General features: G+C 45.7%; 1 protein-coding gene and 1 long non-coding RNA gene across 2 annotated transcripts; one reads left to right on the forward strand and one right to left on the reverse strand.

Moving 5' to 3' along the window:
- Positions 1-16,623: 16,623 nt before the first annotated feature.
- On the reverse strand, positions 16,624-109,534 carry LOC146193559 (putative cytochrome P450 12a4, mitochondrial). Its single transcript, XM_084600583.1, has 6 exons — positions 109,458-109,534; positions 108,172-108,331; positions 104,428-104,582; positions 88,178-88,256; positions 63,392-63,625; positions 16,624-16,743 (listed from the first exon to the last, which is right to left on the reverse strand). Exons 1-6 carry the CDS (start codon positions 109,532-109,534, stop codon positions 16,624-16,626), a joined length of 825 nt encoding a protein of 274 aa, XP_084456709.1.
- On the forward strand, positions 27,976-35,874 carry LOC146193560 (uncharacterized). The gene is made up of 3 exons (XR_014706864.1): positions 27,976-28,054; positions 30,155-30,358; positions 35,373-35,874. It is a non-coding gene; the product is annotated as an uncharacterized LOC146193560 (long non-coding RNA).
- Positions 109,535-144,179: the final 34,645 nt, after the last annotated feature.

Consider the following 144,179-nt stretch of genomic DNA (forward strand, 5'->3'; position numbering starts at 1 on the left):
CATGCTTACGTTTGCTATGCTCCTGAAGACCATCAGCTCCATCCTCCTCAATTCTGTCCTCGCTGTCACTGATGTCTGCAAAACAGAAGAAAAAATTTACTTGACTGTTTGCAGGCCTCCCAAGGGGCTCAGCTTGCACAACTTACAATCTAAGGGTTGTAAGATGCCTTTCAAACCCCAACTGACTTTCTTCCGCAACTAGCCAGGTATGTTCTTAGTAAACATACTCACCTTACTACACCAAAGCCTGCAGACATTCACTACTCATGTCTTGCTTTGTAATTCACTCAATGATACCTTTCTGCACATTCCAAATTACTAGCAGTTGCTATGCTACTTTCTTAGTTTCCAAGTTTCAGCCCCATGAGTGTGACTAGCAAGAAATATAAACTTTTTTTTAGACATTAGTTTTTCAACACTGTCTACATATCTGTGAATTACATAAGTGTATTAATCCAGTACTGAGCTATGGGACCAAACCCCAGAGAATAACTAGATGCCGGAAATAAAACTGAGCACAGCAAAGTGGGCTATTTGTTAAAAAAGAAATTGAAGTAGTGACTTTAAGACAAAAAGACAGAAGCGCCAAAATAAATTTTAAGAGTATTTTATGATGAGCGGCAGAATGTAATTGAATTGAACTTGATACAGTGTATCACTGCTGTGGCGTACTTCAATACAAACATTCACATAATTTGGGAGAAAAGAAAATCATGACGAAGCAAGGTGCAGAGCACAAGTAGTACATTATTATTATTATTATTATTATTATTATTGTTCCGGATAAGACAATTATAAACCTTAATGTCATGAAGTGTTCAGGTTGGCAACTTCAGTCAGTCATGTAGTAGCATGGTAAAAAAAATCAGTCGACACCGCCGCATGTGCCCTCGATTTGTCAAGCATTGTTACAAGCATGCTTTGGGCACTCAACACACTGCCGCTAGTAACGTAAATATTACAAATACGAAACCGAACGACTGAACCCTGCGGTATCCAACCTGAACTTCGTCATAAAAACGCTGCGATGTGCGCCTTCGGCACTACTGACATGCTACACGGCATCGAAAGATAAAAGCGTGAGAACACATGCGTGAAGAAGTATACTTGCCCAGCTGCGAGTTGTCCCCGTGGTCTCCCTCATCTCCGACGGACTCAACGCCGTATATTTGCGCTTGCACCATCGGCCAGTGGCTCAGGAGCGTACTCATGTTCCCATGCTATTTCCACGCAGACGGTACTGCGCCACTTTTCTCTTGATCGATACACTCCTGTTGCGAAATTATAATGTGCTACAGCAACATCATATCATTCGGTAATGAGATCGCAATTAGATTGAGGAACTGTGTATACTCACAGCCGTGAATCTTTTCTTCAAGTTTTTCCACAGGTTTCTAAGCTATTGCCACGTCCAAAAAATCCAAGGCTTGTCATTTCTGCTTCTAATTCTTCGAAAACGTTCTGGTTGCGCTGTCTTTTACTATCCAGAGCTTCGCTAACATTTCTTTCGTTGATAAGAGCGAGAAACGACTCTATTTCGTTATCAGACCAAGATGCGCGCGAACTCTTAACGGTGGCCATTTTAGATTGCCGATCACATGACCGGAGGATTTTTATCCCAGAGTTGCCCATAACTCGACCCTTGGCTCGACAGCGTCTACATGCTTCTAGACAAGCGGGTCAAGTGAGTTAACCTACCCCCTGCAGGCGAGTTAACTCGACTCGCTTCGCCGCTTATTTTACTCGAACCGACCGTGTATACATGAACCCAAGAACTGGTTTTTACTCGACAGCTTACTCGACCCGACTCTGTCGAGTCCATGTATACAGGGCTACATATGCTCACAACACTGCCATCCAAGCGACGACGCGTTTGACGCCAGTTCGCCTGCTCTATGGATGCTACGTTCAGACGATGTTGGATGTCATGCTTCCGTGCTGCACGGATAATCCTCTCATCCCTGACGCTTAACAGTTTGCTCAGCGCGCCAAGGAAGCACGTTAACTCGCCCGCATCCTCATTCAGCAACAGCAGGGCAGGCAAGGATACGCGTTGCAACAATCTCCGTCATCGACATGTCACATACCAACCAGGAGAGCAAGTTTGGTTGTTGACACTGGTGCGCCGGCCCGGCTTGTCTGAAAAACTGATGTCGCGTTACTTTAGACCTTACGAGGTTCTGCGCCGTGTCACAGAAGTGACATACGAAGTCCTTCTAGCGGGTACTGTGCAGACCTCGAGTCGGTAACCACGCTTGAGGTGGTGCACGTTGTCCGCATGAAACCGTATTTCACGCGGTAGTGTGCAGTGTACTATGCGCTCGTTTAGTAGTGTAGAGCACCACCTCAGTTTTATATACGGTTTCTGTACTGATCTGCATCGCCCATCGCTCCCGCCCAGTCTGTGATTTCGTTTTTTTAATAGGGGTGGTAATGTCACCTGGTGTCCCTGATGTTCTTAGGTGGCGTCAGGAAGAAAAGGACGCCGAAGTGGGCTCTCGCGTGCTGTGCGCAGAACTTTGCCTGCTGGTACAGCTTCGCCCATCGTTTTAGTCACGTCTAGCCCTGTTGTCCGTGACAATATATATATATATATATATATATATATATATATATATATATATATATATATATATATATATATATATATATATATATATATATATATAGAATATAGAAATATATATAGAATATATAGAATAGAATATATATAGAATATAGAATATATATAGAAATATATATATAGAAATATAGAATATATATAAAAATATATATATATATATTTATATATATATATATAAAGAAGGCCAGGTCGAGACGCCAAAGTCGTGACGGCAAGGCAAGGTACGCCGTGTCAGCGTTTTAATCTGATGGTGAACCCAGGCGCGAGCTGGAGCCAGCGCCGCGAGACAATGACGATGGTATGTGCAAGAGAAAGAAGATGATTATGGTATGCACAAATGAACGAAGATCCGTGGAAGGCTCACAATATATATATATATATAGCATAAGTAAATAGACGTACTTGGTTGCTAGAGGTTACATAAAAGTGAAAAATTGCTTCATACTGTTTCCAAGTTTATTTGTAGTCGACGTTTAGGCAGGAGCCCTGCCTTTCTCAAGACTCTTATTTGTAGTCGACGTTTCGGCAGGAGCCCTGCCTTTCTCAAGACTGCCTTTCTCAAGAAAGGCAGGGCTCCTGCCGAAACGTCGACTACAAATAAACTTGGAAACAGCATGAAGCAATTTTTCACTTTTATATATATATATATATATATGCTATATATATATATATACATATATATATATATATATATGCTATATAGCATATATATATATATATATATATATATATGCTTCTCAGGTCGTAACTCTGGCACGAAGATGATAGCATGTCACAAACAATGCACTTGTATAATACCGTGTCATCGCGATGTACCATCAACCCGACAATATATAAGGGCTGGAAATCGCGTGCGTATGCATTGCAGCTAGAGAAAGCAGCCAAGGCTCTTCGCAGCAGGCTTGTGGTCCCACTAGCTCTTATATGGTAAGTGCATAGGCTAGGAGACGGGCAATTATGATCGGTGTCCAGTGCGATTATCGGTTATCTAGGTGCAGATGTAAATTATGCGGTTTTTTTTGAGAATGGAGATCATCAAAACCAACAAAGGAAGCATAAAGTTTTCCCTTGGTTACATGGTGGTTACATGTACACCAGGCACAAAGATGTTGGCTCTGGCACTCGATCGTGCTGTTCTAAACGGAGTGCTGGCAAAGGTGCTGTGATATTGAGGATTCATCAAGTGAATACCACCTAAGTTTTCCCCACAATCATCCTGCAGATAATGCAGCGATAAGTATTGCGTAAACCAGACCCAAACTGAAAGAAGATGCCCTTGCCACGAAAGAAAAGCCTGCTGCTGTCATCGCAGATGCCATCAGAGACCTTGGATTAGAAGAAAAATTGCGCATGGGCAGCGAGCAGTGCCTGAAACGCACCATTGGTCAACAGCGGAGCAAAATCTAACCACCGAATCCTGTCAGTCTCGAGGATCTTGTTATGCAGCCTCCATGGTCGATCAGCAAGCCAGAGCCCTTTCTCGGCTATGAAAATGGTCCCAAAACTGAAACCCGCCTGCTTTTTTTTGCCAGCCCAGCTTGCATGAAGTTGCTAGCCGAGAGCAGCACGTGGTTTATGGGCGGCAACTTCGATCGCGCTCCAAAAGGCTTCTTGCAGCTCTACTTCATTCTTGTGCCCCTGAAAGAGGGAGTCGTGTCAGTTGCGTATGCCTTCATGACACAAAAAAATCAAGAAGCATACGAAGAGCTGTTCAGGTCACTTTGTGACAAGTGTGCATTTCTTGAGGTGAGTGTGTACCCAGACATTGTTATGTGCGACTTTGAAAGATCTGCAATGAACGCTGCCAAGGCTGTCTTTGGAGTAGACGTCACCATAAAAGCCTGCTTCTTTCACCTGTGCCAAAGTATCTGGCGTAAAATTCAAGAAATTGGTTTGGTGAGCCGTTATAGGGAAGATAAAAAATCTCGTACCTTCATGGGGATGCTTGACGCCCTGGCTTTCCTGCCGCTGGATGACACAGAAGATGGAATGGCCCTGTTGAAAGGTCTAGCGCCAGAAGCCGCTCGAGAAATTGTGGACTATTCCAATACAACATATGTTTCCGGCACCTACAGGCGGGTGAACTGAGCTAACAACTTGGTACCGTTGCGTAGAACACCTCCCACGTATCCCGCTGTTGTGTGAAATGTACACCCTCCCACTTTTTTAACCTGAACGCACGAGCAACTACCACCGAGTCGATAAGCGCCGTACGACGGAACACAGCTGTGAAATGAGCGAGAACACGCGCTTGCGCGCTGTGAGCACTTCGGTGCAGCGGTCCTCTGCCAGGCTGTTACAGGTAATGGATCCAACCCCACCTGCTCTTTTGTGCGTCATCACATTTCCTCCTGTTTTATGCATGCCGCTAAGAAAAGTTTACAAAAGGCCACATGGTACCGCCTGCTTCCCTGTATGAGAAGGTGCGATTTTATAAGCGAATTAATCTCATAGCATAAAAAAAAACAAAATGCTGACTCGCATTTAGTATAATCAGCGGGCGTATATCGCAATCCATCCAGCGCTGGCGCTAACACCTGACCGCTTATTTATAACTTGATGCAAAAGTTCGGAAAAGAAAAAGGATGACGTTAATGGGGCTCAAAAGAAGCAGGGATGAGGTTCCGTTCTACCGAACTAAAATTCATGCTGAAGCCTGGAACAGAAGGCTGGGTAGCATGGTGGGCCACAGCAACCCCACCGTGTAGAAGGCCATTGATGTCTTGAGTGCGGAAGAAGCCACCGTCTCAAGGAATATTCCACAGAGTCGAGTCGGTGCATCCCCGAAGAAGAGCAAGAAGTCGGCGGTGATGGCCATGCAACAGCGTATTCAGAACCTGTGCACCGACTACGCGACCGGAACGACCAATATGGAAGATTTCCTGCGTGCTATTGGACGCACAATCAGATTTTAGCTTTTTTGATACCGAATCTTGCGCTCAGTTTACACGCATTTCTGACATTCATACGCTTCATATCTCGACTTTGTTCTTGTTGTTTTGCATTGTTTACTCTTGTCATTTTAGTTTTTAACTTTCATTTTACTTCAATATCGTGTTTCACGCAATTCACTTTTTAGCAGTGTTTTTGTTGGCTTCAAATTTCCTTCCTTCACTGCTTAGTTCATCATAGCACTTAAACCCAGAAACTCATTTTCTACTACCATTGTGCAAGTTTCCTTATTTAACTTTGCATCAATTATTGTGTTAGCTTGAACATGATTTGCTTTTTTACTTTCCAGACTATTTTTATTATTTTCCACGAGCTCTGGCTTCTAGAAAGGCGTAGACTGTGCTTCTACATGGTGAGCTGCAATAGTGCTGCAATTCTGCACCATCGAGAGCGGGAACGGTAGACCCTCGACACTGAAAGATCTGCGGGGGAGTTCGGCGTCTTCTCTTGTCGGCAGTTTCTCAAGACTACTAATCAGACGTCCAGAGGACCCAGGCCCTTTAGAATGGTGATATGTATCCTCAAAGTCATCACAGAAAAAAATACAATGTTCATTTTTGTGCCTACCGAGTTTTGGTAGGTGAGGTTTTCAGGGCGAATTTCTGCCTTGGGGACATTTTCTCCTAGGCGCCATTTACCGAGGGGACATTCTTTCCGGGGAAGTTTGTTCCGGGGATGTTTTCACCTACAGCCGTCAACGCTCCCAGCTTCACTCCGAGAATTTTTGAAAAAGAATGCCGCATGGGTTTGGAAAGACCGACATCAAAAGAGCTTTGAAACAATGTTCGAAACACTAGCAACAGCTCCCATATTGTCATATTACCAGAAAGGCAAACCAATCATCCTACCTGTAGACGCCAGCCAAAACAGAATTGGCGTTGTGATAATGCGGGATGGACGCCCCTTATCTTACTCATCTCGCTCACTGAGAGAAGCGCAGCAAAGGCGCGCAGATAGAGAAAGAGATGCTAGCAATCGTCCACGGCTGTGAAAACTACAGACTACATTTTTGGGCAGCCAGAAGTCATTGTGGAATCTGATCACAAGCTCGTTGAAATGGCTTTCAAGAAGTCATTATGCCAGTGCCCTCTCCACCTGCAGCGTATGCGTCTAAACCTACAAAAATACCACATAAATGGTAAGTACACTCCGGAAAAATAACTGTTCATCGCTGACGCGTTATCACGTTTTCCTATATAAAGCGCAGCTCGTAGAACAGTGCGCGTATTTCCGCGTTAACGCTATCGCTTGTCTTCAAGCTTCAGACAGGCGCCTGTAGCAAGTTCTGCGCGAGATGAACCGTGACCAAAGCATGGTGAAACTTCGCCAGTATGCAAGACCAGCGTGGCCCATTGACAAGGCTGATGTCACTCCCGAGCTACGCAGCTACTGGAGCTTCCGCGACGAGCTGCATACTGAATCCGGCCTTGTCTTCCGGAGCAATCGCCTTATAATTCCTGCCAGACTGGGCAGTGAGGTACTGGCTTCTCTTCATGCTGCGCACGCAGGGGCAAACAATGAAGGCACGTGCTCGAACCGTTGTCTTCTGGCCAAGTATAAACAGCAGTATTGAGGAAGTAGCTCAACGCTGTAAAACATGCCAGAAGTACAAATAAAAAAATGCGCGTCTACCACTGTTACGTCACGAGATACCAACTCTGCCCTGGAAGTCAGTAGGAGCTGATATTTGTCATCTTGAGGGTGCCGAGTGCTTAGTTGTTGTTTTCTTTTACTCTTTTCTTTTTGAAATCGGGCTTGTCCACCTTCAGCTAACAAGGTCCTTTCAGCATGCATTGACATCCTTGCAAAACAAGGCTTCCTAATGCGACTTTGCACAGACAATAGACAACTCTTCAGTAGTCAACAGTTCAAGGATTACATCGATAAGATTGGCCTGCAACACGTCCGGTCTAGTTTATGATGATGATGGATTGGTTTTTTATGGCGCAAGGGCATCTTTGGCCAAACAGCGCCAAAACACAAGCTGGAGTGACAACTGAAGTTAATAAAATGTCCGAGGTGAGGTGTTTAATGAAGTACTTAAATACGGTGGTGTATAGGGCCTAAATGTTTTTCCGGAGTGTGTAGTCTAAAAGCAGTGGTGTATAGGGCCTAAAAGAATTGAGTTAAGGTGTTTAGCGGTCTGAGCAAAACTGAAAGGGTGAGATGTACGTGTTAAAAGAATAAGTTGCCTCAGCAACAATTTCTTTAAAAGGAAGCCATTTAATTAAAAGAAACGGGCTGACGCCCATGTTGATAAATGACTCCATATAAAAAGCCTACTTTTATTAAATATTTAAAAAGTCTTTCTAATGAAAACATTGGATGATCGCCAAGAAAGATGGATGGATGTGTGTGTATTTGTTTCATGTATAATTCAGGCAAGTGACGTCTCCTATGCTGTTCAAGTCTTTGACATTCAATTAAAATATGGAGCACTGTCAGCCGGCAACCGCATCTCGAACAACGTGGTGCAGGAGAGTTCGTTAAAAGGTATGAATGTGTTGTGTATGTGTGACCTATTCTCATCCTGCAAAGAGCTACTTCTTTGAATCTGTTTTGTTTTTCTGTAGTGAATCTGCCTATCCTTGGTTTTATTGTGTGTAGTTTATTCTCAGTTGCCGCGTCCCACTCCTCTTGCCATTGCTGTCTGATCGTGTTTTTGATGTTTGGCTTGAGATCCTGATATAATATGTTGTCAGTGCCTGTAGTGTTTCGAAGGGCAGCTGAGGCAGCAAGCCTATCAGCTGCCTCGTTACCTGGTATACAGCGGTGGCCTGGCACCCAACACAGTGTAATATTAGGCTCTAGTTTATGGGCAGACATAAGGGAGTTATAAAGGGAATTCAGGACTGGGTTCTTATTGTGCCACTTTCGAAAGGGTACTTATCGCGTGTCGGCCTCTGAGCACCAAGTCATTGCAGATAACGTGGACGACATGCTTCTCCGGGGCGTCATCGAGACAGATGGTGCTATCCGGTTTTGCATCGATTACCATAGGCTAAACAAAATCACGCGCAAAGATGTCGATCCCCTGCCGCGAATCGACGCCGCCTTGGACTGTTTACAGGGAGCCGAGTATTTCTCCTCTTTGGATTTGCGCTCTGGCTACTGGCAGGTAACGATGGCTGATGATGACCGCTCGAAAACTTCCTTTATAACACCGGATGGCTTATACGAGTTCAACGTTATGCCCTTTGGCCTTTGCAATGCCCCAGCTACGTTCGAGCGCATGATGGACACTGTTCTTCACGGTCTCAAGTGGCAGACCTGTTTTTGTTATCTGGATGACATAGTAGTTTTTTCTACCGACTTTTCTTCTCACCTTCTCCGCCTAAAGCATGTCCTCACGTGTCTCGCCGACGCTGGGCTTCAGTTCAATTTGAAGAAGTGGCACTTTGCCGCTCGAAAACTCACAATTTTAGGCCACGTAGTTTGTAAGGACGGCATTCTTCCCGACCCCACCAAACTTCAAGCAGTTGCGGAGTTTCCGAAGCCAACCTCCCTGAAGCAGCTCCGGAGCTTTCTCGGATTCTGCTCATTCCTTCGACGTTTCATCTTAAACTTCGCCACGATCATCGCTCTTCTGACCCAGCTCCTTGCTAGCAGCTCCGATCTTTCCGCCTGAACTCCAACCTGCGATAAAGCCTGTGACACTTTACGTCGCCTTTTGGTTTCGCCTCCCATTCTACGCCACTTTCATCCGACTGCGCCTACGAAGATCCACACTGATGCCAGGGGTATTGGGCTTGGTGCCGTCCTTACCCAAAGTAAGCCTGGTTACAGTGAGTATGTTGTTTCATACGCCAACAGAACATTGACGAAAGAAGAATCTAATTATTTTGTCACAGAAAGGGAATGTTTGGTCATTATTTGGGCCATCAGAAAATTTCGTCCTTATGTGTATGGCCGACCGTTTTACGTTATGACCGATCACCACGCTTTGTGCTAGCTTGCCTCTCTGAAAGACCCATCCGGTCCCCGTGCTGGCTGTGCTCTCCCTCTACAGGAGTATGACATTCATGTCATTTATCGATCAGGCCTGAAGCATATCGACGCAGATGCTCTTTCCCGCTAGCCATTGCCTAGCCATACCTGGTCTGACCACATCTGTGCTTACGATTTATCGACTCTTGTCACTATCGACATGGCTACCGAGCAGCGGAATGACCCCTGGATCAATGCACTTTTGGATTTTCTCTCAAGTCTTACTCCCGGTCATTCATCCAAAGCGCTCGTCCGGCAAGGCCACCACTTCTCCATTCGTGACGGTCTTCTCTATCGCCGCAGTTATTTGCTTGATGGACGGAAGTGGGTTCTAGTCATCCCGCGTCATCTCCGTGCCGACATTTGTGCTGCGTACCATGGTGATCCACAATGTGCTCACTGTAGCGTATTGAAAACCTACACGCGCCTACGCCTGCGATTTTACTGGCGTAGAATGTACCACTTTGCACAACATTTCGTGCGCACTTGCGAATCTTGTCAACGCCGACAAACTCCTCAGAAGTCCCCTGTTTCGTTGCAGCCGTTACCTTGTCCTGCTCGTCCGTTTGACAGCGTTGGCATAGATCTCTATAGCCCTCTTCCTACTACTACTGCTAAAAACCGGTGGATTAATTATCGTGGCAGTAGACCATCTTACTCGCTTCACTTAAACATCACTGTTACCCTCTGCCTCCGCAAGCGACGTTGCTTTGTTCCTTCTCAACAACTTGATTCATCGCCACAGGACTCCGAAGGAACTTGCTCAGTGACCGCGGACTCGTTTTCTTGTCCGACGCTCTCGAGGCCCTACTGAAAGAATGCCGCATCATTTATCGCACCGCTACTTCAATTACCACCCTCAGACGAAGTACCTGACAGAACCCGTCAACCGTACTCTGAGTGACATGCTGGCCATGTACGTCAACGACGCTCATTCCAACTGGGACAGGTTCTTCCCTTCGTAACCAACGTGTACAACACTGCGATACAGACCACCACTGGATTCTCTCCCTTCTTTCTTCTTTACGGGCGCGAGCCAACCTGCGCAATGGACGCGCTTTTTCCCTACCACCCTAATGTTTCTGAATCGACGCCACTCTCGGATGCCGCCCAGTACGCAGAAGAAAGCCGTCAGCTCGCTCATTCGCTTACAAAGGAAAACCAGTGGTAACAAAAACACCATCGTGACACTGGCGAGGCGCATTCATAGGCATCCAACTCCCTAGTGTGGATCTGGGTTCCTGCCACAACCGCCGGTCTTTCAAAGAAGCTTCTTGCTCGGTATCACGGTTCATACCGAGTCTTTCAAAAAACATCTGTCAACTACGTAGTTCAGCCTGTTACGCCCACTGCGGATTTACGTCACCCTGGACGCGAAATAGTTCATGTGGACCAAATCAAGCCCTAGCTACTACGATTCGTATGTCCTTCCGGCTCCATGAGTCGCCAGGATGGCTCCTTCTCTACCCGGGGGAATATTGTAGTGTGGTAATCTTCTTCGTTATAGCCACTGACATGCGTCGCGTGCTGGCGCTCTCAAGAACGAAGAAGTTGGTCGTTGTCTTTGTGATTCGCTACCCTTACGCCTCGCTGCGAGTTCATCCCGAGCACCTGGATCTATCTGCGTCGACTGAATAAGCACACCCCTGCAATATATATATATATATATATATATATAGATATATATATATATATATATATATATATATATATATATATATATATCAATGACAGAGTCCCGCCGGGGTGGCGCAGTGGTTACGGCGCTCGACTACTGTTCCCAAGGACGCGGGATCGAATCCCGGCCTCGGCGGCAGCTTTTCGATGGAGGCGAAAAGCAAGGCGCCCGTGTGCTGTGCGATGTCAGTGCACGTTAAAGAACCCCAGGTGGTCGAAATTTCCGGAGTCCTCCACTACGGCGTCTCTCATAGCCTGAGTCGCTTTGGGACGTTAAACCCCACAAACCAAACCATATCAATGACAGAACAAATAATATAGGGTGCAAACTAAACTTTTGGTGGATGGTGCGTAATATACAACAAAATTAAAAGCCATAACGGCCATCTCATTTTTTCCGAACACCTCAGCATATTATTTAGGTGGTGCTTCCTCGGGCAAATAACTATAATTATTAATATGTTAGTAGCAATGACAATCACAAGAAAAAGAATCCTTTTATTTCACCTACAGCGTTAATGCCACACCACGTTTAAAGGTTTATCAGCATAAATGCTTAGGAATAACACTGATATGAAATATTAATTGGGAGGCGCACGTAAATAATGTAGGACGGCAGCACTGTAAAAAGTATTGTATCTAATTAGATGCCTGAAGACGACCCCAATGAGTATTAAGCTTTTCCTATATAAAATGTTCGCATGACCAATTTTAGAATGTGCTAACACAATTTAGTTTCCTTATACAGCAAGTAACATAGGTAAACTCGAAGGCGTGCAAAGAAAAGCTGCAAGGTTTATTCACAGCAAAGACCGCCGCACCAGACTCACCCTCATTTCGCTTAGCTCGTTCAGATCTAAACACATTATGGACTAGAGCAAAACAAGCTGGACTAAAATTTATTTTTCCAAATACTGCACAGCCAGTACATAGTTGATACTACTTTGTACATACCTTATTCGCTGTCTAAAACAACACGGCATTGACATGAGCATGGGCTAAGGTAATATTCTTTTTCTAACGACGCATTCAGTTAGTCTTTCTTCTCTCGGGCGATAAGATAATGGAATAAACTAAGCTCATCTCTAAAATACAAAAATTCATTGTTGCTGTTCGTATCCGACCTGAAATAATCACAAGAGGTGTTAATGCTTCTTATTTTTATTCCCGGTTTTTCCTTTACACGACACTGACCAAGCGTAGGAATAATATTGTGCTTTCCGATTGTTGTAGCAGTCTACTGAAAGTTTTATCGTTGCCGCTTTATGAAATGTCGCCATGCTTCTGTATACTCGCATCTCTGTGCACTTGAAACTGCTGTCTTGACTGTTTTGCTGCTGTCATTCTTTGTTATGTATGCATGTAATGTACGTATACACTATGTATGCTTTTGCCCGTCTGCTAGGCTAGCGATTGAGAGCGGCAGTATTGTATATATATATATATATATATATATATATATATATATATATATATATATATATATAGAGAGAGAGAGAGAGAGAGAGAGAGAGAGAGAGAGAAATTCTCGGAATATAATCAGCCCTTTTACATAGCAATATAATGGATTACGAAAAAGCATTTGACTCAGTTGAAACCTCAGCGGTCATGCAGGCATTCCGAAATCAGGGTGTAGGCGAGAGTCGTACGTGAAATTGCTAGAAGAAATACTAACAGGCATAGACCTGCATAAAGAAAGTAACAAAATTCCTATAAAGAAAGGTGTTAGGCAAGGAGACACATCTCCCCAGTACTATTCCGAGCTTGCTTAGAAAAAAGTATTCGTAGACTTGGAATGGGAGCCGTTAGAGATAAGGGTAGATGGAGAATACCTCAGTAATCTGCGATTTGCTGATGACATTGTCTTGCTAAGCAACTCAGGGGACGAATTGCAAAGAATGATTGATCACCTAGACAGGAAACGTAGAAAGGTAGTCTTGAGAATCAATATGCAGAAGACTAAGGTAATGTTCAATAGGAAGGAACAGCAGTTTATGTTAGGTAGCGAAGCACAGGAAATAGGCGAATATGTCTACTTAGGACAGTAGACAACCGCAGATACAGACTATGAAAGGGAAATAACAAGGAGAGTAAGATTAGGATGGAGCACATTTGGCAAGCACTCCCAGATTATGACTAGCAGCTTACCGGTATCGCCCAAGAAGAAAATATACAACAGCATATTACTTGTACTTACATATGGGGCTGAAACGTGGAGGCTAACAAAGAGGGTTCTACTTAAGTTGAGGACAACGCAGAGGGCTATGGAAAAAAATGGTAGGGATAGCGTTAAGAGATAGGAAATGTGCAAAGTGGGTAAGAGAAATAACTCGCCACTGACATTCTACAGAAATCAAGAAGAAATAGGCATGGGCAGGACATATGTAGCCGAAGAAAGGATACCCGACGGTCGCTTAGGGTAACAAACTGGATTCCAAGGGAAGGAAAGCGTAGCAGGGGACGGCAGAATGTTAGGTGGGCGGATGAGGTTAAGAAGTTTGCAGGGGTCAAGTGGATACAGCTGTGTGCATGCAGTGTGTAACCCGGTCCTGTGCTAGTACCGGGTTAATTGGAGGAATATGGGAGAATCCTTCGCCTTGCAGTGGCTGTAGTCAGGCTATGATGAGGCTATGTATCAAAATATAGGCTGACCTTACAGACCACTGGCACCACATACATTCAACGGGCAATCTTCTAACTTCCATGTATCTGTACTTCTTATGTCGGTACATCGTCAACATCCTGACTGGGGGGCAGTCTATTCTTCCTGTTCGAGCAAGCCCGCAAGCTCGTCAGCACAAAGAAGTTAGCATCATCGAATGGCAAAACCAGACATTTGAATAGGTCTCTCTCGTCATCTGAACTAGGCAGCTCATATATCTGCCCTTCAGCAAACATGTATATCTGAGCACACACGAACAAACTACGTTTTTTGGATTCCTGATCTTAGTCATGCCACTCTGTAGGCCAAACGAAATAGAGGGTATCTCAGATGTCTCTTAAGAGGAGAATAACGAAAGCCTACACTTTCTCTCCTATGATTTGCCTCTTATTTTTCACCTATTGTCGGCGTTTGTTGCAGTGCTACATATAATTATAATTCGTTTTAAGGAAAGAAAAAGCGCATGCAGTATCACACTTTCTCCGACAAGTGTGATACTGGAATCCAGTTTGTTACCCTAAGCGACCGTCGGGTATCCTTTCTTCGGCTACATCGCTCCTGTCGCGTGGCTTTCCTTGAAGAGCGTTTAAATGTGGGATTGCAGATGGCAGGGACACTAGACAAGATGACACTTCTGGTTGGTCGCTTCGAATTTGGTGGCTGATGACGTTCCTTCTCTGTCGACCATTCAGGTGCGCTGCTCGCGTGGACAGCTTTGGTCGACGACAGCATGAGTCATTGAAGGCTTTCGCCTTAAAGGTCCTCCTGTCCCGCGCTAGGAAGCGTGTCATTTTATCAGCTTTGGTCGACGACAGCATGAGTCATTGAAGGCTTTGGCCTTAAAGGTCCTCCTGTCCCGCGCCAGGAAGCGTGTCATCTTATCAGCTTTGGTCGACGGCAGCATGAGTCATTGAAGGCTTTCGCCTTAAAGATCCTCCTGTCCCGCGCCAGGAAGTGTGTCATTTTATCATTAGTAGATGCTATCTGGATCCGGAATTGCAGCACCCTCAGATTTCACTCCAGATAACAGAAAGAACATAGATGTTCGAGAACTCACTGCATTCACACGTTGGGACCAGTAGCGAGTAAATGAGACGGCGTCAGCCTATGGAACTCTTAGGTCTCTAGAGAGCAGAACTATGTAGCGTCAGTTTCAACGCTGAAAGCACACAGGGAAAACCTCGCACTTATTCTCGCTGAACTTTCGCACACAGATGGTGAATGGCGTCTCTAACTTACAAAACACTACAGTGTAACAATATATGTACGAATAAACACAATTTACCTCATTTATCCAGAACTCGATTAGGATTACGTGTTGTCCAAGGTCAATGTACCATGTGTTGTCTGCAACACCGGCAACGCAGAACCAGCACGTTTCGCATGATTGATGTCGGTGGTGTTATGTAATGCACATTTATGAATATACTATAAAAATTTTTAGCGGAAAGCATGAACGAAACTTGTTGAACTGTTAGAGCAAAGCATTGAAATAAATCATTATTCGTTGAAGCTGCTGGCCCCATCGGCATCAGCTGCACAAAATCCGTTTCTTTTGAGCCGTCGACACTGCAGGGGAAGGCGATTTCTAATTAATTGTGATCGAACACGATAAGGATTTATCGTACTTCAAAAGACGATGTCTGGAATTGTATCCTTGGAATAATGTATGTTCAGTCTTCATTTGTTTTGGGCTTTCGTGAAGACTCAGCTGATTGCAGGGTGTGGAGGGAGGCATTTGCGCTGCAGTTGGTGCCGTAAGGCTGATGACGATGATTATGACTTCTGTGCAAAGAGCCTCGTTGCATACTGTTGGCGCAGAACTTTCGCCACCTACATATCGCTCCTCTGGAGCCACTTCAGTTCTGTACTGCTAGAGCAGTGCACACAAGCGACGAAAGTAGTTCACGCAACTACCGTTTTATTGCTGGCTGGTCTTGCTCTGCTGAAGTCTAACTAAATAAGGCAACGGCCATTCGGTTCGTCTGTGTATGCGTTGAAGTTCACCGGCATGGTTAGAGGTAGCGGCAGTGATTCATTCAGACACTACTCATAAATTAAAACTACAATTCTAGAATTACACTTCTAACTCTGATGACTGGTACTGATATTAAGCCAGGCACCTTCATTTTAAACAAGAACTAATGTTCGGTGCATGCAGAAACCAAACACACATATGATGTCCTAGAAATAGGCTCTCCTCGACGTACGCTCAACGATACTTCTTTCGATAGAGTACGCTAATAAAAAAAAGTTAGTGCAGTTAAAGTAGTGGCACGCTTTGTAGCCTGGCTGAAGCATAAAGGGTATAGAGTCCATGTAAAAATATTTTGTTTATAATAAGTATCAATTTTATTGGAAATTTACATCAGTGGCGCAATATGTCCTTTAGTTTGTTAAGAATTATTGCGCACAGAGTAAACAATCCGAAATCTGGGGTATAGTTGAAGTTGCACAGCAACGTCAAGAGAATTCTCGGAACGTACACTAAAGGCAAGAAGAGTTCGAATGCTACATACCCCCAAGCTTGCGGAAGCACCGCTTCGTTAGCACGACGCTCACATGGCTTTTATGTACGTGATCTAGGCTTAGGAACCTCTGTATATAACGATGTCCTTTCTCATATGCAATATAAGCTCTGACGCGACTTAAGATAATGTGTCCACTATATTAGATTGTTCATTACAGAAAATCACAAAGCTTGACAAATGTGCCTGCCATTCTAAGAAAGAACACCTCGTTCAAGGAATCTCAAATTGTCTGCTTTTTCTGGCCTAGCAGTCATCATTGTCCAGAACCCGATGTCTCCGTGGTGGTTTTCTATTTTGTATCTTCTTAGAATCTGTAGAGAGAGAAAGTTTAAACAAAATCAAATAAGGTTCAATAGCAAAACTTAAGTTAAGAGCACATTTCATTTAAAAAGCCCGAAGCACAGTCACAGAAAACGTTTTTTTACAATTTCGTGACCGAGAAACATCGTACATATTTTGAATTAGTTCACAAGGTGCTGTCAATCATTTTTTCATCTGCGCCTTAGCTTGGAGATATAAGAGAGCTGATTTCGTTGAACTGATAGCGGGGAGTATTCCTAAAAGTTTCACAAATACGATAGCACTGAAGTCTTTTTTATCTCAGATGTCCTCTACTTGAAAGTCCCATTCTCTGATGGCCTTTATTTTGAAAGTGATCTATAATAAAAAAACGTTTTTTAAAATCAAAAATAAGCTGATTTTCATTCCTTATCTTTGCCGCATGCAAGCAGTTTTAATTATTGACAGCTAAAGTTTTTTTAAGTACCAGTTTTCTTTCCTAACTCATTGACATCTGGCACGTTGCTTTAAACAGGCGCTTTATGACGCCACGTTTGAATAGATGCCGGAGACAGGAGGATTTAGGTTTTTTTTTTTTGTTATACCGAGAAATGCGATTCGACAGATGCGATTAAAAACGCAGCGCACATCCGCGCTCCATCGGCTGCTGGGGGCGAGACTCTGGCACCGCATGCTGTAGGGAGGCATTTCGAGATTCAAACATTAACCTCCCTTTGTCCGCTACCGGTTATTACAGCTTTCGTGAGTTACGGACCTCATTTCTTTGCCTGGCTTTCTGCCCTGTTGAGATTTTGGTGGCTGCTATCAAGCGCTTTCATGAAACGCTTGTTTAAGAATCACGAGTGTTTCCTGAAAAAAGCTTTCTGCTTTCTGTGTAAGGTATTAGCTAGGTTCTGTAAATTAAAGCAAGAAAACATTCACTAGCAATATCTTCAGCGTATTTTGATATTCCAGATTTCCACACAACATTGCAAAGAGTCAATTGAGCCATAAACGTTAAGAAACCAATGAAAAGTATTTAAATTTGCGGCATACTTCTTGAGGAGCTTACCGCAACCAAAGAAAGTAACTCAACTGAAAAGCGACCCAATTAATTTGGATGAGGTTCGAAGAAAGCACATGGCATTCATACAGCGTGATAGGTGCGCTGCACTACCCTTAAACCACAGAGGTTCTTCGGTTCAAAATAGCAGAAGAGAAATTCTGGTGGGAGGCAAACGTTTGTTACAAAGACACCTTGTGATAGTTAAATTTGAGCTGTTTTATGAATCCGATACCAAGTAACGAAAAATAACCAAATACCTGATAACCGAATTATACTCCTTGAAAACAGTTTATTTGCTTAGAAGGCGAACGGAAGCACTAGTAGACTGAGACGCGCATGTCACTATTTGTGTTCTTGGTGTTTGATGGTTGTTGTGTGTGTCGCTTGCTTCACGTGTGCATATATATATATATATATATATATATATATATATATATATATATATATATATATATATATGTACAGTATCTAGAGGGCTTCAATGGGCCAGTTCACTGAATAAAGTAGAGCGTTACGACAGACGCGACTGTTCCCTTTCACAGTTTGTTATGCCGACAGTTTCCGGAATGGTATTCCCATCGTCAGAACAAATTTACAATATCCAGTCTTGTTGGGTATTGTAAACTGGAAGACTGGGTATTTTAAACTTGTTCTGAGGAAGGTTATACCATTCTCAAAACTGTCGACAAAATAAACTGTGAAGTTGAACAGCCGCGTCAGTCGTAACGCTCTCTCTATGTATATATGTGTGTGTGCCCTAAACAGATGATTGAAGCTGATTATTAAGAAGAGTGCAGAGGTGGGCGTGTTGATGTGCGAGCAGGTTGGGAACAGCTCTAACACAGGCTGGAGCGAGAAAAGAACACAAGCGGTGTTAGCGACTGGCGTTTATTTCAGAAATACGGATGTGCGCACACACACACACACGCGCGCGCATTATATGTATGTGTGTGTGTTTATGGTGTCCCGGATAGCTTGGGCCAAGGTTTTAAAAAATACGGGTTTCCGTAGCGTAGTGAAACAACTTCATAGATGTTCAGAGTCGCCTATGCTAACTTCCACTATTAGTTTCGTTCGTTCAGGACAAATGTGGCGCAAAAGGGGTGCCGAGGTCAGAGGAAACTTTCAGCTGATTGAAAGCGGAATAACAGTCTAGTGTCCACACAAACGGCGAGTCCTTGTGCAGAAGGACAGTTAGGGGATCTGCAAGGAGCGCTAAACCAGGGATAAAGCGGCAGAAATACGACGACAGTTCAAAAAAACTCCGAAGACTTTGGACTGTACGTGGCTTTTCAAAGTCTCTAGCTGCAGCAAGCTTCTGCGGATCAGGTCGAATGACGTCCTTATCCCCGAGGAAGCCAAGGAGAAGAGTTTGTCGTTCTCCGTAGAGTCAATTCTCGGTATTTAAAATGCGTCCACTTTTGCCAACACAGTCAAGGAAGATTACAAGGTGTTCGTTGGGCTCTTCAAATGTCGTCCCAAAGATGATAAAACCATCCAAGTAGCACATACAAACATCCCATTTTAGGCCACGACGAACCGTATCCATGAAACGTTCTAACGTCACAGGCGCATTACACAAGCCGAACGACATTACATTAAATTCGAACAAGCTGTCAGGAGTCACGAATGCAGTCTTTTCTCTGTCGCACGGGTGCATCGGTATTTGCCAATATCCGGAGCGGAGATCAATGGACGAGAAAAACGATGCAGAGCGCAGACAGTCCACAGCGTCATCAATGCGTGGCAGTGGGTACACGTCCTTTTTCGTGACCGAATTCAAGCGAAGATAGTCAACGCAAAATCCCCATTTATTCGTTTTCAATAGTATTACGGGCGCTGCCCACTGACTCCAAGACTTAGGAATCCCTCCTTTCTGCAGCCTCTCTTGGACTTGATCTTAAATAATTTAACGCTCGGCTGAGGACACTCTATGTGGTTTCTGCCTGATGGGATTGGCATTCCCTGTCTTACATGGATGTTGCATACGATTGTCTGCCACAAATGAAAGAGATCCTGTCCTGGCAACATCAAACACAGAAGAACTTGGCACGAGAACGTGCTTCAGTGCACGTCCATCGGTAGAGGATAACGCCTTGCTGATCATCACCCCTAACTCGTAATAATAGTCAGCCGTTTTGGCTGAAGGTCGGGAACAATCAGAAAAGGACGGGATAGCTTCGGTAACAATGTTCAAATCTTGCGAGATTAGATGGCATCGGTACCAATGTACCGATGCCATGCTCGCATACGCAAGATCTACTGTGCTTGGAAGACGTGCACAATAAGATATTAAGCGAAATAAAAACAAATGCTACCGTTGAGATGGCGATTCGAGACGAGTATTCAATATCGTCCCCAGCATCGCTGTTAGTTGCCACATGGTTGCCTAAAGTCGGGCAATGAAAATTGCGCACAAGAATTTGTTAGAGTCAGCATTCTTCGTGCTCTTCCATGCGTATGCCGGTAATCAAGGCGTTTAACAATACGCATGCATTCCACCAATCTGATAAGTCGGTGTTAAAAGGATTGCCCAAGAGGTATTTATCCTCAATTCACTTAAGTTTTTATGCCATCAATTGCGGCAGGTAGCTGTCGCCAGGTTAGGTTTTGGGTACAAACACGGTGACTCAGTGATAGCGTCTCGCTTGCTTATCCGAAGCATGAGGGTTCAAGATCAATTATGGTGGTCGTATTTCTATGGAAGCGAAATACAAGACACCCGTGCACTTTGAGGCATCAGCGTGCGTTGAACACCCAGAGAGTAAGAAATTTCAGAGCATTTCACTCTGGCTCCTCTCACAGCCTCAATCGCTCTACAGTGTAACACTTTATGTAATAAAAACCAACAAACCGGCCATTTTTTTGAGGATTGCTCCGTTTTCTTCTCAATGATACTTATTATGCATTCAAGTTAATAAAAGAGCAGTTCGGTAGTGCACCCTGGGAGACCTGCAGAAAAGCGCGTCTTTTTTTCAAAAAAGTAAACTTGATTGAGTGAAGCGGCATGTGAGCTGGTCTAGTTCTCGTATGTTCATCTTCAAAATGGGGCAACTGCACAGGCTGTTCCTTATTACACTCCCATGAAACAAGCCTGAGCGCCTCCTGTCCGATGCTGCTTCATTATTCTGTGTTTCAGGGCGCAGTCACTAAATTTCCAAGATGAGTCTATATCGCTGCTTTTCCCATGCTTCGCAACAATGAGATAAGTCAAATACATTATGTTCAGTCACGTGCAACAAAGTAGATGAGTCTAAGTCATCAGTGTCGTCATCCGTTTCTTCAGATAAAGCTATGACCCTCCAGATCTGACATTGTAACCTTAAATGTAGCCACAGTAATGCACGAGCATCGCATACCCAATATGATGACTTGTGTGAAATCCAGCTTCCGTGACTACACTTGAGCAATTAGTAATTAGGTTCTTAACTTTTTTGCCATACACGCAGTGGCTGTTCTGCAGCAATTGTTGAGCAAAGCTGGGTTTAGTGAAAGTATAAGAATTTCTGACTGTGAGCGGAAACATTATACAGTTTCAGCTATCCTTGAACATAGTCAAGAGTATTAGCGATATGCTCGCTAGACATTCACTGCGCTGCCACTGCGATCTTGGCTTGATTCCGAGCTTGGTAAGCTTCTCGGCAACGGGCCACTCTGTCTACACATTGTAGGCAGCCTGTTCGCCACTGCTGCGGTATCTGTCTTATGCCAGAGTGGCTTCCTCTATGGCACGCCTCCTCTTTTGTATCGAGAGATACATTACGCCAGGTTTTTCGAGCAGTCAGAATTCATGCGCCGTCACGAAACGTTTGGCAGTAGCTGCCAACTTGGGCCTCCTTCTTATGAGAGTATAATATCGGGAACCAGCGTTCAGGGGCAGTTCATTCACGTTACCTTTACACCACGCCGGCGCTTTTACATGGCTTGGTTGAAGGGGTGCTTTATGTATATGAGTTGGTAGCCTCCACTCAGATAGGTTTTATGCGCACAAAAAGACGACACAAAAGACAAGGGAGACAGGACGGAGCGCCCTTTTTTGAGTGTTTCGCCACATCTTCCCCAAGATTCGAGCCTTGTTGCTCATATTTCCTTGACTACGTGCCGTGCGAGGTTACTCGGATGCGCTCCGTCCTGTCTCCCTTGTCTTTTGTGTCGTCTTTTTGTGCGCATAAAACCTATCTGAGTATGAACCAACTAGCCCCACAACGCATATTACTGGAATAGCCTCCACTCTCGCGCCATACCCTTAAATGTGGAGTTTAAGTGTCCTCCTTATTTTTTGTCATGCCACCTGGTGGATTCGCCCAGCATTACGCTCGCGGTCTTGGCCACACATGCCCAGATGATGCATGTGATGCCGCATTTACCTAGGTTAAATGAAGGAACGACGCATACAAATCTTCATGAACATGACGATGTTCTCGGCACAGCACGAGAGTGCGTTGCAGTTGGAACTTCATAAGACGACGATGCTTGCTTTAAAACGCGACAGTTGTACACTTACACGTATCATGACCGCCTGTGTTATCTCAGTCAAACATGGCTGATGGTTCTTCTGTGAATATTATATATTTTGAGTAAATAGATAAAACGAGTGACAGCATAGTGATCGCGTGGCTGGTCTAGGGGCGTTAATTTGATTGCTCAGGCACGGGTTCAAAACTCATCCGCAGCAATGTTTTCTTCGCCTGTTTTTCTCACATTTTCCTTACAACCGAGGACACGTGGTATGCACTGTTGATATGGGGTGGATTTGCGCTGCTGCCTTGTCGACCACCATTTTTACACATGAGCCAACGTTCTAAATTCTGCAAATAAAGGAGCACTTCGATTTAGAACCTCAACAGACGGCATCCATTCTCTCACAGGGAAAGTAACAGTTAAAGAAATCCTTTCTAGTCACCCAATTAGTCCTTAATCGCTGCCTGACGACTGGAAGCAAAACTTAGTAAGTTTTTGTGTACTAAAAACTCGCATTTAATTATTTGCTTGGATCTCTTCGGAGCAGGTGGGGGCAATACAGAAGAGAGTGAAATGCATGAGAAAATAATATATTGATACATGGCGACAAGGTTAGTTCGAGAACGCAACGGCTGGTAACTTAGGTGAATGTTCGGGTAGGCGCCAACCTTCTCGTAGCACCAGCTACCGTTGCTACAGCTTCGTCTTCCTTACGCGTCACTATTGTTGATCGTCGTCTTCTTCAACATCTAGCGATGCTGGGCTTATATGTAACATTATCCCCCACGAAAAGCGCAGTCCCGGTGCGCATTATGTCGAACTACTGCTGATGTAGTACGGCTTCATTCGGGCGACATGAACGATCTTGGTACGTGGAATAGCGGACTGTTACGGCGGATACACAGGGGTGACCTCGTATGTCACAGAAGTGACTGGCTGTAAAACACGGTAGGGTCCTGCGTAGGGCGGCAAGAGCTTCTCACAAAGCCCAACTCTACGAGCGGGAGTCCAGAGCAAGACGAGAGAGCCCGGAGAGTAGTGGACGTCCCGGTGACGAGAATCATGGCTGTGTTTCTGGGAATTTTGGGAGGAAGCTAGTCGGCAGCGAGCAATAACACAGGCTGCGTCAGTTCGAGAAATGGTGTCACGAACATAGGAGCTGGCATTGACTGGGGGAGGCAGTATGCTGTGAAACGGAAGGGGAAGGTCACGGTTGAATAGAAAATAGAAGGGTGAGTAGCCCATTGTGTCGTGACGGGAGGAATTATATGCGAACGTTACAAACGGCAAAGTAACATCCCAGTCACGGTGATCATCCGATACATACATTGAGAACATGTCCGAGAGCATGCGGGTGAGACGTTCGGTGAGACCGTTCGTTTGCGGATGGTACGCGGTGGTGAAATAGTGCTTAATGGCGCAGTACCGGAGAATTTCGTCGACTACTCGAGCAAGAAATCAACGGCCACGATCAGTAAGCAGCTGGCGTGGAGCACCGTGGAGCAGGATGACGTCGTAGAGAAGCAACGCAGCCACGTCAGTTGCACAGCTGGTGGGTATCGCTCGGGTGACAGCGTAGCGCGTAGTATATTCCGTGGCCACCGCAATTCATTTATTCCCCGACGAAGAGAGTGGGAAAGGCCCGAGGAGATCAATGACCAACTCGGAAAAACGGGTCTACTGGAATGTCGATTGGCTGCAGGTATCCAGCCGGAACTACCGAGTGCTTCTACCGTCACTGACACCGGTCACCACCCAGGCAGCACAACAGCCCGGGCCAATATTGTCAGTGAGTTGGCAGAGATCAGCCCTATGTAGGCCCAGCGTTGCCATCTTATGGCTGGTATTGGTTGTACCATTCTATAACACGTCCAACACTGGCCCTGAGGATTCTATTGGTAACCAATATTGTTCGTACCTATTTATAATGATAACAACATTGGCCCGTCATATCCGATGCCCTCACAATATCGGTGGTACCATTATACAAGGATGGCAACGATGGGCCTGGATATCCGGCGTATCACCGGTGTTGGCGCTGCCATGAGATAAGGATGGCTATAACGGACAGCATTAGCCGTCAGTTCACTGATGTTGGCCAATATTCGACATATGCTGGACAATAATGTCAGCTCTGTTACAATGGCCCGCCAATGTCAGATATACACTGGCATACCTTACATATCAACGGTATTGGCATTGCCCTTTCATAAGGATGGCTATATCGAACAGCGTTAGCCATTACTCCACTGACGTTGAATATTATATGGCATATGCTGGACAATACTGTTAGTTCTATTACCATGTCCCGCCAGATGCATTGGCATACACTTTAATCAACATTGTCTTGTCTATTTCACCTACTGGTCAATATTAGATGCAAATTAGCATGTGGCTGGAAATATTCCGTGGGAAACCGCATTAGCGTGCTTTTGCGGTTGGCAGGCTCATTTAATACTTGGAGTCGTTAACTGTGCTGTTATAATCGATGTTTTCAAGTTACCTTTGCAATTTTTAATGCTTCGGAAATCTTGTGTTTAAATAGTTATAGTTCCGCGGTGCTGGTTTCCGTCGTGTTTGCTTTAATTCCACCTAGCTGTTTTTTATGTTGCTTGGGATTACACCATGTTCTTTTACACTAGATCTTCATTGACTTAAGCTGGCACTGTAATTAATCCACATGTATACTGTGACGAATTTGGATGAGACCGACGATCGGTCAACGGCATCAAATAAGTTCACCACCGTTTGCTGGTCCGGGCGGCGGCGGCGATAAATAGCTCCACGCCGACCGAGAGATCAGAAAGAATCAAAACGACATGTCATATATCGTGCATAGGCAATGGTTGCTATTTTTTGTATTCTATTCGGCAATGGTCTAGGTTCTTCCATGGCTGCTCCCGTGGCGATTCCTGCTGCTCTGGGTGAAGAGAATTCCAAAAGTTTTAGCAAATTTATTTGCCCCCGAGTGTATCAGTTTTAACAACAGTAGCTTTAAACAGACGATTACCGCAGGACACGCATGCAGTACGATGCAATTAATGAGCGATAAGCGTCGGCCTATTAAGGCTCGTACGTGACTCAGATCGTCTATGGCGAGCGCGGTTCCATCGAAATACACTTTAAAAATACACTTGGCCGTTCAAGCTATACGAATACGATGCATCGCAGCACATACTTTCGCTTAAACGATTCAACAATGGTGATCTAAATTAAAGCTGGGTTATTGAGCGGTAAATTAAACGTCGGTCCGCAAATGCATGAACGTTCCCACATATGGCAAATCGTATTGACGCTTCCTGCTTCGTTGTCGCTCTAAGAAGTGAAGTATTAGAAAAAAACGGAGAGAAAACACTGCACGTACAATCTCAGTATGAATAATATTAAGGTTATGCTGAAACAAATAACTGGGTTACAGTTTCACTTTTCTTCATCGCACTCGTTCGCACATTTGTTTTTTCTCAAGCGTCCGCTGTTGTTGACGACACACCGCGCACTTCTGTTCCAGTCCACTGAGGGCACTCACTCGCACCGAAATATGGACGCTCTGTTCGCTGCTTGCTAGGGTGCATTGAAAACATCACAAACAAAGGAAGAAAAACATTGAGGCACGGCGCCAGCAACAGCGGCGCCGACTTGCCCGAGTGGATGCGCTCTGCAGGTGGGGTTGTCGGGTTACACGCTGCGCGATGCAATCCAAGACGCAGGCCCTGACGCTCCACGTGTGGTTCAAAGTGCACACGGCCGCCGCCCGGGCGGTAATTTACGACGCAGTGCGTCAGCCGCTATACTTTAAGGCTCTATTTCTTTCATATACCTATTTGACATACGTGCAGCTAGCGTAACTGACGGCTTTGCAAGAGTAGACCATTCCATACGTGTAAAATCAAAAATACGACTACAATGACCATGGCGCATTAATCACTGATGGAATATCGCACGCATACGGTACTGGTAAATGCTCTATGATTATCTTGAAACACTCATTCGGCAAACGAGTACGCCAGCTATTTGCTAAACAAGCCGCGAATATTCGAATCACTGCAGTGGCAAAAATGATCGCAGAGCCAGCTATAGAGTCGCCCGCGGCACGGCGGCGGGCCGGCTTCCACATTTCACAAGAACTTGAAACGCGAAATATATCCGCGGGGGGCTTTGTCACACTGAATTTCATAGGAACACAAAATAGCTTCGTGTAGCGGCCAGTATACAAGAGCGGCAGCTAAGCAGAACAACTTTGATTCGACGCCATGCCAAGTGCATGGATAGCATAATTTTAGAATTTCTCGTTTGTTTGTTCTTTTTTCGCACAAGTGCGAAAAAAAGAAGTCTGTAACGTTTCTCCGCTTTTATTCACACCCCCAATTTCGCGATTCCGTCGTCGTTCACTGCAATACAATGCTTGCGCTACATATGGCAAGAAGGAATAACTGTAGAGTTCAAAAACTAAATAAAGCAGTCGTTGTTTTACAATTAAGCTTAATTCGGTATCAAAGCTTATTTATTCTCTAACTACCTCCGTGGTGGAACAGTTACAGGCGTGCGCGGGGAAGGTAGTTTTTTTTTTTTTTTTTTTTACAAATATTGTGTATGGAGAGAAGATACCCACATGTAAACTGACTTGTTAGCATTTGAATGAAAAAAAAATGTGAAAGAAAAGACTGGAAACACAAATAAAATACGAAAAGGTACAATGGGTATATTAACAACTGGATTACAATGACACATCTTTGTTTCGCACACGCTCGTTCGCACAGTTTTCCAACGCCTGCTCTCCGTGCTGACGCACTGCTCAATCCCGTCCTCGAGGCTCGCGCACTTCGCACTCCTGTCGTTCCCCGATCGCTCTCTCTTCACCGCATGCGATGCGAGCAAGGTCCGAGGTTGCATGCGCGCGTCGAAATCCATGCAGGTGCGCCAAAGCGGTGGACGGGTCGACGCACCACTCAGGGTCCAAGGGGCGGACGGCCGCCGCCCAGGGGAAGGAATTGCACAGTAATAAAAAGACAAACGCTAACAGACTGGAGACTTCTTTCAAACATTTCCGGGCTCTCACAACAGGTTGCATAGAGAAATGTGCTTTTACCGCATTTTCTTGGCCAATAAAATATACGCAAGAAACTAAACTGAGAAAGAAACAAGCGCCTAATGAATCGGGCCAACAAACGACTAATCTAGCAGATAGAATGATGCTGACGGTGCGGATATATGAGAAAAAATGTAAGCATGGTATGCAACTACCTTATAAAGAGGTGGCAAGTCGTGGTACTGAGATGCTTAGCTCAATAATTTTCAACAAACTTGCTTCAAATCCTCATTTCAGGGTGATTGAAATATTCCACTCGATTGAGCACTATTGTATGAAAGCATTTTCGTTGGTATGCTAAAAGTGAGCAAACTATTCGTAGTAGAACACAGCATTCACAAAATACAACTTGAACAGGTTTGGGTGTTGTAAACAAAACAGCTAGGCGCCTCTCCAGGGCGACGACGCGCTTCGCTGCTGGCACAGAGCCCTACATAGATGAGCAGCAACAGCAGCGCATCGTTCAAGGCTGATTCAAGTCCTGTCATCTAGGAAACGCTTGCTAAACGGAGGGTACAAAACCGAGACCATCGATCTGCTGAAAAAGCGATTACTAAAAAGCTCGAAGGATGACGCGACCATCGCTTAGCCGGCATGACGGCGGCAGTTGTATTTTGTTTCAAAGAGGGCGCTCGGTTCTTTTGTCCCTCCAACGGCCGCTCGTTCGCTCGGCTCGACGTTCGGTGGCACCGCGCACGGAAAATGCTTCTTTCTTCAAGAAATATTCCATGTAAGTTCTCAAATTTTTTCATTCAGGTTTTATAAAGCGTTTGTGTATATTGGAGCAAAATATTAGCCTCTTAGATTGAGCATTTTTTAAATTACAAGCGTTGTCTTACATTTCATTTTTGCTGCAGGCTGCGTAAGCCATGGGCTAGGGAGATTTGTCTTCTTTTAGCATATTTCTTACGTTGTTAACTTTTCAAAAGTGGTTCTCAAGTATGCGCGACTCGATTCCGATCATTTTGCAGCTTATTTCAAGTTAAACCGTTGCTGTTTTGCAGAGTACTGATTTCCTAAAGTAAACACTGCGTAGCATCGTAGCCCTAAAAGCCAACTTCGGATATTCACGGCGTTACAGTGGCTGGAACGGCGTATAGCCGTCACTTGGCTCGGCCGCTCGGGTGACCTCGGGCGGAGTCGGTGGAGTCCGGGCAAAAGCATATATTTTCGTGTCTGGTGCGAGAAAACGCTAACCGCATGAGTCGCGCGGCAGCACTATGCGCAGTGAGCTGAGGACCGCTAAAGCATTGCCGCTCGGCGCTGTCGCCCAGGTTCTGGGTTTTTAGAAATCTCTCATGATGCTGGAACCAGCTCGCGAGGCAGCCAATCGCAAAAGGCTTTGGGGTACTCACCTTCGTTGTTGTTTTTTTGTTTTTTTTTTTTTGCATGCAAAGTTTGTTTCCCTTGTCCGGTATGAGCGAAAATCCTGCAGACGCTCATTTCGTCTGATCCGTGCATATATGAGCGCATCGAGACGGTTTAGTAAAAGCTTGGTAGGGTAGTATTGCAAAACAAAAAAGGCTAGTGTGGCTAGATATTGCTAATTTTCGAAAGTTGCAGAAAAACGCCACTGCTTTCAATCATGTCTGCATTAGCACGCCGCTGCGCTGGGACCATTTTTTTTTGGGGGGGGGGGGGGGGGGGGGCGGGGGGGGAAGGAGTGGGGGGGCTCGACGCTTTTCAAGAAATTTCATCAGTGTTGCTGTTTAGTGCAAGAAACTGGATATAGCGTAACTATACTCATTTACTAAACGAAGAGGCGGCGCTAACAAAGCAAGGCTGAAAACGCGTCTCTATCGCTGAGGTCCTTCGCTCTGTGCGATGTGCACTAGCGGCAGCGACAGGCGTTATCGTCGTCGTCGCGCGATGCATCGCCAGGGATTGTGGCCTATTTTTTTCTTTCTGTATCGTTGCTTCAGCTGCAATAGATCAGTTGCAAAAACTACATGTCAGCTTCCCGGTGCGGCAGACATTCCTGCACAATGGTGGCATAGACTTTGGGGTAATAGTTGGGTACAGTGCTAGCACATCGCCTGACGGGAAGGGTAATTCCCGCACCTCTTGCCCATTCGTCACAGTATCATTCGCGTGCCCATTGTCGCCCCGCTATTACCCTCTCTGGTTAGTGTCCCTTTTCTAAATTTTCTTTCTTCACCCCTAGTGTGACAGTGCTCCCCCCTTTATTCCAGTGTTAAGAATGCCTGAAAACCTTTCTCTGACAATGGCCTGTGCGTAACTGCATCCCAAGCAGCGTGGACTGTGGTAGATGCATGTTCTGCACCTAACTATTATCCCTGAATCAGGTTCTGTCGCCACTGTGCATCAATTCCTGCCTCATAGGGAAGCCGACTTGTAGGTTTTGCAACTGGTCTGTTATAGCATGTCCAGCAGGGCGGGAGCCTTCAGTGTGAGCGCTGGGGGGGCTCAGACAATTTCAGTTCCACGCCGGGTTCGGGTTTGTAGCATGAGGCCCGGCTCGGGCTCAAAATTTATGCCCGTGCACACCTCTAGTCGCGTCGGTTGTGTAGCACACGTTTGGCGCCCGTGCATGCTTTTAATTTTGTTCTCCGCACCATGACACTTTGCTCTAGCATCAAGACTGCATGAAACATCAGTATGCATTTTCCGGTCGTTATGCTAACTGATCGCCCCACCGCCTTGGCACAGCTATGTTATACCATGTGTAACATAGAGTTGCAATTAGTACTTTTTTTGAGACAGCTTTCAATTTAAATTATAGATTAACTGAACAGAGAAGAGCCGTGGTATGCTTTTATCATGATTTAGAGGCATCGATTTAATGGAGACTTTCTTTCCTTGCATTTAGGGCTCTTTGCTCTATAACGCCCGCAGTCCAGCTGCTCCACTTGTATCATCGCACTGCTTTTGCACAAGCAATCATCTGCCATCAAAGGAGTGCTGCGTGAATGTGAGGCAGACAACATTATCATCATTTTGGTGCTGCATAACCTGTCAACAACTGTGGGAGCCTTGCCATGAAACATGCTGTGTGTAAGGAAGCATTGCCTCGGTAGGTATGACACGTTGCCTTTGTTTTGCTTTATATAAAGGCTTTAAAAAAGGCTCTGCTGGCTTTTCGCTATATGATTGCATGCTATATCACTTTTTCTAGCTTTTTAGCTCAAGACTTACATTTTCAGAAGTCTTGCCCACAGTATGCAGAAAATAATATCCTTCATGTCCCTGACAGTGCTTTAATAGCTGGTGCTATATTTCGTTGCTTTATTTCAACAGTATGTGGCTATTTCAAGTTGAGGCATGATTGAGTGAACCTGTGGTGTAATAGCACAATAACAGACATAGCTTGTTGAACTGATGAAGTAGTTGTCATTTGCGTAAAACGGGAGAGCAGGTGCTTTAAGTGATGGAATATTTAGCATACTTGACTATGCTTGCATTACAAGAATTCGCAGGAAGCCTGTATTGAGGTTTCAGAGAAGAAAGCCATTAAGTATTGCTCAGGTTATTTGCCTTCCACTCTCCCTTCATTACTGCTGCCTGCACTGTATGTATTTGTTCATACAGACATGCAGTTACTGGCTGCTTGTACATTTCTGGTTGCCTACACTGGCTTCAGTCATGTAGATGTAATATTACTTTGATCTAAACCAGGCTATTTGCTCAAAGTGACAATTATAATCAATTCTCTCCCCAAGCCATTGAGATTTGCCATTAGCTCCCAACTCGCTTTATTCGCAGCTGCAATGAATTTATTCTGTAACCCTAGAGCAAGACATTTGCAGAAAGGAGATCATCATGCAATACTCGTGCAAATTTTGTAAATTTTAGAGGACATTCTGTTTGTTTTTGCATATGCTTCTGTGTTCGGAAAACAGAGCAGACTTGCTTACAGTGCAGGAGGGGTGGGCTGCAAGACAAAAGGAAATTATTAGTGCAGCTGCTCATTCAGGCGTGCATTCCTTGTGCATTTATTGCTCTTATATATGTGCACGCCTGCATGCTTGCCAGGACTTTCCCCATAATGGGTGGCAGTGATCTTGCCGCCTACCTCTCAGGGGGACTGCCCTTTACCAACTACTTGCCCACAACCAACTCACCTCCTGGGCTTCAAATTTGTCATACTCAAGGACGATTTTCTGTGTTTGATGTTACCAGTGACGTCACTTAAGATACGCAGTGTACATCATTGGTCCATTAGTTTCATTTCGGGATGTTGTCACCCCTTATATTCCCTACTCATATTTCTTCTTCTACATGCCCTTGCAACTGCCAAACGAAATAAGACGTATAAAACTGCCAAACTCCCGCAATCTCTGAATGCTATGTCAACAACCAAAAAGCTTTTGCATGTCTTAATAAAAGCAGAAATGATCCGCCGATTATTTTTTTGATTGTCATGTCTAGTCAGACGGTTTAGTGAACTGCCACATGACCAAGCAAATTGCAACTGTAAGTGCACTGAGGAGTCATGCGTTAGAGCAAGCATATGGATCTTGTGTTGCTTAGCTGCTTAACTCCAAATATCCTCCTTTGTCAGACAAGATATTTTTTTAGAAAACTGGATGGGGAGCCAGAAGAAAGCAGATTGGATTCTTAGCAGCATTGCTACTTGTTACACGTGCGTTCCACCCCTGTATACATGAACTCGGCAGTATTGGGTCGAGTACATCTGTCGAGTGAAAAATCAGTTGTGGGGTTCATGTATACACAGTCGGGTCGAGTAAAATAGGCGGCGGAGCGGGTTGCGTTAACTCGCTTGCAGGGGGTAGGTTAATTCGCTTGACCCGCTTATCTAAAGGCATGTAGACGCTGTCCAGTCAGGGAGTCTAGTTATGTGGAACTCTGGGCTATGAAAAAGCCTCTGGAGCGGCGACGAGCGTCACTCGAAATGAATGCTTTTTAGCGCTCATTAACGATAAAAAATAATCGAAGCTCTCGATAGTAAAAGGCAATGGGATCAAATACGAGTAAGAACTTGCGCAATAACTTCGAATCTCGATGCAACGCTCTGCTACGATACTTACTCACTAGAAAGCGAGTTCATGTAGACATCAGCCGGGTCGAGAATGATGACCTTGCTTACTCAACGATGATTCAACCCGGTGCTGTCGAGTCCATGTAAACAGGGCTATTGTACTTGTAATTTTAGGTGAACTCTCATTTCGTGTAAATTTGAGTGATATTGGTGCTTTCTTGCGTATGTGCTGTTTTGTTCTGCAAACAGTACTATTTCTCCAGACATAATCTTATTTTTAATTTGAGTACAAAATATTGTCCATTTTTGAAAAAAAAAATTTGTGAGTCTGTTAAGAAATTTTGATTTTGAAATATATTCCCAAAATAGCAACGTTTTATAGATACTGAAATGTAAAATGTGTGCGAAACAACTTTTCAGCTCAGGATTAAACTGGTTTTTCAAGGAACTTATTGTGATAGGGTGAAAGTGAAAAATCACTGTTATGCTAGATGTATCGTTTTTTTATGATCCCATAGTCACATCAAGCATTGTATTTTATGGTGTGCTTAAGCAATGAAAATAATATTTGGCCTCAGATATTCAGGCAGATTACTATTCTCTATACCAACAACTACTATGAATTGGTTTTAAGAAATCAGATGCCCGAGCACCACACCTGTTACCTGGACATAAAATCACCCATGTATGCCTAACTGAATATAATCTTGCACGTGGAAGGTTGCCGATGGTATGGCCATATGATTAGCTGTGATGAGGGAAAATGCATACCTGGTAGGCTGCTAGCTGATAGGGAAGTACAATATCATTGTACTCAGATCTAGCATAACATTTTCCTGCCTATGCAAAGTAAATTTCTAGTACGTGCTCAATTGCTCATTGCAGGCTGACTGTAATAATTTTAGCTGAACAAGCATGCACTGTATGATGACTAGAACTTCTTGTTGGGCTTGTTCGTGTTTATTTATTATAAACTGAAGGCGCCAAAACAATGCACGCACACAAGAAAAAAACGGGACAGAGTTCCACTCACAACTGATTTATTGTGCAGAACAGAGTACATATATATCTCACTGCAGGCACATGCCCAAGGAACACATTCAGCTACATCACATTCAGCATCATGTAGTTTAACATAAGCTATGTTCAAGAAATGATTTCTCAGAGAAAGAGGCTGTGGTATGAGGCATGGGCTTCTTGAACATATCTTATCTTAAACTACATGATGCTGAATGGGTTCTTTGCGCATATGCCGGCAATGAGATATATATGTACTTTATTCTGCACAATAAATCAGTTGTGAATGGCGCTCTGTCCCGTTCTTTTTTTCTTGTTTGTGTGCATGCTGTTCTGGTATCTTTAATTTATAATGAGCACTGTATGATAACTATTCCTTGGTACATTACAATTAAGGCAATTGTTTATACTTTTTTTTCTTGTTTGTGTGCATGTTGTTCTGGTATCTTTAATTTATAATGAGCACTGTATGAAAACTATTCCTTGGTACATTACAATTAAGGCAATTGTTTATAGTAGAATGCAGCAAGCAATAAAGCTGTGAAAACTAAAAAGCTGGAACTTGAAATGGTACGGTTATTTTGAGAATATTATATGCGTACACAGCCTTGTGAATATCTGCGATCTACACATCTCCCTCAGTTAGCTGATTGAAGATAGCTTGATTGACTCTGTCAGGGCAATTATTTCTTTATTCTGGCCGCAGTAATGTATGCGTGCCTGTAACTGGTGTACTGCAGAAAAATATTCTTTAATGTGTTCTTTAATATCATCCAGTCTTGCATGCTTAGTAATCCATATTGTCTATTGCAGGAATGTTTAAGAATTTTTTAAAAATTAAAAGTTCTGGAGCCTGAACCGTCAGATTTTCAGGAACTGTAATTCTATATGAACACTAAGCATCTACCTGAAGTTATCGGTTTGCCGGAAGCAGGTTTTTACTTCCAAATATCTTTCTTTTGTATCTGGAATGGATATTATTTTGCATATAGGTTTATCATTCCTACGTCATAAGATGCTGCATGCCTTTGCAGGCCCAGAAGCCTGTCGCAAAGTGCTCTAAAAGAAGAATGTGTGGCAATAGGCCTTCAATATATACAGTAGAACCCCTTTATAGTAAAGCCACTGAGGCCAGCAAAAATATTTACTATATCATGGTATTTACTGTATCAGTGGTCTGTGATGACATGGTCCTGAAAGTGCTGTCTAGTAGTTAAATAGGCACTTACTGAACACGTCTTGTTGCTTAATGAAAAAAAAAAACCCAAATACCTTCCATCTCGCTTTTATCATCTCTTAGTGTAATTTTTTCATTATAAAATTTCTCTACATCTTGTGGAAGTACCTTTGAAGCATGAAGACGTGATTACGAATGCAACCAAGTTCGATTTCACGTAAAAACAAAAGCCTTGCATGAACATGGTGTCCCTTTTTGCTCTTTCTGTCTTTTAAAAGGCAATAAGTGATAAATTCGCATGACACTCAAGTGCTGTAAGACCTTACTCGCTGCACCTCCACTTTCTGCCACCACTGCCTCATGATTTGTACTGCACATTGCAGTGAATGTTGACCCATTTCTTTCCCTTCCCTATTTCTTGCTGCACGTTTACTCCTTTACTTTCTGAATGGAACACGCTGCCTCCTTGCTATGTTTGTAGACAGCTTTACTTTCTTCTTCTTCGCGCTGCGCGCTTTCCCTCATCTGACTGCTGCTATGGCTAGTAGTAAAGCCACCTAAACGAACACTCGGGGTTATTGTTCTGTTTTCAAATACAAAAAGTCTTGGCTTCGCGACTCTAGGTAGTGCGCGGGAGTCGTCGCCATGGGCAGAAGCACTTTAACCGATTTTTACCAAAAACATCTTTACTATAAAGGGGGAAAATGTACAGTTGCCTATGGAAGATGAACTGGGACTTCATTTTCACTTTACTATATCAGAGGTTTTACTATAGCGGGGTACTGTATTTTGTACTCAATCGTATAGAGCACCCAGACTTCAAACATGTGTTTGGATAAGTGTTGAGAAGGTGAGTTTAGATCTTATTGTGATATATGCTTGTCTTCTGTGCAGATGTCATTTGTAAGACCCACGGACCAATCTCCTCAACAAACTGTTCCTGAATGGTTGTTTCCTGCGGGGTGCCCAGCTTACTACCTGGGCCATGTGCTTCCCCCGCCCCCTCAACCTCATCACTTGATCCATTGACCCTTAACTGCCAACTATAATGCTCAACACAGTCCACTGCCATTTTCCATCCATGGTGGACACTGCCCTGAAATGCAACCATGCTCAGCCTCCTATTCCTGCAACACCTCTCGCACTACAAGGCTATGGTGCATCAACCCTGCTCAACATGTCCAGCCCCTTCCATCATGACCAATGCACACTGCACCCAATCACCTCTACCTGCACTACCTGGTCATGTGCTGCTTAGTGCCCTGTTTCCAATTACACCTACTAGCCTCTCCCATATTAACCCTGTATCCAATGCCTCCTGCACTGCATTTTGGCCCTCTGATGTCCTTGTGGCATTTACATGTATATGAGCTCTCAATAAAATGTTTTCGGAAAATATTTTGCTTGCCTCATTTAATTGCATGGTTTTTATGGCTCCTTAGGGAGATGACATGCAAGGTGGTATTGGGAAATGACTGCATAAGAAAACCACAATTGTCAGAGTGACAGTTAAGCAAATGGCAGCAGTAAGGGCAAGGGTGAAATAACTGCATGGCTAAAGGTGGCTTAACAGTGGCAGGCCACGTGTGCCGATGAATACTTGTTGCATGCCAATAAATACCAATATATGATACTAGCGGCACCGCCGGTATATTGCCAATGTCAGATGTGCCAGTGAATACTAGTGGCATGCCAATACGTGACACTAGGGGCACGGCCAGCTGATAGCCTATGTTGGCAGTGCCAAGGCAGGTGCAATGTTGGCATATAAGTCGGACCAATATATAAAAATGTAGTAATTTCTCAAAAAGCCAGTGTTACGCCAATGTTGGTACCAATTTTTGTCGACGTTGGGCCGGGATTGGTGCGATGTTGGTGTGCTGCCTGGGCAGAAGCCACGTAACGACGAACAGAGCGGTAGAGGCCTGGCCAAAAGAAACGGCGGCGGACGCTGTCGTACGTGCGAGATCGATAAAGATGACCCGCAGTGGGCGCGTCGTGCAGTTGATGTAGAACGGTGGCACGGAGATGTTCGGGGACTACGAGCTAAAAGCGCTTGGTAATACGAAAGTAGCGACTTTCTGTGAACTTTGCCGCCGCTCCGCGCTCCCTCGCAGATCTTCCTCTCTCAACTCTCCCATCGGCGCTCTTCTCAACGGTGATTGGCTCCGCGGGCCGTCCCCGGGAAAAGCGCGAGAAACGTTCGCTCTTTTTGTGTTTTTCATTTTTAGCTGGCGCGATTTTTTATCTAGCCGCCGTTTGTAGGAGCGAGCTCCCTAGCATTTCGCGCTTGCACTTCGTGCTATTCGCGCTGTTTTAATGCAGCGCTATGCCGAGCTGCTGCATATTTAATTGCACAAGCTGTCGTGAAAAAGGCTTCATTCTTTTTGCATTTCCGAGCGGGAAGAAGGACATCATTCCAATGAAAAATTGGTTCAACGACATCGGCCGCAAGAACTTCCCCCCGACGAAGACTAGTCACCTCTGCTGCCTCTGCGATCTACTGTGCATTTGTTCCAAGCGACATGAAACTGCTTGGAAGCGCATCACAAAGCTGATAATCTCACCTAATTCACTGATCATTTTGCGCCGTTATGCGCGTTACTGTTTTGACTTCATGGTTCCGCTCAACATGCTATATAATAGCGACTGCTGATGCATACAATGCACATACAATAGCCGCTTTAATTTATGAACTAAAGGTCTCGTTTTTCAACGCTAACGCGTGTAATGAGGGAGATGTTATTTCATTAATAGGCTTATGTCGCAGGAGCGTCTAGAGGACACTTCCGCAGAACTTCCACACATATCCGCACATCAAAATTTTGTCTCTTTATACTGTCAATATTAGACCTCGTCCTAATCTGGTGAAAAGTGGTGTTCAGCCTAATTTTAATATCGCGAATTTACTGGTTACGTTTAAAGTTTACCCCCCTCTTCGAACGCGTCGAGTCGCCGCGTTCCAAGAGGGGGGTAATGCCGCGTGCCTCTCTAAAAAGAGGACAAAGAGGACGAAACTGAGTGTAGTGCGTGGAACTGTTCCGATCAGTGATCGCTGCCTTGTACTCGTTACAATATATATATATATATATATATATATATATATATATATATCATCATCATCATCAGCCTGATTATACCCACTGCAGTGCGAAGACCTCTCCCATATCTCTCCACTTAACCCGGTTCTGTGCTAGCTGCATCCACTTGACCCCTGCGAACTTCTTAATCTCATCCGCCCACCTAACTTTCTGTCGCCCCCTGCTACGCTTTCCTTCCCTTGGAATCCAGTTTGTTACCCTCAGCGACCATCGGTTATCCTCTCTTCGCACTACATGTCCTGCCCATGTCCATTTCTTCTTCTTAATATCCACTAAAATGTCGTTAACTTGAGTTATTTCTCTGACCCACTCTGCACGCTTTCTATCTCTTAATGTTACCCCTACCATTTTTCGTTCCATAGCCCTCTGGGTTGTCCTCAACTTAAGTAGAACTCTCTTGGTTAGCTTCCACGTTTCAGCCCCATAGGTGAGTGCAGGCAAGATGCAACTGTTGTATAATTTCCTCTTGAGCGATACCGGTAAGCTGCTAGTCATAATCTGCGAGTGCTTGCCAAATGCGCTCCATCCCAATCTTATTCTTCTTGTTATTTCCTTTTCATGGTCCGGATCTGCGGTTACTACCTGTCCTAAGTAGATATATTCGCCTACTACTTCCAGTATTTCGCTACCTAATGTAAACTCCTGTTCCTTCCCGAGGCTGTTGAACATTACCTTAGTCTTCTGCATATTGATTTTCAAGCCTACCTTTCTACTTTTCCTGTCTAGGTCATCAATCATTATTTGCAGTTCATCTCCCGAGTTGCTTAGCAAGGCAATGTCATCAGCAAATCGCAGATTACTGAGGTATTCTCCATCTAGCCTTATCCCTAACTGCTCCCATTCCAAGTCTCTGAATACTTCCTCTAAACAAGCTGTAAATAGTAATGGGGAGATTGTGTCTCCTTGCCTAACACCTTTCTTTATGGGAATTTTGTTACTTTCTTTATGCACAACTATGGTTGCTGTGCAGCCACTATATATATCTTCCAGCACTTTCACGTACGGCTCGTCTACCCCCTGATTTCGCAATGCGTGCATCACCGCCGAGGTTTCAACTGAGTCAAATGCTTTTTCGTAATCAATGAATGCTATGTATAAGGGCTGGTTATATTCCGCGCATTTTTCTATCACCTGATTGATGGTATGGATATGATCGATAGTAGAGTACCGTTTCCGAAACCCTGCTTGATCCTTTGCTTGATTGCAGTCTAAGGTTGTCCTGATTCTATTAGTGATTACCTTAGTAAATACCTTATACGTAACTGACAGTAAGCTGATTGGTCTGTAATTTTTAAGGTCCTTAGAGTCCCCTTTCTTGTGAATGAGGATAATGTTTGCATTCTTCCATGCTTCCGGTACCGTCGATGACACCAGGCACTGCGTATACAGGGTGGCCAGTTTTTCTAGCACGATATCCCCCCCGTCCTTCAGCAAATCTGTAGTTATCTGATCCTCTCCAGCTGATTTCCCCCTTTTCATAGTTTCTAGTGCTTTCTTGACCTCGTCCTTCGTCACTGGTGGAACGTCTGACTGTTTTTCCCTACCGCCAATCTCATTACGGTCCTGACTACTTTGGCTACTGTAGAGATCTGTATAGAACTCCTCGGCTACTTTGACTATCTTGTCCATATTAGTGATGACGTTGCCCGCCTTGTCCCTTATCGCATACATCTGGTTTTTGCCTATGCCCAATTTCTTCTTTACCGCTTTAAGGCTTCCCCCGTTCTTTACAGCATGCTCAATTTTCTCCATGTTATACTTCCTTATATCGGCCCCCTTGCGCTTATTGATTAGCTTTGGTATCTCGGCCAATTCGATCTGGTCTGTTGGATTGGAAGCTTTCATACTCTGCCGTTTCTTAATCAAATCTTTCGTCTCCTTAGACAGCTTACCGGTATCCTCTCTAACTATCCTACCGCCTACTTCTACCGCGCACTCAGTAATGATATCTCTGAAATTATTGTTCCTTGCCTCTAGGGTAATGTCGCCATCCTCAGTTAGAGCTGAATACCTATTCTGTAGCGAGATCCTGAACTCTTCTGCCCTCCCCCTCACCGCTAATTCGTTGATGGGTTTCTTTCTTACTAATCTATTGCGTTCCTTCTTCAGATTTAGGCTAATTCGGGACCTCACCATCCTGTGGTCACTACATCGAACTTTCCCGATTACCTCTACATCCTGCACAATGGCGGGGGTTGAACACATTATGAAGTCGATTTCATTTTTAGTCTCTCCGTTAGGACTTTTCCATGTCCATTTTCGGTTCTTCCGTTTGCTGAAGAAGGTATTCATGATTCGTAAGTTATTGCGCTCTGCAAACTCAACTAGTATATATATATACTCTGATGTTTTTTCGAAACGATGAAGTGAAGAGTAGGAGAAGACGAGGAAGAGAGAATAAAGAAGGCTGTTTCAAGGAGCGGCCATGCGTCTGCTTGTTCTCATTTACAATTACACAGCCGACTAACTTTAGGCCAGACCCGGACTTCTCCGATCCGCGCCTCCTTCTAAGCGGCCGTGCAGTCACACGGCCGGCTTACTCGGTGCCTGTGACTTCTATTCGCCCCGTGCCCGGCACGGCGCCTGTGCCTCCTCGGCGGATTCAGCCTTGGCACTCCTTGTCGAAGCGCTCTCCACTCGCCGGGAGTTATCCTCCTTTTTTACTGCAGCGCTTGGCCGCTTTTTGCTGCCCTCTGTGTTCCCAGTACCACTCCACCGGCACCTCTTCTGCAGTTCCGTAGTGGTTGTGATGATACCGAAGCGTGGATTGAACTTATGGACGATGCTGCCCGGCGTTCCGCCTGGTCTCCCACTATACCGTGCTCGCCGTCGCGGGAGACCATCGCTGTTGTGCCGCCCGCTCGTGGCACCTGTACGAAGGCCGCCGCTACACCACTTGGTCGGACTGGACCACCGCCCTCATTGCCGTCTTTGCACCCTTGGCCAGTGTGCACGACGTCAAGTTCACCACGATGAGATCGGGGCGCCAAGCTCGAGATGAAGACGTCATGTGTATTTTCTGGACTGCGATACTAACTTCTTCCCTGGTTAGCTCCTCTGTGTGGTGTGTTACACGTGCTCCAGCGCAGTTTTTTTTTCTTTCGCTAACTGCGCAATTCTGTGAAAAAGCAAAAACACAAGCTTTGCCTATTGTGACGATTATTTTGGAGTGATCGAAAGAGAGATACGCAACGCGTATATTTGTCTTTTTTGTTTTTCAAGTTAAAAAACAAAGTTTGTACGACGCTCTGAATCATTGAAAGTAACAGCTTATACTGAAATTGTTCTTACAGATCTCAAGGGCATACTGCGATGCAGCTGTTCCAATTATCTGTAAATCAAGCTGGCTTCTGAAGTGCTATCAGTGAGCAGTCACTGTGAACATTTTTTCCTATTTGTGGCAACTATTCATCACACCACGTCTACATGGTACTCTTGTAGGACAATTGCTGTTGTGAAATGCGTAAATAAATGCTAGTGCCTTTCTTCTTAAATTTTGTTTTATTGCAGCTTAGACTAGCATTGTAATGTTTCTATTATCATTGGCGCTAGCGGAGCAGTCATGCAGTTTTTCTAGCCATGCGCAATTTCTTGAAACTGCCTGACATAAAATGTCATATAGCGTTGGTGTTATTGCCTAACAAGTATCATGGTCACTTGTTATGCTTAGTGGATGTCGGCCTTACAAGTAAATATGCCGAATATGCGCGATTCATGCTTAAGAACAGTTGTCCCGCTAGCGAATAATAGCGCTCCCGCCCCGAGCCGACTTTTGTACCCGTGCGACCCGTGCGCCTCGACCTCTACGTCAGTAGCGCCTTCATCGAGGGAAGCGACAGCGCCGCGCAACTTTACGCGACGGCGCCGCTCTATTGTTCGCGCGGCGCGTTGACAGGCACTTCGGCTTTGCACGGACACTTGCCTGAGTTCGTCAAGCCGATTATTGGTCTAAACTTGCTGACGCCGTTCATCGCTAGGTCAGAGGCTGTCGTGAGTGCCAACGTCGAAAGACGCCGCCTCTCAAGCCAGCAAGTTTGCTCCAACCTATTGCGCCTCCCCGAACACCGTTTGACCAAATCGGCATCGACCTTGTGGGCCCATTTCCGCTGACATCGGTCGGTAACAAATGGATTATAGTCGTGAACGACTATCTCACATGGTATGCGGAACCCAAGGCGATGAAGCGTGGCACGTCATCTAAGACTGCCCAGTTTTTAATGCAGAAAATCGTGTTGCGCCATGGCGCGCCGTCCCAAGTAATCACCGGAGGCACGGCATTTACGGCACAACTTATGCACGACGTATTTGAGCTCAGTCACACGAGCCATCGTAAAACCACTGCCTATACCCGCAGACGAATGGCCTCACGGAGAGACTCAATAAAACGAACACCAACATGATTTCACTGTACATAGATACCCAGCACAAGACTTGGGACAAGTCTCTCTCGTACGTTATAAGCCCTGTATACATGAACTCGACAGTACAGAGTCGGGTAAGCGTCGAGTAAGCGATGTCACCACTTACTCGACCCCGCAGATGTATACATGATCTCGCTTCCTAGCGAGTAAATATCGCAGCTGCCCCTAGCTTCGGGAAAACTAGTTATCGGGCAAGCTTCCGGTACTTCCGGTTCGCTTTTCTGGCCGAAGCTTTCCCGCGCTTTCGCGATGGCTGCGTCGTTTGCTTCGATCTTAATCATTTTCCTGTCCCTGCACCAAATTTATTTCAGGATGATCTTGGTGTCGTGGATAAGTGTGAATAACATCCTTATATCTGACGTGATGTTTCGGCACCGGGCTCGTTGTCAACATATACGAACCATCACGTCGCATAGCCTAGCCTCGTTCACCGCCGGTTGGTCCGACCATGAAGTCGCCGTTTTGCATGGTTAGTAACCATTTTTCTACGCCTGTTTTAATCTTCGTGTGCAGAGACTGTAATAGAGCGGTTTATGCGGTGTGCCGAAAGGATCAAGCTACATATGTTCACCATTAGTGATAACTATGCGTTTGAACAGTAGGAGCAGACCCCCCAAAAAATGCAGCGCGCGTGCCGCAGTGTGGGAATACACTTTCCTGTATTTTAGTTACTGCTATTTAACAGCGCGATGCGGTGGCCTCACGATAAGAGCGTTCGCATCGCAATCTCGAGGTCCTGTGTTTATCTCAGTACCGCCAATTTCACACGGTTTCCTTTCTCTTTAACGAATTCACAAGGTTTTGCTCGTCTTGGTGCTCGGCTTTTTTAGGGTGAAATTCCTGGAAAGAAGTCTTTGGTCGCCTCAGCCGTACCTTAATCTATGCGTAAGGAACCAAAATCCTGCAAACATTTCTCAGTGGCACGTCGAACCCCGTGCGCACGCACAATGCGGACATATGCCTGGATTCGCCTTGCATCAGCGAATATCGCGTTTTTATTTTATGGCGCTTCGTCACACGCATTGAGTATATATTACTGCTCTTTGACAAATGCTCCTCGCGGTATATATAGGTAGAAGTGAATAATAAAAATTATACTCAAAATAAAGCAATATTCTTCTGCTAGTCAGTACCTTCTGCGGCATGGTGACATAACTAGGCGTACTGCTCTAGCAACACTTTGGACCACTAGTTTAGGATTATGGCTGCGATGCCGCGCACTACAGTCCGTTTTCAGCATATTTGGGAAAGGGTAGTAAAAGATGTGCTAAACTGGTAACACCATGCATCTTTCAGGACTGGGAACAATGGCACCCAAAGGCAGCAAAGAACCGCGGCACGCTAACGAGGGAAATAATAGAAGCCTATTTGATAGCTAAGATATCGGAACAATTTTTTTTTTCAGCGCTCTGTGTTGTCGTCTTTTCCTCCACGTCCCGTCTGTCGCGCTGTTATTATGGATCACCGTGCACACCAACTCGCCCAACAACTGGTATTGTCGATCAATAAAACGCCGAGCATGGACAAAAAAAGGAGCACTGATTGTTGGGATAACATTGTATGCAATAACTTTGATGACAGTGAATGAAAGCAAAATTTCGGAATGTCAAGGGCAATTGTTTGTGAATTGGTTGCCGCCCTTGCTCAATTCATGTCGCCGGAGAGCAATTTTGTCCGAGAGCCAGTGCCTATTTACAAGCGGATTGCCATTTTCCTGTACAAACTGGCTAGCCGCTGTGAGTACAGGGTAGTGGCAAACCAGTTTGGAGTCCACAAAAGCACTGTACAGAAATTCGTGTACCTTTTATGCAGCACTGTAAAAAAGCATCTCGCCAAACAATACATCTACATGCCTACAAGCGAAGAGGCTGCAGTAATATCTATAAATTTTAGCGAAAAGTGCCACATCCCACAGATATGTGGTGCCATCGATGCCACCCACATACCTATCACTGCTCCTAGAAAAGCCTATAGAGATTTTATCAATCGCAAATTGTGGGCACCATACAAAAGGCAGGCAGTTGTGGACGACCGTGGCATGTAAGTCCATTTCTTCATTCATTACTGGGAGTAAAAGCTTGCTTTCTCGTAGCACACAATATTGACTCAAAGCTTCTGGAAATTGATATCAAATCATGCTGGTTTTGCTTTGTGCAATCAGTACTCTTCGAAGCCAAGTATTTAGTGGTCATGTTGATGTACAAAAAGAGCCAGAGTGAATTTTCAAACAAGCCATTGTTTGATAGCAACCCTCACAAAGTATGATTATTGTGATTAACTATCATGATAACGAATGTATCGTATTTCGTTTAAACTTTGGGACGTCTATTAATGACAGTGTTGCCTTTAAGAACTGCGAATTCTGCAGATTTCCTGCATTGTTTCGCTGGTCAACTACTTTTATACCCTTTTTTGTTAAATTGAAATAGCGAAAATCTTGAGAAAGCTATGTATTTATAATTTGCACTTAGGTAAAGTAAAACACAAACAGATGTAGAAAGGAGCTAAACGTACCTTGTATGTCTTGCCGTTTCCATCATCTGTCTTAGCTCTATGACTATTAAGTGTATAATAGAAACTACCTCAATACTTCTTTGGAGCATGTGCAATTACATGGAAGGTTGCAGTACAGTAAGGTTGACACAGCTAAAAGAAAAAAAACCTTAGCTGCACCAATGTGTACACATCATGATGCCGATATATTGTAAGCCCACTGGAAATATGGCACTGATACCACCAAATGTATCAAATGCAATCTAGCATTGTTTTTAAAGGAATAATAGCTCTAAAAAAACACGCTGAAAGTAAAAAAAGACACAGGACTCCTGGCTTTGTCTTCTTTGTGCCATTCTTCCTTTCAAAAGCTATGCACCATCTTGCGCGTGCACTAGTTCTGTTAAAATAAAATAGTTTGCAGACTTTTTTTCAGGACGTTTCTCAACTTTTCCTCTTGTGACATTACTTTGCATGCTAATTTTGCTTTGCTGGTGTGCCACTGACAGTGATACGAACTGAATATTTTGACTTTGCAGCAGTGCTCCATCACGTAATAAGTTGGTGCAAATAATAGCCTTCACGAGCTTCTTTGCCTCTAAGTGTAACCTATTATTTTGACCTCAGGTTTCGCTGCATTTCATGCCTTGCGCCAGGCAGTGCACATGACTCCACGGCGCTTAAAATGGCAAACCTCTACAAGAGCAGTGACCAGCTGATGCCAAAGGGCAACCGTCTCTTTGAAGGAAAACTTCTTCCCTTCATGCTTCTTGCCGACCCTGCATACCTGTCCGTGCCCTGGATCTTGAACGGCTATTCAGGGAGGCTATCAAAAGAAGCGGAGTCGTTCAATGTGTACCACAGCACTAGTAGGAATGTTTGGAACGGGCACTTGGAAGGTTAAAGGGGCGTTGGCGTGTTTTGCTAAAGCGCACAGACATAAGTTACAAGTTTGTGCCTACCATTACCCTCACAGCTTGGGTGCTACACAACTTCTGTGAACAGCACTTAGAGTCGTATGAAGAGTCCTGGGGTGCCTTTGTTCCGCCAACTGAAATAGAAGATTTCCCGCAGCCCGTCAGCAGGCCTTATGCAAGCACACAGCACTCAGAAATAAATTGACTACCTTAGCAACTACCTCGCTCGAAATTTCCGAATTCACACAAGCAGCCTTTCTTGAACTGCATTCAGCAGAAAATCGTTTGTATGCTTTAAAGCTCAGGCATCACACAGGGTATGCCTTGCAAACTCCACTCGGCAGCTAGCACCTGCTCTGTGTCAGTGTTTTATCACCTTTTGCACTGAAAGGCATTTTTTATTTTGCGACATGCAATACATCACCTATCTCATATTAAAGTGTTATTACCTTTTACTCATTGAGCAGAATAACTTACTAATAATACCAGCATTTTTTATGTCTTGAAGAGCCCTGTCATGCATGCAATCACCAAACAATACATATTCCTGCACATTTTCAAATGATAGTTTTCTTCTTGAGATTTATCTCAATAACCACATACAGAACTTTGAATGGGGTTTCGAGAATATAAAAAAAGGAAACAGACAGGAAAAATAAACACATCACAGTTTTGCACCAGTCTGGTTAGGCAATAAAGAGAAGCATGCATAAACATAGTTCACTAAAGATACACCAACCAAAACGAAGGTGTCATAAAATGCAAGATCATATAAACAGTCAATGTCAACCAATTAGGAACTGAGATGTTGAAAGCAACTTGGTCTTCGGTACTATTAAGACATACCATCAGGTACTAATAAGACCTCACAAATGAGTGTCATGAAGACTAAATATGAAGCAAGGAAAGATATAAAGACCACAATATATTTACCAGGAAATACGTACATCAGTATGCTAATTTGAAATGTAATGATAGGTGGAAATGAAATGGGCAGGTTAGAACTCACTCTTTAGGCGTGAAGGATACTGAGAAAACACAATAAGTAAAATGAAAACTATATAGGACACCATGAGGCAGTTTCTAGAAGTAGGTTAACTGTAGGGTTGAAAATAAATGAAACTGGATTTTATCTGGTTAATGTGTAACAAATATAAATTCTAACTATATTGCACTTAACTTGTTTATATATTTATATTGCACATCATTGCCACCTTTGTCGAAAGTAACTGAGCAGCTGTGTTTGCTGCCGAAAGAAGCTCGAGGCTGGGGGACCGCGCTAAAATTTAAATTCTGACCATATTGCACTTCAGTTCTGTATATTTATATTGCACATCATGGTCCCATTTTTGACAAACGCAACTGAGCAGCTGTGTTTTCCACTGAAACAAGTTCGAAGCCAAGTAGTCGTTTGCTGCGCTCCCCAGCGCTGGTCCTTGATCCCTTGATACAAGTGTAACCTGGCTGACTTAGGCCTTCACTCTTGCTCTCCTTCTTTCTATAAGAAAGCAGATAGCAAGTGTGATGTGCAATTTCTTGCCTTTGAAGCTGAGCAAGAACAAAAGATTACATGAGACAGTTTACAGTTTTAACCGGAAAATAAAGCAAAACTGAGTGCTGAGGACTGCAGCGCCGCTGCTGAACCTTGAGCTTGGCCTCGCAGATTCAGCTGTTCAGTTATTTTTGCAAAGACAGTACCTACACACAAGTGTTGAGCTAGATTAAACTGTGTCAAGAATGTAATGCACCTCATTCCTAAGTATTTTTGGTGTGTTGGTGGCATTGGAAGTTGGTGTATGATTTGTTTGTTGTTGGTGCTGTGTTGTAACATTCTGAAAGCGTTGTGGTGATACAAATTGTGGGAAGCTGGGTGGATGTTGCAGTGCTGTTGCTAATAGTGTTGCCTGTTGTGAATACACTGTACCGTTAAGGCTTGCGTACCCTGTAAAAAGGTGTTGGACACGCCTTGCAGCAAATCCTGAGTGTGTGTTTTTCCAGCTTCAGCAGTTCTTTCTGCCTCTGAAACTGCAGATCAGCCTGGGTTGTCAAAAACTCTTGATTCCTGTGCTGCATGCTCTGCAGCACCTTTTCGAATTTGGCCTCTGCCGTGTGGCGTCGCTTCTGCGGAGGCGATCTGCTTGAGGTACTCGCTACAAAAAAAGAAAAACATTTACATATGGTGAATAATTGCTCAAAAGTACAGAATTGCAGTGCAAAAGAAAGTCAGGTCTTCTGAAAAGAAATTCCAGAATTTTGCTTTTCATACTCGCTATGGTATACTTTAACCACGTGCAGTAAATTTACAAGAAATGTGGAAGGAATGAACTTTCCAGAAAGCTGTGGTTTTGGAGGACAGAAGACATGGTGGTAGAAAGGCACTAGAACTGACAAATGAGACAATGACCCTTTTTGTTATGTCTCCTGTTCACTAGTAATACTTCGTGCATGGCAATGTAAGGTGTGTAAAGGCACACACAGCTTTACACATGGTAAATACAACCAGTAAACACAGGTTTGAATTAGGGTTAAAAAAAGAAAGACTGTAGGCGTATACTCACCCTTTACTCTCAGAATATCTAGTGGCAAAAAAAGTTACAGACAGTTTAGTGAGAGAATTAAAGTTACGAAAACATGAAAGTGCTACATTTTTGGTTTATTTCTGGCCTCTTCAAAATCGGTATATAAAATATTTTTCTTCAAACATTGCCAGCAGTTAATTTGTTTTAACTACCTGAACATTCCTGGCAGTACAGGTTTACAGTGTTTTGCAAACAGCCACACCTAAAACAGCCAATAATATCAGTTTATACTGACACCATTTCCTGATAGCACAGGTATATAATTGTTTTATGCTGTGTCTGAATGTCTGCCTGTCTTGAATTAAACTAGTTTGCTACACTAATTCTCTTAAACATGCTGCAATATAGCTGAGCATCAGCAACGTCACCAGACGTTCAGGGCTCAGAACAATGGCCACTACTGTGGCCAGTTCAATGGAGTGGTGGTAGAGCATCCGCCTCGTGTGCAGGAGGCCCATGGTTTAAATCCCAGCGCCAAAAGGATTCTCCACCGGAAAAAAATAAAGATTTAGTGTTGAGGGAATTGAAAATCAATTTGAGCTATACTGCACGATGAGATAAAAAGACAGATAAAGGTACTGGGCAACTTTACCCACACCTCTTCAATGCTATTAACTGCATGTTTAAAAGCAGTATTCTGTGCACTTGAGCGAAGTAGAGTTCTGGGCTAGTTGGTAAGACATGATTACTTGTTCGTTTCCGCGCTAAGCCTCCCAGTAATCTGTGCAATTCACTGGGAAGAGCTAGAGATAAAAATTTACAGGTGACTTTCTGAACCCTTCTGATTTGCTCAAGAAGCTGCCCTGCTAAATTTCTCGGGAGGTGCTCTAGGACAGGACTGAGGACTTTAACATGTAAAGCTTATTCGTGGGACTACAATTCAACATCAAGAAAACTTCAGCCCTATCATGCACCTTGGCAAGAAAAGAGGAGTGAATAATAAGCAGCAGAGTACTGAAAACTGTGAGAGCATTAAGTCTGTCTTCGGCAAAATATGACTGCAGAGTTGAATCTTGACCTAATATTCCATAAAGGGAAGGCAGGAAAGCATATAGTAGCTGTGGAATGATATGGTGTTTGGGCTTCGTATCCCAAAGCAAAAAATGTGCGCCGACTGATGCCATAGCGGAAGGTTCTGGATTAATCTGGATCACCTGAGGTTATTTAAGGATACACAGTGGGCTAAAATAAGGAAAACAATTCGATTCCCGTTTTCTTACAATACCAAATCCAAAAACCTCCCTGAACGACATTAAATGTCTCACATGGTTTCCTGCCTATTTATTGCTCAGAACAGCCTCGTTTTCATAGCGAATTCCTTCAAATCATGCATCCGCTTACATTTTTGCACGGAAAAGCTGTTGGGCCATGGTATTTTGATATGTTGCCTACCAACGGCAATGCTTGTAAGGTGCCATTCTAAAAAGGACAATTGCTGTGTCGAAAAGCAGCAAAATGATGAATGGGCTGTTCGTGCAGAATGCACAAATAAATCCAAAGGACACAGCCTGCTCACCAGCAAGTAGCGCAGCCAAAGCGTTTGGAAAAAGTCTCTACAAGTAGTACCGAATAGGCTACCAGTAATTTAAGCATGTCTATTAATGCACACCAACAAATGCCTTCTTTACAGTGCACCTGTCTGAATAACCTTCCGAGATGCAATGTTCACATTGACTTGAGGCAGCATGGCGCAAAGTAAAGTGCTTCAATATACCTCAAGTCTTCTCAAGGCACCATAGGTGTCAGCTTATGCTATGTAGTTGCATGGTTCTTTGATGTGGTCCATCGTAGATTATACTTCATAGCAGGAGATGTGCAGACCAAATCAAAAACCAGCCTCAGCACAATCAGAGAATAATATTGTCCCTTAATACTATAGGGCTTTGCAATAATTACTATAAGGAACCATAAAGGAAACACAATAATCTAATTCTTATCTCTTCAGAGATTCACAAGTAGTCGCTGAGGTTGAAGCAGCAGTTGTACACACCTGGCCTAAACAGGTGCTAGGAGCATTGTTAAAGAATTAACATGGCTTCCTGATCACTGACACCGTAGCCTCATCTGCAGCATCCTAGACTGTGCGGCAAAAATAGGGTTGCCGCATTAGGTCCATTTTGGCAATAATGCGTAACCCACCATCTGCAAGGTGGTCCAATGGTCTTAGCAGTGCAGCTGGGCAGCCCACCTGCTTCGACTGCTTCAACCATTCAGTGAAAGGTCTGTTAAAGGATTAATACCTTGAGAAGTCAAGGCTATGCTTGTGTCAAGGGTGGGAATTAGGCACTAATCACATCGAATAAAGCTGTCGCAAACCTCTCGGCCCCCGCTCGTATTGGTGCACTTGCCAGAACCAACCAACAGGAGAACAGTTAATTGATCGATTTGTGAACTTTTTTTATGTGATCGGTGCGTAATTTAGTCCCGGGTAGACAATTCTGCCCCTTACCCTTATCATGCAGCTGACCTATGATATACCATTCAGTCTGCCCATGCTTACGTTCGCTATGCTCCTGAAGATCATCAGCTCCATCCTCCTCATTTCTGTCCTCGCTGTCACTGATGTCTGCAAAACAGAAGAAAAAATTTACTTGACTGTTTGCAGGCCTCCCAAGGGGCTCAGCTTGCACAACTTACAATCTAAGGGTTGTAAGATGCCTTTCAAACCCCAACTGACTTTCTTCCGCAACTAGCCAGGTATGTTCCTAGTAAACATACTCACCTTACTACACCATACCCTGCAGACATTCACTACTCATGTCTTGCTTTGTAATTCACTCAATGATACCTTTCTGCACATTCCAAATTACTAGCAGTTGCTATGCTACTTTCTTAGTTTCCAAGTTTCAGCCCCATGAGTGTGACTAGCAAGAAATATAAACTTTTTTTTAGACATTAGTTTTTCAACACTGTCTACATATCTGTGAATTACATAAGTGTATTAATCCAGTACTGAGCTATGGGACCAAACCCCAGAGAATAACTAGATGCCGGAAATAAAACTGAGCACAGCAAAGTGGGCTATTTGTTAAGAAAGAAATTGAAGTAGTGACTTTAAGACAAAAAGACAGAAGCGCCAAAATAAATTTTAAGAGTATTTTATGATGAGCGGCAGAATGTAATTGAATTGAACTTGATACAGTGTATCACTGCTGTGGCGTGCTTCAATACAAACATTCACATAATTTGGGAGAAAAGAAAATCATGACGAAGCAAGGTGCAGAGCACAAGTAGTACATTATTATTATTATTATTGTTCGGATAAGACAATTATAAACCTTAATGTCATGAAGTGTTCAGGTTGGCAACTTCCGTCAGTCATGTAGTAGCATGGTAAAAAAAATCAGTCGACACCGCCGCATGTGCCCTCGATTTGCCGAGCATTGTTACAAGCATGCTTTGGGCACTCAACACACTGCCGCTAGTAACGTAAATATTACAAATACGAAACTGAACGACTGAACCCTGCGGTATCCAACCTGAACTTCGTCATAACAACGCTGCGATGTGCGCCTTCGGCACTACTGACATGCTACACGGCATCGAAAGATAAAAGCGTGAGAACACATGCGTGAAGAAGTATACTTGCCCAGCTGCGAGTTGTCCCCGTGGTCTCCCTCATCTCCGACGGACTCAACGCCGTATATTTGCGCTTGCACCATCGGCCTGTGGCTCAGGAGCGTACTCATGTTCCCATGCTATTTCCACGCAGACGGTACTGCGCCACTTTTCTCTTGATCGATACACTCCTGTTGCGAAATTATAATGTGCTACAGCAACATCATATCATTCGGTAATGAGATCGCAATTAGATTGAGGAACTGTGTATACTCACAGCCGTGAATCTTTTCTTCAAGTTTTTCCACAGGTTTCTAAGCTATTGCCACGTCCAAAAAATCCAAGGCTTGTCATTTCTGCTTCTAATTCTTCGAAAACGTTCTGGTTGCGCTGTCTTTTACTATCCAGAGCTTCGCTAAGATTTCTTTCGTTGATAAGAGCGAGAAACGACTCTATTTCGTTATCAGACCAAGATGCGCGCGAACTCTTAACGGTGGCCATTTTAGATTACCGATCACATGACCGGAGGATTTTTATCCCAGAGTTGCCCATAACTCGACCCTTGGCTCGACAGCGTCTACATGCTTCTAGACAAGCGGGTCAAGTGAGTTAACCTACCCCCTGCAGGCGAGTTAACTCGACTCGCTTCGCCGCCTATTTTACTCGACCCGACCGTGTATACATGAACACAAGAACTGGTTTTTACGCGACAGCTTACTCGACCCGACTCTGTCGAGTCCATGTATACAGGGCTACATATGCTCACAACACTGCCATCCAAGCGACGACGCGTTTGACGCCAGTTCGCCTGCTCTATGGATGCTACGTTCAGACGATGTTGGATGTCATGCTTCCGTGCTGCACGGATAATCCTCTCATCCCTGACGCTGAACAGTTTGCTCAGCGCGCCAAGGAAGCACGTTAACTCGCCCGCATCCTCATTCAGGAACAGCAGGGCAGGCAAGGATACGCCTCGCAACAATCTCCGTCATCGACATGTCCCATACGAACCAGGAGAGCAAGTTTGGTTGTTGACACTGGTGCACCGGCCCGGATTGTCTGAAAAACTGATGTCGCGTTACTTTAGACCTTACGAGGTTCTGCGCCGTGTCACAGAAGTGACATACGAAGTCCTTCTAGCGGGTACAGTGCAGACCTCGAGTCGGCAACCACGCTTGAGGTGGTGCACGTTGTCCGCATGAAACCGTATTTCACGCGGTAGTGTGCAGTGTACTATGCGCTCGTTTAGTAGTGTAGAGCACCACCTCAGTTTTATATACGGTTTCTGTACTGATCTGCATCGCCCATCGCTCCCGCCCAGTCTGTGATTTCGTTTTTTTAATAGGGGTGGTAATGTCACCTGGTGTCCCTGATGTTCTTAGGTGGCGTCAGGAAGAAAAGGACGCCGAAGTGGGCTCTCGCGTGCTGTGCGCGGAACTTTGCCTGCTGGTACAGCTTCGCCCGTCGTTTTAGTCACGTCTAGCCCTGTTGTCCGTGACAATATATATATATTGTGAAAGAAGGCCAGGTCGAGACGCCAAAGTCGTGATGGCAAGGCAAGGTACGCCGTGTCAGCGTTTTAATCTGATGGTGAACCCAAGCGCGAGCTGGAGCCAGCGCCGCGGGACGATGACGATGGTATGTACAAGAGAAAGAAGATGATTATGGTATGCACAAATGAACGAAGATCCGTGGAAGGCTCACAGTATATATATATATATATATATATATATATAGCATAAGTAAATAGACGTACTTGGTTGCTAGAGGTTACATAAAAGTGAAAAATTGCTTCATACTGTTTCCAAGTTTATTTGTAGTCGACGTTTCGGCAGGAGCCCTGCCTTTCTCAAGACTCTTATTTGTAGTCGACGTTTCGGCAGGAGCCCTGTCTTTCTCAAGACTGCCTTTCTCAAGAAAGGCAGGGCTCCTGAAGAAACGTCGACTACAAATAAACTTGGAAACAGCATAAAGCAATTTTTCACTTTTATATATATACATATATATATATATATATATATATATATATATATATATATATATATATATATATATATATATATATATATATATATATATGCTTCTCAGGTCGTAACTCTGGCACGAAGATGATAGCATGTCACAAACAATGCACTTGTATAATACCGTGTCATCGCGATGTACCATCAACGGCAATATATAAGGGCTGGAAATCGCGTGCGTATGCATTGTAGCTAGAGAAAGCAGCCAAGGCTCTTCGCAGCAGGCTTGTGGTCCCACTAGCTCTTATATGGTAAGTGCATAGGCTAGGAGACGGGCAATTATGCCCGGTGTCCAGTGCGATTATCGGTTATCTAGGTGCAGATGTAAATTATGCGGTTTTTTTTTGAGAATGGAGATCATCAAAACCAACAAAGAAAGCATAAAGTTTTCCCTTGGATACATGGTAGTTACATGTACACCAGGCACAAAGATGTTGGCTATGGCACTCGATGGTGCTGTTCTAAACGGAGTGCTGGCAAAGGTGCTGTGATATTGAGGATTCATCAAGTGAATACCACCTAAGTTTTCCCCACAATCATCCTGCAGATAATGCAGCGATAAGTATTGCGTAAACCAGACCAAAACTGAAAGAAGATGCCTTTGCCACGAAAGAAAAGCCTGCTGCTGTCATCGCAGATGCCATCAGAGACCTTGGATTAGAAGAAAAATTGCGCATGGGCAGTGAGCAGTGCCTGAAACGCACCATTGGTCAACAGCGGACCAAAATCTAACCACCGAATCCTGTCAGTCTCGAGGATCTTGTTATGCAGCCTCCATGGTCGATCAGCAAGCCAGAGCCCTTTCTCGGCTATGAAAATGGTCCCAAAACTGAAACCCGCCTGCTTTTTTTGCCAGCCCAGCTTGCATGAAGTTGCTAGCCGAGAGCAGCACGTGGTTTATGGGCGGCAACTTCGATCTCGCTCCAAAAGGCTTCTTGCAGCTCTACTTCATTCTTGTGCCCCTGGAAGAGGGAGTCGTGTCAGTTGCGTATGCCTTCATGACACAAAAAAACCAAGAAGCATACGAAGAGCTGTTCAGGTCACTTTGTGACAAGTGTGCATTTCTTGAGGTGAGTGTCTACCCAGACATTGTTATGTGCGACTTTGAAAGATCTGCCATGAACGCTGCCAAGGCTGTATTTGGAGTAGACGTCACCATAAGAGCCTGCTTCTTTCACCTGTGCCAAAGTACCTGTCGTAAAATTCAAGAAAGTGGTTTGGTGAGCCGTTATAGGGAAGATAAAAAATCTCGTACCTTCATGGGGATGCTTGACGCCCTGGCTTTCCTGCCGCTGGATGACACAGAAGATGGAATGGCCCTGTTGAAAGGTCTAGCGCCAGAAGGCGCTCGAGAAATGGTGGACTATTCTAATACAACATATGTTTCCGGCACCTACAGGCGGGTGAACTGAGCTAACAACTTGGTACCGTTGCGTAGAACACCTCCCACGTATCCCGCTGTTGTGTAGAATGTACACCCTCCCACTTTTTTAACCTGAACGCACGAGCAACTACCACCGAGTCGATAAGCGCCGTACGACGGAACACAGCTGTGAAATGAGCGAGAACACGCGCTTGCGTGCTCTGAGCACTCCGGTGCAGCGGTCCTCTGCCAGGCTGTTACAGGTAATGGATCCAACCCCACCTGCTCTTTTGTGCGTCATCACATTTTCTCCTGTTTTATGCATGCCGCTAAGAAAAGTTTACAAAAGGCCACATGGTACCACCTGCTTCCCTGTATGAGAAGGTGCGATTTTATAAGCGAATTAATCTCATAGCATAAAAAAAAATGCTGACACGCATTTAGTATAATCAGCGGGCGTATATCGCAATCCATCCAGCGCTAGCGCTAACACCTGACCGCTTATTTATAACTTGATGCAAAAGTTCGGAAAAGAAAAAGGATGACGTTAATGGGGCTCAAAAGAAGCAGGTATGAGGTTCCGTTCTACCGAACTAAAATTCATGCTGAAGCCTGGAACAGGAGGCTGGGTAGCATGGTGGGCCACAGCAACCCCACCGTGTAGAAGGCCATTGATGTCTTGAGTGCGGAAGAAGCCACAGTCTCAAGGAAGATTCCACAGAATCGAGCCGGTGCATCCCCGAAGAAGAGCAAGAAGTCGGCGGTGATGGCCATGCAACAGCGTATTCAGAACCTGTGCACCGACTACGCGACCGGAACGACCAATATGGAAGATTTCCTGCGTGCTATTGGACGCACAATCAGATTTTAGCTTCTTTCATACCGACTCTTGCGCTCAGTTTACTCGCATTTCTGACATTCATACGCTTCATATCTCGACTTTGTTCTTGTTGTTTTGCATTGTTTACTCTTGTCATTTTAGTTTTTAACTTTCATTTTACTTCAATATCGTGTTTCACGCAATTCACTTTTTAGCAGTGTTTTTGTTGGCTTCAAATTTCCTTCCTTCACTGCTTAGCTCATCATAGCACTTAAACCCAGAAACTCATTTTCTACTACCATCGTGCAAGTTTCCTTATTTAACTTTGCATCAATTATTGTGTTAGCTTGAACATGATTTGCTTTTTTACTTTCCAGACTATTTTTATTATTTTCCACGAGCTCTGGCTTCTAGAAAGGCGTAGACTGTGCTTCTACATGGTGAGCTGCAATAGTGCTGCAATTCTGCACCATCGAGAGCGGGAACGGTAGACCCTCGACACTGAAAGATCTGCGGGGGAGTTCGGCGTCTTCTCTTGTCGGCAGTTCCTCAAGACTACTAATCAGACGTCCAGGGGACCCAGGCCCTTTAGAATGGTGATATGTATTCTCAAAGTCATCACAGAAAAAAATACAATGTTCATTTTTGTGCCTACCGAGTTTTGGTAGGTGAGGTTTTTAGGGCGAATTTCTGCCTTGGGGACATTTCCTCCTAGGCGCCATTTACCGAGGGGACATTCTTTCCGGGGAAGTTTGTTCCGGGGATGTTTTCACCTACAGCCGTCAACGCTCCCAGCTTCACTCCGAGAATTTTTGAAAATGAATGCCGCATGGGTTTGGAAAGACCGACATCAAAAGAGCTTTGAAACAATGTTCGAAACACTAGCAACAGCTCCCATATTGGCATATTACCAGAAAGGCAAACCAATCATCCTACCTGTAGACGCCAGCCAAAACAGAATTGGCGTTGTGATAATGCGGGATGGACGCCCCTTATCTTACTCATCTCGCTCACTGAGAGAAGCGCAGCAAAGGCGCGCAGATAGAGAAAGAGATTCTAGCAATCGTCCACGGCTGTGAAAACTACAGACTACATTTTTGGGCAGCCAGAAGTCATTGTGGAATCTGATCACAAGCTCGTCGAAATGACTTTCAAGAAGTCATTATGCCAGTGCCCTCTCCACCTGCAGCGTATGCGTCTAAACCCACAAAAATACCACATAAATGGTAAGTACACTCCGGAAAAATAACTGTTCATCGCTGACGCGTTATCACGTTTTCCTATATAAAGCGCAGCTCGTAGAACAGTGCGCGTATTTCCGCGTTAACGCTATCGCTTGTCTTCAAGCTTCAGACAGGCGCCTGTAGCAAGTTCTGCGCGAGATGAACCGTGACCAAAGCATGGTGAAACTTCGCCAGTATGCAAGACCAGCGTGGCCCATTGACAAGGCTGATGTCACTCCCGAGCTACGCAGCTACTGGAGCTTCCGCGACGAGCTGCATACTGAATCCGGCCTTGTGTTCCGGAGCAATCTCCTTATAATTCCTGCCAGACTGGGCAGTGAGGCACTGGCTTCTCTTCATGCTGCGCACACAGGGGCAAACAATGAAGGCACGTGCTCGAACCGTTGTCTTCTGGCCAAGTATAAACAGCGGTATTGAGGAAGTAGCTCAACGCTGTAAAACATGCCAGAAGTACAAATAAAAAAATGCGCGTCTACCACTGTTACGTCACGAGATACCAACTCTGCCCTGGAAGTCAGTAGGAGCTGATATTTGTCATCTTGAGGGTGCCGAATGCTTAGTTGTTGTTTTATTTTACTCTTTCCTTTTTGAAATCGGGCTTGTCCACCTTAAGCTAACAAGGTCATTTCAGCATGCATTGACATCTTTGCAAAACAGGGCTTCCTAATGCGACTTTGCACAGACAATAGACAACTCTTCAGTAGTCAACAGTTCAAGGATTACATCGATAAGATTGGACTGCAACACGTCCGGTCTAGTTGATGATGATGATGGATTGATTTTTTATGGCGCAAGGGCATCTTTGGCCAAACAGCGCCAAAACACAAGCTGGAGTGACAACTGAAGTTAATAAAATGTCCGAGGTGAGGTGTTTAATGAAGTACTTAAATACGGTGGTGTATAGGGCCTAAATGTTTTTCCGTAGTGTGTAGTCTAAAAGCAGTGGTGTATAGGGCCTAAAAGAATTGAGTTAAGGTGTTTAGCGGTCTGAGCAAAACTGAAAGGGTGAGATGTACGTGTTAAAAGAATAAGTTGCCTCAGCAACAATTTCTTTAAAAGGAAGCCATTTAATTAAAAGAAACGGGCTGACGCCCATGTTGATAAATGACTCCATATAAAAAGCCTACTTTTAATAAATATTTAAAAAGTCTTTCTAAAGGAAACATTGGATGATCGCCAAGAAAGATGGATGGATGTGTGTGTATTTGTTTCATGTATAATTCAGGAAAGTGACGTCTCCTATGCTGTTCAAGTCTGACATTCAATTAAAATATGGAGCACTGTCAGCCGGAAACCGCATCTCGAACAACGTGGTGCAGGAGAGTTCGTTAAAAGGTATGAATGTGTTGTGTATGTGTGGCCTATTCTCATCCTGCAAAGAGCTACTTCTTTGAATCTGTTTTGTTTTTCTGTAGTGAATCTGCCTGTCCTTGGTTTTATTGTGTGTAGTTTATTCTCAGTTGCCGCGTCCCACTCCTCTTGCCATTGCTGTCTGATCGTGTTTTTGATGTTTGGCTTGAGATCCTGATATAATATGTTGTCAGTGTCTGTAGTGTTTCGAAGGGCAGCTGATGCAGCAAGCCTATCAGCTGCCTCGTTACCTGGTATACAGCGGTGGCCTGGCACCCAACACAGTGTAATATTAGGCTCTAGTTTATGGGCAGACGTAAGGGAGTTATAAAGGGAATTCAGGACTGGGTTCTTATTGTGCCACTTTCGAAAGGGTAGGAACATTAAAACACTGAGGGAGTCTGTGTAGATGATCGATGTCTGTATTTCTTTTCTATAATGTGTCTCACAGCTAGCAGGATTCCATGGCATTCAGCGGTAAATATACTTGTATGTCTGTTCAGTGTATTTGAAAGTGAAAAGTGCGGTCCATGTGCTGCACAGGACACTTGAGCAGACTTCGAAGCATCGGTGTAATATTCATCACAGGTGTACCTCGCCTGAAGTGACATGAAGTGCTGCTGTATGGCAATAGAGGATGCGTGCTTCCCCACTTCAAGAAACGACAGGTCACAATTAACAGCATGCATTTCCCAGGGAGCAATTAAGTCTTTTAGTGAAGTGTTAAGAAGGCTGTTAATCGGGACGTCCAGTTGTTTAATATGCGTGGCAACTCTGTCTGGATATCAAGGTGTTAGAGATGGTTTTCTTTAGAAAAGTGCTGTCCTAGTTTCACAAGAAGAGAGTGAGAAGTTTGGGCTTAATCTGAACATTAAAAAGACAAAGATCATGGCGTCTTGCCCTATCAAGTCCTGGAGCATCAATGGACAAGAAGTGGAAGCTGTGACAGATTTTCTCTTCTTGGGCTCCAAGATTACCTCGGAAGGAAACTGCAGCCATGAAATTAGGAGACGCCTGCTTCTGGGAAAGAGAGCAATGGTTAGCGTTGACCGCCTAGTAAAGAGCAGAGACATTAGTCTGCCAACCAAGGTTCGTATAACTCGTGCTATGGTCTTTCCAGTTGTGATGTATGGATGCGAGAGCTGGACTGTGAAAAAGGCTGACCGCCGAAGAATTGACGCATTTGAATTGTGGTGCTGGCGAAGACTCTTGAGAGTTCCTTGGACTTCCAGAAGATCAAATCAGTCGATATTGTCGACCATAAACCCTGACTGCTCATTGGAGGGTCAAATTATAAAGTTAAAGCTCAGCTACTTTGGTCATCTGATGAGAAGAGAGGAGTCGCTGGAGAAAGATTTGATGTTGGGAAAGTTAGAGGGTCGCCGGAGAAGGGGTAGTCAGCGAACGCGATGGTTAGATGGCATCCTCGAGGCACTGCAGATGAAGTTATGTGATGTTAGGAAGATGGTGAGAGACCGAAAAGCGTGGCGTGACATGGTCCATAGGGTCACGAAGAGTCGGACACGACTGAACGACTGAACTGAACTGAGTTTTGTCAAGCAGCAGCCGGCGACATGGATGGTTCAGTTGGCATAGTACCTTCATAGCATAAGTTACACAAGTAAATTCTCTCCTTCGTTGCAGTGACCATCGGTTCGCCTCGACATAAAGGCTAGCAATAGGACTAGTTCGAAAAGCGCCCCTAGCGAGGCGAAGGCCGAGGTGGTGCACGGGATCGAGTAATTTTAGTGCAGAGGATGATGCTGACCCATAGACCATCGAGCAATAATCTATGCGTGATAGAACTACACTATTCAGAAGGCTCAGAAGGCAGTCGCGGTCTGTGCCCCATAACCGGTGAGAGAGAATTTTTAGCAGATACGTTGCTTTGAGACATTTCAGTCGCAACTGTTTTATGTGGGCAATGAAGGAGTTTTTCGTCAACAACTACGCCAAGAAATTTATGTTCCTTTTTAAAGGCAAGGCTCTGACCATTCAGTGTAATGTTGGGGTCGGGTCTGACGCCACGCTCCTTAGAGAAAAGTCCACAAACACTTTTTTCAGAGTTAAATTTAAACCCATTGTCATCAGCCCACCTGGACAATTTGTTAACACCTAGCTGAATCTGTCTTTCACAGATGGCCAAGTTGCAAGATTTGAAGCTTACCTGGATGTCATGAACATATACAAAGAGAGAAATGGTTTTTGGCAACACGCTTTTTAAAGAGTTCATTTTGACTATGAAAAGTGTGCAACTGAGAACACCGCCTTGAGGGACACCATTTTCCTGTATGTACTGCTGTGAGTATGCATTGCCAACACGGACTTTAAAGGTCCGTTCAGGCAAGTAACTTCGTATTGTATTCAACATGTTCCCTGTGATGCCAAGAGAGAAGAGGTCGCGGATGATACCATAGTGCCAAGTGGTATCATATGCTTTTTCAAGATCGAAAAAGAAAGATAAACAATGTTGTTTATGAACAAAAGCATCCCTTGCATTGGACTCGAATGCAATGAGCTGATCAGCTGTTGACCGCCCAGCTCTAAAACCAGCTTGGTTTGGATGAAGAAGACCATTGTATTCAAGGAAATGTAGAAGGCGGCGATTTACCATTTTTTCAAAAAGCTTGCATAAGCAGCTGGTTAGAGCAATAGGCCGATAACTGGCAGCTAGAGTGGGTTCTTTTCCGGGTTTTAATATCGGGATAATGATCGCTTCCGTCCATGCTTTAGGAAAGCGTCAGTGGCCCATATTTTATTATACAGGCAAAGTAAGGTTTCAAGCGTGTCCGTATGCAGGTGCTTGAGCATTCCATGTGATCCTGTCAGGACCTGGTGCTGTGTTCCCACATGTGCATAGTGCAATCTTCAGCTCCTGCATGGTGAAAGGGTTATTGTACCCTCCTGTGCACGGTCTTTTATCACATATAGGCTTCCTTTCCTCAGTTACCTTGTGCCGCAAAAAAGAATCTGTATAGTGCGCAGAGCTGAGTACGTATTCGAAGTGTTGCCCGTGTCTGCTTGGTGTTCAAGAGAGTCACCACTAGTGCTGACAAGGGGTGTTGGGAGAGTGCTATATCCTTTGAGCGCTCTTATTCTGTTGTATACTTTGTGAGCATCAGAATAAGAGTTCACAGAAGAAAGGAATGATGACCAGCTTTCTCGCTTGGAGATGCGTCGGACACGTTTGCCATTTGCCTTTGCGCGCTTAAATCATATTAGGTTTTCAGCCGCGGGGTATCAGCGTAACTTCGACCATGCCTTGTTTTGTGTTTCACGGGCAGTCTTAGATTCTGCATTCCACCGCGGCCTTCGTTTGTTTCGTGGCTTACTTGATGTTTGTGGAATGTATTTTTCTGCAGCATCTATAATGTGCAGCGTGATCCAGAGTTGAGATTCGTCAACGCCTAAGGCAGTCACTGGTGAACAGGGCAGAACTGAGTGTTCCCTGAACATCTCCCAGTTGGCCGCATATTCTTTAAATTTCCTGGGACTAGATGCATTTACATTTTTATTGCCTGTGTACTTCACAGAGATGGGAAAATGGTCGCTTCCATATAGATTGTCAATAACAACCCACTCTGCAGCTGCCAAGAACGTCCGGTCTAGTTCGTACTATCCCCGTTCGAATGGAATGGCAGAAAGGGCAGTACAAGAAGCTAAGAAGCTGTTAAGGCGGTTCCGTTATGGCAGCACTGAATTTTGTGCCGCATTGCTTGAGTGCCAAAATTCACTTCGGGACTCTTCCCTGAAGCCCCTGTGCAGAGGCTCATGAGCCAACAGACAAGAACACTGCTTCGTGTACCAACCAGCCACCTGCAGCCACAAACAGTGCCACCCAAGACCATGCGACGAAGGCTAGAAGACATCAGGAGCAAGCAACGCTGCTTCTGCGACAGAGGTACACGGCCTCTTCCAGAGCTTCGCACTGGCTCGACCGCATCCATATACATACAAGATCATTGTCCCCTGTCACGGTCGTACAACGTGCTGAGACTCCTCGTGCCTACGTCATCACACGGAAGAGAGTCAACAGTTTCAGCGCATAAGAGAACACCTCAATCCGGCTCCTCTTCCCTCGTTTCCAGACCACGAGACACCCGCGCCACTGCCTGCTGTGCGAGCCCAAGACGCCACAGGGCCATCCGAATCTATACTACTACGCAGGAGTCAGCGGAAGCGCCAAACACCACGAAGATACCCGGCGCCAGAGTTCTAAAACACTGCTTGTTTCGACTATATAAAAAAAAGAGGGGCGATGTGACATAATGCAGTCATGCACACGCACCAAGCCGAACAGAAGCCACCCTTATTTCTGTTATCTTACCACTTGCCTATATAACCGCTCGCTTTCTTGATAAAAGCGTCATTTATGCACCATTACTCGTCGTGTCAACAGATAACGTAGCCTGAGCCCTTTGACAACAATCACGAAGTGTCTTTTCAGAAGATAGGGATATGTAAAAAACACCTTCATAAGTTCAGTGAACCGGTACCTGAATACGTACACTTGCAGTTATGAAGCAGGACAGCGATTCTGTCTCAATACCCTGAAAGTTGATAGACTTGAACCCATTGAATCAACTTTTTGGGAGCTACGAAAGACGCAAGTAGTGGCCGTGCAAATAATTTGCACTTTAGCTGACAGCATTTGAAGCACTCGGTCATTTACTTTAGTCTATATATCAAAAATATATATAAGAAATACCTTAAATCATGTCACAATGTCTATATGTTTTGGCTAAAGGCAATGAAGGATGTTCTCCAAAATGCAATAAATAAGAATAAATGTCAGTATAAGGCTTCAACTTAAGGAGAATCCCTTTAATGTTCATTCCAAACCTTTATGCCAGCAGAAACAAAAATATATGTCAGGCACTGATAGAAGCTTCAAATTGTTTGCATATATGAAGGCATCTGTCCCGCAGTATATGTAGTCATATTGATGAGTATGGCGACGAGGATGGCGCTGGTATCATTAGCCATTCGAGCTATTGATATGGACTCCATGCACAATGCTTTAGATCGAATAAAAGACAGACATACCTTTGCAACAAGGGTGCAGACCTCAAGCTCAGCGATTCTTTTACCGACGCAACTTCGCGGGCCAAAGCTGAATGGAAGAGATCCGAACGGGTGTGCAGTCAATTCCTCTCTTTCGCTGGTACTTTCAATGTATTGCTTCGGTGATCGAAGCCACCTTTGTGGAAGGAACTCTGTTGCCCTAGTGAAGTTCTCCTCCAACCTTCCGGCTACGAACTGCTCAGTCCTGAGCACGACCTGCGCAAGTGGTTAATGCGCGTTTGCCATTAAAACCATGTTTGATCGCAAGCTCCAGTACCACCATTCTCCGTGGTACCAATGTAATTCATCCGCTAAAGTTAGGTGCCGCGCATGCACAATTTTCATCTGCGCATTGCAACAGCTGAGCCACTCACTCACTCATGCTCACGCCGGCTTTACTGTTAGTAATCACTACACCACCAGCTCCGCCATGCACTCCTCTCCGCATCCACGCTGGTTTAATCCAGTGCTTTCGCCCCCACAGCTAGCTACCTAGTTACTTAGAGAAGGTCAAAAAGCTGTTAAATTACCGCTGGTTTAAGTTCCGGCATGAATAAAGCACTGGCCTGGCCGTGCATGTCTGCACTCTGTTCCAAGCGTAAGGCTGACTCAGGCAATCTTAATGATGGAGCCGAGCGCGAAGCCTACAGAGCTTACGCTCGTTAACTGGGTTCGGCCGGGATGAACCGCACCAACATTTTTTTGCGTGCGTTCGTGACGGTTCATGACGAGGTCTCGATAAGTTTGATACCGCAGATAGAGGTTAAGCATTGGTTCCTCTACCGCTCCTATAGTTTCCTACTATCAGGCACCTGAATTAAACCAATACGTTAATTTCTGTACACAAACGAGAGTGAAACTTCCCAAGTTCTTCAAATAACGCTGCATTAATTTGGAATGAAAGGAAAAACAATGACCAACAATTCGCAAAATATGCGTGGCGTAAATATTAGTGAAATTAAAATATTTCACCGATGACGCACAGTTTCAGGCATCGACGCGAATAAGTAAAACAAAAAAACATACTGGAGATTAAAAAGAACTATACACCGTTCGACATCGCTAGAAAGAATTGCATCTTCAAGACACCTGCATTGCATTGTATTCCTGTCTACGAATACGGGTACAGAAAGGTCAAGGTATCTTATTTTTCTCAAAACATAGCTCACTTGCATCTAGGCAGGCAGCTCTAGAGCCATGTGCATATTTCACATTGCGGGACGACACAAGAGATAGAATGCGTGCGACAAGCTCAAGGGGGAGAGAATATTTAGAAAGAGTACCTAAATGCCTTGGGAAGAAAAAACACTTTTTCTCAGTTGATAAAAAAAAAAATAGTGGTTTTTAGCTCTGGTTAACCCTAGTTTAATTGCGAAAGGAGCGGCGAACGCTTCTTTTACCTCTACATTATTGCCCTATAACGCCCTATCAGTGTAATGTGCTACATTATTTGGAACATTTAAGCTCATCCTTTGAGGGCAGGAGCTGCCAAGTCGGGTCGCCCCTTTCATATGGGATGGTGATGTCAGAATCAGCCTGCCAGAACCGTTTGCATTCTCGTTACCCCTGCGACGCTGAGACACGTCCACACGGCTTGGTTTTAAGAGTGAGTTGATATGTGGGTTGCTTCAACCCACATATCAACTCACCGGACTGCAACAGTGCCCGGTGAACAATTTGGTGTTTGTTTATGGTGACTCTCTCGTGTTTGATCTTTGTTGTAAAGCCTCCGTGTTATTGAATACCTTTGTAATTGCATGCTTAGCGTTTGTTTTTCTGTGAACCTCTCGTCTGTGCAATTTTAGTGTTTGTGTATTCCTCTGTATCGTCTCTTGCTATGTATAAAGTGTGTTTTGTTTGTTACTTCCGACTCCGACCCTTACTCTGGCTTGAACCGGCGACAGCTGGGCACTAAACGACCAACCCCTCTGTCACTACAAGGTAGTTGAATTCCGGCTGAGCTTGCCACGCAGGTCGAGGGCATCTCCTTCGCCACCGGAAAAGCTGCCCCCACTCAATCTAAGGGTGTCTGGGAGTATGCGCACCGTTAGGGGCGCATCGTTAATAATACCTCTCTAATTAATAACGGGTGACACCAACCCCACAACGAAGCTACCTTACGACCACTCGAATGAAGACAGCACTCCCGCCCAAGCCGTTCGGCGCGTCCATGAGCCTTCGCTTTCGGCAAACGGTGAAGATTAAACCTGATGCTCCGAGGAAATCATTCATCCCATCTTCGCTCAGTGTAGTGTCCAGCGTTTCATGTCCTAATACTGTGCCTGTGTTCATCGTCACTTCATGCATTGAATTTCGAGCAATCGATGGGGATGATCGCTCGGTGGCCCTGGGTAGTGCTACGAAGATGACGAAGTGTGCAGTGGAGCGGGATGGAGCGCTTGCGCTGGGCCTGCTGGCCATAAAAGCATATTTTATCGTCATGTCATCCCGCCGTTCTGTTTTGGTTGTGTCACTGTGTTCCATCGCTTGTCATGCCACCACGTAACAATATCTTCAACCGCCATAATTACCGCACAAAGAGCTGTACGATGATTTTAACGTCATTTGGGCTAGCATGAAATGTAGGTTTTTACTACTCAATTGTTTATTCTGATGTCCCCTCGTAGTTCCTGAAGGCGTTACAGCATGTTAATTGAATATAATGAATTACGTCTTTATTAACACAACCCGCTGACAGTTCTTTCATTTCTATCTGCTCTCTAGGCGAATTTTCAAATAAGCGATTAACATTTACTGTAGTTTATATTCGCGATATTAGGTAAAAGCATCCAACAAAAAAGATTCCGCACAGGGAGGAGGACAACAGTCAGTTTGTAGGTAAACACTGTGAGGTTCTGTCAGATAGATGCTTCTAAAAATCCCACAGGGTTGAAGGTGTCTCGAATCTTTGAAACACATCGCTTTCTTGCAGGCACACCTCAGAATGTCGCAGTTTACTAGTGCTGATGCGTTTTGTGATTCTCTTCTAACGCATGTAATTTTTGCTACTTCCAGATATGTGCGGTGCACCAACACTTCTAATAATGCTTGGTTTAGCTTCACCTACTGCCAGCGGAGCAGCAGCATCAATGAATTTACTTCCGGCCAAGTGTTTCGCACTCGAGGAAGCGACGCCGGATATCCGGCTAATCTGTACATACTTAGATGGTCAGCGATGTGTTTAGTTTAATCTCAAGCTTATTTTTATAGTCGCTAACGAAACGCTGCGTCCTTGTTTGCACTTTCGCTTTGAAAGTTGCAGCTGTTCAGTCGGAGATATGAAGATATACCGCAAAATTGTACAATCTACAGTGACTGTTGCACGCGTAAAAGTAATGCGATGCGCGTATATAGTACCTGTTAGAGCAGCGTAAACATTCACGGCTTCATATCTTCTAGGTATTTGTGAAACAACGCGTACTCCCCATATACAGTAAAGCTGTAACATATAATATATATATTGTCACAGAAGCCAGTGGAACTGGTTAAGCAGATTTACTCGCAACGAAGCAAAAGCACCGGCAAGATAAGGCACGAAACCGACTGGCGGGCGAGCACCAAGAGCGATGAAGACGAGCGCGTGCCAGTCTCTCGAGCTCGCCACATGGTGGCGCCAGTAAGATATCATTGCGGTATTGACACTCCCTGTTGAAAAGGCATCGTACCGATGCCGAATGGCAAGGTCAGGGGTAACCGTAGTCGGCGAGGATGCCGCGTTCACACAAAGCAGCTAAGGGAAGCAAAAAAACACACAAAAAACACATGTAGCTTGACCTAGCGGGAGTAGAAGGGCTTCATCCTGGCGACATGTAGGTCTTCCGATCGGGCGTGCCGTCGGGAGGAGCGAACAGTTCCTTGCGGGATCACTTCGTAGGTGACGTCGCAGAGTTTGCGTTGTACTTCGTACTGGCCGAAATAGCGGCGCAGAAGCTTCTCTGAGCGACCCCGCTGGCGCACAGGTGTCCACACCCAAACCTGATCGCCAGGGTTGTAAATTACCTCCCTGTGATGAAGGTTATAACGTGGAGCAACTTTAACTTGCTGTGTTCGGACTCTCAGTCTAGCCAGCTGGCGAGCGGCCTCGGCATGCTGCAGGGATTGGTCGGCACCGGCAATCGATGGGTGGGCAACATCTGGCAGTAGCATTGCGTCCAGCATGGTGACAGCTTCGCGACCGTACACCAAATGAAACGGTGTGAAACGGATCGTTTCCTGGACTGCGGTGTTATACGCAAATGTTACATACGGTAGTATCTGGTCCCAGTTCTTATGGTATTCGTCGACGTACATAGAAAGCATATCAGCGATGGTCTTATTGAGTCGCTCAGTAAGGCCATTCGCCTGAGGGTGGTAAGCTGTTGTTCTGCGATGACAATTGGCACTGAGCCGCATCTTTTTTTTTAATCGATATTTATTGCCTCAGGGCATCAGTAGGGTATGAGATGAAGGATAAATAAATGATTAAATGAATGGAAAAAGGTTGGCTGATTTTATGAAGTCTAGAAGTGAGCGATGATGAGGTCCCTGCGTCCAAGTGACATATGAGGCAGGATTCGTTGCTGAAAGGCCAGCTATGCTCAGTTCCGGATTCGTGTTGGTTTGAATGCTGGGCAGTCCCACAGAAAGTGGTGGATGTCGGCCTCAACATCTTAGTTTTTATAGATCGGGCACCCTGGGCGGGGATATAAGTGTTGGAAGTATGATCACGTCCTTGTGACAGCTGGTGTAAGGGCAACACCGATCAGCATCCTCCCAAGAGCAACCTCCTCTGCACGGGTGAGACCGCGGGGAAGGGATATCGCACACGGAGGGATAAGTGCACGTGTGCGGCGCCGGAGGTGCTTCTTTCTTGACAAAAGGAGGGTAGCGTCGTCGACTTGGAGAAGCTGTGGGATTGATGCGTCTTGGTTCACGAGGATGGTCGCAAAATCAGCTTGACTTTGGCAAGGCAGCAGATCCCGTGGCACCCACTCAATGCGTATTGATTGTGGGATGCGAGCCGCAAGCTGGTGGATGTCCTGGCAAATTTTAGGGCAGCGGCTGACACGTCGGAGCAGACGTACTGCTTGAAGTGTGTCAGGGCGGATGACAACGTGGGCTATAGGGAGCATGGTTATAGAAGTCACGGAGCAGAGTGCCTCCTGAACTGCCAAAAGCTCAGCGCAGAAAGATGTAAGTGGTTCCGAAAGCTGAAACGTAGTTGTCCGATTCAGGCTAGGTCTCCGTGGACAGTAGACTGGCGTTTTGGCTTCACAGCCTTGCAGGCTTCCATCTATGTACACTACTATGGAATCTTGGGGCAGGTATCTTGCTCTTCAAATTTCTGGCGTAGCAACGATGCAGAGTTGGCAGACGCTCGACTGCGGATATCAGTTGGCTTGTTGTCTCCTAACTGTACAAATTTCAAGGCATGGAGAACTAGCGCAGGTGGCTGAAGAATAATGTGCGACGTCACATACGCCCTTAGTGCTTGCATGGAATGTGACAAAGTGGCCTTGAGTCTGCGAGCATCACGACGCTGCTGCACCCATTCATCGCTGGTGTTTGTTGAGCTGCGCATTCTTCTTGAAGGCTATGACCGGTGTGAGTCGTGGAAGGCATGTTATGGTCCTCATAGCTTCTCGATTTACGGCTTCAAGGTGATCTCATTGTGCTCTTGTAAGATGCTGGAACTGGACCTGATAAACAATACGTGGCGACAGAACCGCCCTCACTAACTGGCGTGCTACAGACGAGCCAGCGCCACTCGTTTTAGGGTCAATTCTTCTTATTAAACTCATAGTTTGAAGTGCTTGCTTTTTTGCCTGAGAAAGCCAAGCAGTCGCTGATCCTGATTGGTGAATTGTTAAGCCCAAAATGTTCAAGCTCGAACTTTCTTGTATTGGGATGCCTGATAGAGAGAAACGAATTGGATTTGAGGTACGTTTACGGCGTCCCCAACGGTTGGTTACTGACGCGCATGACGTTTTACACACAGAAAGTTGCAGGCCAATGGAGGATGCTTAATCAAAGGTTACATCTAATGGTGACTGAAGGGTGGCCTCTTGAGTGAGAAGATCATGGTGAGTGCTCCATACCGTGATATCATCTCCGTGTTGCAAAAACTTGATTTCAGGGATATCATGTAAGCACGACGCCAATGGGATGAAAGTAATATTGAACAACGTCGGAGACAGTACTGATCCCTGGGGCACGCCACACAGTGAAACGAATGAAACAACTGTTTCACCACTGAGGCGAATTGCAAATTTTCTTCCGTCCAAAAAGGATGCGATAAAAGTGCGTATTCTCGGAGAGAGATGAAGCCTGTCAATGGCATTCAGGATTGCAGCATGACTGATGTTGTCATATGCCTTTTCAACGTCCATTGTTAATATGGTACGTATATTGCGGCTGCGGATAGATGATAGAACTGCTGATGCCAAGACAGCCAACCCGTCCTCTGTACCTATGCATGGACGAAACCCAATTTGAGCAGGGTGATAAAAACCGTTCTGCTCAAGCCACCAAGAAAGCCGTGTGGTTAGCATTTTATCTGAAAGCTTGCAAAGCGTTGATGTTAAGGAGATTGGTCGTAAGTTGGCGAGGTCTGTTGGAGGCTTCCCAGTTTTGGGAGTAGGGATCACGACAGCGGTTTTCCAGCTCTCGAGTACGACACCATCAAGCCACACTTTGTTTATGGTGTCTAGTCTAGTAGCTGAGGAAGTGCAGCAGTACCGAGGTTCTTGTAAACCTCACACTGAATTTTGTCCAGGCCGGGCGCTGTTTTCAGTTTCGCATCGTCAATTGCAGCCAGCAGGTCAGACACCGAAAAGGGGCTCGCAATTCCATCTGCGTCGGCAGCAGATGGTAGTTTCCATGCGTCTCCAGGGATACCTGCCAAATTAGGATTTCCAGCTGAAGGCTGTATATCGTATTTTGGACAAAATGTTCGAGCAGCTTTTTTGGCGAAATCGCCCGGCGACAGATTAGCCGCAAAGCATGCTGTTGCTGCGGCGTCAGTAGAACGAAGACCATGTTCCATTGCCCGAAACGTTCGCCAGAGTGAGGCATTCGATGATTTATCAGAACATTGTTCCCACCATGCATGCCACTGGCGTCGCGAGAGATCGCGTTCCTATATCTGAGCCTTCGCAGTAAGATAATGCAGTCGTGTACATGCCTGCCCCGAAGTAGGGCCTCGCGTAGCAGCCAGCTCAGCTTGACGGCGGGCTGCCCACAAGTTAAGCAGACCGAGATCTGGTGCCGGTCGACCTACACCAATCCAGGTAGTAGTCGTAGCGCTGTTTATTGCTCTTTGTATGCGGTCAACAAAGAGTGACGGCGAATCTGAAGCCATACTGTCGAGACATGAGCGAAAGCTGTCCAAGTTGATTACAGAACATTTCCGGCTTAAAGGGCGGAGACGGAAGGGATGGAGACCGATGATGATGATAGGCTGGTGATCACTTCCCCAGCAGTCTGGCTCCATGTGCCATGAGTGAGTTCCCGCGTCCATCCACCACGTTAAGTATGGAGCATTGGCAGCACTACGTATGTGACGCACAGGCCATGTTGCTGTCCCAGGTTGATTAAGCAGAACAAACCGGGCATCAGTGAAGGTGTCCCGCACAAGCCTACCACGAGGGCTTGCAGAAGGATACACCCAATCCGGGTAAGGGGCGTTAAAGTCGCCTCCGACCATAAATTGGACACCTAAGGTATTGCCGACGAACACTTAATAACCAGCCAAGATTAATACGGGAAGAGGCCCCTCCAGCTGGTCGAACGTAATATGAAATAAGTACAACGGTTCCTTTCAGATATTTCGCAGCAGCTGCTACTACCTCTTGGTATGATGTGGACCAGTTTTCGAGAGAAAGGCGCACATGTAGGAATACGCGTTTCAGCATATACCGTCGCCTTTCCCGGGGAGAAGCAGTCTGCACGCGACGGTCGGTATTTGAAGGAGACACGTAGCCGCTGAAGTCCGGAATTGATGGCAAGGCGTTCGTTTTCTGAAGTAACATAGCCCGCACCCGAAGCTTGTTAAATCGCAGTCGGGTCTTGAGCTAGGCCACCTCCGTGGAAATGCCTCTACAGTTCCATTGTAGTACACCAGGACGACCGAAATTTGCCATTTTCGTGTGCTAGTCTAGCGCTGCAGTATCACAGATGTCCGGTTGGACAACTGGTTGACCATATACCGGAGCAGCGATGTCGCAGAATTATCATTGGTCGTTATGTTACTTGGGAAGAGGCAGCAAATTTCCCCTGTTGCGCGGGATGAAGGCAACGGTGCTGGGCAATTGCTAGATTTGGCAGTTACTTCTGCAGCTCGCCGACGTCGAGCAAGTATTTCGCGGTGTTGTTCGAGCTTAGAGACCTCTGCTAAGAGACGATTCATTTACTCATCCACTACAGCCATATCGTCGTCTGGTAGATCAGTACACTGCTGTATTGGCTGTTGTCGGCGGCGTTTTTTGAGCACCGTATCGTTAGACTTTGTCTTGGCTGGAGGTGCATTCGAAGCGGGCTCCGGAAGCTCTGGCCACTCGTCATCATCCCATTGGAGAGCTGCAAAGCGACTGGATGTCTGCACTGGTGTCATGTCTTCCATTGGCCAATGCTTAGCGTTCCGAATGCGAGCCTTCTGCGTTGCCTTTTGCTTTGTCCGACAACTTGGAGATGTTATCTCGTGGTCGTCCGATTTGCAGAGGCCGCATCGGTAGGTAACTTTTCCTTCAGACGCACCTTCATCAGCAGTATCAAAAGGGCAAGATTTGCGCATGTACCCTGCTCGGAAACAGTTGTAACAGTAAATCACAATCGGTTTATATGGCCGCGGCCTTAATAAGCAGCCGTAGTAGTACAGACAGGCTGGGAGTGTTGGAGGGCCTTGCAAGGTGATCCTGCAGGAACGCCCCTTTCCTATGTATCGGGCCTGTATGACTCTTTGCATTGGGCAGTACAGCTCACGTTAAGGGTGGTTTGATCTTCGTTTATGTCGACGTTGTAAACGACGCAACGCTGCAAGTCGAAACCTTCAACTAGATACACTTGCACAGGTATTGATATCTCACTTGCGACTGAAATACAACTAAGCGTTTGGATACGTTCCACCGCAGTGAGTGTCGAAACGTATCCAAACGCTCAGTTGTATCTGTTCCTGGGTTAGAGCTGAAGTAAATGCCGTGCCTCTGTCAGTTAAAGCGATCGCAGGGGCACCGTGACGAAGGACTAGATTAAAGATGAAAAAGTTCGCAATATCAGTAGGCGTGTCGCTGAGAAGAGCTTTCGTCTCATAATAGCGGGTTAGATAATCTATGGCGGCTATAATGTACCGGTTGCCCAATGGTCACGTAGGAAATGGCCCGAGCAAGTCCATACCGACTTGGTGAAAAGGTACTCGCGGACGAACAATAGGCTGCAGCAGGCCGGCCGGCTTGACAGATGGTATCTTCTGACGTTGGCAATCACGGCAAGTCCTAACATAGCGCTGAACCATAGCGGAAAGCTTGGGCCAGTAGTACTTTTGACGTACTCGTGCCAAGGTGCGTGAAAAACCGAGATGTCCGGCAGAAAGCTCGTCGTGGCATGCCTGCAAAACGTCGGTACGGAGCCGCGTTGGGACAACCAGCAGATACTGAATGTCTGCGGAAGCGTAGTTTTTGTTGTAGAAGACAGCTTAATGCAAGCAGAAAGACAGGCCACGTGTGTAAAGGCGAGGCGGCGATGAGGCGGTTCATTCGAGGTAATCGATGAGGGGCCGCAGTTCGGTGTCGTCTCGCTGCTGATGAGCGAGAACTGGCGTCGTGAGAGCGCCGAGAAAAACAGTCATCGGTTTCAATTGAAGAACACGGGATAGGGCCTCGCGATAGGCAGTCAGCGTCTCTGTGTTTTTGGCCGGATTTGTACACAATAGTGACGTCGAACTCCTGTAAGCGCAGACTCCAGCGGGCTAACCGGCCTGAGGGGTCTTGAAGGTTCGCTAACCAACAGAGTGAGTGGTGGTCGCTGACCAGTCTAAACGGCCGACCATACAAATACGGCCGAAATTTTGTTACCGCCCACACAACAGCAAGGCTCTCCTTTTCGGTAGTAGAATAATTCGCTTCGGAACGAGACAGGGTGCGGCTGGCGTAAGCAATCACCTGCTCAACGCCTTCTTCCCACTGAACAAGAACCGCACTGAGGCCAACGCTACTGGCGTGGGTATGCAATTCTGTGTCGGCCTCCTCGTCGAAGTCGAAGTGGCCAAGTACGGACGTTGTTTGAAGGCGCTTGCGAAGCTCCACGAAGGCCCTTTGCTGCTCGTCGACCCAGATGAAAGGCTGGTCGTCCTTTGCTAGACGAGTCAATGGTTCCGCTATTCGGGAGAAGTCGTGCACAAATCTCCTGTAATATGCAGAGAGGCCCAAAAACATAAGCACGGAACTTTTATCAGTGGGGGTCGCGAAAGCAGCTACGGCCGTCGTTTTCTCTGGATCAGCGCTAATTCCCTCAGCACTCACGACGTGACCCAAAAACTTGAGCTGTTGGAATGCAAAGTGTCATTTTTCTGGTTTTAGTGAGAGTTCGGCCCCGCGGATGGCATTTAGCACGGCAGTCAATCATCTGAGGTGCTCCTCGTAGGTCGCAGAGAAAATGACAAGGTCGTCAAGGTAGACGAGGCACGTCTGCCATTTCAGACCGGCTAGGACAGAGTCCATCATTCATTGAAAGGTTGCGGGAGCGGAACACAAACCGAAGGGAATCACCTTAAATTCGTACAGTCCGTCAGGAGTAATGAATGCGGTCTTCTCTCAATCACGTTCATCGACTTTGATCTGCCAGTACCCACTGCGTATATCAAGCGATGAAAAGTATCGGGTGTGGCGGAGGCGGTCGAACGAGGCATCTATTCGGGGCAATGGGTAGACGCCCTTTTTCGTAATTTTGTTACGCCTCCTATAGTCGACGCAGAATCTGAGTGTTCCGTCTTTTTTAGCGACCACCACAACCGGTGAGGCCCATCGGCTTGTGGACGGCTGGATTACATCATCGCGGAGTATTTCATCAACCTGCACCCGAATAGCCTCTTGTTCTTTTGCCGATACTCGGTAGGGGTGTTGGCGGATAGGGCGCTCGGTGGGATCAACTATAATTCTGTTTGGCTACTGTCGTCTGTCCCACTTTGGAAGTAACGGCAAAGCGGTCACGATAAGTATCCAGAATGGCTTGAAGGCGGCGTTTCTGGGTAAGAGACAAAGAAGGATTCACGTCACTTTGAACAGTATGTCCAGTACTCTCGAGAGGGTTCTCGTTGGCCAGCGAAAGGGCGCAATGGGCGGATGGCGTACTTACTTCGTCAAAATAAGCGATAGCTGTACCTTGCAGTAAATGGCGGTATTCGGCACGAAAGTTCGTGAAAATCAGTTCAGTTTGTTTATTTCTCAAGGCAAAGACCACCCGAGCGACGCAGACTTGTAGGCTTAACAATACATTCACGTTCATTTCCGCAAGGCCTTGAAAGGCGGGGAGGGTTGTTGCACTGCACTGTCACAAACAAGCTGGTGCATGGAGGTAAAGTGGCATGGTCGTTGCACACTCGGATAACTGGCCTGCCTGTGTAGGCGTTGCTGCGCTGTGTGTGCTCATCGGAAATTGCGCGGTGAGTGGAAAAAGTCACCATGAAGTCACGGAGGTCGATGATGGCGTCATTTTCTCTAAGAAAATCAAGGCCGAGAATCAGGTCCATGGGGCACTCTGCTAGCACAATGAAGTAACACGAGAAAGTTACGTGGTGAATCTTGACGCGAGCGGCGTATACTCCGAGCGGTGTTACCACATGCCCTCCGGCTGTCGTTATTGGGGTTCGGTGCCAAAGAGTCAGGACATTTCGCAGAATGGTAGCAAGACCATGACTCATAACGCAAAAATCAGTGCCGGTATCTACAAGGGCAGTCGTGTTGTGGTTATCAACGACGACTGGTATCTCGGCAGAATGTACCTCACCGTCGACAAAGTGCGGCGTGTCAGTGATCGTCGAGCTGACGGGTCGTTCGTCGCGTCGAATCGCAGCGTCGAAGGTAAGCTTCTGTGATCGTCGAGAGGTCGTCGAACTCGTTGGCAGTGCAGTGCGTCGATTGGGGGCGTCAGAGGAAAGCTTCGGCGATCGTCGAAAACTGGTCGGACTGTTGGTCGGAGCGAAGGGTCGGAGCGAAGGGCCGGAGGTCGGTATGTGTGATCGAATCGGTGAGCGGAGGACGTTGGTCATAGTGTTCATCGATGGCGGCCCTACCCCCGATGGTCGCCGCCTTCAGTTATCCCGGCGCGGACTGCCTCAAGGAAATGGTTTAAAAGAACTTGTTGACGGGCTAGATGGTTTTCAGCTTCCGACGGCAATCTTAGCGCAGAAAAACACACATGCACACGAGAGAAAAGAAAGGATACGGGACAGACGCTACTACATCTCGTTTATTGCACTGAAAAGACCTGCAATATATAGCAATGACCACACATGCGTAGATCAACCAACCACGCCCCCCTTCACCGAAACCGCTCCAGATATCGCATTTCTGCCCCCAACAGAGAGACAGACGTGTCACTAACACACCCCTCCCCCTTTTTCTTATATAAAATGCTTCAAGCAGTTCACGCGCCTTCTTATCAATGCTTGTGCCGAGAATCCGCATCTAGTTCAGCCGCTGCTCACACCCACTGCATCTAGCACAGTTCTCAGGGAGCCTAGCGCCCTTGTCGGAGCTTAAGGAGCGAAAATGTTGAGCGGCGCGGTCGTTAACACATTTGCCAGTCTGGCCTATGTAAACCTTCCCGCTAGTAAACGGGATCTGATACACAAGCTTGAAGCATTTCATATAAGAAAGAGGGGGAGGGGTGTGTTCGTGACACTTCAGTCGCTCTGTTGGGGGCAGAAATGCGATTTCTTGAGCGGTTTCGGTGAAGGGGGCGTGATTGGTTGATCTGTGCATGTGGCGTCATTGCTATATATTGCAGGTCTTTTTAGTGCAAACCACCAGGCGTAGTAGCTCCTGTCCCGTGTCCTGCGCTAAGAATGCCGTTTGATGCCTGAAGGAAAAACGGCAGCCGGAGGAAAACTGTCTCGGCGATGCTGACCTGGACAGACGTCGCTGGAGGGACGCAAGTGGGACGTTGTCGCTGAGGTATTGGTTGATGTCCCGAGGTCATTCGTCATAGCGGGGCCGAGGGGCATCCGGGGAAACTCCGCGCAAGCCCATCCGACGGTACGGGCAGTGGCACAGAACGTGACTGGCTTCGCCGCTGTGAAAGCACAAAGGCAGGTTGTGCGGCGTGGGCCACGCGTGTGATTTACGAACGGGTGGTCGAGCTTCAGGCACACCAGTCGAAACTGGATGTTGGGGGGGGGGGACGAGCGGGAGGAGTAGGGTTGAAGGGTGCCTATGGTTCAGGCGCAGGGGTACGCAACACGTCGCTGTACGTCATGATGTGTGACGCAGGCGGCTGGTGTGATGGTACTAATGGCACTGATTGGCGGAGCTCCTCGCGCGCAATATCCGAGATGCCACCAACACGTGGATGTTGCCCGAGAGGGCAGCTTTTGCAGCCTTCGCGCACGATGCTTCGGATAAATTCGCGAAGGCTTCACTGTCATTTCCGGCCATTGACAAGCGGAACTCTACGGCAACAATGTTCGCAGAGCAATCAAATTGTACAAATCGCTGATTCAAAGCACGCTCGATGCTTGTTGCTTCTTTCGTAAAATCAGCCACAGTACATGGAAGGTCGCGTGCGAGGCCAACGAACAGCTGCTCCTTGACGCCTTGCATAAGGTGGCGCACCTTCTTTACCTCCAACATAGACGGATCCGCGCGGTTGAAAAGGCGAGTCATTTCTTCTATAAACATGGCGATGCTTTCATTGGGCCGCTATGCTCGGGACTGTAGAGCGAGTTCGGCTATCTCTTTACTTGCTTCGTTGCCAAATGTTCCGAGCAGCTGCTGCCGGAAATCCTGCCAGGTGGTAATGGTAGCCTCATGGTTTTCAATCCACATCTTGTCGGCATCCTCTTGTGAGAAATAAACATTCTGCAATTTCCGCTCCTTGTCCAATGCATTAAACGCAGCGACCCTGTCGTAGCTGGTCAACCAGTCCTCAACGTCTTCAAACTTGTGGCCATGGAGTGGCGTGGCATACGTGGAGTATGGCAGATCAGCGGCTGGGCACTCACGGGAAGCTGAATGGTCTGTATTGCCACTGTAGTCATTGTGGTTCGCGGTGGTGAAGCAAGAGGACCGCACTCGGGAGCAAGGCCTCTCAAGCGACGGCTCGCCTTGTGCACAGATGTCGTGTCCACGGTGTGTAGATGGGCGTAGGGGGCAGCCAGAGGCTCTTCGTACATGAAATGCACCTATCACCTCCACCAAAAATGTCCCAGAAGCCAGTGGAACTGGTTAAGCAGATTTACTCACAACTAAGCAAAAGCACCGGCAAGATGAGGCACGGAACCGACTTTCGGGCGAGCACCGAGACCGAAGGTGACGAGCGTATGCCAGTCTCTCAAGCTCGCCAAAAGGCGGCGCCAGTAAGATAATACTGTGGTAATATGCTTTCATAATAACAGACAAAATATATGCTTTCATGCTAATTTAACACGCAGGCATGTTCCGATATGGTCGTTCTGGTTTAGCTTCACGATCCGCCTGAATTTTGTTGAGGAGCGGAAATACTGTCTAGTAAAAGTTCCGTTCATGGCGGCTTTGTTCAGTTTGAGTTAAATCGGACACGATCTGCCCTATATATGACCCCTATACAGTACTGGTCCGCCTGGTTTCATATCTATTCCAGACTGGTATGTCCTGTTCGAGTTGCATACTGTAAATGGTCTGTCCGGTCTTAGCTAAATACAGGAATGGGATGTCCTATTCGAGATATATACTAAAAATGCTCTGCCGTGTATTACCTCAATTACGGAGCGGACCGCCCACATTGATATTCATACCCGGCATGACCTGTCCGGTAATAACCTGTAAGCTTCATGTAGGGCTGGGCATGTCGGTATGAAATTTATTTAGGACAATACAGGACTGGTTAAAACCCGTTTGGCGCCGTGTTGGATGTTCACTAGGGTACCACAGCTGCCTGCCTTTCTGGTCTTGTTAGCTGTACCCTTATTCTTGGTGCGCGGCATTGAAGTCGCCTGTAATTATTAGGGGGCTCTGCCGGCTATTTTGATAGCGTTCTTGAAGAGAGACCTGAATCATATTTTCTTTTGCTTCGGTGCGCCCTATGAGGTGAGAATAATAATGCTGGCCCGTTAGTGCCACCCGTGTTCATTTCTACAAGTGCCACTTCAGTCTCTTTGGAGTAGTTTTATTTTGGGTGGCCACGACGCTCTTTTTGACGAGAACGGCTACTCTTGATTTGTTGCCTTTGTCGCTGGCGTAGGCTCAGTAGTTCAGCTGATTCCCCACAAGGTTCGGTACTCTCCCTATTGCTTTGCAACATAGATATGATTAACCTCCCGCCCCTGCTCAAAATAATAACAAGTATCAAGTTTAGCCTCTACGAAGACGATATCAACATATGGCTGAGCTCAGGCTTGGACGCAGAAATACAGGAGGAGCTCGAGCACGCGGCTAGCACGGTCACAGAGTACGCCGAAAATATAGACCTCAAGCATTCACCGCAAAAATCGGAGCTACTATTCTACACGAACCAAAACGAAAGCCAAGCTTAGAAATAACAGTGGATTGTCAAAACGTGCCCCAGGTTAATCAGTTAGCATCCTTTGACTCATCATCCAGGTAGACGGCAGAAACGGGTTTCTAATAGGCAAGCTACAAACCTATGCTGTAAGGTAACGGGTCTCGACAGAAGGGCATCTCTCAAAAGCAGGGGACTCAAAGAAAACAGCCTACTTAGATTAGTATTGACTTATGAGCTTATACCATCTGTAGGGTAAGATATGCTACCCCGTATCTTATGCTGACAGCAAGGGAAAACAAAACAAATAGAAGTCGAAGAGAAGTCGAAGAGAAGAAATAGTCTTCGCCTCTCAGCGCTCGGCGAGAGCGGGTGTGGGCGGCGCTCGCTCCGGCGAGCATCGTTATTAGCCGAGTAGAGTATGCTCTACCACGGCCGCTTGATAGAAGCGCACTAGGTCCGGCCTGCTACGTCGCCCGAAACCGGCGGGAGGCGCCTACATCCAGTCGCCCCCGCCGCGGCGCCACCGTTCGGGGTCGCAAAATTAAACGACGATCAAATAGCGCAGATAGCAGCAGACATAGAGGAAGCAATAGATAAAAGCCCCATGGAAGACTGGGATTATGAACAGGTAGAACTACTCATAAGGAGGAAAATTAGGAGGTTAAAGTAGCAAACCGCTGGAATGAAAAGAGGAAGCCACAGAGCTGGTGGAATAAGGAAATCGGGGAAGCTATTGAACAACGACGGGCTGCTTCAAGGGAACACCGAATGGCAAAGAAAGCACAGGTATCTCAGGAGGAAATCGACCAAAAATGGGAATCATATCAACAAAAAAAACTCCAAGTGCAGGCCCTCGTCCAAAGTAAAATAAGACAGTCCACCGATCGCCGGATGGCTGATATACACGAGGCCTCTAGAGGCGGAGCAAGAAAATTCTGGAACCATATAAGCTGGCTAGGGAAGAAGAATCAAAGAAAGCAGGATCGGATTCAAGATAACGAGGGAAATTGTTTAAAGGGAGATAACGCAGTGAACTACATTACATCAGTTATAGCCGAGTCATTTAAGAGCGACGATAGGGTAATCTCCGCAAATCAGGAAGCAACACAAGGTAGCAGAATACAAAGCAGCTTAGAACTGACCAATCTAAACTGGAAAAAGGCAGAAAAAAATATTCCTAAAAACACATCTACAGGAATAGATGGAATTCAGATCAAGCTGATTAATGAACTCGGTCCAAAAAGTACGGAAACCTTGTTAAAAGCTCTGGAAACAGTAATAACGAATAAGCAAATTCCGGACAGCTGGCGGCAGAGTAAAATGAATTTGATTTTTAAAGGGACAGGAGACAGGATGCACATAAAATCCTACAGGCCGATTACCATAACATCTGTTATGTACAGGTTAGCCATGCAGGCGGTGAAATTAAAGGTGCAAGCATGGGTTGAAAGTAACAAGATACTGGGAGAACTTCAGAACGGCTTTAGAAATGGTAGGTGCTTAGATGATTGCCTGTTCGTGCTTACCCAATGTATCGAAATATCTAGAGTGGAAAATAGACCTTTGTATTTGGCCTTCCTGGACATAAACGGGGCGTACGACAACGTAAGCAGGGAACTCCTGTGGAACATATTAAAAGAAGAAGGTATCGGTTATGAGATAATAGAGTTCCTACAGGAAATATACCGGGATAACAAAGTAGAAATTACGTGAGAAGGGATAAGAAGTACGGAGGATATCAAAGTATGCAAAGGATTAAGACAAGGCTGTCCTCTATCACCGGTGCTGTTCATGCTTTATATGATAAACCTAGAACGGAGGATACAAGACTGCAACCTAGGATTTAACCTTTCATATAGATTAGGTGGAAAGGCGGTAGAGCAGCGCCTCCCCGGTCTGATGTATGCAGACGATATTGTGCTGCTAGCTGAGAGTCTGGAAGAATTGCAAACTGTAGTTAAGTATTGCGGAGACAAAGGGGACGCTCTAGGCTTCAGTTTCAGCGCAGTTAAGTCGGGTCGGATGATTTTCAACGGCTCAACTGATCAGGGTCTTAAAATACACGGCCTTGAAATACCTAGAGTAGCAGAATATAAGTATCTGGGGGTATGGGTAAACGAAGGATTGGCATACATTGGAAAGCATGAGCAATCAGTTAAGCCCAAAGGGAAAAGGGATGCCGGGGTAATGAAGCATAAGGCATTGTGGGGATACAATAGGTATGAGGTTTTGAGGGGTATTTGGAAAGGAATTATGGTGCCCGGACTTACTTTCGGAAATGTAGTTTTGTGCCTAAAATCAGAGGTACAGTCGACATTAGAAACAAATCAGAGATCCGTTGGACGATTAGCACTAGGTGCCCACGGCAAAACTACAAATGAGGCGGTACAGGGAGATATGGGCTGGGCATCTTTCGAAGTACGGGAAGCTCAGAGTAAAATATTATATGAGGAACGCCTGAGGAAATTGGACAGTAACAGATGGGCAGCTAAAGTATTTAAATACCTGTACCTAAAAAACGTTGACTCACAATGGAGGAAAAGAACTACGAAACTAACTAGTAAGTATGCTAGTAACAAGGACGGAGAAATAAAGAGCATTTAGCAACAGGTGAAAAACACAGAAGGTAAAAATTGAATAAATTCGATGGAAAAGAAACAGAGTGTGGAATTATACCGAAACTGGAAAATGCAGATCAGGAAGGAAGATTTCTTTGATAACTCAAGAAGCAGCGCCCTACTTTTTGAAGCTAGATCAGGGTGCCTTAGAACACGCAGCTACAAAAAGAAATTTAACAATGGAGATGACGCATGTGCTGTATGTGGAAACTCCAGTGAAACAATTGCCCATATTATACTCGAATGTAATGGGATCCATCCGGAAGTTGGTGCAGGCGCAATCACTGTTCCTGAAGCTCTGGGGTTTAGAAATAACAATGGCCGGGTGAATAAACCGCCGGTGGAAATTAGCAAAAAACGACTGGAAGATTGGTGGCTTAAAAGCAGAGAAGTGACATAATGTTAGTAATGTAGGAACAAAATTTATTAAATAGAATGATGGTTTAGTTAACCATTCTAAATCAGTAATTAAGATATAGGGAGAAAAATGAGCATGATAGCTACTGCTACCACCCCGTTTCAAAGGGGACGCTCCTATATTCCATCCATCCATCCCATCCAGCCGCGCGCGGAGAGCTGCTCCTGGCTGCGCTTTGAGGGAGGCGTCGGCGTGGTAGAAGCCTTTTATTTTAAGGATATAAGAACTCCGCTTCACACAATTTGGCAACGCGAATTAGTATATACTGTCATGTCTAGTGTGACCATGTCAGCACTAGTCGCTTGCTCGGCAAGGATGTATACTGGAGTGTACCCCGAAAAATTTAGAGACGGTTGTTCAAGGCCGCTCGACTGGCGAGCTCGCGTTATCGTGATGTTGTATTCGGATCCAGTTGTTTGTCGCATGAAAATGTGACCCGGCTGTGAACAATTCGAAGCTGTTCAGCTGGCACGGTAGCCTAATGCATAACCACATAATTAACTATATCGCGAATTCCGTGTGTCATTTAGTACCATTTACTCATTCCTGTATACAGCTTTTATACACAAATTGATGTCAACCTGTTCTAAGCGGCCAGCGCTATCCAATAAAAAAATTGTGCTTCTATGAGCAGCCTCCGTGAAAATGCGACATGTAACCTACATTTCTATCTCATTCTGACAAATGTTACAGTAGAAATATGAAGATGTTTACTATGTTAAATCTAAATGATAACCTAGGATCTTCGACTCAGTTGGAGACCTTAAACGCTGTGTGCCAGAACGCTATCCGTCATGGCTTCCAGCATTTTGCATGACCGGGCAAAGTAAGCGCGCTTGATAGAGCCGGTCTGTCTCGATGTGCTACGTATATGCACCGAATGTTTTTATTACTATTTTTATTGGCTGCCCCCAAACCCATACAATTTTGCAGGTTCATAATTTTTAATGGAAGAACACACATCGAGTGTTCCTGTTTTGAAACTGTTAGCTGTGATCACAAGAATGTTCACGTGTCAGCGCAACTGCAGCCGAGATTCAGCGAGCAGCCGACTACGCTTATTTAAAAGGAAGAAAATTACCAATCGCAGATAGAAAACCTTTCTTGAGAGAGGTTTATGCCGTAGCCATAAACATCGCTCCACAGTTGAGTTGACATTTCCAGCCCAGCTGGCTATCAGTGGGGGCAGCAACTTAACGATATCTTGCATAGCGCCTTAGCATGGGCATGATCATTGTTTTTATAGATAAGCTGCAGGTACTCTGTACAGTGACAAAACAATGATGACATCAAAAGTTTACACAGCTTGCTACTTCGCCGGGCCACTTCAGACTTCATCATCCTGTTAATGAAGGTGCTCGTAAGCTGACTATGCCTGATTACTTCCTTTGCGGGGTACATCAAGCCTCCATTGTCCTTGGTTTTCATTAACCTGTAACTGGTCCAGTTGACTCATATTTCTTGCAACAGGCTCTTCCACGAGTGACATGTCGCCTCAAAACCATTACCAAATATTGCATAAAATAAGCGACAACCTGGTAGTGATACACAAAACGTGGGGTTCTTAAACCTCCTTGAGGAGCCTCGTTACAGCGACCGCACTTTGCTACCTGCTTATTCACCGTACCCCGTAATTGCTGCCTCTGTCGCATATCATTAGAATGCAGCCTTAAGCCAATATGAAATAGCACCCTACACATAGCTATATAAGCACCCTACACATAGCTATATAAAGCCCCTCTTTACCGAAGCCGTACGAACGTGCCCTTATAGGAGTATAGTGTGCCTGACTTGGGATCTAAGGGTCCCGCTTTCAATAATTCCCATTTCACCCTTACATGTTATTGACTCTCTCTGGTTTGGAAGCTCCTGCCACATTGAACATGCCATGTGTTCTTATTGCGCCAAAGGTGTCTGGCCATATCACCAACGAACGTGCCTATTAACAGAGGTTCTTTTCCGACTTTCCGCCGACAGAGCGGGTGCCGGATTTTCTGTGGAACGTGGCTTTTCAGTTTGTCGCATCGACTCAAACAGTCTCAAGAGTATAAACAAATGTTGTATGCGCAGGCTCCTCTACTTGCAAGGTCACTCAAACTAGCGTGGCAAAATTTAGAACAAATTGCCCGTTTATATAAAAGAACCCTTCATAGTTTTTTCAGATATATCCTCGCAACGTAACCTGCGAGAAGAACATCTGGTGCTACCTCATCGTGTTCATCTGCTTCACAACACATCGTTAAAAATCGTAGTTCAGTGGCCAGCTCCATGGTAATTAAATAGGTTAAACAACATTACGGGAACACAGGAAAAGAGGACGACACAACTAGCGCGGTTGTGTTATCTTCTCCTGTGTTCCCGTCACGTTGTTTGCACGGCTAACCTATAATTAATCACCAACAAGTACAATCTGCTAGCCCTTGTAGCAAACTTCAATGGCAGCTGATAGGGCATTATGCTTCAGCATCTGGACTTTTTAACCTCAGTGCCACTTTCATTTTAGAGGAAGGGAGTGCATTTGCATTCCTCGCTGCTCCTTGCCTGAAGTCAGCTCAGCAGATTAAATTAGAGGGTCTCTTAGATGTCTCTTAAGCGGAGGACGGCGAAAGCCTACCCTTCTCCTATCGTTTACCTCTCATCGTTTGCCACAGTTCATCATTTCAAGTCGTCGTTTTATATATTGGTCGTTTCCCAGTCATGATGAGTCTGCCTGCGTAGTCATTGTAGCCCTTATCACTCATAACTAAGCAGGTCACTCATTTAGAATCAGCAGTGGTCATTAGATGTCGTTTCACATATTGGTCATTTCGTGGTCATTAACAGTAATGATGAGTCATGCCTAGCGATAATAGTCATTACCACACACCGCTAAGCACTTTTACTAATTTCTAATCAATTCCGGTCATTACATGTCGTAGTTTGATATACTCGTCATTACAAATCATTGTACTCATTATTAATCATTATTAGTTATTACCTCTATCAATGTCTATTTATAATTTTTATTAAACTCATTACCTATCACCTACAATCATTTTTATTCTTAATCTCCCTCCTTGCACGTCCGCTTTTGCGATTGACACACCAGTGCACAGATGCGACGCACAGATTACAGGCACAGCTTTTGCACACAGATTTTCGCTTCATGAGCCTAGAACGGCTTTCGCCTTAAAAAACAAACGCATCCCGTGTCAACGCTAACGTGCTTGCACACGCGCACAGAAAAATGTTTGCGTTTACCACGCAGACACGAGGCGAACGCGCCCAGAAAGGAAGCAAACCGCGCGCTCAGAGCCGGCGACCCCGGCAGCGACGTGTCCCCGAACAGTGGCGCCCTCAGCAGAAATAGCGGGCGCAAATGTAAACTCCCCAAGGACGCGCTAGCCCATTGACGGCGGCGCGACGCAGCAGGCCGCAACGAGCGGCCGTGGCTCTACCCTACTTCAATATGACCAAAGGAGAGGAAGACAGAGCGGACGCCATCATCAAAATGGCGATCAAGACCGCAGTCAAGCTCCCCAAGAACACACCAAACCACAAGCTAGCAGCTGTGCGCCTACACTATACAATACAAGAATTAGCAGAAGCCCAAATCAAGTCACAGCTAAACAGACTTTTACAAACGAGGACGGGAAGACGGGTGTTGGAAAGACTGGGATATAGCACACACCTACAGGCTTTTAACAAGACAACAGAGGTATCGCGGGAAGTCAGAAATTGGTACCGAGTTCGGCCCATATCAAGAAACATGGACCTCCGCCTACACCCGGGAAGGAGGCAAGCAATGGCAGAGTATTATGATAAAACAATGGCCTACAAGACACGTCAAGGTGCACCGACGCAGCCTTATACGAAACCAACGCAAAGAGGGCGATAGCCACGGTCACAGACTGCAAAGACCGGGAAGTAGTTAGCGCCTTGATCCAAAACTGTACGGTCACGGAGGCAGAGGAAGTGGCTATCGCACTGGCCATTAGGCAAGGAAGAGAAACGGGAGAGAGTCTGACGATACTGTCGGACTCTCAATCCGCGTGCAGAAATTTTCAACGGGGTAAATTATCTCAGGTAGCGCACGAAATCCTTACTTCCACAAGCGAGCCAACAAAACAATACACTCGAACACTAGTGTGGATTCCGGGGCATGCAGGTATCACGGGCATTTTTACGCAGACAGGGTAACCCAAGCACATACAAGCTACCGTGTGCCCAACAGTCTCGCTCCAGAGGACCTGATTCTGCTTGACCCTGACTACACAACAATACTACAACACTACAGAGGCTTGCGGAAAGTATATCCGGAGCAGCATAAAAAGCTCAGCAACGAGGAGGCCATAGATCTGAGGCGGCTACAGACGGGCACCTTCATTAATTTGCAGATATTAGACATGATGCATCCCACGACATTCAGAGACGGCTGCCCGTGGTACGGAAGGACCCCTACCCTGTACCACATAACATGGAAATGCAGCTCACATCAACTACAAAAAATTGAAAACTATGAACCAACCAACCAACCAACCCAAATGAAAGACAGTGGGAGGCTTTGCTGGCCAGCCCTGACCCGGAGGCTCAGCTCTACCTGGTCACAAGAGCTCGCAAACTGACGAAAGCCAGTGGTGACCTGGACTGCGGGCGCCAACCGCTCGTCACCCTTGGCTGAAGAGGCAAAGAAAAAGATCCCCGAGCAGTTAATAAAGTTCACTGACTCATTCACCCACTCACTCACTCACTCACTCACTCCGGCGAGCACGTGCGCTCCCCCTCTCGCCCCGCACTCGTTGGTCTGCATCCTCCCTCTTGCGTTTGCGCGTCCTGCTCGCCCCCTTAGGAGCCACGGTCCTGTCGCGCTCCAGTCTTCTGTGGTGCAGTCTCCGGGCCATCCTGGCCCCAGCTCGCTGGCTTCTGCCAGCACTCCTGTCACTGCGGTGGCCGCTCCTGTGACGTCCTTCACGCCCCTTGTCGCTTTAGCGTGCGAGTCTTGCCCCAGTGCTCCAATGGATGAGATGATTTCCGGACCCTCACAGCACGCCCTTGCCGCCACCACTTTCGAGGCGTTGATCCAGTGTTGTACCGGAGGCCTGGTTTTTTCTGCGGCACACCCCTCTTTGCCTCCACGTTTGTGGTGTGCCCCCGGGTAGGACCGGACTCGTGGCTACTGCGGCGGCCCACTGCAGCTCCTTCGTGGGCTCAGTCCTCCTGGCCTCTGCCAGTTTCCGTTCGTGGGCATTGACGCACCCGCGTCTGCTGCCGCTCCTCCTTCGGTCCTCCCCACTGCTTCGCCAGCAGCCCACGTGACCGTTGTGCTCACGAGCCTCGAAGCGCAGCCTTTCTGGTCGCTCCTCCAGCGACACCCGCCACCCCTTTGCCAACTCAGAGGTATCTCAGCGGTCCCTCCTGCTGCCTCCCGGATTCTCCGAAGAGACCGCTTCTCGCGGGCTCCCTGCTCACGAACCTCGGTGCGCCGTCCCCGGACGGTCTCCTCTGCGCCATCCGCCGTGCCTCTGACAAGGCAGCGGTTTCTCCACAGTCACCTCCTGCTGCCGCCCGGTTTCAACGAAGCGACAGTCTACTACGGTCCCCTGCAGTCCTAACGCCACCCAACCAGGGTGTCGTACCCGCGTTCATTCTTGGACCTTCCAAACTATTCTGGCTCCTCCCGGAGCTGGGGCGTTCGTCGCGTAAAACGGTGCTCGCATTCAAAGCTGACCCTGCACTTGGCTTGGGCTTACCGGATGTTACTGCATTTGTGTCGTGCGATCCGCGGACACCCTCAATAGCCCTCTATGTCCGTGATCTTCGTAGCTGTGCTTTTGTGCTTCGGACTCTTGCGGACGTTTGCCCACCCTCTCCTCTCCCCACCTTCCTATTTCGACATCCCCCTGGGGACTTAGAGTGTCGCCACTACATTTAGGCAGACATAAGCTGTCTCCCTGTAAATAAATTCATAGTCCTACAACAACAATGCTTCCCTTGCATAATGATTAAATCACTGTGGCTGTGCAGGTGATGGTTTAGTAACATTTTACAGGAAAGTATTGCAAATAAAAATATATGTGAACTTACGTTGGCCGGTATTTGGTAGCCGGATAATATCACGTCGTTCCTTAATTTAATAATTATGCCAGGTATGATAGGGTAAAGACTGAAAGAAAATGGAAAACATATTAGTAGTAAGTACACATTGCTGATAAAGAGACAGTTGCATAACGTTTTTCTTCATTATATTGATCATAATGCAGTGACAAATGAATGCATAACGTTACGGATCCACCGCGGTGGCGCAGTCGTTAAGATGCCCTACTACCCGAGCTTCCGGGCTCGGACCCAACCACCGGCGGCTGCGCTTCGATGGAGGCGAAACGAAGAGGCGCCAGTGTGCTGTGCGACATGAGTGCACAAATATCGCCTGGCGGTCGAAATTAATCCGTAGCCCTCCACTACGGCTTCTCTTTCTCTCCATATTTTCACCCACATTCCTCCCTTCTCTTGTGGTCAGGTGCCCACAGAAACAAGTGAGAGATATACTGCGCCTTTCCCTTCCTGTATATTTATTTATTCCACAAAAACACATTTCTGAAATTGATTGGCTACTAAAGGTTTACTAAAGCCGCCTCAAATCGCTGTCTCCTCGCTTCTGTGAACAGACTTGCCGTCAAAGATGATCTTTATTATGGCCGATGTTGAACGAACATTCTCTGTGGTGTGGCCAATGGCCATCCAAATCTGCGGCGGCGGCGGCACCTCTGAGTCACCGCGCCAAGGAGGAGTCACCGGTGGACCCGGTGCAACATCTGTGCACCGTGTGACGTCACTCCTCCTCCTCCTGCTACTACTACTACTACTACTGCTACAAGCACCACACTATACTATAATACTACTATACTGCTATACTACAACTACTACTATACTACTATCCTACTATAAACTACTATACACTACTACTACTATAATACTACTAATATACTACTATTATACTATACTATATAATACTACTACTGCTATATTACACTACTACTACTAATATTATTACTTATTACTACTGAGTCAACCGCGCAGCAGAGGAGTCGGATGCGGCTCTTCAGCTGTGCTCCGTGTGACGTCACTCGCTCCTCGCAATGCGCAGCTTGGCCCATTGGGGGCTCCGCGAAATGGCTCATCAACTAGCATAGTGTTGCTTCCACAACAAAACTGCGCAATGTCCAACTGCAAACCTTTTGTGTGGTTCTTTTAAGGCGAAAACCCGTAGCTCTCATCGTTGTCAGCAGGAGCTGTCGGCAGACGCGGTAAGCAGAGGGTGACAGGCGTTGAAGAGTTAAAAGTAAATTAACAAGCCTTGTCTCCACCGGGAATCAAACCTACATTATTTGTATCCCCTCGAATAGAGATTTAACATTGGGCCACACCCAGCATCCTGAAAAGCTCTTCATAATTCCCCTTGTCTAACGTGAGGATGATAGCGGGATACGGCAAGTGACACTGCGCCTTTCCTTTCCGATAAACGAATTATAGAATGCCATTGAACGTTGATTCGTTCAATGCGGCTTCTATGCGACAAGAGGAGCACAATATACTGTCAAAACAGCTGATGGTGCCACCAGGCGATTCATGTAACTGTAGAACCACTAGATTACCAGGACCTGGATGAATACGCACAGATATATTTTGAAATAGTTGAGAATTATAGAATAAACAGACAACTACAGCCACCACCGAATAATATAGTAATAGAGAAGCGACGGCATGGTGGCGACTGCAAGCTGGAAATTTTGTCATCCCAGTATGAACTTTTCACGTCCTGCCACGGAAACATGAAAATTGTCTTTTTAAAGCATGTGTGGAGACGGGTATCCTAGACCACATTATATGGGAAAGCGTCGGCTCCCCTGGAGATGAGGAAGATAATAGCAGAGAGAACTGGGAAGCTCTGCAGCGGAGCGACGAACCCCCTCGTCAGCAACAAGCCGTCCGCCTGGGGGCCGAGGCCGCAAAGAGACAAAATCTCTTTGTTAACCTTTAGTCGATGCCCCGCCGGGGTTGGGATTAGTGTTAAGACGCCCGACTACTGTGCCGTAGTAGCCGAGTTGGATCCCGACCTCGGCGGCTGCGTTTCGATGGAGGCGAAACGAAGAAGTGTTCTTGTTGTGGCTGTAGGAAGAAGGAAAATAAGATGCACGGGCTTGCCATGGCTCTGTAGCCGAGTCACCTCCGCTGCCTCGTGCAGACAGAAGAGAAAACAGAAGAAAGAAAAGGAAGACGGAGAGAAAGACGCACGCCGCAACAACCGCCGTCGTCCACCATCGAAGCGGTGGCGGGTGCAATGACGGCCTACAACAGATAAGCATTCGGTGGCAGGCTAACCCCCGCCGCAAGCGGCGGTGACCTACCTGCCCCCGCCCCATTGGGGAAGACCTAGCCACGTGTGCGGTGCGATGCTGCTGTTGTGGCTGTAAGAAGAAAGAAAAGAAAATGCACGGACCTGCTACTGGTTCTGTAGCTGGGCCACCTCCGCTGCCTCGTGCGGACAGAAGAGAAAACAGAGAAGAAACAAAAAAGAGGGAGAGAAAGACGCGCGTCTCAGCGCGTTAAAGATCCCCAGGTAGTCAAAATTACTCCGTAGCTCTCCACTACGGCTCCTCTTTCCACTTTCACTTCCATCTTCATCCCTTTCCGTAAGGCACGGTTCAGGCGCTTACAGAAAGAAGTGTGGCAGATACTGCGCCTTTCCCTTCCTGTGAACCAATTATTATTATTATTATTATTATTATTATTATTATTATTATTATTATTATTAGCCTTCAGTCGCAGAGGCTCTAGCCCCCGTCCCCTATGCCTGTGTGCCGGGGGTGGAGAGGTGAGGCGCCCCCATTTACGGTGGGGAAAATATAAGGAGCACTGCAGAATCTACATTGGAGTAATGCGAAAGTACATATGTTGCTGTTGGTTGCTTCTGGTTGCTTTTAGCAGCTTAACTCACTTCTTCTTTGAACATTTTAGTCTTTCGTACTTTCAAATTGCGCGCCAATCCTTTCCTATGCTCTTTTTTGACTCTACTTCCGGTTGGGTAACGTCACATCCTCTATCTCACAGAAATTCACTTATTTAGCCCTTGTAGTCATTAGTACTTTCCAAGTGCGCGCCAATCCCTTCCTATGCCTTTTTTCGGCTGTACTTCCTATTGCGTGATGTCACATCCTTGACGTCATATCCACTACGGCACCCTTTTTTCTCTTTCCACTTTCACTCCCACCTTCCTTCCTTCCCTTACTACGCGATTCAGGTGTCCACAGAACAAGTGTGGCAAATACAGCGCCTTTCCTCTCCTGTGAACTAGTTATTTTAATTATTTACCTGAATAACTTATTGGCCTAATTATTTTTTCTGCGATCTAGGCGCAGTTTCATTTGCCGCTTCTTTGAACGCCACACGACGCAGAAAACAGAAGCAGACCCAGACGTATAGGAGGCGTTAGTACATAGGGTAAGATGGAGTCCAAAGTCAGACTCCGGCCGCACCAGAGGCGTTAGTGCAGCAGGAATCAGCAGCGTTTGAAATTGATTTACGGGATAGAAAGGCGCAGTATCTGTCACAATCTTGCGCGGACACATGTACCACGCCGTAAAGGAAGGGAGGAAGGTCGGAGTGAAAGAAGAGGACATAGAGGTGCAGTAGTGGAGGGCTGCGATCCACTGCGATCTAATGGCTTTCGTCTAATCGCACTGTAGCGGTTGAAGTGCACCTTTAGAATTTTTTTCCGCCCAGTTTGAGTATTTTGTCCACACTAAGTTGCAACATTGTTTTGCGCACAGCAAAGATGATATTCATTATACCTGTAGAAAATAGGACGAGTGTAAAAGCTTGTGCTTCTGCGTGCTAGTAAGCATGGATATGATTCGTTTTTATGTTTCTGGCAAAAGAATGAACATCAAGCTTTCTCAGCGTTGCTAGCTACGCTTTGATTATTAGCATTCCTATAACATCTGTTCCCTGCATGAGCTTTCTTGAAATAGTATATCTTCAGTTATAAAACTTTGTACATTCTATTTATCATCATCGTCTTGAGAGCATGGCTGTGCTCATATTGAGAAGCGCTGATGATCTTTTTCTTGCCATTCTAGGAGGTAGAAATGGGCCTGCAGCTGCCTGAGCCTGCAAGCGGCATCAAGGGTTTCGACACTGCATGCGGCGGTGGAACCACGGCCGCTCGATGGAAGCGCACTGGGTGCGGCCTGCTGCGTCGCGCCGCCGTCAATGGGCAAGCGCGTCCTTGGGGAGTTTACAGTTGCGCCCGCTATTTCTGCTGAGGGCGCCACTGTTCGGGGACACGTCGCCGCAGGGGTCGCCGGCTCTGAGCGCGCGGTTTGCTTCCTTTCTGGACGCGTTCGCCTCGTGTCTGCGTGGTAAACGCAATCTTTTTTCTGTGCGCGTGTGCAAGCACGTTAACGTTGAGACGGGATGCGTTTGTTTTTTAAGGCGAAAGCCGTTCTAGACTCATGGAGCGAAAGTCTGTGCTCAGAAGCTGTGGCTGTAATCTGTGCACTGGTGTGTCAGTCGCAAAAGCGGACGTGCAAGGAGGGAGATTAAGAATGAAAATGATTGATGGTGATAGGTAATCAATAAAAGTTATAAATAGATATTGATAGAGGTAATGACTAATGCTAATGACTAATATGGGTAATAATGACAAATGATTTGTAATGAGCAGTATATCAAACTATCATATGTAATGAGCGCAACTGATTAGAATGAGTACAAGTGCTCACCGATGGGTGGTAATGACTATAATAGCTGGGAATGACAAGTTATTACTGCTAATGACTACGAAATGACCAATATATGAAAGGATGACATGTAATGACCACTGCTGATTCTAAATGAGTAACCTGATTAGTTATGAGTGGTAAGGACTACAGTGACTACGCAGGCAGACTCATCATGACTGAGAAACGACCAATATATCAAAGGACGACTTGAAATGACGAACTGTGGCAAACGATGAGAGGCAAATGATAAGACAAGGGCAGGCTTTCGCCGTCCTCCGCTCAAGAGACATCTAAGAGACCCTCAAATTTTCTCTGCTGAGCTCGCTTCAGACAAAGGCAGTAGCAAGGAGTGGAAATGCACTCGCTTCCTCTGAAATGAAAGCGGCGCTGAGGTAAAAAGTCCAGATGCTGAAGCATAATGCCCTATCAGCTGCCATTCAATTTGCTACAAGAGACAGCAGATTGTGCTTGTTGGTGATTAATTATAGGTTAACAGTGAAAACAGAGTGACGGAAACACAGGAGAAGAGGACGGCACAACCGCGCTAGTTGTGTCGTACTTTTTCTTGTGTTCCCGTCACGTTGTTTACACTATTTAGTTATCAGGGAGCTGGTCAGAGAACTAGGATTTTTAACGATGTGTTGTGAAGCAGATGAACACGATGAGGTAGCACCAAAAGCTTTTGTCGCAGGTTATGTTGCGAGGACATATCAGAAAACGGTACGAAGCGTTTTTTTTATATAAGCATACAATTTGTTCTAAATTTTGCAGCGCTAGTCTGAGTGGCCTTGCAAGCATAGGAGCCTCTACATACAACATTTGTTTATACTCTTGAGACTGTTTGAGTCGATGCGATAAACTGAAAAGCCACGTTCTACAGAAAATCCGGCGCCCGCTGTGTAGGCGGAAAGTCGGAAAAATACCTCTCTGGCAAGAGGCACGTTCGTTGGTGATATGGCCAGACACCTTTGGCGAAATGAGAACACATGACATGTTCAATGTGGCAGGAGCTACCAAATCAGAGAGAGTCCATAAGATGTAAGGGTGAAATGGGAATTATTGAAAGTGGGACCCTTAGGTCCCAAGTCACGCACACTATACTCTCATAGGGCACGTTCGTACGGCTTCGGTAAAGAGGGGCTTTATATAGCTATGTGTAGGGTGCTACTTCATATAATGCGGTGGCTTAAGGCTGCATTCTAAAGATATGCGACAGAGGCAGCAATTATGGTATACGGTGAATAAGCAGGTAGCAAAGAGCGGGTACTCTAACGAGGCTCTGCAAAGAGATTTAAGAACCCCTAGTTTTGTTTATCACTACCAGGTTGTTGCTTAATTTATGCGATATTTAGTGATGGTTTTGAGGCGACATGTCAGTCGTGCAAAAGCCTGTTGTAGGAAATATGAGTCAACTGGACCAGTTACAGGTTGATGAAAACCAAAGACAATGGAGGCTTGATGTACCCCGCAAAGGAAGTAATCAAGCTTTGTCAGCTTACGGGCGCCTTTATTAACAGGGTGATGAAGTCTGAAGAGGTCCGGCGAAGTAGCAAGCTGTGTAAACTTTTGATTTCATCATTGTTTTCTCACTGTAAACAGTACCTGATGCTAATCTATGAAAACAATGATCGTGCCCATGCTGAGGCGATAAAGATATTGTTAATTTGCGGCACCCACTGATAGCGAGCTGAGCTGGAAATGTCAATTCATCAGTCGAGCGACATTTATGGCTATGGCATAAACCTCTCTCAAGAAAGGGTTTCCGTCTGCGGTTGGTAATTTTCTTCCTTTTTTTGTGTGGCCATTTAATTAGCGCACTCGGCCGCTCGCTGAATCTCGACTGCAGTTGCGCTCTGAAGCGTGAACATTCTTGTGATCGCAGCTAAGAGTTTCACAACAGGAACACTCGATGCGTGTTCTTCCATTGAAAATTACAAACCAGCAAAAATTGTACGGGTTTGCGAGCAGCCAATAAAAATGGTAATAGAAACTTTCGGCGCATATACGTAGCACCTTGAGGCAGACCGGCTCTATGAAGCGCGCTTAGTTAGGTCATGCAAAATGCGGGAAGCCATGACGGCCTTCTGGAGTAAAAAGTTTAAGGTCTCCAACTGAGTCGAAGATCGCAGTTTATCATGTAGATTTTGCCTAATAAACATCTTCATATTTCCAACGTAACATTTGTCAGAATGAGATAGAAAGATTGGTTACATGTCGCATTTTCACAGAGGTTGCTTATATTTTATTGGATAGCGCTGTCAGCTTAGAACAGGTTGACATCAATTGGTGTATAAAAGCTGCATGCAGGAATGAGTAAATGGTAGGAAAGTGACACGCGGAATACGCGACATAGTTAAGTGGTTATACATTAGGCTACCATGGCAGCTGAACAGCTTCAAATTTTTCACAGCCGGGTGACATTTTCGTGTGACAAACAACGTGATCCGAATGCAACATCACGGTAATGCGAGCTCTCCATCGAGTGGCCTTGACCCACCGTCGCATTAAGCTTTTCAGGGTACACTCCAGTATACATCGTTGCCGAGCAAGCGCTAAGTGCTGACATGGTCACACTAGACATGACAGTATTTACTAATTCGTGTTGCCAAATTTTGTGAAGCGGAGTTCTTATATCCTTAAAATAAAAGGCTTCTACTACGCCGACGCCTCCCTGAAAGCGCAGCCAGGCGCAGCTCTCCGCGCGCGGCTGTCCCCGAACGGTGGCGCCGCGGCGGTGGCGACTGGAAGTAGGCGCCTCCCGTCTGTTTCGGGCGACGTAGCAGGCCGCACCTAGTGCGCTTCCATCGAGCGGCCGTGGTGAAACAGACAGCCTCAAGAAGAAGACAGCGAAATAACGATTATCTGAAAGGATTAACAGTGTGCTGCTGATCGAAACGGGCGTGTGCAGTGACATTTGCTTCAACAATGACGTCATTTAGAGACAGCAAACCAACGACAAACCGAGTTGCACGGACGGCTGTTTAAAGAACCGCGAGTGACGCGGGATTGCTTTCCGGCGGTGCGAGCAGCGCTAATGATTTCTGTCTCGCCATTCTAGGTAAGGGAAACAGATTAATTTTTTGGTCTCTTTGTGTTCTGTGCGATACGACGGACTGCACTCTGCTTAGTTGAAATGAAAGATAAAAATGTGTGTCTTGCATGCATGAGGACTCTTAAGTCAGATAACATTACCTGTGTGATCTGTCAGAACTCGTATCACATTGGTCAGTGCTCAAGTGTAACAAAGGCAGCTTTGAAAAAGATGTCTAAGAACGAGCTAGAATGCTGGACGTGCACAACTTGCATATCGGACATTACTAGGGCAACAAGACAAAACCTAGGCAGTCACTCTGATGCTGGGGAGGTGGATCAAGAGCCTAAGCCATCAATCAGAGACGTGATGACTTGCATAACGACACCGACAGAAAAGGTTTCGGATGTACTCAATCGTCTAGAAAAATTAGAAAAGACAACTGAAACTCAACTGGTGAAACACGATGATGTGCTGTTAAAACTAGAGGAACAGGGACGATAATGAAGACAATGCAAACTTCCTTGGAGCATATATCTGAGTAGCATGACAGCGTGTTGCAAATGCTTCAAAAGAACAAAAATGAAATTATTAAGCGAATTTTTGTAATGCTGGAAACAGCCTGAAAAGTCTAAGGTAGGTCGCCCGAAGTCGTCAATTCTACACCTAGAAGAATGGTTTGGTTTGGTTTGTGGGGTTTAACGTCCAAAAGCGACTCAGGTTATGCGAGACGCCGTAGTGGAGGACTCCGTAAATTTCGACCACTTGGGGTTCTTTAACGTGCACTGACATCGCACAGCCTACGGGCACCTTGCTTTTCGCCTCCATCGAAAAGCAGTCGCCGAGGCCGGGATTCGATTCCGCGTTCTTGGGAACAATAGTCGAGCGCTGTAACCACTGCGCCACCCCGGCTTTTTTTTCTTTATTGCCTGACTTCGGCACAATACACAAAACCACTTACAGGGCACAATGAGCATTAAGTAATACAACAATCAGCCAGGTAGGTTGCGGCGTCGTCATGCTAAAATTATCTTAGGGTCACTAATGGCTCCAATCTTCCGAGCCACTCGGGAGCTTCAGGAGCAAGTTTCTGAATTTCAGTATATCTATTCATGATTTCCCGAAAATAGATCCGTGCTGGCCGTGCGTCAGGATCGCAATGGTATCCTGCCACTCTCAATCGCCAAATACAGTGGAGGGCCATTAGCATAATAAGGTCAATTGGCACCCCCGCGGGGGCTCAAGAAAAAGAATAATCCTATAGGAGAAACATTGAGATCAACGGCATTGCAGAAACAGGAATGAAAACTTGAAAGAGGAGTTGCGGTTGCTAGCGGGAAGGGTCGGACAGGCTGATGCGACGACTGAACATGTGGAAACCATACACAGAACAAAAACTTGAGCGGGCCACACACCTCCTATACTGGTTAGATCCTTGAGCACACGGACAAGACATGAATGCGTTAGCAAGAAAACATTCGTAAGAGATGACAATATTTTCCACAACGAGAACATGACAGCCTACTCAGATAACCTGCTGATGACAGCCTACTCAAATAACCTGCTGTGACTAGCAGAGCAGGAAGCGAACAAAAGGTCGTGCAAATATGTGTGGGTGAAAAATGGGAAAATATTTATGAGGAAGCATGCAGTGCATATAGTGTTGAATCAGAGGAGACCCTATCACTTATAACATGAAGCAGGAATTTGATACACTAGATCAATACACAACACAAAGGCTCGACAATATTAAGGAGCAGAAGAAAATTGCATCACTTGATACATGTGAACATCAGGAGCCTTCAAAAATACTGGGGCCTTTTAATGGAGCGTATGCATAAATCCGTATAATTTTTAGATCTTGTTTTACTGAGGTGAACGTTGACAGTGACACGGTGCAGTTATATCGAATCGAAGGTTTCAAACAATGTTCGCTCTGTAGAGATGACAGCAAGGGAGGAGGGGTTGTGATCTATGTTAGGAATTCTTGGCTTCATGAAAATTTCAATGTTTTTTAGTGAAGCCGAAGTAATCACCCTTAAAGTTGGAAGGCCTAATTTGTCGTTCGTGATATGAGCTGGGAAGACCGCCTGGGAAAAATATGAAAGCCTTTATTATTGTGCTCGACATGCATTTGGTGAGTTTAAACAAACATAATAATGTCATACTAGTTGGTTACTTTAACATTGATACCTCTTCAATAGGCAAATATGGTGTATCTGACTACTTAACAGCTCTCACAGGCTACGATTTTGAGATGACAATGTCAGGTTTTACTAGGGAAGAATTTCTGGGAGCTGAACTAGTGCCTTCATGCATCAATGCATTTTCATTGATTTGAAGCACTGCCCCGTGCTGAGTGCAACTATTCCACCACTGAAAAAGAATGTTTGGTGGTAGTATGGGCCGCTGCCAAGTTCCGCCGGTACTTTATGGCCGACCGTTTCGTGTCATCACTCACCATCCCTCGTTGTGTTGGCTGCAAAACTTAAAGGATCCTGGTGGCCGCTTAGCACGTTGGGCACTGCGCCTGCAGGAGTTCGTACAAAGTATTTATAAGTCTGGCCGGAAGCACACCGATGCTCATAGCCTGTCCCGCGCGCCCGTCGGCCCTCCTTCGTCAGATGCCACCGACGACGATAGCTTCCTCGAAGCAGTCACTACGACCGATCTCGTTTCCAAACAGCGTGCCGACGACGAGCTGCGACTGATTATCGACCATCTTGAAGGTGGGTATCCTACAATACTCCGGTGCCTTGCTCGGGGGTTGTCGTCGTATTGCCCTCGCAATGGCGTGCTTTGCTTTACACGCACCCTAAACCGAGTCCGGCAGAACTATTACTGGCCACATCTTTCACTGAGCGTTAAGCCTCGTTCAGGCTACGTGCGCATCCGTCGTAAGTATCGTATTTATCGCAGTGCGCATAGCGGCTGAAACTCCCGTTTACGTAGCTTGCGACCGTGCATGTTCACACTGGGCCGTTCGGTAAGATGCGTTCTTTACGACCGGCAGATCAGCGCTCTCAACATGGCGTCGGTTAGCAAGCGGCTGATAGCGGATGTCGGGGCTCTTTAAGCTCAAAATGAGATGTGAAAGAAAAAACTGGACACACAAATAAAATACGAAAAAGAACAATGGGTATGTTAACAATTAACCACTCGATTACAAATATACTCCGTTTCGCACACGCACGTTCGCACACAGTTTTCAAACGTCCGCTCACCGTGCTGACGAACCACTCACTCCTTCGCACATTTCTTCACGCGCCCGCTCTCATTGTCGACGTACCGCGCACTCCTGCTCGGTGTCCCGTGATCGTACTTTCTCGCATCAAAACAGGCGTACGGTCCGCCTGCATCCCTGCTTGCGATTCTACCAGTGCCCCGGAGCGATCTTGGAGACGGGCCAGGGCGGTGACTCAAAGGCCGTGCTACTGACTCCAAACAATGAGCCGGGGTACGCGGCAGACACGGAAACGTCCGCGAAACCTCGTCCGCCCTCAGAAAATGCTGTTTTCTTTTTCTCTTGTACGGCAAGCTTCTTTCAAACTTCGTCGAGTCCGCGCCAGCTCCGTTCTGCGGCCCGACCGCAACATCGCCCCGCATCGGCCTTTCGCTGCAGGTCAACTGTTTCCTCACTTGTCAACGGAGCCGATGGGCTGCGAGAATGCACGGGGATGAAGCGGGCATCCCCCGCCTCCATACCCTCACTTTTCTAAACTAGAGGAAACATTTGCTGGTCGAGAGCTTGTTCGCACATGCAAAAAACGGATTGATACACAACTTACTGCTTTGACTCAGCGCACTGGCAATTTGCAGCCAGGCATCGTTTTGCACTTCTCTCTGTGCGATTTCAGCTATGTAGTAGAGAGGCGGCCTCTGCCAAACTTTTTTAATGAGAGGCTGATAATTCCACAGCGAAGATTCCGCACTGCACATGATCAAGCTGCTGACAGATACAGTCACCGACACAGACACAAACCGACACAACACCAATAACATCGGCGAGCCGAGACACTGCAGCAGAGTAGGAGCGTTGGATGATGTCGCCATGTCGCCTACTAGCTGGTCTGCGCGCGAAATCTGGGAAGACCGGAAGCCCCGTGACCGGAAAGGGAAAACCGAAACGGCTGTGCGCATTGGTCGCACGTAACAGACGTATCTGTGCTAGTCGTAAAAGTCGCGATTCCTCCGACATTTACGCCCACGCTGGGTGCGGACGTTACGCACCTTACGCTCAATGCGACAGCAGTCTGAACAGACAGGTTACGTTTTTCACGCTTACGCTTACGATCCTTACAAACAATACGTGCGTTGCGCACGTAGTCTGAACGCGGCTTTAGACGTTACGTACAGACGTTACGTCGTCAATGCGAGCGGCGAAAAAAACCCATGCTCAAGCCATCCGGTATGTTACAATCTATTGAACCACCCCTCACACCCTTCGAGCAAGTGGATCGTAGTCGCCACAGACTACTTGACACGCTACGCTGAAACGAAGACCCTTGCCCGAGGTACTGCCGGCGAAGTTGCTTGATTCTTAATGAACGACATTGTACTCAGACACGGTGCACCTTCGACCATCATTACTGACCGAGGAAAGGCGTTTACAGCTCGGCTACTGCGGGAAACTTTAACTCTCAGCCATACCGAGCATCGCACAACAACAACGCATCACCCTCAGACAAATGGATTAACTGAATGACTAAACAAAACTTTGGCGGTCATGATCTCAATGTACAGTCTTTGTCAAAAATGTGCGGCCCAAGGGTTTCGTTTCGAAGCCCAGTAACGCGGCTCCTGGTAGCAATACCGAAATATGAATCTAAGCTATAGCAGAATAAGAACGAGTTTTGTCATCTATGACTTTGGGACGCCAGAGTTGCGATACGAGCCCGGTTACGGGTCTTAGAAGAAAAACCCCTGGGCCGTATATTTTTGACAAACACTGTACATCGACGTTGAACATAAAATGTGGGACGAAATCCTGCAGTATGTCACCCTCGCCTACAATACGGCGCTGCAGGAAACCGCGCAGTTTACACCATTCCGTCCCGTATATGGCAGGGAGGCCCGCATGATGTTGGACGCGGTGCTCCCGTTAGGGGATGAACCGGTCGAACCCGATGCCGCCCATTTCGCGGAATAGGCCGAGCAAGCCCGCCAGCTGGCCCGCTTGCACATCAGTGCAGCATGCCACCGACGCTCGATACTGTAACCCTCAGCACAGGGAAGTCCACGTCTAACAAGGGGACCAAGTGTGGGTGTGGACCACCGTGCGCCACAAAGGCTTATGTGAAAAACTGCTACACCGGTATTGCGGACCTTATAAAGTCCTGCACCGCTTAAACAGTGTTAACTACGAAGTTGTTCCAGATGGAAGTGTGACCGTCAGTGTTCGGCGTCAGCGACCTGAAATTGTGCTCGTGGTCGCCTAAAGCCGTACTTTTCACGTGACATCGCGTTTTTTAACCTTGACGCTGCAAGGGAGACCTTCACTTATTGTACAGTTCACCTCAACCATAATTTTTTTTATCTTCTCACCTTGACATCGAGACGATGTTTCCCTTTCGCGGGGGGGAATAATGCCACGTGCCTAGCACCGCGCGCCACGTGCCTAGCACAGCCCTACTTGGTGCCGACGACGACGAAGCGGTTGTTGGCACGAGCGGCGCGCTGGTGCTGGACTCTGTGATCAAAACTACAAGCTGACCTTATTCTCGGGTCCTCAGCTACGTGTACCTTCACGGCTCCCTGTCGTGACATTATGTATACCCGTATGGTCGATATGGAAGCATACTCTGGCATTATAAAACAAAACTTAGCAGATCACTACTATGTACCCACCACAGGTCTTGGTAGTGACGAGTGTAGTGTTGAAAAGTATATGTTAAAGAGCTCTATTTTGGATATCAGGAAAGTTACCGCCAAATTAGTAATTATGACTGGTATTCGCTCCTGAATCTTAGTCATAATCAAGCATACGCTGAACTAATTAGGCAGTTTCAGGTCATCTACAGAGTATCAGAAAAAACTGTCTCTGTGAAGATAAGGCAGGCAGAGAAACCATGGATAAACAACAAAATATTAAAAACAAATTACTTAAAGGAACGTTTATGGCAAAGGTGTAAACAGGATCCCTCTAATGCTGACTTAAAAGACGAATGCAGACAAACCAGGAATAAGCTAACAGCTATGACGCGGATAGCGAAAAATAATTACATTACAGAACAACTTATTAACTGTAAATGAGATGCAAGGAAAATTTGGAATATTGTTAACTCTTATTGGAAAGCAGAAAAATCGAGGTATAAAAGAAATCATCGCTAATCACTTTCCCTGTAGAAAACTACAAGAGTTGAGCAAAGAATTCAATTATGATTTTGCCAATATAGCAGAATCTCTTTGACAGCGTGTGATATCCATAAACAAAAGGCGCGCATAGGTCTTCCTTCAAATATTCATTCAGCATATGTGACTGAGCTAACCGACATAGAAGTAAGGGAGGCTCTAAATAAGCTATTTCTAACAAGGCCACCAGCATATGATGGAATTCGGGTTAGATACCTAAAGATCAATTATGATAAACTTAAAGCTATGATATTGTACATACTATCAGAAATCATGCGTACTGGTACAATCCCGTGTCACATGAAGGTATCGGTAATCAGGCCTGTTTATAAAGGCGGTGACAGGGAACAGTGTCTAAATAATAAACTTATAGCCATTCCATCGTGTGTAGGATGCGTCCTAGAGAAAGTAATATATAAGCAGATGATTATTTTTTAGCAAGCACCACCGGTTGTCTGAGTCTCAGCATGGCTTGGGGTGTGGGAAAAGCACCACCACACTACTTGAAGATTTTGTGGAGAATGTGAACAAAGCCATAGACAGTAACAAAATCATCCTGGCGCTTTTCATTGATCTCAGAAAACCATTCCATATCATAGACCATAATTTAATAATTGAAAATATATATCTGATGGGATTCCGTGGATCATACTGGCAGCTTTTTGATGAGGGCAGCGAAGGCGACGAACGAAGCGGACGCTTAATTTTCGACTTGTTCACAGGCATTACCGCTATCCCTCGTAATCAAGCACATGATGATCGGGCTGCTGCAAGGTGATCAAAGGAGGCAGCTGCGCTGACCGGTGTCAGCAAGCCCAGCGCGGAACCACGTGACCCGCTTCACTTGAATCTTGAAAAGGACGGCGCCAGCGGCTCAGCGTTTACTTGGCAGCGAATACGACAAACGGACCGGACGCTTATTTTTTTACTTGTTCACAGGTTGGAACATTTGTACTTTGGCTGTGATTCCTGTCATAGCTTGTATTGTTGCCTTTGCTGCCGACTGCATCCACTCGTGTTTTGTGTACTCAGCTTTACAAACGCTGTGACCTTTGCCATGGGAACTGAACTGGCTAACTTCAAATGTGAGATGCGCAAAGAAAGCTATGAGCTAAAAGCCAGCTTAGAACATATGAACCAAGATGTTGAAGATTTCCGAAAGGAGTGTACTGAGATTTGTGGTATGGTATCTTGAATGCAGTAAGGATTGTGTTACGTTCTTATTTTTTTTTTGCTGTTTTCTTTTTCTCTGTTTTATTCAAGAGTTTCTTATGCTTCTTCTTGAGTATAATATGTACAGAGATTGTATATTCTTTTGAAATGCTGTCAGCGTCTTAGTGTTTTCCACTTCTTGCAGAGCCATAAAATGTTTTGTAAAGCACAGATCTGCGCTACATTTCTGCGTATATAAAGAACATATGTGTTGGACTCTTCTGTTCACCTACAAGCAGGCAGGCTTAGGCGGACAGGCAGTGAATGTGAAACACTACTTGCTTATAATAAACTTACGTACTTACTTCAAGGTGGACTGTAGACTACGCTGTTTGCTACCGCACCACAGCTAGTTCAAGAAAACACACTCTTTAACCGAAGCATATAACTCATACCCATGCCTTCAGATTTCTCAAGTGGAACCATTTACTGAAGCGAAACGAAAATCTAAACCTTCCATCAACCTACTATAGACGTCAGCATATACAATATCAGCTTTCATTTTTTTTATGCATGGGGCTGCAGTCATTCCTTCAGCTTCCTGATTATCTGTATTTTCCTACAGTGTAAATGTTAGTATAGATTCTCTAAAAACTGTAACACCAGCACAAAGTGTTCAATATGTTACCGGCAATAAAATAGGCTCAATTAAATTTTCGGACGTCGAAAGAGACAGATTTTAACCCAAAGATTATTCTCAGCAAAAGTGGATATAGAAGACAGCACACTCTCCCTTAACGCGAAATGACTCAAGATTCGCTAAAAAGTGGTATCCAGGTATTCACAGCAAGGGCTTATTCCATGTTCTTCATTGTCTACATTTTATTCTATTGCATTCTATTGCATCTCTTTTATTCTATTACATCTACAGCCCGAGAGGATTATGGTTGGTAAGCTCTAGTAGAAAAAGGTTCAAAATGGCTGCGTGAAAATGCAGCTGCAATGGTCAAATAGCTTACCGGAGGGTTTCTTTCAGGCATGCAGATACGAAAGGGGAAATATAGTTCTTGCTCAATCCTTCATCGAACAAGCAGTCAACCTCCTGTCGTGCCTCTTTTTGGGCAATAGGATTGTTTGCCAAGCAATACAACGTATATGTGGCCGCTGCTGCTACCTGAAAGTGTTCACAAATTATTTACCTGTCTTCTGCCAACTTCGTCACCTATCGCACCAAGCCAAAAGATGCATTATTTATTAATATTGTTTATTAACGCATTATTACTGATACATGATGCGTAACTTTACAAGTTCATTTAAATCTGTACAGGAAGAAAGTTAGATTCGTCACAACAGCCCAGAGTTGAAAAAATACCTGTGGGCCGTAGATTCGAGGTGGAAACTCACGCGTGGAAAGATGAAAATACGATGTATCAGCGGCTGATTTCGCACGTTATGTGCATCAGCACACACCGCTGACCTTTAACTAACTCCATGGGCTACGCTACTTCGTAGCTTACTTAAAGAAGGAGAGGAGATGGGCTTCTCGACATTAACGTCACAAGTCTGAATCCACTTTGAGCCGCTATTCTGGTCAATAAATTCTCTTAATCTGCAGGAAAATCGTCCAGTTCAAGCAGCTTAGAATGCAGGTTTTGCCCATTTTAGCTTCATGAAGTGGTCGCTAGTGTTTCTTTAAAGGAGCATAGACACGAAAATTTTCAGTTCCGTTATTTTCGTTTTAATCGATCCAAAGTGGTCCGAAACAGAGCAAAGCTCAATTAATTACTTTTCAGTGCGATTGACCAAGGCTTCTTTAAGGCCGCCGTAGCCTATTCTTTAATGTTTCGGCGCGCGCCGCAGAAAGCGGCGATGAAAAGTTCGAGCCGCTTCGAGGCGGCGACGAGACCAATTGCGCAATCTCGGCCACAGCGGTGCGCCTCTTCGCCCTCGTCGACATGGGCTGACTCACGCGTACATCCCTCCGCACGGACCTTGCCCTCCTCCTCACTTAGTGTCTTTGAGAAGGCCACGTGCACTGACGATGCTTAGAATAGATTCCAGGTATTTCGAGCGAGCCGAGGGAGAGGGGGGGGGGGGGGGGGGGGGCTACATTTTTAGCAGCGCTAAGCTGTTTCTGCTCCTCCTCCCCATCGCGAAGCTTCGCCGCTGGTTATTTAATAGCGCGCCGCGCGGCCATCAGCAGTTCTGATTCTGGTGCTGATTCTGGTCATCGATGAAGCTAGCGGAAGCAAGCAGGCCCCGACTGAGAAGAAGTAAACAAATGCAGTGAGCTCATGTTGCTGTTAGCGCGTCATCTTGTGAAGCTGCACGTAGTTTTTATTCAGTCACCTCTCTTGTTGTGCAGTCGCCTTTCGTTTGTAAAGAGTGTTTCTGTACTTTGTGTTCTTATTGGTATATAGAGGTAAGTTTCGTCTTTTACTGAAATCATCGTCCTTCGTCTCATTGTGTGTATGTGAACTAGACGTCGCCAGTTGAATCGATGAGCACCTTGGAGAGGTGCGGAAGATTTGAAGACAATGAACCCGAGATTTTACAGCTCCGTTAAGTATAGTTCCAGAATTATTTGGGCGTCACTAGATCGCTAGTTTATTATGTCGTGTTTTAGTCGGAGCATCACGGTCTGCATGCTGAAACGTAGCCGGAAACCAACCATCTCGTGCGGCAATAGGTTGTTTTGCTCGATGAAGTGCTTTTGTATTGGTTTCTCTACGCATGAGATTAAGGAAACTGATCAAAGGTTTTCCAGTTTTCGGGGTTCACCCAGTTTTGGTATTAGGATTACGTTTGCCGATTTCCATTGTTGAGGTAGCTATCATTTGGTCTAGATTTTCTGCATGTACTCCATTACGGCTCTTATGGAGTCATTTTATAGATTACTCGGGCTCTTTTATGTTAGCTCGTCAGGTTCCTAGGCTTATTTGACTTTAAGTCCTAAAAGCTCCGCTCTGACCTCGGCTTTTGTGATAGGCGCGTGAAGTTCCTCGTTAGAGGCTCCACTGTACTCTGGGAGGGCGATTCTAATGGTGTGCCTCATGTAAGTATGTGTTTGCTACTTAGTCCAGGAACTCCTCATTCGTCCCCTGGAAAGCATGTCTGGTTTTCGCTAGTGTGATTCCTGATTAAATTTTTTATTTAGTTGGGTGCCTCAATAGACCGCACGTTTTAGAGGCTCATGCCTCTTTCATATCGTCGCATCGGCTACATAAACTTTGCTCACACAGTTTCGCCGCGTATTCTTCGATCTCTCTATTGTGTCTGGCAAGCCTCCGTTTAGAGTTGCGATTAAACCCTTGCTTTTTTAGCCTGGATTCCATGCTATGTTTGACCTCCCACATGTGCTTTAGTTTGCTATCGACTGTTCTAGAGCGCCTTCCTCTTCCAGCATTTCTGCTGCCCCTTCAACATGGCGCTTGAGGGTTTGTGTGCATTACTCTATCTTCGTGATTTTTCCTATGGAGCATCAATGTCGTTTCTTTGTAAACTTCCATTTCTGATGAAATATTTAGCGGAAACTACCAGCTGGAGTAGATTTCTAGTAAAAGAATAATTACTAATTAACATCCTCCCAAGCGCAGCCGTGTAGCCTCAGTTGACTTTCGGTTAACGCACCCGACATATGCATGAATCACCTCGTGACGTCATGACCAGATGTGACGCCCTTATGACGTCACGACTTGTGATAACGTAATATTTAATCATCTCTATGTATATAATAACCACTGTCACTATCACTAACTACCACTATCATTGTGGATTATTATGTACTGCTAAATATCGGTGGCAGTCTGCATGTCAAGCGCGCTAGCATGACGATAGTCAAGAACTAAGATACTTTTTTCATGTGCCAGGAGTGGCTGTAAGAATGATTGACAGCTACAGTGGGGTAGGACGCCGGACGCACGGCAGTGAGTACAAGACATTAAAGACGTTCGCCTCAACAAAATGATTGAGCAATATGAAGCAACTATGCAACAAAAGGAAAAAAAGTGAGGACACAACTTTCACTCTGGTCATTTAAAAAAAAAGGAGAAAATTTAATAACCCAGTAGTAAGTTGTAAATGATTTATGAGAAAGGAAAAATATGTCACTCTTCTCCGTACACACCTGACCGCGCTCTAAAGAAGAGAGGAAGGTGGTAGTGAAAGCGTAAACAGAACAAAGTGCTGTATTTGAGTGCAAAGGAGTAATTGAGACCCACCTGGAGAACTTTACCGTGCGCTAACATAGTACAGCATATGGAGGCCTCTCTGTTTCTGCTTCATCGAAACGCACATATGTCTGTGTGACACATATTGCGCCTTCCGTTCTTACGGAAGGCGCAATACACAATTTACAATTTACAATTTTAGGCGAGCATCACGCATTTAGCTGAGGAGGAACCAGAACAACCTTAGATTTACACATATTGAGAAGGCGGGCGTATGACAGAATTGCTGGCGCCGCTGCCCAGATCGCAAATCTGGTCACGTTCATTTGCACTAAAATGTCAAAAATGAGAATGAACTGCGCTCGTTCGTTGCCACTAGAGTGTAAAAAAAAGGAGAATAACAGGTGGGAATAGATTAAAATCATATGCATGAGAACGTTTTATATGAAAGCTAAACAAAGCATAACAAACTAAACCGTAAAATTGACAACCAAGTACAGAAGAATACACAGTTGTAGGAACCTTCTTCGCATTTAAGTAACTATTGTAACCAGCTGTATTTGTGTTTCAAGAATCCCGGAGGAGAACTCTCACCGTATTATTTCCGGTAAAGATGAGGTCATGAAGGAAGGTGAACATCTCTTTGAATGGTAGATCATTGGCCCAGAGATGCTCAATGACGGTGCTCTTCTGACATCTGCCTCTGTTGGCGTGAACTTCAGCAGCTGCCTCTTGTGTGAGACGCAGGAGAAACCTGAGGTAATGCATTAGCAAAACTTCACTACCAAAAAACATTGATGACAAACCAAGTACGTATTACTACCTGTCACCAATCAGTGCTACGTAGAGATAATTTCTGCGTCTATATTTGTCAGACAACACGGCACGCTGGCTACTACTTTACCTGGAAGCCACCACATCTGGCCAAAAGGTATATCAGGAGATGCATCTAACTCAACTTTCTCTCCGTATGAGATTTTAGTTTAGAGCTACATATCGAAGATGTTGGATGCTTATTCCTCTATATCATGGTGAATACGAACCCTTCATTATTATCAATTTTGTTTAGATGTTTCATTGTTCATCAAAATGCTTTTACTTGTATGATATATAATATATCACTCGGCATCAAGAATGCTTGCCACAGCAAGCAAGAGCCAATGAGTATCAAGCATCAGGGATCAAATCTCATACTGGGACACGCTAACGTAATTTTAATATTTTACACTGTTCTTCTTACCGTAGCGATAGAGGCAAATATTTTATACATTTTTCTAATATATACAAGCATGATCTGCGTTTTTCCCACGGATAAATCATTCTGAGCACTAACGCTTATATTTGCATGACTTGAAATTATGTATGAAAAAAAGTCAAGCTCCATGAGCTACACAGCATTTAGTCCACATTGCCGAATATGAACGGAAAAGGGATTGAGGGGAATGTCACGATAAAACACTCAGCATGTTATTTTGAATCTTCGTTTGGTGATGGCAACAACCACCTTTACTGTCGTGCGCGCTGCCGAGCACCTTGCGTAAAACTAATAGTAGCACTTGGCAGCTACAATGAACTACCACAATGAGTATGAAATAAATTATAAGCCACCTATGTTTGGTCATCAGGATAATGGCACCTTCGAAGGCAGGCATACTATATATACTGAGAAGACTGGAAACCTTTTTTGTAACAAACAAGATCTACGAGACATTTACCGAACGGCTGATGATCTTCTATGTAAGGCTGTCGATACTAGCAAAAGTTCTGCTACTGGCTAATGGCAAATAGCACTAAAATAAAAGACCTAAAGGAAACAACGCATAGAGAGTACAAACAGAGAGGTCATAATGTGACATCAAATATGACTTGTAGAGACTTACGGTGCGATAAAGTCTGCGGCGCGCTTGAGCCGCCGGCTGCTTGGTGTAGGAAAGTAGTGGTAGTATGGAAATTTCATCATCACTGTCTCCGCGCATTGCATAAAACTTTCTATTTCTTGAAAAATGCGAGCACTGTCGCTGCCTGAATCAAGTTCACTTTCCAGAAGCCCAAGTCTTTTTCCCAATGTCATATGGACAATCGCTGTTTGAACAAGTGGGAATAGAAGAATGTTAACTTCACGGCAAGAAATAAACATTATATAACTAAATTTTATATTCCACGGAAACGTAGTCTTATTTCCTTTTCGGAAGCTAAAATGTATTCATGTCTGCGCAATAACTAGAGCACTGACGGCCTATAGGGCTCTTTGTGGGATAAAAGTTCGGCGTAAAGCAAGCCTCAAAAGGTCCTACCCTTTGTTTCTTTTATACAAGAGAAGCAACCATTTAATGGAGTAATATAACAATACCAAAATGTCTTCCATGCCATCGACGATTGCGTCAAAATAGAGCATGAAGTTACGGCAACGTGAACGTGCCCATGGCACCCTGGCGTGACGTTTACGACGAGAGCCAATGAGATTGTAAAACACATTCTGAAATGCTTCCTTTCATTTGCAAGTTTACGTTGGCAAAAACTTTATTTTACTCATATTGACGTTTATATAATGAACAAAATATGTAATGACTTTACAATATAGGTAAAAACTACAATAAATAATATTATTCTCATTAACAGACGAAAACATTCCGTTCTTGTTGCTAACCGTTTTCTAGGCCAAATTACTTCACAATTCCAAGGCATTCAATAATTCCGCGCTCCGATGCCTGTATCGGAGTACGATTGGTTGTGATCGATGTTGATGAGATTCCCTCATCTGGAACAACCCTAGATACTGCGATCGGCCTGTAAGATCAACATCACCAGACAAAGGCGTCGTGCGGAAAGCTTGGCTGTCAGGCATCGATGATGATAATATGCAAGTGTCACGAAATCGGCGCACATTTTTATTAAGCCGGCATGGCGCGAGGCCTGCGCGGCGTCGCATAGAAAGCTCGAGAAAAGCCTCCTTCCCCGCGCGAGACAGCGCGTAGCTTTGTACGCGTCGCCGCCTCCCTTATTCCCATCACCCGGCAATCACGCGGACTCATCAGGCTCGAATATACCAGAAAAATCGAGAACCTTCTATGAGACCTAGCCAATGACGACGCGCGGCTCGACGGGAGGAGAAGGGAGTGCTCTAACCAGCGAAACTAAGTGTGTGTGCGCGCTAGTTTTGGCGCGGGTTAACAGAGAGACGCGGCGCGCCCTATTTAAAGAGACCGCGCCGCTAGTGCAGTCAGTCAGTCAGTCAGTGGTTGCGGCGTGTTCGCCAGTGCTTCGGCTGTACTCCCGGGGATCACCCGCTGCTGGCAAGCCCACGGACCTGCAAGGGAGCGGCGCTCGTCTTGTATGGCGACCACATCGTGACTCTTGAGGCGTCGGACTTCAACAGTGCCGGGTGAACAATTTGGTGTTTGTTTATGTGACTCTCTCGTGTTTCATCTGTATTGTAAAGCAACTGTTATTGAATACCTCTGTAGTTGCATGCTTAGCGTTTGTTATTCTGTGAACCTCTCGTCTGTGCATTTCAAGTGATCTTGTGTATTCCTTTGTATCGTCTCTTGCTGTGCATAAATAGTGTTTTGTTCGTTACTTCTGACTCCGATCCTTACTCTGGTTTGAACTGGCGACAGCTGGGCACCAAACGGCCACACCCTTTCGTCACTACAAGGTTGTTGAATTCCGGCTGAGTTTGCCACGCAGGTCGAGGGCATCTCCTCTGCGACCGGAACAGCTACCCCCACTCATTCTAAGGGTGCCTGGGAGTGTGCGCACCGTTAAGGGCGCATCGTTAATAATCCCCTTAATTATTAACGGGTGACAGCAAGTCAGCGTCGCTTAACTGCAGGTAGGCGTTGCCACCGAATGCCAGCTGGGGTATATAGTGCTGGATGCAGTTCATATGGTTGTTGCGAATTTGCAGGGTCACAGTGGAGCACCAGAGCAAAATGACCAGCGTGGCAGGCTTCTTCTTTTTTCGAAACGTTTGCCACAAGGCATAAGTTGAGAAAGGGGGAATGGGATGCAGGAGATAGAAAGTTAAAAGAAGTTGCGCTTATGTATTCGAGAAGGTTGGCAGTGTAGCGATTGTCCATTGTCCATTTCTCATAATCACAATCGCGATTCCACCGCAGGCCCACCTTCATGATTATCCGTTGCCTAATGTGAGTCGTTGATGGTCACGTCCACAACAAGTGACGCACATCGCAGACGTCAGGTGGAGTATCACAGTGAGGGCACCTGTCAGTCACTGGTAGATATTTTTCCCGCCATCGATGTCAAACAGATGGGGTCAGAGCCGCCCCTGCCCGGATCCGGCGCAATGTTACCTCCTCGTGCCGAGTAAGACTACGGGGAAGAGAGTGCGTGTTCGCTGGCGAAGAACTTGCGAATCGCAAACGTGAGTCAGGAACGGATCTGGGGGAAGAGGGGAAGGTGGTGGATCGCCTGATGTGTTTATGTGCGTCATAGCATTGGCTTGAATATTATGTGGATCGCGAGCATGGCCGCGAATCCAGTGTATGCGCACAGGACACGGGTACTTTGAACAGAGCAAATGTATGGACTGTGTTATTTGGAATGTGCGTCGAACGGCCTTGTGCTGTTTAAGGGCAGTTAGAGAGTCTGTGTAAAGATGAATTGCATTGAATGTAGGAACTGGTGAAAGGGAATGTATGGCACTGTAAAGTTCCAGTGCCAGAGGAGTGCACGTATCCGCGGCATATGTCACGTGAGTGTTGAGATGCGGATGTGAGGGACTATACACAGAAGAAACTCCTCGCTCTGCAGTATGGGATGCATCGGTATATAATATGCACCCTTCAGGCAGATGTGTGGATGATACCGACGGGGAAGCAGTGGGGCGATTGTCCATGAGCTGGCAGCACGACCATGGGAAAGTGTCTTTAAATGATGTAGTTGTAAAGACTGTTTGCGAGCTCTGCCATCCGCTGATCAACGAGTTCGGTGAGCGTATTTAGCTGGGCATACTCCTGAAGTACTAGTAAGGGTGTTAGGCGGGGAGGATATGTTATTGCACGCATAGCGTCATGATTGATGGCCTCAAGGGAGTTCCACTGTCTGCGGGTGAGACGTTTAAACTGTGTCTGGTAGATTATACGCGGCTGGAGGACAGAGCGAACAAGCTGGCGGGCCGTGTGAGCACGCGCGCAGCCAGAGCGCATAGCTATGCGACGAATGCGACCTAGAGTAGCGTGAGCGGTCTTACGGATGGCTGTCATCCACGGGGTGCCAGTCCCAGAGGAATGAAGAAGAAGACCAAGAATACGAATGGTTTGTACCTGAGGAATTAGGGTATTATCTATCATAAAATTTATAGTGGGAGCTTTCCGTAAGCCAGCTTTATTTCCAATGCGAATGAAACAGGATTTTGTATGCGAAAGAGTTAGGCCCAAAGGAGGGAGGCGAAATGTTAATACATCCAGCGCATGCTGGAGGGCCGCCTGATGGACAGACGTATCTGGATGACAGCACCATAAGGTTATATCATCGGCATACGCAAGCACGCGTATAAAAGGGATGGCCCCTAGGGCTCGAACAAGTGGAATGAAGGCCACATTAAATAATGTAGGGGCAAGAACGGAGCCCTGGGGAAGTGACCAAAGGGCTTTCCATGGACACGCACACTGAACGTTCTATTTGTTAGAAAGGCGTGAATGGCGAGGAGAAACCTGTGAGGGGGACCAAGAGTTTGTAGGGAGGCAAGAATGGCTGAGTAAAGGATGTTATCATTTGCCTTTGTTATATCTGTAGCGATCACAGTTCTAACGAGATGACTGTGCGGAGAGTGGTGAAGCACGTCAGCAGCCAAAGTATCAAGACCGTCCTCCGTTCCTATTTGCGGGCGGAAGCCAATTTGTGATTCTGGATAACAATCATGGGATTCCAACCACCACAATAAGCGAGTGGCGAGAATGTTTTCGTAAAGCTTGCAGATTGTTGGCGTCAGGGAAATTGGACGAAGGGCCGAGAGAGATACAGGAGGATTACCTGACTTCGGTATTGGAACAACAATAGAATGCTTCCACTCGTCCGGCATGACACCAGAATTCCACACGTCATTGAATGCATCAAGCAGGGTCTGCAAAGCAGTCCCTTCCAAGTTGCGGAATAAGGAGTTAGGTATGCCGTCGTGCCCGGGAGCAGAGTTAGATTCGATGCGTTCAATGGAGGCCAGCAGCTCTGCCATGGTTAGGTCAGAAGTAATCGCATCGGGGGTTCGGTAACCGGTAAGCAAGGTGGAGACGTCGAGGTGGAATCATAGTGGGGAAAAAACTGTTTGGCCTCCTACTTTGCAAATGTGCCCTCATCTACATTCGTCGCAAGGCGAATGCTCTCTGTGTAATCAGAAACTTGAGAAGAGCGCTCCATGGCGTGAAACACTCTTCAAAGTTGTCGATTACTCTGCTTGGAGGATAGGCGCTCACTTTATGAAGCCCAATGTTGCCTTCCTAGACGCTTTTCATACCGCCTCGCACGGGCGGTAGCCCGGTGAAGAGCGGGGATAGCCGATGGGTCATCGGGGTTACGAGCAGCATAATGATATGTCTAGCGACGCAGAGCCCAAAGATTCAGGAGGTGGATGTCCGGGTTTGGCTTGTCTTCATTTACAGTGGTGGTAATCGTGTGGGACGTAAGAACAGCAGAGAGAGTAGACAATGCTGACGATGGGGTGAAATTGCATGCCTCACTATCCCCATTTTGATTGCCCACCTATGCCAGACATACAATTCGAGCCTAACGGAATAAAATTGCTAATCGAATCTCTAAAACTGTCATCATCAGCCGGAGTCGATAACATCAACGCTAAATTACTTCACAATACTAAAGATACTGTCGCTATCATTCTTTCCCACATTTTCCAGCAATCACTCGAACGCAATGCCATACCTCATGACTGGAAAGTGAGAAAAATTATTCCAGTGCATAAAAAGGCTCACATTCGTCCCCTAAAAATTATCGCCCTATTTCTTTAACCAGTGTTTCCCCCTAGCTAACAGAGCATGTAATTCACTCACACATAATGAAATTCCTGCAGTCTGTCAACTTCTTTCATCCCAGTCAGCACGGATTTTAAAAAAAACCTATCCTGCTCTACCCAACTAGCATTATACACTAACGACATCAGCTCCAGCTCGGACACTAACACACCAGTGGATGCGCTGTTTTTAGATTTTGAAAAGGCTTTTGATAAAGTTACCCACCGAAGACTACTCCGTAAGCTTTCACGACAAAACCTAAACCCTCTAGTTCTTGAATGGCTGCAAAATGTTTTGACTAATCGCGAACAGTTCGTATGGGCCAATAACCGCGCATCTTCCTTGTCCCCAGACACTTCTGGCATACAGCAAGGTACTGTTTTAGGACCCTTACTATTTTTAATATACATTAATGATCTTCCTAATAACCTGTCTTCCATTCGTTTGTTCGCCGACGACTGCGTCATTTACAGAAAAATAACAAACAGCATGGACTCATTTAAACTTCAGTGTGATTTGAAACTTGTTGAAACATGGTGCACTAATTGGTTAATGAAGCTAAACGTAAACAAAACCACTCTAGTCTCATTTCATCGTCGTGCATCATATCACACCGTAAACTATACATTTATGTGGTGACAAAATATTGCATGCAACTACATATAAATACCTGGGCCTTTCATTTACTGAAGATCTTACCTGGACATCTCATATAAATAACATCACTAACGAAGCTAACCGTGTTCTAGGTTATCTTAGGCGAACACTACGACTTGCTTCCCCTCACGTAAAACTGTCCGCTTATTTAACCTTAGTCCGCCCCAAACTAGAATATGCTTGCTCGATCTGGGACCCACACCAATCTAACCTTACAAAAACACTCGAATCCGTCCAAAACAGAGCGGTAAGATTTGCCTTTTCAGATTATTCTTATCACACAAGTGTTTCATCACTAAAAGACAAAGCTAACCTTGCAAACTTAGAATCCCGCCGTAAAACCACCAGGCTCTGTCTCTTCCACAAATTTTATCACTCACCCCTGCGGAATGCCGTTATCACCCGTGCGCATCGCCACTCAGCCCGGATCAACTATCAACAAGCCGTCCAACCTCCTCATGCATCTACGTCATCTCATCTCAAGTCATTTTTGTTTTGACAGCAAAAGATTGGAACTGTTTGCCTGCCGAAGCTGTGACTCATCTCGACAACGCGCGCTTCAAATCATTCATTGAAAATATAACTTGATGTAAGCCCACCCCTCATGTAATGCCTCTCGTGGGCCTTTGAAGTACTAATAAATAAATAAATAATAAATCAGATAAGCGATTGTCTGCGCGTACAGAGTCCCATGATGTTATTCGTACGCTACGGCGTATTTTACGTATCCACGAAGAAGTGAGAGAGATAAAGATAGGACTGTGATTACTACCCCAGGTATCTGGTTCAACAGCCCAACGAGGGCTACAACGGCCTAAACACCAAGTCAAATCAGGTGAATAAGGCCCACCTTGTGGACGGGTATATGTATGCGGGTGGTTTAAAAGATGAAAAGAATTATCTAAAAAGCTTCCCTGGATCTGTGCACCCCTGGGAGAATCCGATGGGTAACCCCACGAGGCATGTGTGCCGTTGAAGTCTCCACCGAATAGAATAGGGATACCCGAGTAGGTAGAACGCAGAAAACGAACTCCTCCAAGATTAGGAGATGCGGAACCAGGACGGCCATAAAAGGACACTAGTATAAGTGGCGTGCGTACAGGCTTAACTAGGAGTGCTACCACCTCTTGGCGTGTGTTACACCACCGTGAAAGGTTGATCGGTGCGTGGGGAACTGAAGTGTGATAACAAATTGCATATTTACCTGGGCTGAGGGAAGAGGTGATACAACGGCGATCAGGAATGGAAGGTGAATGGTAAGCGCAGAATCCTGAAAGGCGAGGAAGTGAGTTATGCTCTTGAAATAAGAAGGCCCACGCCCTTAGCTTTTTGTCGCGAAGACGGATGTTCACTTCAGAGGCCTTATTCGCAAAGCCTCGACAATTCCACTGCACCACCAGATACAGTGCATTATCCATTGCGAGGCCGAATAGCTCCTTCGATGAGGGAGGTCACCTCCTCCATAAGGGCTAATATTTTATCCACTGTCGGGGTATTCGGAGTTAACGTGTTGTCTGCACGTGATTGTGGTTTGATGCTTATTTGAGGTGATTCATCTGAAATCTTATCACGAGGTATTATACTTCTTCGAGAGGGGTGAGAGCGACGCTGTTCTCGGAGCTGGGTGAGTTCGTCTAGACGTTGGCGGGCTTCTGCAATGGCATTGTCTAAAACAGCGTCTTCATCTGCGACATCCACATGTGATTGGTGCACGGGCCGTTTTGGTGTACCATTTCATCCACGAGGGTGAGTCGCTTGTGCGTATGAACGATACTGAGAAGACGTATGATGAGCAGGTGGGTCACGTAAAAGAAGTGAAAGAAAGTCGGTTTTGTCACATGTAAGAGCAGCGAAGTGATTACTTGTAGGAATATCTGCTTTTCCAGTCGGCTTGCGCGACGGTCTCGTTCGCTTCTTCTTTGGACAAGCCGGGGAGCGCATGTCATGGCCCACCGATTTGCATAGGGCACAAAGCGCTATTGGTTCATTCATGCCGGCCACAGCTGCTGGATAAGGGCAGGTATTTTGCATGTGCCCTTCTTTATGGCAGTGATAACAAAATATACGGCGAGGTCGGAAGGACTGTGGTTTGATAATCGCACCATAATAGGTTAGGTACTCAGCCAAAGTCAACGGGCCTTGTAGGGTGAGTAGGTATGAGCCCCGGCACCCCAGAGGCCGTGCTTGAAACACTGCGTGAGTTGAACAGCGAATGTTTGCCCGCACTTCCTCAGAAGGACTTCTGCTGTCGGCATGGTAAACGACGCAGCGGAGGGTGTCAGGGCAAGAGGCAAAATATATTTGCACTGGGACATGCTCATTCGCATCCAGGGGAATTTGATTAACTGCACACATTTTTTGGGCATCCACCAAGGATGGCAAGTTCACCGTGATGGTGTTCGATGGGCGATGGACGACAAATCCACAGTAGTTAGTAGAACCTAGAACTTGGTCAATTGTGACTTGGACCCACTGGGGAGGGCTAGTCGTTATATCAAACCGCGGAACGAGTTAGCAGTAAGTGGAAGCGAGGCTCGACTCATTGGCCGCATCTGTGGTGGTGTCAGGGGCTGACACGCTGTAGTTGGCCTTGGAAGGGATGACTGAATCGGTGCGACTGGCACAGTTCCTTGAGGGAGGGTTACAGGCACAGAGGCAGCGGAGCAATCCATGGGACAAGCCGAAGTCGTTCCATCCGAAGACGAAGCAGACTGGAGGCATGTAGGCATTGATGATTGCGTGGACGTGGATGCTGCGCCAGGTTGTAACACAGCAGAAATCCGCACAGCTGTCGTCGGCGGAGCAGAATCTATGCAGGCGCGTAGCCCAGCCTCGCTCGGCAACGCCGAGCTAAGCCTAGCCTGCGCCTGAGGGATCCGGTTGGACTTTCTTGAGAAAGGGCCCACCGAGGCGGAAATCGCTCCACAGGGGCGTCTTCGTCATTCGTTCTCACGGAGGGCACTGTCCTACCCACACAAAACGACAGTAAATAGGCGAAACAAGATAAAAACACAGAGCTCTAAGCGGACACGTATCAGCTAAGGCGCTTCTTCTTTCTCCTCGTTCTGAACAGCCCGTGCTGTGCTTGCGCTCTGAGCACGCACTGTACCTCATTATTTTCCTCTAACACGGGCTGGTAACGCTAATCTCAGCGCCTCATTTTATAGGAGCCTTGCGCTGCCCAGGGGGCGCTGCGAAAAAGGTGCTAAAAGTGCCCCCTGGGGGTGTCTGCTGGGTAGTATAAATCCCCGGTGTCTGCATTAGAATGCATTGAGTCAGCATGGATCCACCGCTTTAATTTCTATTATGTATGAATTACAACGAATTTAAGGCGCTGAAAAATCTTTCGAGGCTGTCACGACGCAAAAAAATGCAATAAATAATCCAACATCAGGCATTATCCGACATACAGTAATCGGAGACGAAGTCTTGGTGCGCTGCTAGTTGACGCGCCAGGCGCGTTTCGCGCGAATTCGTGGAGCTTTTTGCAAGCTTTACACGCAGCTGAGCTGAAGCAAGTAATACCCGAAACCGCAATACGGATAGGCAGCGTAAACAACCCCCCTGAGGCAAAAATAGTCCTTCCGATGGGCACCTTGAGGCGGCCGTGCATGGGTCATTGGGGTTCGCGTTCAATGTATGCATGTGAGCTTGTAAGTTGGTCCTAAGCTGGTTTTTGCTTTTTACGCACCATTTAGCTGATAAACAACTCTCGTAATGTTTGGAAATACAGTCCACATACTGGAAAGTCCCACAAAAGCTGAAGCAGAGTCTGCAGAAACGTTCGAATTACACCGCGGCAGGCGCTTGTGTTCATCGTTAGGTGCAGATATCAGAAGGCACGCTGACCTCGTTTCACCACTGCTCAACTACTAATAGCCTTAGAGTTATGTGCTTGCAGCTCTTGAGCCAGAGGTTTTTGTCTGTTGGGGGCAGTGGAGACTTTGCATTTTAGAATTTAGCGCTCTATCAGATCAAGAACATGCGGTGACGCACGCACGTGCAGTTCTTACATACACAGCTGGCGAAAACAGTAACATAACGGTCGGTTTCGCTCTCAATCACAAATAAACACGCGTTTATAGCTTTACTTTATATATTTGAGCTCTGAGCCGGCGGAGAGGCCAGCTTAGAGCGAACGGCGTTTCTCAAACCACTATATGCATGCACATGACCGTCCGTACCAATCGCACTGTAGCCCCGTTTCGTACGGATTGAAAGAAAGCTGTAGAGTTGCAGAATGAAATTGTTAACTTGTCCTTGGCACCCTACGACGCTAGCGAAAATACCAGCGGTGACGATGTTTCGAGACGGATGGTACGCGGAAGATCAATGCCGCATGGTTTGAACATCTCGCGCCGCAGCGCTTTTTTTATAAATTAGGCTACTGCTGGTTTACAATGATGTCCACGATACATGACGACTCTTTTCACGCTCACAAAGGGGTAAAAAGAAGCACGAATCGGCGTAGAAAGCCTGCCAGATATGCGCTGCAGCATAGGCAGAGCCGCCGTTGTACTACCCAGTCAAGCTTTCCTTCGCCGCCACGAGGCGGCGCCACCCTACTAAAAACTCCAGCGCGAGGTCCCATGCCATAGGGCCCCCCACCTAGAAGGAACGGCGAAATTTACGCGCTGACGGGCCAGAGAGGGGGATTCCACGGCGGCAAGCAGGTCTGCAGATAAGCCGGAAACATCTCAGGAAAGATTCTGGAGAGATGTCTCGAGGTACGCGGGTTTGAGGCGATCTAGAGAGACGACCTCTTCGCGACCATCCAGCAGGATTGTCGCTGACTGTCGTCCTGTTGAGGACGCGGTAAGGGCCGTCGTATGAGGAGGTAAGAGGCGCCTTTACAGCATCTCGCCTGAGAAACACATGCGTCGAGGAATCAAGGTCTATGTGTGCAAAGCCTTGATGGGCAGATGAGCGAGGCGGCACTGGACGCAGACGCTGAAGACAGTCTTGTAGGCGATGAAGGTATTGTAGGGGCTGGGACGATGGAGCCGAAGTTACGAACAAGTCTCCGGGAAGCCGCAGGAACGTACCGAAAACGAGTTCGGCCGCCGAACAGCCAAGGTCACGATGCAGGACGACACGTAGGGCTAGGAGCACCATAGGGAGGTGGTCGACCCAGTGCTCGCGATCCAGGCGCGCAGTGAGGGCAGCCTTGAGCTGGCGATAAGCCACTCGACCATGCCATTGGCACAGGGAAGGTACGATGTGGTGCCGCAGTGTTTAGTGCCGAGCAGCCGTGTGAGCGAAGTTAAGAGGGCACATTCGAACTGGCGGCCGCGATCCGTGGTAACAATGCCGGGGCGGCGGCAGCCACCCTGAAACGAAAGCTCTGCAGCTGTTTGCACAGTAATGTCCGGAATTGGCACGGCTTCGGGCCAACGGGTGAAGCGGTCAACCACGGAGTAAGATAGACAGGAGCGCCGACTCCGCTCTTTGGAAGGGCGAAATTTTGCTACGTCGAGGAAAGCTTGGTGGCGGATCCGATAGATGGTGCTAGTAATTATCACCGACTCTGCATGCAGACAGTTGACAGCCGTGTGGTGCGGACGCGTGTGCCATCGCTCCTCCGATTGCACGTGGCTACCGGAATCGGACGGACTGGCGACAGCGGGAGCTTCCGAAGCGTCAAATAGATGAGTTCTTTCTTTTATTAACTTTATTTCGTTTTCAGCTAGTTAGGTTAGGTGCAGCCTAAAGAATAGATTTTAGCTCTTGGTCCTAGCGGCCTGGTTTTTCGTGCCGGCAGCTAGGTTTTCTTGGCGTTCATTATTTAGCTGTCTTGTTTAGATAAATATTTTTTTGTAGGCTATTGGCATTCGCAGAATTGGTTTTTAACGCGTGTTTGCTAGTCGTTTCTTGTGTCCTCTTTTGGAAATTTGTATATTCTGAGAATTCATAATAAATATAGTTCAGTCGATGAGCGCTTAAGATGTGCAATCAAAATAAGGTAAAGTGTACTCAGTGTGAGGCGCAGGTTAAACTCAAGGAAGCGCGTTTTGACTCTGTAGGTGAAGCGGAAGGCAGCGACTTTTTGTGTCGGTGTTGCGTACTGAGTGCGCGTCTAGATAGGTTTGATCAAGAAAGGGGCAGTTTAGTGTCTCGTGTGGATGATTTAGAAAATTAAGTACGTTTGTTACGAGCGGAAAATCAGAAACTGCTTGGACAGCTTACTCAAATTGAAAAAAAGGAGCCGACTTTATCCTTGGAACCAACGAGGACGAACATTCCAATGCGGGCCACGTGGCTGGGGCCAGCACTGGCATGGAAGGCATAAGCAAAGTAGGTCAGGCGGATCCGAACCGTCAGATTTATTTAGAAGCAGCTAAGACGCCGGAAAAAAGGAAGAAGTAAGGAAGAATGAAAATCCCAGAGATAAGGACACAGATAACCGAAAGCAGGAGCCAACAGTTGGGAGAGGGAGAGAGAAGGCCCAGGTGCTTATCCCCGGAGATTCTAACATGAACAGGTGCAAGCGAGATATCTTGGAACGTGTAAGGGGTGATAAGAGAGTGATGGTTGGAGCCTTCCTAGGGAGAACAATCAGGGCAGTGCTAAAAGAGAGTAAAAATATCCTGTTGAAGAATTCCGCAGAGCGCAGTATGGTAATAGTAGCCGCGGGGCTAAACGATGTCCTAAATGGTGACGCTGCCGGAGTGGTGGGAAGTTTAGCTAATGGAGTTGACGAGATCAGGGAGATAGCACAGCAGACGCAGATAGTTGTATGCACAGTACCAGAGGTGCTAGGGTTGAACGGAAAGATGGAAAAGGACGTGGTGAAATTTAATCAGGACATAAGAAAGTTCAGCCTGGAGAAGCGTTTCGAAGTTGTTGAGGTAAACAGGTAGGTACATAAAGCAGGTTTTGGTCGGGCTTTTCAGCGAGATGGCATTCATTTTAACAGAAAGGTGGGAGCAGAGATCAGCTGGCGCCTGGCAGGCAGGGCTGTATCTTTTTTAGGGGGTCCGCGAGGACTCCGTGCACAGAGGTAGTTATAAGTGAAGCAGAAGAAAGTATAATAATGGAGGCTGAGCCCCGAAAAATGGCGAAGAGTAGGTCGAGAAAGAAAAGTACAAAAAGAAATTTAACACCTGGATCAGCTACATAAACATGATAAACATGCAAGGAGGTAGAAAAAGAGCGAAATGGCTAGAGATAGAACAGCAGTTGAAGGACGACAAAATAGGTGTGTACGCTCTTTGCGAGACTCATCTCAGGGATCTAGAAGATCCGCCGTTTATAGAAGGCTGCATCTGGGAAAGGTGCAACAGAACGAGAACGGAAAAAAAAGGGTGGAGGGGTAGGTATGTTGATACAGCAGGGAACAAATTGGCAAAGAATTAAATCATCTTGTAAAGAACATATCTGAGTTTCACGAACAATTGCCGGCACAGGGGCATGGCTAGGGGTAGTTTATTTAGGAATAGGACATCAATGCAGGCAAGAAAACAGGGATCTTGTTGAATGTCTCAGTGACGATATAAGCCAGTTTGGAAACGGGGCCAATATTATTCTACTGGGGGACATGAACGGCCACATCGACGATCTGGATGGATACATGGATTGTAACGGCAAGCTAATGCTAGATTTCTGTGAGCGACACGATCTAGTTATATTAAATAGAGAAACAAAATGTGAAGGCCAAATCACGTGGGAATTCCGCAATGGGCAGATGACCATTGACTATTGTCTAATGTCGCAGGAAATTTATAGCAAGGTCACAAAAATGGAAATAGACGAAGAAGGGGAGTGTAGTCTGGGAAGTGATCATAAACGTATTAGTCTGCAGATGGGGCCCTTGATGAAAAGAGAAATGGAACTTAGACAAAACGTAAACGCAAAATTATACGACGATCAAATAGCGCAGATAGCAGCAGACATAAAGGAAGCAATAGAGAAAAGCGCCATAGAAGACTGGGATTATGAACATGTAGAACTACTCATAAGGAGGAAAATTCAGGAGGTTAAAGTAGCAAACCGCTAGAATGGAAAGAGAAAGCCACGGAGCTGGTGGAATAAGGAAATCAGGGAAGCTATTGAACAACGACGGGCTGCTTCAAGGGAACACCGAATGGCAAAGAAAGCACAGGTATCTCAGGAGGAAATCGACCAAAAATGGGAATCCTATCGGCAAAAGAAACTTCAAGTGCAGGCCCTCGTCCAAAGTAAAATAAGACAGTCCACCGATCGCTGGATGGCTGATATACACGATGCCTCTAGAGGCGGAGCAAGAAACTTCTGGTACCATATAAGCTTGCTAGGGAGGAAGAATCAAAGAAAGCAGGATCGAATTCAAGATAACGAGGGAAATTGTTTAAAGGGAGATAACGCAGTGAACTACATTATATCATTTATAGCCGAGTCATTTAAAAGCGACGATAGGGTAATCTCCGCAAATCAGGAAGCAATACAAGGTAGAAGAATACAAAGCAGCTTAGAACTGACCAATCTAAACTAGAAAAAGGTAGAAAAAAAATATTCCTAAAACCACATCTACAGGAATAGAAGAAATTCCGATCAAGCTGATTAATGAACTCGGTCCAAAAAGTAAGGAAACATTGTTTAAAGCTCTGGAAACAGTCATAACGAATAAGCAAATTCCGGACAGCTGGCGGCAGAGTAAAATGATTTTCATTTATAAAGGGAAAGGAGACAGGATGCGCATAAAATCCTACAGGCCGATTACCATAACATCTGTTATGTACAGGTTAGCCATGCAGGTGGTGAAATTAAAGGTGCAAGCATGGGTTTAAAGTAACAACATACTCGGAGAACTTCAGAACGGCTTTAGAAATGGTAGGCTCTTAGATGATAGCCTGTTCGTGCTTACCCAATGCATCGAAATATCTAGAGTGGAAAATAGACCTCTGTATTTGGCCTTCCTGGACATAAACGGGGCATACGACAACGTAAGCAGGGAACTCCTGTGGAACATATTAAAAAAAGAAGGTATCGGTTATGAGATAAGAGAGTTCCTACAGGAAATATACCGGGATAACAAAGTAGAAATTACGTGGGAAGGGATAAGAAGTACGGAGGATGTCAAAGTATGCAAAAGATTAAGACAAGACTGTCCTCTATCATCGGTGCTGTTCATGCTTTATATGAAAAAACCCGAAACGGAGGATACAAGACAGTACCCTAGGTTTTAACTTGTCATATAGATTAGGTAGAAAGGCGGTAGAGCAGCGCCTCCCCGGTTTGATATATGCAGACGATACTGTGCTGCTAGCTGAGAATCTGGAACAATTGCAAACTCTAGTTAAGTATTGCGGAGACGAAGGGGATGCTCTAGGCTTCAGTTTCAGCGCATTCAAGTCGGGTCTGATGATTTTCAATGGCTCAACTGATCAGGGTCTTAAAATACAAGGCCTTGAAATACCTAGAGTAGCAGAATATAAATATCTCGGGGAATGGGTGAACGAAGGATTGGCATACATTGGAAAGCATGGGCAATCACTTAAGGCCAAAGGGCGAAGGAATGCCGGGATAATGAAGCATAAGGCATTGTGGGGATAAGATAGGTATGAGGTTTTGAGGGGTATTTGGAAAGGAATTATGGTGCCCGGACTTACTTTCGGAAATGCGTTTTTTTTGCCTAAAATCAGAGGTACAGTCGACATTAGAAACAATCAGAGATCCGTTGGACGATTAGCACTAGATGCCCACGGCAAAACTACAAATGAGGCGGTACAGGGAGATATGGGCTGGGCATCGTTCGAAGTACGGGAAGCGCAGAGTAAAATATTATATGAGGAACGCCTGAGGAAATTGGACAGTAACAGATGGGCAGCTAAAGTATTTAAATACCTGTACCTAAAAAGCGTTGACTCACAATGGAGGAAAAGAACTAGGAAACTAACAAGTAAGTATGCTAGTAATAAGGACGGAGAAATAAAGAGCATTAAGCAACAGGTGAAAAACACAGAAGGTAAAAATTGGATAAATTCGATGTGAAAGAAACAGAGTGCGGAAATATACCAGAAGTGGAAAATGCAGATCAGGAAGGATGATTTCTTTGATAACTCAAGAGGCAGTGCCCTACTTTTTGAAGCTAGATCAGGGTGCCTTAGAACACGCAGCTACAAAAAGAAATTTGACAATGGAGATGACGCATGTGCTGTATGTGGAAACTCCAGGGAAACAATTGACCATATTATACTCGAATGTAATGGTATCCATCCGGAAGTTGGTGCAGGCGCAATCACTGTTCCTGAAGCTCTGGGGTTTAGAGATAAGAGTGGCCGGGTGAATAAACCGGCGGTGGAAACTAGCAAAAAACGACTGGAAGATTGGTGGCTCCAAAGCAGAGAAGTGACATAATGTTAGTAATTTAGGAACAAAATTTAATAAATGGAATGATGGTTTAGTTAACCATTCTAAATCAATAATTAAGATATAGGGAGAAAAATGACCATGATAGCTACTGCTACCCCCCGTTTCAAAGGGGACGCTCCTATATTCCATCTATCCATCCGACTCTGCTGAAGCGTGCGGCCGCCGCGCCTCCGCTCCGGCGGTACCGTGCCGCCGCCGCGTCTGTCGTCTGCTTCTTGTTGCTGCACTTACGTATCGCCTGCATCGCTGCGGGGAATATATCCCTTCAAATATATCCCGTTGTCTGCATCTTCCAGCTGCACTGAGGTGTCATCAGTTGCCTGCCTCATCGCTGGCATATATCGCTTTCAGTGCCGCTGCGTTCATCTGCTTCATACAGCTCACCAATTTTCCCCCCGATTTAGATCACTCAACAGCTTCCGGTTCTTAAATTTTCTGAAATACTGTCGGAATTGCATCCTTGACACGGAGAGCCCGTTATTCTTCGTTAAGTAATACGTTTCCTTTATAGCTGCGGTAGATTTTTAGAGAAAAAATTCATCCTTGAAATGCCGCCCACACACCCTGTGTTTTTGATTAATTCCTGGCCAATCTGCGGAATGTTCTGCTTCCACTGCTCGAAAAGCTTTGAATCAGTTGGCGGCCGAAACAAGAGGGCTTTTTCGTTTTCTTTGCCGTACCCTGAATTACATCCAATGACGAAACACTTCCTTCCTACCCTACCATCCGCATATAAAAAAGCAGTGCACAGTATGCGCTATTTACTTGCTGTGTGCAGTTCCGTCTGCGCACTGGTGATCTCGCTGCGTAGTTTGTCGTCTGCATGCCTCATTCGACTCATTTTCAAGAGAATACGCAGACGACAAAAACATTAACACTGACGGAGCTTTACCTTAAAGTTTTACTTAAAATATACAGGTTGGTGGTGACCACGATTCCACTTGTGCGTTTTCCGGCTAGCAGACGGCGCGCAAAGCTAGCCCTCCGTAAAGTCCCTTGGTAATTTGAAAGTAGCGACTTTCTGTGAATTATGCCGCCAAGCCGCGCACCCTCGCCGATCCTCCTCTCTCACCTCTCCCGTCGGACGGTGATTGCCTCCGCGGGCGGCCTTCTGGAAAAGCGCGCGTTAAGTTCGCTCTTTTTGTGTTTTCAGTTTTCGTGGGCGACATTTTTTGGGCAGCCGCCGCTGCTACGACCGAACTCCCAGACATTGCGCGCTTGCACTTCGCGTTATTCGCACTCCTTTAGAGCAGCACTATGCTCAGTTGCTGCGCATTTCAGTGCACAAGTCGGCGTGAAAAAGGCTTTGTTCTTTTCGCGATTCCGAGCGGCAACAAAGACACCATTAGAAGAAAAAAGTGGCTGCACAACATCGGCCGCAAGAACTTTACGCCGACGAAGCGTGCCCATCTCTTTGAGGTGCAAGCGAATGTATACTGAAACTGCATGCAAGCGCATCACTAATCTGGCAATCTCACTTAATTCACTGATCATCTTGCGTCGTCATGCGTGGTATTGTTTTCACTTCATGGTTCCGCTCAACGTGCTATAATTTCGACGGCTGATGCATACAATGCGCATACATTCACATACAATACCCGCTTTAATTTCTGAACCTATAGGTCTCGCATTTCAACGATAGCGCGTGCAATGAGGGAGATTATTAAGCGCTTGTGTCGTCTCCTGTTCCTTTTAGTCTTGTGTTTTCGCGCTGCTTTAAGATGAATCCAATCCAACTCACCCAGTTTTCTATACTTGACAGCTTTCTATTCATCTCTCCCCTGTCAGGCACCAGTGCCAGCATCAGGCTACGACATGATCTCCACTACTGAAGCAATCATCATCATCAGCCTGACTATGCCCACAGCAGGGCGAAAGCCTCTCCCACATTTTTCCAATTAACCCGGTTCTGTGCTAGCTGCATCCACTTGACCACTTCGAACTTCTTAACCTCATCTGCCCACCTAACTTTCTGCTGCCCCCTGCTACGCTTTCCTTCCCTTGGAATCCAGTTTGTTACCCTAAGCGACCATCGGCTATCCTTTCTTCGCACTACATGTCCTGCCCATGCCCATTTCTTCTTTTTAATTTCCACTAGAATGTCAATAACTTGATATATTTCTCTGACGCACTCTGCACGCTTCCTATCTCTTAATGTTACCCCTATCATTTTTTTCCCATAGCCCTCTCAGTTGTCCTCAACCTAAGTAGAACTCTCTTGGTTAGCCTCCACGTTTTAGCCCTATGCAATGCGCCTGAAGCAATGCGCCAGCCCAATCTTGCCCGCGTGCCTGCTCTGCCACAATGGCTCCGCGCCAGCCATATACGGCGTACCCAAGGTGTACAAAAAAGGATGTGCCACTTCGCCCGATTGTGGACTTCACCCGGTCTCCATTATACAAGTTGTCGTGCTACCTACACCGGGTACTTGCTCCTTTGGCCGGAAGAACCAGCACGCACGTGAAAGACTCGGTACAGTTTGTAGAAAAACTAAAGACAATACGTTTGGCGACGACCACGTCATGGTGTATTTCGACGTGAGATCCATGTTTACGTGTGTGCCGGTAGACTTCGCAGTCGAATGTTGCAAAACAGCTATGAACAACGACTTGTCTCTGCTTGAACGTACACCTATTGAAACGGACGATCTATGCCAGCTCCTCAAATTCTGCCTGTCCAACGCGTGCTTTAGGTTCAACAAGACGTTCTACAGGCAGGTCTTCGGGACAGCAATGGGTGCTTCCATTTCTGTGGTTTGTGCCAACCTGACCCTAGAAACGATTGAAAACCGCGCACTGACGTCATTCGATCCTCCACCAAGACTGTTCCTTCGTTACGTTGACGATTGTTTCTGTCTCATCCGTAGAGAGGACGCCGAAAAATTCCTGCGGCACCTTAACTCGTTTCAAGAAAGCGTCCAGTTCACTATGGAAGGAGAAGTCAACGGGCGACTCGCCTTCCTTGACGTCCTTGTTGAAAGAACAAGAAACGGTTTAGCGACGGGTGTATACAGAAAGCCTACCCACACGGGTAAATATCTGAATTTTCATTCAGCGCACCCATTAGGGCATAAGCGATCGGTTGCCTCGGCGCTTTTTAATCGGGCCTTCAGGATTTGCTCAAGTCCAAGAAAAACACGGCGTGAACTGAGCCACATACGGAAGGACCTTAAAGAAAACGGATACCCTTCCCAAGTCCTCCGTTCGCAAGAACTACGCGCTGCAGCCCCTCCAACCGGAGAAAGAAGAGAAAAGAAAAAGCGTGCTGTCATTCTTTATGCCCAGAGCGTCAGCGAAACCTTATGCAGGATATTCGCTGCCTACGACGTCCAAGTGTCCCATGTACCATCCAGCAAGCTCCGAGATCACCTGGTACGGGTCAAAGACCCTTTGGAGAAGACAAGCTACCCTGGCGTCGTCTACAAGATTCCTTTCAAAGATTGCGGCGCTTCCTACATAGGCGAAACTGACGACTTCAGAAGACGATTGAAGGTACACCAACGTGACGTAAAGAAGAAAAAAGTGACTTATAACGCTCTAGCAGAGCACAATCAAGACACGGGCCACCTGATTGACTGGGATTCCGCGCAGATACTTAAAAGAGAAAAACTGTTATCTACCCGCCTACTCAAGGAATCATTACACATCCAAATGACAAGCGAAGCGATAAACAGGACGCGGGGAAATCTACCCGAGATGTACAGCCTCGTCCACTTCTAGCTATAACACGGTCACTGCTTTCAAAGCGTCATTGCGTCCGAATCGGCCACGCAATTTAGCTTAGTGGCAGGCCATGTGAAGCAAAACGCCCGGGTCCTTGTGTGCTTGCATCGCTTTGTATCGATATATGCCTACGTCGGGCGCAATGTTGCTTTGAAAGCAGTGACCGTGTTATAGCTAGAAGTGGACGACCCTGTACATGCACTTTGTACGCAACACTTTAACTTCATAAGCAACGGCCCATCTCGTTTCATTTCTATTGTGAACAAGGCACCCGTAGCGGTGCCGAAACGTCAATGTGTTTATGTTTTCTTTTTCTTCTTCGTCTGTGACTTAGGCGAGTGCTGTTTTCGTCAATATATCTGCGATTGTTTTGTTGAGGCGCTCCGTAAGTCCGCTGGTCTGAGGAAGGTGAGCAGTTGTCCAGCAGTGGCTCATTTGGCTGTAGCGCAAGCCACTGAGGTTGTAGCCTGAGTGAGCTCAGCTGTAAATACAGCTCCTCTGCCCGTGATGAGAACTTCAGGAGCGCCGTGTCTCAGGAGAATTCGTTCGACGAAAAACTTCGCAACTTCCGCTGTGGTGCCGCTAGGCAGGGCTTTCGCCTCGGCGTAGCCGTTCGTGAAATCGATTTCCACAATGATCCATATGTCCCCCGCTGATGAAGAGTGAAATGAACATAGAAAATGCAGAGTGAGCGCAACCACCACCGTTCCATTCCCACGGCCGTTATGACGTACAACTGAAGCTCAACTGAACTGCCGCTGAAAACGCCCGTGTAACAGGGGTACTAGCGTGCTCGACGGTAGTTGATCTACAAATGTTCGTCGCACCCGTCTACGCTCAATATAAAGGCGGCGGACAAACATACAGATAATGCCGCAAATTGCGCCTAGCAACACCTGGAACATTGTAGGAACAGAAGCGAATGGCTGGAATACATCTCGGCGCGTCTTGCACTACAATGAAAGTGTTAAGGCCGCATCTCGCAACAACGAGCATGAAGAAGCAAACAGTGCGGAATCGGTTCATGGCTACAGTCATAGTGATAAGCCGCACGCTGGTGTATATTGTAAAAAAAAGTTTGGTATTGATTTGTAGTAGCCCGTCCAAAATGAGACTGCCAAAAATTATGATCGATGCAAAATTTGGCTAACAGAGCTTAATCACTAAAAAATCTGCTTTACTTTCTTTTCATAGCAGCTGTAACCCCCTCGTGTCCATATCATATTGCTCCCTTTTCCGTGCCGCCAGTGCAAACGTACAAATATTATGGCACAACATTGTGCGTTGATCTGTCCTAGAAAAGGCACCCAACTAACATCATATCTTGGGCTAACAAACCACTTGGTGTTCTGAGACATCATATTCGTAATGCACCCATGCAGTCAAGTTATTAGCACGCGAAGCACCAGTAAAATCAAATTTAAAATATGCATGACGGATTTTTCACCCACAACAAGCCTATTTTACCGATGCAATTGAACGTTTTCAGAGCCATGCAGCTATATTGATTCATTCATCCTGCCACAACATAGTCACTTTTAGGATTACAGCCGCCTCGAGCTGCTCCACCAGTCTTTCATTATTTCACAAAATTTTACAGCCATCTACGAACTGTGCACTACAGGATCCCATCGGCAGTAATATCTCACCGAACTCTTCGTAAACTCCAAATCAGCCGTCCACGTGCGCGAACCATCATCTTCACAGCTTCATATTTCTCTCTAACGCCGAGGGCTGGAGTGGTCTGCCCGATAAAATTACAACACCAACCTCTCCCGCGAATTTCTCGCCTAGAGTGTACAGCTATTTATTGCTATCATCTTCATCATCATAACATATGGCTGCTTTTTACTTGAATCCAAAACTTTGCACCTACCATTTATGTAATGGCACTGAAAATGGGTCTTTATAGAAATAAAAGTAACATGCATTGAATAACAACCTGTAGAGCTTCACGAGATAGAAACGTCATGTAATTTCATTTCATGTACCAATCATCGACACACGCACACACATATAAAACTTGAAATTTTGATTAACAGCTTCTTTCAGAGACGGCAATATTTCACCTTCCACACTGACATCCAATCAACTAAGGCAGACATCTGCGTATGATACTCAGATGTTTTATTTTGGCGATAAAAATAGTGAGTGCTACCGTATGAAGACCAAACCCAGAGCTTGGGCTATACAGGTCACGCACAGAGCAAAGTTTTTTCAGACAAAATCCGCTTTTCTCGATGGCGAAAAAAAAAATTATTCTTTTGACAGCCATTTCGAAATAATAAATAATTCAGCAGTGCCTTTCCACGAATTTTCACGACAGCCACACATCACTCAATATTTGCATCAGGCTACTACGGGGATACAGTTTGATTGTAAGCAAGGCCTCTTGTTTAGAGCAGGCATCTATATTCAAAAGTTCATGGGACAGTTGAAAACCACCTTTTTCTTTTGTTTTTCTCTCTGACCAGAGCTGGCATTGAAAGCAATGTAGGGATCTTGGCAAAACTGTCTAAATTGATAATGCATGGCTGCTTGAGATATTTTCGTCGGGTCATAGAAAGCGCGTGATAGAGGAGTGCCATTTTGATAGCTGAAGTCGGCTTACGAACGGGAAGAAGCAAAGGGGAAATACGTTGGCATTGCTATAGAGAATGTGATGAACCAGGGAAGTCGGCTTCAATTTCGCTGGTTGGATGCACCATACACAATCGTCATATTAACTGAGGTGTGATCAAAAGGATCATTCCTGCCAATCAAATATTCATAAAAGATTATAGTGTCACGATAAGCTGAGCGTTGTGAAAATAAAACTGATGGCTTTGAAACTTGCTGGTCAGAAAGCCGCTAGTTCTTGTCTTGTTACTTGTCGCATCCTTTGCCGTGCTGAGCTTGTTTTCATTAGGAAACAGTAAATTTAATAGACCATGTGTAAAGTTTAGATGTGTACAGAAAAAAATCTCAGTTGCAAGAATAAAGAAATATTTTTATACATTGAAACCAAGCAGTTCATCGGGCTTTGTGGGACTGAAAACAAGACTCACTTTCTAGTGCCCACCTCGCCAAGATTTCATCGCAGCCAGCGACATCTCCTCTCTTGTCTCTCCGGCTTGCGATCAGCTGCAGTGCATCATCGGTAGCCTGTTCTATGCGCCCCGCATATGACTCGACGACACGAGACCGGAGGGTGCACGGTTGACCCATATTACGAATTTGTTTCCACTCTTCGCCTTGTCTGCAAAAGCGTAGAGGCGAATGAGGATGGTGAGGTGAAACAGCGGTATCTTTGAGTTATTGTTTTAGCAGAGATTTTTACCACTAGTGAGTGAGAGGTAAGAACATATTTTGTGCCCAAGTAGGCTTACCCTATAGGCGTATGATGCTACAACCTTAACGGCCAGAATGGCCAGAATGTGCTTCTGTTCATGTGGGTCCTCGTTCGTTTACACAAACATCATAACTTACACAACCCTCAAAGAACTAGTAAAAAAGATAACGTTAAAGGCCTCGCTCTGCAGAAAGGTCTGCGTTGTCGGCCTTGTGAGTGAAGAAACACAGGCATGACTCTGGAGGTAGGTATCAACATGGGACATATTTGCCAGCGCAGAAATCGAAGGCGGATTTTCGCAACTTCAAGAGACCTTACGACATGGCAGGAGCGCAAAATTCTGTCTCTACTTTTAGAGGGGTGGGATGGAAATCGAACCTTTCAGGGTCCTTGTGTAGTGAGTAAGATAGCCTGCTCTTAGGCCACGGAAGTATGTACATTCATAAGGCTTGGCTAAGTCGGGGCATTATAGATATCTATATATCAACATCGGACTTTCACATACATGACTGTCTTAATACTGAGGTCTAATGAATGCATGCGTGTGAATAGAAGTACAAGTTATAGAATAAATATTAGAAAGTCACTCGGCGGATACATGAACGAGGATCTACAAAATGTTTCCTATTGGTTAGTCTTTTTTGTTGAGTCATTTGTCTTGCGTGTATTTATTTTCATACACATCACAGGCGGAAATTTTCGTGGAATATTACCCGACATAGATATGATGCCCTGCTTTAGCCACACCATGCTGATGTGCCTTCTTCGTAGCCGAGAGGTACGAAACCACTCAGACCTACGCTACCAGCACCTGACAGCTCGGCCGTGTCAATTGGTCACATGATGTTCCACAAACTACCGACCAATCGGATCACTGCCATGTCAGTTGCCATTCGTCCCCTTTATATTTCTTTGGAAACGATGCTGGTAATAAGGGCACCTAGTGTTCTGCAGAACGGGCCATTTAATGCTGCTGGGTTAACAGAGCGTGCCTGGAAAATATAGAGAGGCTATTGTGAGTTAACGGAACTACTGATCAGATATTAAAAGCGCAATGAAGTTGCAAACAGAAGAACGGAACGACACAAGCCTTCGCGTCGCCACGTTCCTTGCTTGTCTTTTTTCTGTAATCTTTTACTGCATATTGTAGACAATTGCATTTTTCATTTGAAAACATTACTAGACCAAATTTTCCCAGTTGTAAGATAACCAATTCACAATAAACGCAAATATTCTATTGAGCCGGTCGTAGTATTTGCGCTTTGATATTAGAAACGCTCTCTACAGGTTTTGTATGGCAGTCGTACCTGCTCAGTGCTCGCGGAGCATGACCTCTAAAAGCAGTAGTCGCCATTTGCATAACGCTATCATTCCATTCGGTAACTTCACAACATTACCTTACAATAATTCGGGATTTACTTCCAACAATTTTCCTGAGCACGCACTAGTGGATTCTTAAGCAGCCGAAACTACGCTCTGTGATCGTACGATAAGCTTGACAAGCAACTGATTAAAACGCCTTAGACAGTTATAAGACTCTCAACAAAATGATCAAAAACATCATACAATATTCCAGCTCTGTGCTGCAATAAAAATAATGTTCAAGAATCCTCGCCCTGTCCTTATATCACTGATAGATACATTAAGGCAAGCAAAAAGTGGCACAGCACAAACACAAAGGTACAACCGTCAGGAGAAAGGTTGGCTTTCGTGCTCGACAAAGAGGTGAACACTTTCCTAATAGAGTTTTCATAAGTTTCCCGCAATGTTTCACATTATGGCACTGACTCACGATTTAAGAATTCATGTAGCCTGAGCAGGAAATCTAATTTTTTTTGTTGTAACATTAGAGGGTGTTAAACGAAGATTAGCCATGGTGAGAAACTATCTTTACTGTGTTCTTTGAACCCGCCGCCATTCTGCATCTAAGCAATGTTAACACTCACAGCTCTTTGCCGCTACCTGCCAAACGTGTCTTTTAAGGTAAATATTGCTTTTTATCTTATAAGTCGCATCGCCGTTTTTCATTCGCAGTGTTCAAATCCGTGTCCTAAATGTGTTTCTTGATTACGGGCTTACGCATTAACGATGCCACAATTGGCAAAGTATTCCGGCTTGCTCGTATGATAAATCTTGAACGGATGTATTCCCATCCGGTAGGGCATTTGTTTTTCCTCCTGGTAAAGGGTTCGAATGTCGTCGGCACTGAATACATGCAATACAGTATTCCGCCCAGGAAGCTCCTCGGCCACCAAAGGTCCGTATCGGCGATTCATATCCCAGGAAACTCGGTTTGTATCAAAATTGTGGTGCAACCCTGAAAGAGACAAATGACGTGCCATCAACTTCGAGAATTTAAAGTCATGCTATTTATTTATTCGAATAAACATTTTTGGAGAAAGGCAGAATCGCTGCTGTCACAAATTAAGGAAATGGTCTAGTTTCGCGGTAGAAAAGAAGTGCTGAATAAGTGCCCAATGCTAGGCACTAGACAGGTATGAGGTCCTACCGTATTTCGCGGAGAATATATATTTTTTTCATAACAGGAACATCTTCGCATTATGCATTGCAAGACCAAGGAAATACCACTGTTTCCATGCCACATGCCACCGATCCCGCAATTTCCTTTTTTTTCAGCTTTTCAGCCATGCTTTGGCAGCGCATTGCGATGGACGAAACAATTATGACTTAGGAACAATTGTCCACTTAGCAGCCGGTTAGCAATATATCTCAAGTTTGAGAAAAGTTTAGTAGTTTCGTGGTTTTAAACCTTGATCAATCCCTGCTGTTAAATCCGCGCATTGCAGCGAATATTTCTATAACTTCCCAAATATAAATGGATAAAAGGGAAGAAAAAGTTTCTGTCACGCACTTTTAGCTGCGGTGCGCTGTGATAAGAGAAAACAAATCATGATGTACATTTAATCTGTGTAATGAAAGCTTTGACCTAATTCCAGTGTTTGTAGAAATATAGGTGACTGAGGCGAAAACTTCTCCTGCAGTTCCTCGCGTGGCTTGGTATGTTTATCCTGAAAAACTTATTGATTTCCATAAAATCCCCTTTTATATGATTTAACAGCACTCACGAAAGATTTAAAGCCCATAGAAAGCTTATTTTCTTTCCCCTTCTAGTCCATTTGCCGAAGACTCATGACATACATCATAGAGGCTCTCTAAGGGTGTTGCCATGCAGCCCACAGCCTAATTTTTAAAGTTTTTTCTCTTTTTTTTTTTTCAATGCAAACCTTTACCGACGACATCCGGCTGTGCCAGTACGCGGCTGCGCGGCTTGTAGGGCATAGGGTGTGCATCCTCGCGACTTGCACTCAGTGGAAGTCGTCCACCTCATTCTACGAGGTAAACCACCTCAAATCCAGTTTTAGCGAAAGCAGGACGGCAATTAACAACACATGTTCGCGAACTGCTTGCGCTACGCACGTGTTTGAACTATGTAGCCGAGTTGACGTTAGTTGAACCTTCAAGGCCCTGGCCCTGAGGTGCGGCTTCAGGATAACACTGCAGCTTTATTATTGTCAGCACTGTACACTTTACAATGCAATTCGGAGCCTTCCATGTGAGGTTCAATTATTTATTCGTAGCTCTGCTCTCGCCATAATAGAAGAATTAAGGCAACATTTAAGCTCTTCTTTCGGGTATTACGCAATAACTTTGACGCAAAGTGCACCTGCATTTTGCAACTGGCATGAACAATAACTTTTTGATGACTGCCTATAATTATATTGTATGAAACTGGATCATATGGGTACAGGGAGAAGCTACCACGACACTCAACATATACCCAACATTGATAATGTCCCGTATTTTTGCGCCTGCTTTACTTCAGGATAGCGTGTCGGTCGGAATGCAGAGGTCACGAAATGTTTGATACTCGCCCCTCCCTTCCATCTAAAAGAAAATCCCGAGTTGGAAGGCCCGTGGTGTCAGGTGCTCTCATGCAGTAACCCCACCCAACAAGTAATCACTGCCGGCTGTTACCTGTAAACTAGAATCTGTGAGGTGCACGCCCGTGATTGTTCGTCACAACGCCAACGCCGACCACGCCGATACCGCTTTTTCTGCAGAACCTCTTTTCGTGCTGTTACTTTAAAATTTCTTATCTTGATGTTTAACCTCACTCAGCCTGGGCGTTTGCTTCCGCGATGTTTTGGCACATGTCTAATTTTGTCCCACCTTATTTCTGTTGTGCTCTCCTGGTCTAATGAAAACCAAACTGTAGCATTGCGCGACATACGCCTCGTTGTGAATGCTGGTTGCTTGAAGCGACACTGTTTGCATTCAGCAGAAAATGTTGTGCCAGCATCGTAAGACATACATCACGTGACATCTCTGGTAGATTACGTTTGGAAGATGATTTTGACCAGCTATTGATTTATTGTCGCGTTGTATGCCTTCATGAGATCACATCGCATGGCCGTCTTGGCAGCTGGTGGCAATTCGTGTAGCTCATTTAATATAGGAGAACATGGAATAGAGCCGACCTTGCCATTTGGCCTTGAGTACTATACACTACGCCTTGGTAACGAAGCCACACTTGTATGGCTTGGTTAAAGCGAAGCTTTATATCTATGTCCGCTTGTTCTTCATGTACAATAGTAGAAAGTTGAAGATAAATAATTGAACATTACGAGATAGTGATCTCTGGGAGCTTGTGTGTCAGTATATCTTCAGTATTGGTCTCCGAAAACAACTGAACAATTTTGCGCTGTAAATGGACTGGAATCAACATGTACATTTTGGCACGATAGGGTATCAGTTGCATCGGCATTGCTGCGTGCAATTTCGTTTTTCTTTTTGTTGATGTGTGCAGGCTCCACATACAGTTACCCGTATAATTGTTTTCATATCCTAAGAAAAACCTACTATTAAAACTCATAATTTCTCTTGCCGGGTTATGCAAAACAGGAATAGGAGATTTTAGAGGATTTTTAATGAGAGCAAAGTAGCTAAAATGTTGATTTCTCTGTAGCAAAAAAATGTGTAACAGTCAGATTTCACCACTTCGCGAAATAATTCGTACACATATTCGTAAAATGTGCCGAATCAACCTTGGCCTCTGACCTTGAGCGGGACACACCACACCTTGGTAACGCAACTACACTTGTACGGCTTGGTTAGAGCGAAGCTGAATATCTATATCTACTGGTTCTTCATATAAAGTAGTAGCAACTTTGAGATGAATGCCGGCATTCCGAATGAAGCCACCATTCTAAAGCAATTTTTGACTAGAAATTTGATGAGCTTGTAGGACTGACAGAACAGCGAACTTTGAAGGAAAAACTAAAATCGAACTCGCAAGGCACGAGCACATCAACGACTGACGGAGTTACGCATGGCCCGAGCAGCGATGCACCGACGCCCTGGCACGAATTCTACGGGAAGCGAAACCTCAGAAGACATCTTTTCATAGGCTCCTGTTTATCGTCAAGCTGAGATGGCCACCTCACTGATAAAAGCTTCATTTTTCGCGACTGCGTCCTCAACATGCAAGACATCTTAAAGTTTTCATGCGCGCCGTCAACACAGAGCCGGTGAGAGCTTCGCAACATTGTTGTCACTGACTGGCATTCCAAATCATGTCCGCATTCTAAAAGAAGGTGTTGGTTAGGCATCCGATGACTTACACGACCGACGGAACAGTGAAGATTGAAAGGAAAGATAAAATCGAGCTCCCAAGGCAAGACCACCTCAGCGACTGATGGAGTTACGCATGGCGCTAGTCGTGATGCACCGACGCCCTGGCATGTATTCTACTTGAAGCAAACCCTCGGAAAGACTAACAATGAACGGCCATGCAGAAAAAGGATTCGCAAAATTTGTCTTTTCTCCCCCTGCGCCGCCCGGTTATATAAGTGCCCCGAAACGCGCGGCTTCTCTGTGCGTTGTCAAAAGGGCATTTCACTCTTGCCGACCGGGTGGATCTGCCGGTTGGCTCCACTAGTTCCTCATGCAAGGGTTCTAATATGAAAGCCTTTAACGGCGTATGCTGTCAGCCACGATTCTGCCGCAAAATTTCGTCAATATATAGATAATATGAGGGTCGTATCTGGTTAGGCGACAATTCGAAAATTTAGTCACAAGGAGTTAGTTCAATCAAACTGATGACATCATCGACGCAACTCAGACATTTAGTTGTGACGATATCATAACATTAATTGGTCATTAATTAGGAGTTATTAAAAAAATCTGATCTGTACTGGGAGTCGAACCTCCATCTCTCGGATCTCCAGCCGAGCGCTTTAACCAACTGCGCCACGCCAGGGATTGTAAACCGAATATAATAATTCACCTTACATACCACGAGGATCATAGTAGCAATGAGCATGACACTGCAATTTGTGATCATAAAAATGAGGACATAAGCGGTAATAATGATGGTGCATTTAGGCAATATTCATAAGGAGAGCAAACGTGATCCACCGTGTACACCAGCAACACTCAAGCTTTCGCTTGGAGTGTAAATTCCACAGTGCTCTCGAAACTTTTTTTGTGTTCTAAGGAGAGTTTGGCTATTGTGGTCAAAAATTTTTTCATGTTTTTTTCGGTTTTAGCTTGACTCGCAGACATCAATGCAAATTGTAAAGCCAATTATGCGCTAAAACATCAACGTTCTAAGCTATTTATTGTATGATAGAAAACAAACGCTTAACCTGCCGCGCAAGTTCCTAACAAGAACCAATACATTGTTCTAACCCTTATTGGCATAAGTAGGATGGACAGCATAAACAAGTGGCATGTCCGGCATGGTGCTAGCGCACATGGAGGACACACACTGCAGGTAGGCGAACAGGACAAACGCTAGACTTGCAACTGAAATTTGTTCTACGGTACGGTACGAAAAAAAAACCTTACAGAACCAAAATATAAACACGAAATAAAACCGTTGGGGCGAAAGAAATCTTCAAAAGGTAACGTGAAAGCTAAAACGGACATGTGTAAAGTATGCTGAGGTGAAGTTACATGAAACAGACCAAACAATCATAAAAAAAATACACCGCGACAACCCAGCAACAATTAGATGAGACAGACAAAACAACCATGAATTGATAAAAAATACACCGCGACAACACCGGCACCAAAATGAGCAGCAGTTCCAACACAAGTAAAGAAGAACCACAATACCCTTGGCGCAACCCCAGGCACAAGTCTTAGGGCAGAGGAAAGAGTGATGGGAGAAAAATATTGCCCGCCAGATAGTAACAAGGGCTATGACGAATGATCAGCTACTGGTGAACAAACAGCCATCAAAAATTTTGATAGCCACCATACCTTTCCAGATATTCCCATTCTTTGTTACTGAGCTCGACAGAGGGCTTACTCACGCATTCATCTGCTGCCAGTTTTATACAGAGGGCCTCAAGGATTTTCCTACTCTCCCTAGTATTCATCTTTCCTATGGTTGCTTATGAGGGTTTTGAATTATGAATTATGAAAATTCTGAAGGTTTTTCCTTCACCAGTAGTTGATTATTCGTCGTAGCCCTTGTTACTATCTGGCGGGCAATTTTTTTCTCCCATCACTCTTTCCTGTGTCCTAAGAATTGTGCCTGGGGTTGCGCCAAGGGTATTGTGGTTTTTGTTTTGTCTTGGAACTCCTGCTCATTTTGTTGCTGGTGTTTTCGAGGTGTATTTTATTTATCAATTCATGGTTGTTTTTTCTGTCTCATCTAATTGTTCCTGGGTTATCGCGGTGTACTTCAACTCGGCATGCCTTTACACATGTCTGTTTTAGCTTTCACGTTACCTTTTGAAGATTTATTTCGCCACAACGGTTTTATTTCCTGATTATATTTTGGTTCTGTAAGGTCTTTTTGTATCGTATTCATGATGTTCTTCGTCCCATTTTCATTTCAGATCTATAGAATTTAATCATTTCAGTGCATTCTGTAAACGTGGCGTTTTTAAGTTGCTTTTATCACTTCTGACGCGACTGCAGCTGAAGGCGGCACCAGCGGAGCATGTCAAGGAGGAGGGAAAGAGAAAAAAAAGAAAAAAAAGTTGTATAAGTGTGTTTTTTCCGGAATAAATTTCAGTTGCAAGTCTAGCGTTTGTCCTGTCCGCCTACCCGCAGTGTGTCCTCCTTGTGCGCTAGCACCATGCCTGAATTCGTTCACCAACTAGCCCAGTTAAGAGCATTGAAAGTAGCATGTTAACAAAAAGTTAAGTTTTAGTTCCTGATTTCTCGCAAATTCGTTCCTTCCCGTGCTGTCTTTCTGCGCGAAAACACGAGTCCAGTAGTGAAACGACTAGCCTGCAAGAACGTCTTAGCTTTTTTAAGCATTTCCCGTTTTTAGCATTTCATAACTAGTGCACCGAACCTATGTATAAGTGTAGTTGAAGCCATTATTTTCACTGTATTTCACAAGAAAAATAAGTAATCAAAATACTGTTTCTTACCTAAGAAAGAGAAGTATTTCCAGGTATTCCCAATAACGGGGAAAGCTTTGATCCTGGGTACGTCACTAAACGGCTTGAGGGAAGAAACTTCCTGCAAATAACGCGACCATACAACTGAAAACCGCTGAAATGATGCAATTGTTGCAGTCCGCTTGCCTCCACATGCATTTCGGAGCATTTTTGAGCACTTTCGATCGCTTGAAAATCAAAATGTGGAATGTTAGACGAAACAATAAAGGCTGCAAACCTTTATACACATGCGCGTGCCTGACGTGTTTTTCCAGCCCCTGCGCAGTGTCCATGGGAATACTTGGCGCATGTCGTAATGAAAACGTTTCCGGCGAGCGCACTTTATTGCCTTTTTTGTCTCATTGTCAAGTGGCTGATTTATGCATGTGGAAATGAACGTTCGAGCAATTCCTTTTTTTCAGTTTGAATGCCACGCACCTGAGCATGTAGAGACAGTCAGAAGTGTGGCAATTCTTAACGCTCAAAAAAATTCATAGAACGAGATTGAGACTAGTGCACTATGATGTGATGATACATGATACTGCATGCGCAGAAATAAAAAAAAATTATTTGTGAGGCTGTGTAGCTGACATGATGTCGTTAAATAATCTCTTCACAATATCACCAACAATTCTAAAAATAAATGTGTTTGTGCAAGATTTCAAAGTGCTAAAAAATATGCTATGAGCAACAGCACGTTCTACACAACTTTTAAAGTGACAATTCATTCTTACTGTCATCACGACAAATCGATGCATTCAAACACTTCTCATGATATCGTGCTCCCGCATACGTGCGGTCACGGCCATAAACATCTAGTATAAAGAATTGGCGGTATTGCTATTATGGTTAAAAGCGCCATTTTCTGCGCTCGATGATTCTGAGAGAATATGATCACAAAAGTGAAATTTCGAAGTTAATTTTAAGACAAATGTGTCTCGTAGGTGTATATAGACTACGATGTGCTCTACATGAGTATCTGTAGCGTATTCATACTGTCACGTGGTGGCGACGAGGTCGATGACACAAATGAAGAGATGGTGATTGCACTAAAGAAACTCTTTATTGGGCTGACTTGCGTCCGCGAAAAAAAAGCTAAGCAACTCGGCGGCGATAGCAACCCGCGTGCTCGTCGATCGTCGAACAAAGAATGCCCGTCGCACTCGTCAACGCTCAATTTAAAGGCTGCTCAGAACAATCCAGATAACGTCGTAAACTGCTACTAGCACAAGCTGGACCATTGTAGAAAGACACCCGAGTGGCCGGAACTCCCTAGACAGATCTCTGGGCATCATGCGCTGCAACGAAACTGATGTGCGTCTAGCGACATCGAGCATCAACAAACAAAGGATACAGAACTGATACGCGATCCAGAATCACACTGATAAAGCCGCATGCCGGCGGTTGTTAAAAAAAACAACAAATACAGTTTTGAAGGTTTCGCGGCATTACTTCCCTCTTAAAAAAAAAAGCCTCATGTCCCAAAACAAAGCAACCTAAGCATAAATACTACAAAATTTAAACACCACAGATTCTTTAACGCGCGTAATAGGACTTCAGTCGTACATGTATAATTTCTGGGCGTGCGCGTCGCCGTTGTGATGCTGACGTTCCGTCGGGAATGACTTCATAGTCCAGTGGTCCGACGAGGTGAATAATTTTGTATGGCCCAAAGTACCGACGCAACAACTTTTAACTTAATCCGCGGCGGCGAATTGGTTTTCAAACCCAGACTTGGTCTCCTGGATTTTACTCTGCGTGGCGTCATCGTAAGTTCTATTGTCGACTGTCGGTGCGCTGTTGGTCTTTAATACGCAGTCGGGCGAGTCGTCGGGACTCCTCTGCACGCTGCAAGGCGGCGACGTCAAGATTCTGCTCGTTGGTTAAGTGCGGCAACATAGGCCGAGCGTCGACGTGGGCTCCCTGCCGTACACAAGCTTGAAAGGGGTCGCTCTGGTCGTCTACTGGACTACCGTGTTATACGCCAAGATTACGTACGACAAGATGGCTTCCCAGGTCTTGTGTTCAGAGTTTACGTACATGGCAATTGTGAACGCGATCGTTATGTTCAGGCGCTCCGTAAGGCCATTTGTCTGTTGATGGTACGCAGTTGTTCGTCGATGGCTTGTACGACTGTACTCCAGGATGGCTTGCGTCAACTCTGTCGTAAACGCCGTTCCCCTGCCCGTGATAAGCACTTCTGGGGAGCCGTGTCGCAACAAAATTTTTTCGACAAAAAATTTGGCGACTTTGACTGCGGTGCCATTGGGTAGTGCTTTTGCTTCCGCGTAACGGGTAAGGTAGTCAGTGGCCACGATGATCCACTTGTTACCCATAGACGAAGATGGAAAGGGGCAGAGGAGATCCATCCCACTTTGTTGAAGGGGCAGAATTGGGGGCGGGATTTGGTTTAGTAGTCCGGCTGGTCTGATCGGCGGTGTATTGCGTCGTTGGCACTCACGACACGTATTTACGTAGTGGGCAACTTCACCAGGCAGTCGCGGCCAGCAGTACTTCCGGAGTCGACGCAACGTGCACGGAAATAAGAGACGGCCTGCTGTGGGTTCACCGTGAAACGCTTGCAGAATTTCCTGCCGGAGGTTTTTAGGCACTACAAGGACGTGCGCGGTCCTGTTGGGGGCGAAGTTCTTCACGAGGAGGCCATTGCTTAACGCGAATGATGATAAATGTCGCCTGAAGACACCAGGAGGGGAAGAGGTCTTTCATTTTAAGTAATGGGCTAGCGCTTTGAGCTCAGCATTTGATCGCTTCTGTTCTGCGAAACTGCTGGCGCTTACCGGTCCCAAAAAGGCGTCTTCCTCATCTTCCTTCGGTGGAGCGCCGACAGGAGCGCGGGATAAGCAGTCTTGTCAGACTGCTTCCGGCCCGACTTATAAACTACAGTCAAGCCACATTCTTGAAGTCGCAGGCTCCATCTGGCAATGCGGCCGGAGGAAACTTTCAAATTAGCCAGCCACCAGAGCACGTGATGGTCGCTTACCCCCTTGAATGGTCGGCCGTATAGGTATGGACGAAACTAAGAAATGACCCAAATAATCGCGAGGCAGTCCTTCTTGGTCGTCGCGTAATTGACTTCTGCTTTAGTGAGGGACCTGCTAGCGTAGGCTATTACCTT

The sequence above is a fragment of the Amblyomma maculatum genome, chromosome 4, assembly GCF_055883805.1.
Source record: "Amblyomma maculatum isolate TAMU_Amacu chromosome 4, ASM5588380v1, whole genome shotgun sequence".
Lineage (NCBI taxonomy): Eukaryota > Metazoa > Arthropoda > Arachnida > Ixodida > Ixodidae > Amblyomma > Amblyomma maculatum.

Coding starts and splice junctions, on each gene's coding strand:
- LOC146193559 (XM_084600583.1), bottom strand. CDS start 109,534: ATGAAATTTCCATACTACCACTACTTTCCTACACCAAGCAGCCGGCGG. Junction 108,332..109,457: donor GCCGCAGACTTTATCGCACC/GTAAGTCTCTAC, acceptor GCATTACCTCAG/GTTTCTCCTGCGTCTCACAC. Junction 104,583..108,171: donor TCTTTACCGGAAATAATACG/GTGAGAGTTCTC, acceptor GAACACTTTCAG/GTAGCAGCAGCGGCCACATA.